Below are 141,258 nucleotides of genomic sequence, written 5' to 3'. Positions count from 1 at the left end.
GCAGTAAATGCCAGTCTGACTCCAGATGACACATTCCAGTCCTTTAAACCTCGCTTTCCTTCAATAAATGTCACTTCAATTTGCTGTACTGCTCTGCTGTATCAGAATAATGTAATTACAACTGAAGATACAGTCGTTTGCTGGGGAGCTCTCTGCCGGTTGAACTGCACTGGAACCCCCTCTGGCACACTCAATCCCATTTGATCTAAATTAATTCTATTTTAATCTGGAAATTGAGAATTTAATCAAGTTTCAACTTCTTTTTTTAATCATTTTTGTTTTATTGGCTTGCAGACATGAACGTATACCTGTGTTTAACATGCTTTTAAAATTTACTTAATTCACATTAGAAGTAGAATATTTCAGACTGCACAGATTGTAGAAGAACTAGTCAAGATTAGATGAAGCTGCATTTTCACTGGGATGTGGTGCTAGTCTGTAGATTGATAGTCACCGCCACCCTTTTAATGATGGCCGACATATCTAGACTGAATAAAATGTAAATACTCTCTTTCAGTGATGTGATGATACTAACGCAGATACACAGACTGTATTTTTAAACAATCCAAACACACATAGAGTCTGGAATAAAATTGAATACAAATAAAGCAACATTTGTATTAACTTTACTTACCTGGGTTTCATGGCAAGTTCACAAGACTCTGGAGTCGACTGATCCATTAATTTTCACTGTCTCTGGGTAAACCACTTTGCTTTACCTGCCTCAACCATATTGCCAATTACACTTGAGCTGGCAGCGATACAAAGTAGACTGAGCAGCAGTTGTGTGGAGGACTGCGGAGTAATTGTGCTTTTCAACTGCAGAGCTGCGGTGTGCACTGTCTATTGCAGGAGAAAAAGAAGCTTCAGTATGATTGAATTATGCTCATAATTGCATCCACACTCGCAGTCAAACAGCTTAAGTGAATTTATCATACATTTATTTTGACGGATAGAGGAAAATACTTCTGCTTAGCCTTATCATCTCCTGCCCTTCTTAGCCCGAGGGGGCAATGACCTCAGTGGGTGGGTTAGAGGTTAGCGAAGTCAGCGTCTGAACACCTTCAGGTGTTTTGGCAATCAGTGTTGTCGATAAGCATTGACTGCATCATTGGGGAGGAAGTGGCAAGTTTGTTTGACAAGTGAATATAAGAGAGTAAAAAATAAAAATAATAATAATAATACTAAAAGGCAACAAATATCAATACGTATGTCACCACCATAGAATAATTTTAATTTGTCACAATACCAAGAATTTCTTGGAAAACCTTTTATAATATTGTCGTATTATGGCCATAATTCAGTCATACTGATACTGAAGCCTCTTTATATCCTGCAATAGTCAGTGGAAACATCTTTGTGTCCTGAAAAGCACTATATAAATAAAATGTATTATTTTTACTGTATTTGCCACAATTATTTATTGGCAAGAGAACATTCCCAGTATTTTTTGATCGCTGTACACAAAAATCCTGGGTAGACGGTGCGTTTAAATTTTGTTAATATGAACTACTCTCCTCGGGGGATTTACGATAACATTAATTGGGTTTTCTCCACCCTCACATGTATGCTGTCTCTCAATCTATCTGTTTCTATCAAACTGACTATGGGTATGATTGATTGTCTCAGCCATCTATCAGCCTCTTTCTCAAATGCACCTTATTTTTCACCTTTATCTCAAGCCACCATCCTGACAGAAGCTATTTCCCTCCAACAACGGTGCACACAGCCACACACACATGTTCCCCGTCTACACGGGTAGTTATGGATACAGTCCAGCTTTTAAATGTGTTTGGGAGCGCTCAGAACTGATGCTATTACTGCCATATAATTACAGATGACAGTGCGAGGCATATGCTGCGAGGGACTAAAAGCAATAGGCGTGCTCTGACTTTTTTCTGTGGATATATATGACCCATCTGAGACCTACTGAAATGACAAGACTGACTGTAGACCTGCGAGAGTGCATTAAATGACAGCAGCAGCTATGTAAGTTCAAAGTCACTTGAGTAAATATTGTGGACTTCGCCGGTTTAAAGGAGTTTATGGTTTTTGATACTCTATCTTCAAAATGTGTATCTTTGACTGTTATTATGGAGTACATTTATTTTTATGAAATAGAGCAATAAAAGTGAATGTGATCAGCAGGTTACATTTTTTATTTTTAAATCAAACATTCAATAAACAATTACAAAAGCTCTATGAAAGCCAATCAAGAAAAACAATGCTGAAAAAACAACTCTTGGAGCCAGTTATTGCGGACTAGCGGCTTTCTAAAATCTCAGTTGTGTTAGTTTGTTTAATCGTGGATCTCCTGGTGTTTGGTCATTTCTAGCACCAGAGGGATTGTTAGCTTTAGCCAATAATACATACAGAACTCTTAAAGATTAATTGGAGCTGGAGTCACTCTTGGCTCGAGCTGGGGCACACTAATGAGGAGGACTGTTAAAGGTGTACGATAGCCACGTTTTGACTGGCCATGGTCCCCAGAACCAATTCGCCTAAAGGAGTGCTTCGGCATGGTTCTTTTAATGGAGGAGAGCGTCTCCGTGCCCTGAGTATCCGGTGCGGCTGTATTTTCCTCTGCATTTATGAAAGCAACACTACTCCGGTGACACAGACCTTGCCTCTCTTCTCTCTCACGCTCAAATAGAAGCTCCACAAAGTGTAGATGGCTTTGGACATGATGATTTTGAAATTCTGGCCTTTCATGAAGTTTATTCTAAAATTAATACGTTTTACATAGAAATTTGCTCGGCCGGACCCGTGGACAATATATTTGACCCTTGGCAGCTGTTAAAAAGCCACTCAATTCCACTGGAAATTGTATGTTGCGCCATCTAGCGGGAATACCGTAGAATTGGCAACATTGCTCTGGGCTCATGGGTGGAGGTCTGCTACGTCAGAAGCTCACCCAATCGTAACAAATGTTTTACCTGAAATATTGTAGGGTAACATACTAGTACAAGTACTGTAAGGTTATGAATGTCCACCCACTTGTGAAGGAGGCGGGGCATTCAGGTTTGATATTGATTAAAGGATTGTTCAAGAATTCAAACATGACACACTGCCTAAGTGTGGGTAAGTTTGAATCGTATTTTTAAGAGAAGAATGGGGCACCATCCGGATAATCGGCAATTTAACAACTCTATAATCAGATATCTAGATGAATTAATTAATTAGAAGTTAATTTGCTCGTTGATCTAAAGGTTTGAGAACGTAACCGTGACATTGACCCCTTTTCTGGAAATGAAGGAACACACACCATATGTGGGTTATGAAGATTTAATGACCACAGAATTAAACAGATAAATATGAATCAGGAATATGCAAATGAGTCGATAACAGATGGAAAACACTAGACATGATGGTTCTAGATCTATCTAGGTGTGTGTTAGAGTTAATTCTAAGATGAAATTCGGCCTGTGAAGTGCATTCATACGAACGGAACCAGAAGCTGTGATCCTGAGGAGACGGGCCTGCTTGGGGTCCAAGGGCCTGCTTGGGGTCCAAGGGCCTGCGTGGGGTCCAAGGGCCTGCGTGGGGTCCAAGGGCCTGCTCTGGAGCTCGGCTCTGACGTTGTCTGGCCAAAGAAGGATCGGTTCTGCGATCTGCGTTCTCCTTGGCTCTGAGGCGTTCCCGAATGAAAAGGCCGTCGTGCTGCTCCACCGATGTGGCTGATCTAAAAGGCTGTGGACTTGAAAAGTTGCAAAAGGTCCTTGCTTGATTTTGCGTGATGCAGCATCAATCACGCTTTTAAAAACGGGCACAGGTTTCTTAGTTCCGGGAGGGAACATTAGCTTCTCTTGGAAAAGTCTTTGTCCCGTAGCGTAGCATCGCTTACGCTAACTAGGCCCGAGGCCTGCTCCCAAGGCCTCATGGACCTTGCTGGTGGGACCCTGGATGGAGGGTCGAGCTTCGAAAGAAACTCGGATGGAACTCGCTCTGGAGCTCGGATGGTACTCGCTCTGGAGCTCGGATGGTACTGGTCTGTAACTCTTTGCTCTTTCCTTTTGTCTTTCCCCGCGGGGGTTTTGGCGCCGTGGCTTCAGCCAATCAGCATGCACGCTCGGGTCAGAGCTGATAAGGGAACGAGATCTGGCTTTAGGCCACAAGAGTAACACGTAAAGGTAAAATTGTCCACAAAACAAGTTATGAAACAGTTAAAATGACATGTTAAACACGATGACACAATATGTACATGTAAAGTCATCTGGTGGACACATTTTTGCAATCTGATGATTGTTTGTTAAAAACCACTAAAACCGCAAAGTCTTTCAGCGTTTTAGCGTTTGTCTTGGAGAGATCGTTACTCTCTGTAATCCAAAAGGAGTCATTTGTTGAAAAGTTATTTTCAAAGTTCAGATCGTCTCTGTTGTCGCTATCACGTCCTCTTTCTTTTGAGGGGCGTAAAACTCCACACGGGCAGTAGATAACACCTAGCCCGCATTCCTGTCACCATGGCAACAGGGGGAGGACATCTGCATATCCTACAATATGCTTTTTAATCATGAGGCCCATCTCAGCAATTAACAAAAAAGTGTAGACATTTCAAGTTTGTAGTCTGTGAGACCTCATTTAAACTAGATTTAAAAAAAAATAGTTTATATATATATATATATATATATATATATATATATATATATATATATATATATATATATATATATATATATATATATATATATATATACATATACAACTTCTGGTTTATCATCAGCTTTTTCTGCATTTGTTTTACTTCTCTACTTTACACCACATTTTAATGTTTTAATGTTTCTTTACACAATACATTGTGTTTGGATCGTGTTAGATGAATTATCAACTGAAAGTATAATATTTTCTGCCTTGATGCGAGTGCCATGCATCGATAAACAAGAAACAGTTGTTTTGCTGAATTCAACAAATCAAACAAAATTGCCATCATTTGAAATACAGTGCTTTTTCACAAAATCCAGTCAAATTATTGTTTTCTGTTTAAACATGCCCTTGCCTACTACACAGGTCATGAACAATATTTTGGTATTTTTCATTGTAAGTGGATTTAAAGGCGGTATGGACGATTTTTCGGCGATTTGAGAACGCAGGCGGAAGTGCGCATGCGCACTCCCCCGTGCGGACTGATACAACACACACGTGCGTTTGTTTATTAGCGCAATGGAGCGCATCGCATCGCTCGTCTCCCGTAGATTTCTGTCCACTTCTGCGTCAGCTCGAACTGTCTTTCTCCGTCTTCATTTTGCCCCGTACATTGACAACTATATTATGATAGATCCATGCGCTTAGACACGCGGAAACGTGGGGACAAACTGCACGCGGCTGCAGGTGAGCGATAGGTGCGTTTTATGATTGATACATGGCAGGACAAATGATTTATCCACGCCACGAGGAAATATGATAAAAAAAATTGCTGAAAAAAATCGTCCATACCACCTTTAAGTATTTAATTGAACGTATTTCAACAGAAATGACATTTCAACAGAAATTATATTTTTTCAATACCAGTATTGAGCACTTGGTCGGGTCACCTGCTTGTCTCCATGGAGGTTCATAGTCACATGTGAAAAAAATATGATTTCACAACATAATTGTATTTTAATTTTTACAGCGGATGCTATCCAAGTTTGTCTTGTTTTACTTTTAGTGCTTATGCAGTGCTACACTTATGTACTAATACTCTTACTGCTCTACCCCACATGATGCATGTGCACGGTAAACACACCACACCGATGGCCACATACATAATCAGCTATTTAAACCTCCATATGTTTTGCATGTTTTGCACACACTATCCCTACAAATTCAATACAGCTAACCCTGCTGTGTCTGTATTAGTTCAGGGAAAGGTGCTGCTATATGTGTGATAAAATGTGAATATATGATTATATTTCTGTGATGTATTTTATCTGCATAATAGTGATATATTATCTGCATCATTAGTCTAAGAGAAGAACGGGTGTGTGACAGCATTTGTGAAGGGGTCGTAAAGATGGGCCAAAGGATGTTTACCCTAGGGGGGGTGACAGCCCAGAGGAGTTTGTTTAGCCAAGGCTTGATCTCTACGGAAAAATACCAAGTGCCTTGATGTGAGGCTGACCAATGAGAAATGTGACCCGCCTATTCCAGAATATCTAATAAAACCAACCAGCATGGGAAAAAACGGCGTGAGACGCAGGAGGGTCAGCCAGGCTCCTTACAACGGCTTGGCTGACACAGCCCGGCGTTTTCTCCCATGCATGCCACACAAATGTCTGATATTTCTGTGTCGTTTCACATTCTAAGTTGAATTGTGTTCTCTATGTGTTAAGGAATAGCATCTGGTGTATGTCTGATTCCATGACAATATGGAAGATAGCCCCCATGTGACCGAGCTGAAATGACAAGCACATCCAGCCCACTAACCAAACTTCTAAAGCCATACCATGTCAGCCAAAGAGCTGCTCCAAGCGTGTCTAAATACAGGGACATCGCTGGTCCATGCTACCCACAATTGCCCTGGTCCTCACGCTCAGTGTCACCAGAGAGAAGATAATCACAGACAGGAGGCTACAAAAACAGAAAGTACAGAGGGGGAATACGGCAAGTGTATAGGCAGTGGAGCACAACAGAGGAAAGTGTACTGGAGGGAGCAGTAAGCACTCTAATAGCCTCGCAGCAAGACACCGACTGGAAAGGGGCCGCAACTACTATCCCTGCACAGGAGGCACACATCCTGACCAGACCACTGTGGCTCTCAAACAATGTACTGCAGTCTGAAGAGTCAGCGCTGGGGGCTTTAGGCACACACTCAGCTGGCTTATTTCTCTGTTATCAGGTGAACATTTAACTGTTACTTCCAGTTTGACACACAACATATGGGGCATTTCCTTAGCTTTTATCTGAGATTTATGGTGTTTGTCTAGAATCTCTTTGCACTGTAAAGATTTGTTGCAAAGCAGACCATAACCCATGGACTTTTATCAGCCACTAATATTGTAAAAGAGACAACCCTCTCATGTTATATTTTGGTACAACATAGTTGTCCTGACAAGCCTTCAACACAATCATTCAATAAACCCAAATTAAGTTAATATTAAGTAAATTCATAATAATCACTAAGGAATCATATATGATACACTGCCTGTTCAAAAATCTACGCAAATACAGTTGGTGCAAACCTCTGACTGGATAACTGCTGCATTGGCGATAAACTTCGAATTTCTGGAACAACAATGTGGAAAGACAAATCCCGTGGTCATGGAAAATATATCAGTATGTTTGAGAAGGGTCAAATCATTGTTATCAACTAGTGCAAAGCTAGTTTGTTGAGATGATACACAAACCAAAACAAAAAAAATTAGCGCAATCTCAATTTTTAATTGTGCCTCTTTTGTTCCTTCAATTGTGGAGGCAAATAAAACAAATGTAGAAGGGAGTAGTTATGTAGTAAGGCCTTAGTTATTTTATGACTAAATCAAATAAATTACTATCATTTTTTTTATTATAAAGTACAGCCGACAACGCAAAATAGCATTAAATTAAATGTAAAAAGCGGTATTAAGTCAAAAGATAAGAGCGCGTGAAGCAATTTCTCGCCAAACTCCTGTGGAAGTCTGACGGAGCTGCTCCGAGCTGCTCTGTCCCTGCGGGGAGAGCGTGCGCGCGCGTTTGCCTGCTGCTTTATATCGCAAATACACATTTTAAACCCGTTTACCACATTTCCTTCAGCACGTTTTGCCAGGGAGGGTGCACACTTAAGCATCAGTTCTGTCTGTCTAAAACAGGCTAAATCTACAGTTACACTCACCTGCGCGCCGCGTCTCCCTCCCGTGGTGCGTTTTGGGCAAACCCGGAAGAAAACATCTTTTGAAATTGAAATTGTATTTATATTTCGTCCGCCTGTGCAATATATTTCATTTAAAAATCCGTAAACCAAGTAATAAAATAACTGCGGCCTTACTTTGCAATAGCCTGTATTCTCAGAGACATCTGAACTCCTTGTTAAGGAAAAGAAATTACAAAAACAGTGTGGGTTTTAGTGATCAAGCTTTCTGTGTGGCTAACAGAGGTGAGAACAGATCAATTGACATGTGAGTCCATTAATTAAGGCAGATCACATCCCAATCGAATCACTGTTTCTTGCTCATTAGCCAAGAGGAAGTCCCACTTAATCACCCAATTTGACTCTGTCCATCACCGATTGTTGATAAACTTGTTCATTTTGTTAATGTGTTCCTATTTTGCCATTGTTATTGGGAAGTTTGTGAAAATACTTCTGGAATTACAATATCCAACCAACAAATTCTGGAACGTCTTCCTAAATGGTGCCATGGGAACTGGAACATTTCCCAGCATGGGCTTTAAGTGAGGTATTCTTGATTTACCCAACACCGTTCATAACACATACACTTGTACTTGCAATACATTTTCTGTGAATTCTCATTTTCAGTTTTTTTCTGATTGGCCTTCTTTTATTACACTATTATCTCAGCAAAAGTATTTTAACTTTATAATATAAATACTAAGACAGATTATAATATATACTAAGACAAACAAAAAACATTGTTTGTCTTGTTTTCTTGTGTATTTCTGATCACTGGCAACTGCAGTTATTGAAGAAAGCTTGTTTTATTTGTCTCTTCATATAAAAACATATGAACAGTATTTACAAGACAATTATTCCAATTATTTCAGTGTGGAATTGTTCTCAGTGAAAATGGCTGCTCTAAAGCATGTTGATAATCCAGTAGGTTACTGTCTGAGATTACTTTAAGTGTCCATTTGTAGTTTGTTTGCATCTGTGAATGTCAGTCGCTGTGCGCATCGTTTTGATCCGTCTGGCATCTTAAAAAGCTCAGTCTGACAAGTAAATGGCTGCAAATTGTCTTAGGAGAGATTTGTTTGTTCTTTTTGTTTTGATTCCTGCTGGAATTACATTCCTTTCAGAAAATGGCATGAAGAAGACAGCCGGCTGTGTGTGTGTGTGTGTGTCATGCCCATGACATCACACTGTCACATCTTTGTCTCTGGCACAAGGTAGGTCATTTGCTCCCATTCAAAGAGCTGATAATGCCTGTATGGAGCTCTGGATCGAACAACAAAAAACAACTTGGAGGAATTCACCATTTTTCAAAAGGCCGTGGCTGGAGAGCCGCGGCGCGGTCAAATGGCCGCGCAGTTTCAGGGATCGCGGCATTTCCCTTATAGCCTCATGGCTAACCCTAACCTTAACCTTAACCTTAACCCTAACCCTAACCCTAACCCTAACTTTAACCTTAACCCTAACCCTAACCCTAACCCTAACCTTAACCTTAACCTTAACCTTAACCCTAACCCTAACCATAACCATAACCCTAACCCTAACCTAAACCTTAACCTTAACCTTAACCCTAACCTTAACCTTAACCTTAACCCTAACCCTAACCTTAACCTTAACCTTAACCCTAACCCTAACTCTAACCTTAACCCTAACCTTAATCCGGCGCGGTCTAAAACGGCGCTAAAACGCGGTCAAATAGCGGCGCAGTTTCAGGAGCCGCGGCGCGCGGTCGGCACAAAAATAACATGGCAGTTTCGGCCGCGCGCCGCGGCACTGCAGACACTCCCTTTTCAAAAATGCAAAACAACCATTGGGCTGCATTAATCAAAACAATGTCAAAAAAGTATACCATGGCGCACGACCTAGATAAACTGCTGAATTAATCCACTGATTTGTTAATTTATTTATTTGTTTTGGTCGGGAGAATGCATATTAATGAACATACATGAAATACATGCTGTAAACACCACCAGATTGCAGCAAGGGGCGAATTTTCATCCATTGTCCCACATTCACTCTCTTTCATACACCAACATACTATTGTACATATTTTTAGTGGTAGGGGAAACTGGAGTACCCAGAAGAAACCTACGCAAACACAGGGAGAACATGCAAACTCCATACAGAAAGCCCTGCGCCAACTGAGAATCACTCCCTGGACCTTCTTGCTGTGAAGTGCAGTCTAGGTGCGTATGTGTATGTAGAAGTTAAGGCAGGAATTTGGCACCTTCATTCAGAGCCATTACCTACTTCTTTTTTTTTTTAACTCGTTTTCAGTGACTCACATTACCATGTTCATTTTGCATACAATATGACTCACCCACAGCCTCAAAACAAATGTGAAAATAACAGTGGTGACATAAAGTGACTGTGGAATGTCAGGGATGCTTTCAAGTGAGCAAGTGCCATTGTGAGCGTACTTTGTGTTTTGTCATGTTGTGATCTCGGTGGTAGGAGGAAATTGGAAGCAGCACTTTCCTTTCATCTCTCTACCTCCCCACTGACTCAAATTAGGAACATAGCGACACTCAGAGACATGTACGTACAAGGCAAGCACATTCCCTGCACCAGGTTTTTCCTGTGTTTCCTGAAGCCCTGGATGAGCCCTTTTCTGTTCTGACACATATCCCTCATCTTGTCTTGTATACGACATAATGATGGGATCTGAGCAGACCAGCTTAGCATTTGCAGATGTTTATTTCAGGGAGATATTAAACATTTTCCTATAGTGTTAATAGATTTGTGTTTGCATACATCAAAGCACTCTTTATACAGCAGTGGTGTGGGAATATGGTGCTAGTTGTGCCGCAAAAGCATTAACTACGGGTGACAAGGAGCAAAGAAGAATAGCTCCTTTTTGCCAGTCGCAACTTCTTCTGCAAAACATTAATACATACTCTTATCTGAATGGGAGTCCTCGAGTTAAAAGAAATGTTAGTATTGAAAAGTACGTTTTGATTATTTCTTGAATAATTTAAGGGTGACCTTAACTACTTTTAATGCCAGTCTCACGTGTCTGAGGGAAGGCTCAGGCCTCCTCTGAGCTCTTTGGGTCCTTGGAGCCAGCGGCAGCATGCTGATCTTCCTGCAGAGTTTAGCGTCGGAGATGTTTAAAAATGAGAGTGAGAGTGACTATAAGACTCAATCAATATTATTGTTCTCATTTGGACAGTTGTAACTTAAACCAGCACAATGACATGTAACCATGAAAAAATATTGTAACATTGTCAATGAACACACATCATTAGCAGGTCATGAGGAAATGTACATAAACGTAGCACATTTCAACCACACTTCTTAAGGCATCTGTTTAAAGGTGGAATGTTTTCAGCAAATTTTGTATCATATTTCCTCGTGGCGTGGATAAATCATTTGTCCTGCCACGTATCAATCATAAAACGCACCTATCGCTCACCTGCAGCCGCGTGCGGTTCGTCCTCACGTTTCCGCGTGCCTAAGCGCATGGATCTATCATAATATAGTTCCCTCAGTGTACGGGGCAAAATGGAGACGGAGAAAGACAGTTCCAGCTGACGCAGAAGTGGACAGAAATCTACGGGAGACGAGCGATGCGATGCGCTCCGTTGCGCTAATAAACAAACGCACGTGTGTGTTGTATCAGTCCACACGGGGGAGTGCGCATGCGCACTTCCGCCTGCGTTCTCAAATCGCTGAAAAATCGTCCATTGCGCCTTTAACAAACATGGCTTGGTTACAGATTTGAGTGGAGTCCATTTAAATGTGAAATATAGTAATTTAAGAAATCTGTCTTTGAGACACTTTTCTGCCAGCAGAACAAAGAGCCCTGGGTCACTACATTTACAATAAGGTTCTCACTCTAGGACGAGGCAGGCGAGTCACTCATTGCATTTTCACCCCTCCTCTTTCGTTCTCATCTGTTTCAAAAGTGATCCAAATGACAGGTTTCCCTCCCTGATAAAATCTACAGGAAATGTGTCCAACTTCTTCAGCTCTTTTGCCACTTTTAATGTTAATTTTAGAGAATCTTTAATGATTAGCATTTTGCTTGTGCCACAAGTGTTTGGATCAGCCAGGGGTCACATGATGCTGTTTAACCGATGAAAAAGTGTTTGCTTATGGCAATAAATAAAGCATTAATTTAATTAAAACCATTCCCTGTTTTAGATATCTCTCTGGCTGCATAAATAATTAATCAAAAATGAACAGATCATTTTTACATTAGCTAAAATTAAAATAGTTGTTTTTGTGAATTTTTGATTGTACAATGTACAGGGTAAACGTGTAACCAGTAGTAGTTTGTCAGAGTTGTGTAGAGTGCGCTCTCTCATGATCTCAGTTGTTAAGTGTGGACCCACAATCTCTCTATGATCACTCTCAGTGCAGTCGTGTAACATTCTAAAATGGTCACATCTGGGGAAGTCACATAGTGTGTCCTCAGCTTAAGTATCTTTAGTCATTAAATCTCACCCTTTTGTTGTCCATGTTGAAAGGTAATTGTGTATCAAAAGGCCTTATTTTTCAGTCCCCTTTCAATAATTGGTTGCAAAATGGTGAACCATTTCTTCAAATAATAAGGCTCTTATATCAAAATTGAATTTCAATTATTTGGTACAAAAGGTAATGAGTCACTAATGCAGCCATCTGTTTGAGTGCATCCCAGTAATATAATGACATTAGTTTGTGGACATAGTCCAGTGATCAAGGCTTTTTCAAATACATTCTCGAGGTCCCAACCTCAGAGATGATTCCCAAGATAAGAGGATCTAACTGGATCTGTTCAGACTGAGGCTACAGGGGATATATTTGGCTTTGCCTCATGCAGTGTAGAAAACATGAAAAGCAAAAAGCAGGTAGTACAATTTTAACAAAGCACTTACTCAGAAATGATCTTTCCTGTCACTCAGGAGATATTGCAGTATCCTGTAGCTATACACCTTCCATAGATTTCCTGTGTCAGGTGGCTAGGTGGGAACAATGCAAGGTTGCTACATTGTGCAATTGTGTGAGGATTCAAACATGTGAGTAAAAGTAATATCATATAATAAGTAGAAAAAGATTCAAGTGTAGACATCTGGACTCTGTTTTTTTTTTTCAAAACACATTGAAACCAGTGGTTCTTAAGCTGGGCCAGGAGCTTGGATCTATTAAACTAACTGGATGGGGTATTGCTAGCTTAAACCTGCCGTGAGTGAGCCCCAAGTGGCAAGTCCAATGGAACTGCAGCGAAAAAAAATCATCTACAGTCCAGAAAGCCTTTTTCCCATTAGAGTGCAATGTAAAAACAAACTACTTGTGTAGCTGACAGGCCTAATGAACCTTTCACAAAGATCAGGATTTTGAGGCAATTTCTGCCTTTTTTCAATTCAATTCATTCAACTCAATTTATTTTTGTGAGTCCCAAAATCACAACAGTAGTTGCCTCGATGGTTGACAGTAATATAGGGCAGATATTTCAAAAAACACATGAATAAACATGAGTAAAAAAAAGCCAGAATTAGCTAAACTACTTTTTATCTGTAGTACCCTGTAATGTGGAATTTCTGCAAACAATTACCAAGAAATAATTAAAGTGAACAGAGTTTGTCTTTCTCAAAAGGTGGATCTTTATTTACTCATGCACAGTAATTAATCACTTAATCCCTAACAAAGTTATCTGTCCGGAAATAATTTAATCCGGCCCGCCAAACATTTCTAATTTATATTTATTTTTTTAAAATAATAATAATAAATGAAACAGATTCATAGAACCATAATTACATTCGTAACTTTCGTTTTTATGGCTAAAACTACACGTCCCACAATGCCGCTGGTGGCCGCCTCTCCCCCGCGTGGCTCTGCACTGTCAGTGCTGCCGAGAGAGAAGTGCTGAGAAGTAACGACGCGCCTTTGCGCACTTTACAGCACTTACGCACCTCAGAGCAGAGGTCTGAGCAAGGAAAGAGACGTGTGGCTTTAGGAAACACGTGGAAGAAAGAAAGGAGATGGTTTTGTGGGCCGGACGTTAGAACTGTGCTAAAAGTGGAGCTAATGTGGAGCTAACAACAATAAAACTGAGGAAAACATCCAAACCTCTACAAACCTGGACAGATCAGAAGCCACAGGTAAAAACACAGGTCAGAGTGTAATAAAGTATGAACATGACAGTGTCCACACTAATGTGACCGTGAACACAAACACTATTACCTCATTTGAGTCACTACATGAATAATTTTGTCACTGAGATCAGCTTAAACTATGAAAATAGCGAGCTCATATTGAGTTTGAGCAGAAACATGTCTGTGATATGAACATTTCACATCAGAAATCACATCAAAAGTCCATGTTCCTGTTCCTGCTGCTGCATGAATATGGACCCAGTCTTTCACCTGCTGCTGATTTGTGCAACAGTCTCCACAACTATTACCAGGCTGTAAAAAAGCGAATTATTTCTTATATTTTTTATTGTTTTATTTTGTACATAATATTTGGCCCACGATTCGACAAAAGAGTTCGGTTTGATGGAACACTGTGGCTCACTTAACCGCTCCCACGTTTGTTTGTATTTTGTGGTGTGTCAGTTCAGGTGTACACTGTAACTACACTGATGTGGAAATGTTAGTTAGTACATTTAAAAGGTTTGAAAGGAGTTTGACACCCCTGTTCTAGATAATGTATGAAATGTATTTCTGCAACATTTTAAGCTTACAGATTCGAGGCATCATTACATGTGCCGCATGAAGAGGGCGCTTCTGAGCCCGGCCGTGTGTGGACATGTGCGCTATCTTCTTCCTTATTATTGTGTATGTAGAATTCGGACAATATGGACGATTACATTTCCAAGTTAAAACGTTTCGCAAATCTGGATTTTCAATCAAAGCAAGAGGTTATAACTAACTATTTGAACTATTTTGGCTAACTGCGGCCGAGCGCTGCACGGCGGATGTGACGTCAGAGAGGGGAGAGGTCAGGTAGGGGAAAGCGGACCCATTTTATAGTGCGCCCCCACAGCTGATTGGATAAAATGCAGTGGCCCTCGAAACCACCCCACTGCATTCACCCCTCCCTTCTGAATCGTCATCCCGACGAACTAAAATTTAAACTTGTGACATACAAACGCATACACAGAACTGGACTGACTGCTTGGAGCGAAAAACTGCTGCGCCTTAAACTTTGACGATAGGTGAGGATCAAAGTGGAACAGCTATTCAAGCGGCCCCTGACATCTCACAGCCATCTAGGTTAGAATGTGATGTAGGTGTTGGAGGAACAGCCCTCAGCTGGTTTAAATCCTATCTATCTGATAGGTTCCAATTTGTTAATGTAAACCAGAGCTCCTCACCATGCTCTAAAGTAATTTACGGTGTGCCACAGGGTTCGGTACTCGGTCCAATTCTGTTTACTCTTTATATGCTGCCATTAGGCAACATTATCAGAAAGCATGACATTAACTTCCACTGCTATGCAGACGACACTCAGCTGTATTTATCCATGAAACCTGATCAGAGCGATCAAGTAGACAGACTTAGTACTTGTGTGAAGGAGATAAAAACCTGGATGACACTAAACTACCTGCATCTTAACCCTGAAAAAACCGAGGTCATTGTGCTTGGCCCTAAGCATCTACGAGACTCTCTATCTGAGCAGATAGTCACACTGGACAATGTCAGTGTAGCCTCCAGTTCTACTGTAAGAAACCTTGGAGTCTTATTTGACCAGGAGCTCTCATTTAAAGCTCATATAAATCAAGCTTGTAAAACAGCCTATTTACATTTGCGCAACATAGCCAAAATCAGAAGAATCCTGCCTAAAAGTGATGCCGAAAAACTTATCCATGCATTTGTAACGACTAGATTAGACTACTGTAACTCCCTGCTTGCAGCGTGTCCTAAAAGCTCCATAAAAAGCTTTCAACTGGTTCAAAATGCAGCAGCAAGATTACTAACAGGAACAAAAAGAAGAGAGCACATTACGCCGGTGCTGAAGTCTCTTCACTGGCTCCCCGTCGAGTCTAGAATCAAATTTAAACTCCTCCTCCTGACCTACAAAGCCATAAATGACATGGCCCCATCCTACCTCAAAGATGCTATAGAACCATATCATCCAAACAGAGCTCTTCGCTCTCAGAATGCCGGCCTTCTGGTGGTCCCAAGAGTCTCTAAAAGTACAGTAGGAGGTAGAGCGTTTAGCTACCAAGCTCCTGTGTTATGGAATCAGCTCCCGACCCATGTTAAATATGCTGACACAGTCTCTTCATTTAAGTCCAGGCTTAAAACGTTCCTCTTCGAAATCGCTTATGGTCAGACTAGTTAGGAACAGAAACATAAACCCACAGCTTTAGCTATGCTGCCCTAGGAGTAACTATGCTGGGGGAAGTATGGCAGCTTGAGCACTATCCTCTTCTTCTTCTGACTACTTATGCTATCAAACAATATTTATTTTTTGATTCCACTTGCAAACTGTTCACCGCCTTCTTTTCTTTCTCTCACTCCTGAGGACCTGTGGACCCAGATGCCCCTCCCCTGGTGAAGTGGTCCCTGCCCTGTGTGGACGGTCCCTCATCTGCCTGAGGAGTGGGTCCAGCTCGCCCCCGACGGTCCCTCATCTGCCTGAAGAGTGGGTCCAGCTCGACTCCGACGGTCCCTCATCTGCCTGAAGAGTGGGCCCAGCTCGCCTCCAACGGTCCCTCATCTGCCTGAAGAGTGGGTCCAGTTCGCCTCAGACGGTCCCTCATCTGCCGGAAGAGTGGGTCCAGCTCGCCTCCGACGGTCCCTCATCTGCCTGAAGAGTGGGTCCAGCTCGACTCAGACGGTCCCTCATCTGCCTGAAGAGTGGGTCCAGCTCGCCTCAGACGGTCCCTCTTCTGCCTGAAGAGTGGGTCCAGTTCGCCTCAGTCGGTCCCTCATCTGAAGAGTGGGTCCAGTTCGCCTCAGTCGGTCCCTCATCTGCCTGAAGAGTGGGTCCAGTTCGCCTCAGTCGGTCCCTCATCTGCCTGAAGAGTGGGTCCAGCTCCAGTCTCCCTCGTGTCCGTCTGTCCGTCTGTGAGAGTCGGATCTCTCCTTCACTGGAACTCCTCCAGGTTTCTACGCTTTTTTCCCAAAGAGGTTTTTTTTGTAGTTTTTCCTGGCCGAGAAGGAGAGTCTAAGGACAGAGGACCCTGGGACATCGTCCCTCGCCACCACAGACATTGTCTGACTCCATCGCAACCACAGACATTGTTGATTCATTTCTCCCTGTGGCCCTCAGAGGCAACTGTTGTTGTGATTTTGGGCCTTACAAAAATAAATTGATTTGATTTGATTTGATCTACAGTTATCTGGTGGTATGACCCACCCACTGAAAGCTTGTACAGTGCACACGCAGAAAAGCATTAAAATTCCATTCCCCCCAAGTTAAAACCAGCAACGATGACCAGGCACTCACGAGCAGCATGCCCCGCCAAAGTCCTTAAGCGCAGTCTCCTCTCTAACATCACACCATCCCCATGCCATACCTCCCCTTTTAGGTGCAATGAATCACCTGACGCCTTCTTACTCCTTTTGTAACCCATATTTACGGTGAAACGCAACAGATGTCCCCACTTGCACGATTTGCTTTGACAAAGATAAAAGGACATTAAACACGTGCTGCTGTCATAGCCCAACTTCATAACATTCAATGAAGCAAAAACATGAGGTTAATAGTGACAGGGCCACCATGAGGTTACTACAATTGCATTCTTAACCTTAGCATTCCAGAAAAGTGAAACAGGCAACTCCAATCAAGTATAAAACAAAAACATACAAGTTACAAAACACAGCAAACAAAATGTTGAAAGTAAATATACAAACAGGACCAGGTGGAGAGTGTTCCATGTTGTTCTGATAATCACTTTTGCAAGAAAGCTGTTGCAGCTTTTACATTAGTCTGTCAAACACCTCAGTCGTCTTCAAATCTATGCCATCTGTCAATAATCAATTTATCCTGCCAACAACGCTAAAATGTGGGCTCCCTAGGACAATTTGAATTGAAAATATAATTTAAAAGAAACCAACAACGCCACCTGAGAGAAGGCTCAGGACCTAAAATAGACAAAAGTTAAAATAAAGGCGCACAGATAAGTAAAATCGGTAGATCGAGCCAATAGATTAACTAGACAATTTATTTAAGGCTGCAATAGTAGTGTAAATAAGTTATGTCGCTTCAGTTCCACAGGAGTTCAATATGCGGTCTCGTTCAACCCTGTTCAAAGTTTGGGCTTTCGTTTCACATCAAAGTTTATCACTTTTTGGACTCATCGTCCAATCAGATTTTCCTTTTGTCCGGAGTAAGCTTGACCAACTGCAGCCGACCCGCAGCCACAGTGACAGTCTAAACAGCAGTGATTGTCCGTAAAACTGTCCTCAGAAAAAGGGGAGGCGGCAGCGCCGTTGGAACTCAGGAGACCCAGACACCCCCGACCAGCCACACCGTAGACCCCGAACGCCTGACTCAGTCCAGCTGTACGGTGCTGTCAGCCCAGCATCGGCCCTCCGCAGAGCATATTAGTTGTTGATAGTTGCTGGCTTTACGCCCTACGACACAGGCTTGACGCTCCAACACAACGCATTTCTCAAAACTTCCAACTATTTTTGTTAACTGCGGCCGAGCGCTGCACGGCGGATGTGACATCAGAGAGGGGAGAGGTCAGGTAAGCTACAGCTGATTGGATAAAATGCAGTGGCGCTCGACACCACCCCACTACAACTACATAATGTACAAACATCAAATGAGAATAGCATATGTAAAACCATTCTGTTTTGCCAGGTTGACAGTGTGAACTGTTCATAAGATATGCATTCCTCTGTTTGTTTGTTCGTTTGTTCGTTCATGAATGTATGAATGAATAAACAGATCTACTAACAGTAAGATGGAAATGTATTATTGTTGCACATTTTGAGGATTTATGTTCAAGGAAAATGAGCTTTTATTGCACAGGCTCAGCAGTGTCCTTTGTCATGGTCAATATTATTCTGATATCAGACTAAAGCTGCAACTTCTCTTGGTGTACCAGCACTTCTTTTTGCCCACTTAAAGCACTGGACACCAGTGCCCAGCTGTATGTATAAAATACAGATTAAGACAGCTATTTAATGTGGCATGTTGTATTGGTTTGATGAAATAAAAGGCAACCAATTTCCATTGGTTCACATACAGTAATTTAGAAGTAAAAGAAAGCAGTGATTCAAAAAAAAGGCCAGTGCCATTGGACCTCCACAGCAGTAGACAACAGTAAAAAATAGGCTAGTTTTCAAGTTGGTTAAACCTTGCTTACTGTTGAGAGATGTACCCAGGTCACATGTCATCAGGACCCCCACGACAACCCGCCCAGGACCATCTACACTGAGGACTCCAGCGGGAGACATCCAGCCGGCTACACAGAGGACCCCGGCACCATCAGCCGGGCGACATTGAAATGAGGAGCTATGAAGGGTGGTGACATACGGTGCATGGCCTCCTGCCTCACATTACCACTGCAATTTTGCAAGTTCCCCCACTTGGAAATGTTCATCCTAGGTGCAGTTCCAATGTGAGAGACAGATTTTTTCAGATCTGAGTCTCATTTCCTCGTGGCGTGGACTGCCGATTAGTCCTGCCACGTATCAATCATAAAACGCACCTACCGCTCACCTGCAGCCGCGTGCGGCTCGTCCCCTGAGAGCAGCACGTTTCCGCGTGTCTAAGCGCATTGATCTAACATAATATAGTTCCCTCAGTGTATGGGACAAAATTAAGACGGAAAGACTGTTCGAGCTGACTCCGAAGAAGACGGAAATCTAAGGGAGACGAGAAATGCGATGCGATCCGTTGCGCTAATAAACAAACGCACGTGTGTGTTGTATCAGTCCGCCTGAGTTATCAAATCGCAGAAAAATCGTCCATTGCGCCTTTAAGTATTTGAACACCTGCCAATCAGCAAGATTGTTAGACCTGTTAGTCTGCATTTAAAAAGTCTACCTCTATTCTACTTATTAATCTAAATTTGTAGCACCTGTCAGACTCTAACTACTATCATGTGCAAAGAAAGGTGAAGAATCAGCCCAGAACTATGGGTGGAGCTGGTCAATGACCTGAAGAGAGCTGGGACCACACTTTCAAAGGTTACTATCGATAATACACTTCGCAGTAATGGTTTAAAAACATGCTTTGCACAGAAGTTTCCCCTGTTTAAGTCAGCACATGTCCAGGCCCGTCTGAAGTTTGCCAATGACCATCTAGATAATCCAGGCGAGTCATGGGAGAAAGTCATGTGGTCAGATGAGACCAAAACAGAACATTTTGATATAAATTCCACTCCCTGTGTTTGGAGAAGAAGAAGGATGAATACCATCCCAGGAATACCATCCCTACTGTGAAGATTCAGAATCAGAATCAGAAAAGGTTTATTGCCATTGTCAATAAACAAAACTCACAAACATAGGGTATTCGGTGCAACATACACTGATGAAAAATAATGAAAACAAGATACATAGAATCAAACAGGGCATTCTAATCCTTGAGGGCACCACAGACGGATGCCCTGGCGTTTCAGTGCACTTTGTTTTGTCGTTTTTTGTTCGTAAATTGTATGTCAGCGTGCTCTTACCCCGGTGAAGAGCTTATAACCATCAGAACCACCAGAACTCCTTCAGATCAGGTTTCACTTTTTTAGCAACTGCTACAGAATTAATTCTTCTTTAGGCCAAAATAGTCAAATGCCGCAGAAGAGCAAAATTATCTTGGATTTTAATTTCTAATGTTAACTCACTCACCAACAAACTGGATGAACTGGCGCTGATGATGAGATGAAACAGGGAGAAGGAAGTCTTCAGCCGATCATATTCTGAGCAGAGCACACAATGCGTTGTAGTCTCAGTTTGTCCCTGGCTGTGGCTCCAGTGTACCACACGGTGATGGAGGTGAGGATGGACTCAATGATGGCCGTGTAGATCTGTACCATGATCTGCACAGGTAGCTTGGCTTTCCTAAGCTGCTGCAGGAAGTACGTCCTCTGCTGGGCCTTCTTGATGAGGGGGCTGATGGTGAGCTCCCACTTGAGGTCCTGGATAATGGTGATGTGAGTGAGGAAGCAGAAGGAGTCCACGGTGGTGATGCGAGAGTCTGTCACGGTGAGGGGTGGCAGGGGGGCCCCAATCATCTCCACTGTCTTCTGGGCATTGAACTTCAGGTTATTACCGCTGCACCAGAACACCAGCCGGGCCACCTCCCTCCTGTTGACAGACTCATCCCCGTCCGAGATGAGCCCAATGAGGGTAGGGGTAGTAACATCATGCTTTGGGGGTGCTTCTCTGCACAAGGGACAGGACGACAATACTTACTGTATTAAGGAGAGAATGAATGTTGACATGTATTGCAAGAAGATGGGTTTTGGCTGTGTCTTCCAACATGACAATGACCCGGAGCACAGCACAGCCAGGATAACCAAGGAGCGGCTCCGTAGGAAACATATCAAGGTTTTGGACTGGCCTAGCCTAATTCAATTGATTTTTTTTGGTGGGAGCTGAAACTCTGTGTTGCTCAGCGACAGCCCCGAAACCTGACAGATCTAGAAAAGATCTGGGTGGTGGAGTGTGCCAAACCTCTGGTGCAGTGTGTGCAAACCTAGTCAAGAACTACAGGAAATGTTTGACCTCTGTAATTGTAAACAAAGGCTTCTGTAACAAATATTAACACTGATTTCGACAGGTGTTCAAATACTTATTTGCAGCAATAACATACAAACACATTATTTAAAAATCATACATTGTGATTTCTGGATTTTTTTCTTTTTATACTCCGTCGTACTCACAGATGAAATGCACCTACAATGAAAATTTCAGACTCCTCCATATTTTTAAAGTGGGAGAATTTACAAAATTGCAGGGTGTTCAAATACTTACTTTCCTCACTGTAACTGAATCGGTACTAATGGTCAATAGATTATGATATTCACCTGGGCCTTATGAGACGACCAACACAACCTGCCCCAGCAAATAGGAAGGTGGAAGTGGAACGTGAGAGATACTAGAGAGTCTTTACAGCAGAGGTGCGCTACATTAATAAGATTAAAGACTTGATAAAATAAACTACAAGTAAAAGCCTACTGTGGGCTATATTAGAGTTTTGGATTCATTCATCTAAATCCACCAGATTACCGGAAGATACATCTGATAAGTGCAACTTTTTCTAGGGGAGGACCACCAGACCCCCTGCATTAAAGAGATGTACTACTTTTACAACAAAATAATTGTAATTATTTAAAGATGCCTGTGCCCAAGTATAGCTGAAGGTCAAAGAGAACCAAATCTCTTTGGCTCAGCCATGGATCCACTGCAGTTTGCACGCTGCCTGGCATTGGAGTGGAGGATGCCGTCATCTCCCTGCTGCACCGCTCTCTCTCTCACCTGGAGAAGCCTGGCGAGGAGCCAGAGTTGGCTCTACCTCCTGAGGAGACTCAGGTCTTTTGGAGTGACAGGGCCACTCCTGAAGACCTTCTATGACTCTGTGGTGGCATCAGCTCCTGTACGGTGTGGCATGCTGGAGCAGCAGCATCACAGAAAGGGAGAGGAAGAAACTGGACAAAGTCATCAAGAAGTCCGTCCTGGGCTGTGCTCTGGACTCGGTGTAGGTAAACTCACATCTATGCTGGACCATGAGTGTCACCCTCTGCAGGACACTGGCCGCTCTGGAGAGCAGCTTCAGTGACAGACTGAGCCACCCTCGCTGTGTGAAGGAGACGTTTCACAGGTCTTTCCTTCCTGCTGCTGTCAGACTCCACAACAAACACTGTTAGCCCTGAACATGTGTCAGAATCATGTGCAATACTGTCATATTCATGCGCAATACTGTGAAATAATGTCAATCATCATGGTGCAATATTCTCTGTCAATATAACAGCTGTAAATAAGAGTGTTATTTTCATTTTTATTAAGAGTATAAGAGTTTTTCTACAAGAGTTTTTTTTAAGAGCGTTAGACCCAAACTGGTTAGCTACTGTGTGGCCTGCAGGTGGCGCCCTTGTGTTATGTCTGGGGAGTCAGGTGCGTCTTCTGATTATGCAGGTCAGGTGTCAGGTGTGCAACCCGGTAGGGGCCAATGGTTTTTGACCGCATGGTACTATGGAGTTTTATTTGTCTTTTTTCCCTTTTTAATATGATGAAAATAAAGTAACCTTTAATCTACATCCAAGACGTCTTGTGGGATTGTCTGAAGAAGGGTAATTAGCCATTTAAAGCGTGTGCACACATCAGTGGCAGAGGTTCAGTTTGGCCACTACACTAAGTTATCCGTTTTTTATTATTATACTTCTGTACCTACTCTGTGTTGCAACACTGGAATTGCCCTATTGTGGGACAAATAAAGGTTATCTTATCTTATCTTATAATACTTTTTGATAGTTATTTTTCCCTTTTTCTGAGCCTGGCCTTTATCATAACCTTCAGAGTGGAGTCATCTTGCTCTGCCTCAATCAATCTCAAACAGACTGGGTACAGCTGTCAGAAATAAGCAACTGTACTGGAGTGCCACACAGGCGGGTGATTGCCTTTGTTATCAGTGTTGAAACAGACAAACCAATCCTACCACAACAATTAGACAATTACCTGCTTCATTAGTCCGCTTGTAGTGTCGTTCTCATGAAGGAGTCAAGAGTATGTAAACAAATGTTGGTGCAACCCACACAGCAGCTGAACACTGAATTAAGAGGGCTCAGAACTTTGGGCACATCAGAGGACTCAACTACTGACAATGTAGATCACTGACAACAGGTGTCACATTGAGCTAACTAGATGAAGGTTGCCCAAAAGTCAGCCAAAACAATGTCACAGTTGGTGACAGAATTTAGCACAAGGTGGTCTTGAAGTGTAAATAATAGTAATCTTTTTAACATTACCACACAGTTGGTTTAAAATGACTGCGTTAACCAAGACTTTTGAAAGAACAATAAACTGCTGTAGGATGCAATTGTGGGGAATCACAGAAGAGTGTTTGTAGGAATAAAGGTTTTACACTGTGTGAAATAGCCAGCTTTTACTTGATATAATCAATGTCTGGATTTAAATTATGACTAATATCTTAATATCTATATTTCTGTTCTTATTAAAGGAGCAAATTGCAAAAAGCTGTAATTGAATTTCAAAATTGCTTCTCAGCAAGATGTTTGTTATAATATTCGCCACACAAGTACTCATTTATTACTCTCACAAAGTTGATGAGACAATTTAAATCCCACATGCGTTCTCCACAGAACTACAGTGCATTTGTAAGTTGCAAGTGCTCAGGCATAAATCTTTAGCAGCCGACAGGCAGCAGCATAGACCCACTGTGACCATTCAGGTTCTGTGCAGCTTTTACAAGGCCTGGCTTATTGCTCCAAAAGTTTAGACTGTAAGTACATGTGAGAGAGAGAGTGGTGCTGAAGATGCCAATTGATTTCCCCTCTGCGATTGTATAGGTTAACTCAGCTGGAGCATTGCAGCGGGAATCAAGGGATGGATGAGGATTATTTGGTGGTTGTGTGTGCACCCCAAACACACCAGTACACAAACACAAGAGCTCATAAAATCAATAGAGGTAAGAGGAACATCACCCTGAAGACTGATTGTTTCCTGCTTCATATTGGACACATTGTATCCGTGTGTGTGTGTGTGTGTGTGTGTGTGTGTGTGCGTGCGTGCGTGCGCGTGTGTGTGTGTGTGGGTGGGGATTATCAATCAAAGCGAGCAGACACTATCTGATGAGCATCAACCACACAAACCAGGAAGCATACTGTTGTGTTTTTTATATAGCCAAAAAATAGAGCTTAAAACATATATGCAAATGTGGCAAGATGAGTGGTGTCACTAGTTGGAAATCAAGAAAATATAAAATGGACAGAACCAACAACGCCACCCGAGAGAAGCCGAGAGAAGGCTCAAGATCTGAAATAAATAAAACTAACATAAGGCGCACAGATAAGTAAAATTGATTGACAGAGGCAATAGATTAGCAAAAGATAATCAATTTATTTAGATCTTCAGTAGTTACTTTCAAATTATGTTGCTTTAGTTCCACATGAGTTAACCAGTCTGTCTTTCATTGTCCAACCCTGTTTCAAGATTGTTGCTTCAATGTCCAACCCTGTTTTACATAATCCACAGTAAGTGTTGAAAGAACTGCAGCCAAGCAGCAGCAGCAGCAGAATAAACAGCAACCTCAAAAAGGGGAGGCGGCAACGCCGTCAGTACCCCGAACAATACCAAAAGCACACGCTACAGACTATACAATACATTTACACTGAGCGCGAATGACAAAGGTGCTATTACTTTGTGGAGCTATGACAGCCCTCTTACCCGGAAACGCCAAACACCCCCGACCAGACACACTGTAGACTCGGAATGCCTGACCGCGTCCAGCTGTACGGTGCTGTCCGCCCAGCATCAACACTCTAGGTTAATAGCATTTAGCATCAACACTCTAGGTTAATAGCATTTAGCCTCATCACCGCACCCAAGGTAAACAGTTAATATTGAAATGTGTCGTAGAGCAGATTATGGAATGTCCTTACCTAATGTGATTCACTTCTTTCATAATGTGGGTCCAATGTCTGAATGACTGAATATACAAAAAACTGAAATACTTTCCTATGAGCAACCCCTCCTGATAATAGCCTGTCCTGTTATGTATTTATTTATGTTTTACACTGTGAGTTTCACCTGAAAACAATATTCTTTGTTTACCCTAACAGCCCTGTAATGGGCCAGCGAAGTTCTATTGTCACCTGGCTATTATAAAGGCGATGTCACCTGGTGGGCAGGGCTTACTTAGAGTAGGATAAGTATCCGAGTTCCTGTACTAGATCCGCAGATTGAGAATAACTCTTGGATGAGAGACGAAAAGACTAGACCAAAATACAAGTACAATATTCCGAAGGCCAAGTCAGAATTGGCAGTAACTACTAAGGCCATAAACCTTTAGTGTCTCACTCACAAAAATACACACAGTAACAAATAACAAAGAGACACATCTCGTACAAAAACGAGCTGTCCAGCTCCACCGACCAGCAGATGTGCAGCCCTTTTATTTATGAGGTGCTGACAGCTGACAGGGAGAGTGACCCACCAATCAAATCAAATCAATTTATTTTTGTAAGGCCCAAAATCACAACAACAGTTGCCTCTGAGGGCCAATCACAGGACCAGGAACCAACCCAGCGCGAGTGGGAAACGTGGTTGACTACTTAGAAGGCAGTAACAAAGTCAAGCGCATGGTAAACATGGGCACATGGATACACACAAGAGGAGTGTAGGGTGAGGCGGGCCAAATGTTAATCACTGTTTGGCCAATAAAGCAATAACTATTGTTTTAATGGCCCTCTCAAACAATACTTTACCATTCCTCTACTGATAAACTGCCCACAACTACCAGCATTTTCAGATATGGTCTGTGAACACCCAGAAACATACTGTTTCCTGTGTGAACAATTCAAAATCTTTGATTGCTTCCCACAAGTGTTTCCTCTCTGACATGTGCATGCAGCGTTGGGAAGAATACTGTGATAAAATATGAATATATGATTATATTTCTGTGATGTATTTTATCTGCATAATAGTGATATATTATCTGCATCATTAGTCTAAGAGAAAAACGGGTGTGTGACACTGTATTTGTGAAGGTGTCGTAAAGATGGGCAGGGTAATGTTTGCCCCTGGGAGGGGGTGTAACAGCCCAGGGGAGTTAGAAAAACATTCACCAGGCTTTATCTCTACGGAAAATACCAGCTGTTGTAAAAGACAAGTGCCCTGATGTGAAGCTGACCAATGAGAAATATGACCCGCCTATTCTAGAATATCTAATAAAACCAACCTGCATGAGAAAAAACGGCGTGAGACGCAAGAGGGTCACAGGCTGCTTACAACAGCCTGTGACCCAGTCCAGCGTTTTCTCCCATGCATGCCTCACAAATGTCTGATATTTCTGTGTCGTTTCATATTCTAAGTTGAATTGTGTTCTCTGTGTGTTAAGGAATAGCATTGGTGTATGTCTAATTCCATGACAAATACTTAAACTATTATTTATTTACAGCATACTGAACACCTGTATTAAAATGTATTTTGTAATATATTCTGAAGTTGCTGTGGTCTTACTTGAGTATAACCACCTTACATTATACTTACTTACATTTGCAGTATATGGTAAAAACCGATATGATAAATATATATATATATATATATATATATATATTTTTTTTTTTTTTTTTAAATTTGGCTTTGAGTTCTCTGTGCCTGTAAACATGGTGAGTGTGAAGCAAGTTGTGTGGAAAAGTAAAATTCTCCACTGTGAGAGAATACTTGTTTTTGTGACAAGCAGTTCTGTGTAAATCTTTCTGTTCCGTGTCTCATCTGTGGAGGTTTGGCTCAGCAGTCATCGTCCCTGGCTGCAGCCCCAAAGGTGACTCAAGCAGTAAAGAGTAAAATATGTAACTTTTTTTTCTTTCACCAAACAACTGATTGTGATCAGGTAAACATTTGGGCCCTATTTTATTTCTGTAATTTGCTTTTTTTTCTGACTCAAATTAGTCACATTTGCATGAATAGATTTCAAGTCTCTCACATATACAGACAGCTATACATGTATGGTATTCCCACAAGGTTAAAACACATCTTGAAATGACTCCAAAGGGGTGAGGGCTGAGATTATGGGAATTAAGCCAGCGCGAGAGGTAAGGTAACATCACTTAACAGTCTTCCTTTACTAGTTGCAGTTACATCACTCCCATGATTGGAATGGGACAGGGTACTATTTTATTATTAGGCCCGAGCGTCACAAGCTGGCGAGAGGCTTATTAGTTCCATAAGGCCGTACAAAATCAAGCGCGAAGCGCTCGCCCACTTCCAAACACTCACTAACGCACTCCTCCACTCATGCACGCCCCGTGCATACTAATTAGTAGTAGGAAAATGGAACGCCCATTTACAACGGTAATGTGCAAAAGTGCCACTAAACGAGCGCTTTACATATAAAGCACTCGTTTGCGCTAAGTAGCTCACGAATACGTTCCCCATCTCTTTCATGTTCCGTGCATATAAGCATGCAATGCAAAAAAATTACATTATTACTGTTTAGAGGGCCAAAAACACAAAGTGGGCAGAGCCCATACAAAATTAACTAAAGTACCCGTCAGTGACCAGGGACCCACACCTAATTGGTGCATCGGCGCCCCCAAATGTACCAAAAATGCATTGAGAGATAGGAAATGACACCAAAAAAATCTGATCGTAGAATCATGAAATTTGGCGCAGAGGTAGATGGTGACAAGAAAAGTAAAAAATATTATTACGGCAACGCCGTCCGCCCAACCAAATGTCAGCCATATTGGTTAAAAAATGGCTAAGCATGACTCGGGAGTTTTTCCAAACGTCGTACTTTTACAAACTCCTCCCAGGGCGTTGACCCTAAAAAGCTGAAATTTTGTGAAAATGCTACTGAGGAGTGGGACATCAAAAGTTATTCAAATTACATTGATACCTGTCACGGTCTCTGTGCGGCGAAGCCGCAAACTGTAGCTAGAATTTCAGAAATTTCCCAAATTTAACATTTCTGCCGTTTGCGCAGATAAAGTCCGAATTGCGTCAAATTAGAATCGGTTGTTAAACTCTTTGCCCTAAACCTACTTGAAGTGAAATAAATTAATTTGGCGTGACAGCGCCCCCTAAGGATTTTAAATGGAGGGTAAAATGTTTAGTTTTGCTAAATTTTACAAAATTTGACACAAAATGTAATTTTAGCATCCCGATCAAAAAAGTGAACAAGACCTATGTCATAATTGTTACGGCCTTGCCGTAGTGATGACAGAAACCTCCCATGTTATTCCAATGGGGAAATCGCCAGATCTCTGAAATTCGAACATGCTTACACTTTATACTTTCACAAACTCCTCCTTGGGCGTTAGCCCTATTAAAGGCGGTATGGACGATTTTTCGGTGATTTGAGAACGCAGGCGGAAGTGCGCATGCGCACTCCCCCGTGCGGACTGATACAACACACACGTGCGTTTGTTTATTAGCGCAAAGGAGCGCATCGCATCTCTCGTCTCCCGTAGATTTCTGTCCACTTCTGCATCAGCTCGAACTGTCTTTCTCCGTCTTCATTTTGCCCCGTACACTGATGGAACTATATTATGATAGATCCATGCGCTTAGGCACGCGGAAACGTGGGGACGAGCCTGACGCGGCTGCAGGTGAGCGATAGGTGCGTTTTATGATTGATACGTGGCAGGACTAATGATTTATCCACGCCACGAGGAAATATGATAAAAAATTTGCTGAAAAAAATCGTCCATACCACCTTTAACCTGAAATTTGGTGAGACTCATCTTCAGGGGTGGACCATGCCAAGAATTTAAAATTAAATTGCTTCTCCCAAAATGTATCAAATTTTGCACAAAATTCTATTTTGGCATGCCAATAAAAGAGCCAAAAACAGCCATTTCATATATGTTACGGCGTTTAGCAGTTGGTGTAATAAAAGGATAATTGCGTTAGCGCCCCCTCCTCTTGTGGCGTGGCGGCGGCGGCAGCGTGGCGTGGGCCGATCATTGCCGCTTGCGGCTATATTTTCATATTTTGTTTTTGCTTTTTTTTTAAATTGTTGACATTGTTTGTGACTAGCACAATTACAGAATGGTGGAAAACTCTAATCTAGCAATAACCCTGCATAAAGAAGCAACACCTTTCATAAAAAAATTAAGTGAACTTTTTTCAGTTAATAATGTGAACTTAAAATAGTAAATTGTCTCTTGTTTACTGCGCTTTTCTACCCACAAGGCACTCAAAGCGCTTTACTTTAAGGAACCAAGGAAACACTCACTCTTTCACACACCAGTGTCTTGCCCAAAGACACAATGACAATTTTGTCTGTACAATCTGGGTTCAGTCAATGGATCTGACTGTACTACCAACAATGTTTATCATGAGTGGGCTTCTATCTGAATTCTATCTAAACCTGCGGCTTAGAAAACGAGCACTCTACCAACCGAGAGTGCTAATAATCAATATAAAATTGATTTTACTGATAACTGTATTAAAGTAGATTTATTCTTAATAATAAAACACTTTGGAAATTTGTTTATGTTATTATTCAGTTTTTGGTTCTTTGCTCAGTTAATTATCCACTCAGAAAGCCAAATGAGCCTCATTTGAGTCGCCAATTTCAAAGCTGAAATCTTGTGTATTTAAACCTATGCGTCCGCTTCCTGATCTGAATGGTCTCTAAATAAGGTGGAGGCGTCGACGCGCTAACGTCTAAGGACAGTCAAACATGGGAAAGAATCAATCCAAAAGGGATGCCAATCCCGGAGACATTCTGGCAATGTCAAATAAATATGGGAAAGAGTGTCTGGAGTGTCTGCCAGTGTGGTCAAATAGATTTGGTTTTCCATCTGGCGGATCACTAAGCACGGACAAAATATATGATTCATATCAGCAAAATGTTAAATTGAGTGATTAGAAAGGTTTAATGATTTTCCTGTTGTGTGAAGCACTTTGACTTGCCTTGTGTACAAATTGTGCTCTACAAATAAACTTGCCTTCCTTTGCCAAGCACCTGCACCAATGGTGAATCAGTGCTGGTCTATGGTGCTAGTGAGAGCGTGCTACGTACACTGTTGCCATTAATGGCAGTATGTGCCTTCTTAACTAAATCGGGTGACTCCATGCGTCTGAGGGGAGAAGCTAAGTGTGTCTCGCTAAGTGCGTCTGATAATATCAGTAGCACAGAGGCAGATCTACAGAGGCAGCAGCCCTGTAGTTGAACTGGAGGGAGAGGGCTCATTAGCGCAGCATCACAAAGACATGCCGTGATCTGAGGGCACATCACCCAGAGCTCAGGTTTCATCTGAGCAGCCCCTTATTGTCTTTAGTCAAGTATACAATATGAAGTGTGCTCTGCTGTTGTCCCTAATAGGTTCTTCACTCTCACAGAGGTTAAGTAATAATTTGCTTTTGTCTAATCCTTGTGTTTTTTACAGACATGGCCAACCCTAGCCCTGACCCTGACCCTAACACTAACCTTAACCCGGCGTGGTCTAAAACGGCGCAGTCAAATATCCCAGCAGTTTCAGGAGCCGCGGCACAAAATAACATGGCAGTTTCGGCCGCGCGCCGTGGCTCTGTAGACACTCCCTATAAACAAAGTTTGCCAAACACACATTTGTGGTTTGCAAATAAAATTATGTTTCAAAGTGGGACTCATTTCAGAGAGCTGGGGCACTTGCACTTGCATTTGCATTTGCATGGCTCCGTTTGTTCTTTCACATCCTGTCATAAACTGTCATGATTGAGGCATATGTTTTTGTTAATTGCATTCAACCCATTCTTCATCTTCAAGGTATTGTAACCTGTTCCGAGTAAATACAGGAGATTTTGATGATTTAGTTTCATGGAAAATCTGGAGCCAACAGTACCTTGTGAATTATTTCAAATAGAATCAGTGGTGGACATAGCACGGCAAATTAGGGTCACTTATAGACGAAGAAAAAATAGTAGAGTAGCCTCTATTTTCAAGTTCCTAAATTGACAGATTTGAAAATCATGCTACTGTACAAACATGAGTTAGGCCCAGCAGACACTTTATCCTTGTTTCCATAGGTCTGCTTTGGATCAGGTTGGAATGGTCCAAATGTGAGTCAATTGAAATTAACTGTTTTAAATATGTCTACATAACAACTCTTAGATTTGATAAACACATCACAGACAGTCATATAAGAAGCCAGCAACGGCTGTGAATAATCTGGAAACCAAAAGGACTATGTTTTTCCTCATCTTAAAAAAACAATAAAATCAGTCTATTTTGTTGTATTGATCCACCTCCTTTTTCAATGTGCTTACTTTTAAAAAAATGACTAGACTCACAAAGGTAACAAACACATCTCTCAGGCCCCACTGAGTGCACTTTATTGAAATTTGTCTATTTTACTTCCACCACTGCTGGCGAGTTATAGACATATTCATCTTTGAGCATCTTTGGTGGTAGTCCACACTACAATGCATCCGGAATGTATTCACAGCGCTTCATTTTTCCACATTTTGTCCAATAAGGACAAAATTAAAAATAATTTCAAGGCAAAGAATTAATTTAATCAATTTTGGAATAAGACTTTAACAAAATGTGGAAAAAGTGATGGATGCACTGTATAGGGTACAAAACAGCATCAATGTGGGAATATCATTGGGAGAGGGGTGGCTCCTGCAGCATTGAGTGTGACTGGTGCAGAGAGTGATGAAAGGGCTAGCGGTAGGATCATCAACATCTAAAACGGCACGGACGAAACCAGAAATTCTCTTCCTGACGGGATTTGCAATCACTGTGTTCTGGCAGTTCAAACTATGTAATTTAATATCATGAACAGTAATAAATAATTAAAAGATATCAAAAGGTGGGGTGTAACCAACAATTATCATTATACTTGTTGTTACTTATTGAGTATACCATGGCTATTTAAGAGTATCAATTTTCCCTGCGCATGCCTGCAGAGTTGAACCCATTGAATTCTTGAGTTGTTTTAAAATAAGTTAACAACTGTGATTTTCAGTCCAGAACTCAAGCCATTTATTCTGTATAGTTTGCACTTTTGTTTGCACTTTTATTGCCTAACTTACTCATTCAGCTGTTTGTATTCTCCTCAGTTTGTGTACTCTTGCTTTCATACCTTGCTGTAGGGTGTAAGACATAGGTTTCATAAAATGTGAAGCATTTATTGCTCGACTCCAGTTATATTTGGCTGTACAGGTTCCTGTCTCTATGGGGAGCTCCCTGTGTGAGTCTGAGCACAGTGCTGCACATTCAGCGGGGAGCACAAACACACTCCCCTCTAAAATCACAAACTTAGAAATTAGATCCTGAATATACTGGACTAAGTCAGCAAGCACATGGAGTGAATGAACTGCTGAAAAACTCAAGATCGACAAACTTTAAGATTGACATGTGCAACTAGGGCCAACAAAGAGAAGAATAATAGTATAGTTATATCCATCCATCCATCCATTTTCTACCGCTTGTTCCCTTTTGGGGTCGCGGGTGACTGGAGCCTATCCCAGTGACTTCGGGCCTTAGGCGGGGTACACCCTGGACAGTGGCCAACTTGTCGCAGGGCCAACACAGAGACAGAGACATTACAGACAGTTCACTCTCACATTCATTCACTAGGGCCAATTTAGAGTTACCAATTTTTACCTAACACATGCATGTCTTTGGACGGTGGGAGGAAGCCGGAGAACCCGGAGAGAACCCACGGTAACACGGGGAGAACATGCAAACTCCACCCAGAGAGATCATGTGATGTTGGTCTGGTCCGGGAATCGAACTCATGATCATGGGATAGGCTCCAGTCAACCCGACCCCGAAAGGGAACAAGCGGTAGAAAATGGATGGATTATTTACTTATATTTTGCTATTATACTGTTGTTTCATTTTGCACCTTTTCACCGAAGAAAGTTCCTAGTTGGTGAATCTTGTTTTATTCACCAACAATGATTCTGATTCTAACATATATTTTATTTTATGTTATAAACAGTGTAATGCACCCTTAGTTGTTTTTTATATGATGTTGATATTTACAGACATTAAAAGCGCAAGTGAGTAAAATAAATAACAGCAATTAAACTAACAAAGAAGGAGTGACTTATCTTGTCCTTGGTCTGGCCCAGACTTACAATCAATAAAGGCTGAGACATACTCCAGGTTCTACTTGTGGGTGCTGCCACCGGGACGCCCTACAAGGCCATTAGCCAGACAGTGCGAGCCATGCTAAATATGCATATACGATTTTCTGACACTGTTTTTAAGCTCGCTATGAAATGGAATCCATTTGTATATTGCCAACAAGGGGCATGGGGGTATGATTTACATTTATTTCCATTAATAAACTCTCCTCTGTAAATTGGCGTTTTAAGTAATTAAGTAAATTATAGCTCTGCGGATTTATTGAAATGCACTATTCTTTCAGCTTCGACACTGATATATATTGATTCAACTATAATGATTACGAATAAGGACCCTGTGCAATAAACAATTTAAACTACAGGTGACTTTTGTCATGTGCAACTTTAATTTCACATCTTTATATTTACAAGAAGGCATTTATTACTTTTTAGAGAAGTAATTTATTGAAACAATGTTTAAGGAAATAGACCTACTTTAACTTTTGTTTAAAGTTGGATTGAGGATGAAGTGTGGTTTATGAGGTTGTGTTGTGACAATTGTATACTCTTGCCTGCAAATTTATTTATTAAAATGAATTAACCAATTAGCCAAACAATAGTCATGACCACCATATCAAAGTAACACAAAAATGGATCGCATAGAGACAGATGGACCAGACAAAGATGCCTGATGAAACATACGTCTGGCTATGAAGACTTAACAATATTTTTTTTATTGTGCTAAGGAAAATAATGGTCTATGTGATGAGACCGTTATCTGTTTTTGATTATTATACTTCTGTACCTACTCTGTGTTGCAACAGTGGAATTTCCTCATTGTGGGACTTTGCAATAAAAGTTATCTTATCTTAGACAAAACAGACACTTCTTCATCTCCTGTGTTGTACTTTAAAGAGACGCGGCTCAGCGAATCATCCCGGACTGCTCAGAACTGACCGACTGACCAAAACAAATGACATATGTATCCCTTTATATTCTATTACAGTTTTTTGGAAATGTTAAATATATTTGAACACCTTGAATTTTTCACAATTTCTATCTTAAGAAAAGAAAGCCCTGACAGCAGTCATATGAATGCTTACATTATGCCTAGGCCCTCTGTTGACAACACTAACTAGTGGAAGATAGAAAAAGATTCTGGACAGAGAGAGGTCAAATGATTGAGAGCCAGATAAATGAACTGCTAATAGAATAAGCATGCAGCACCAAAACAAATGACATTAGGCAAGGCAAGGCAAGTTTATTTGTAGAGCACATTTCATACACAAGGCCATTCAAAGTGCTTCACACAGCAGGAAAAATGCATTAAAATCACAAAGAAATTACAGAAACAGAAATACGATAAAATTAACTAAATAAAATAAAATAAAAAATACACCTAGCCACAAAGGGTAACATGTTTTCGGAGTGCAACTCCTTTTTAAATCAGTCCAACTGATGGTACGTACTATTACACGTCCAACGTGTTTCGGAGTCCAACTCCCTTTTAAATCAGTCCAACTGATTGTCTAAACTAATGAAATCACATAAAAGAGAAGAGTGCAAATAAAAATCCTTTCAGTCATATGCACAGCTAAACAAAACAGTTTTGAGCTTAGATTTGAACATTGTCAGAGTAGAAGCCTGTCTCACATCTTCAGGAAGACTGTTCCAGATTTTAGCTGCATAAAACTGAAATGCAGATTCCCCATGTTTAGTCCTGACTCTGGGCACCTGCAAGAGGCCGGTCCCTGAGGTCCTCAGAGTCCGAGATGGTTCATATGGCACTAACATGTCCAAGATGTACTTTGGTGCTAGGCCCTGGAGAGACTTGTACACAAGCAGAGCTGCTTTAAAGTCTATTCTCTGAGCCACAGGAGCCAGTGCAGAGACCTGAGAACAGGACTAATGTGATGGTACTTCCTGGTTCTTGTCAGGACCTGAGCAGCAGCGTTCTGGATGTACTGCAGCTGTTTTACAGCTCGTTTGGAGAGGCCAGTGAGCAGGCCGTTACAGTAGTCTAATCTACTGGAGACAAACGCATGGATAAGTCTCTCTAAATCTGGTTTTGACACTATATTTTTGATTTTGGCAATGTTTTTTAGATGGTAAAACGCTGCTGATGTTATTGATTTGATGTGGCTGTTAAAGTTCTGAGTCCATTATTACCCCCAGATTTCTAACTTGGTTTGTAGGTTTTAGAGCGAGACTCTGGAGGTGACTGCTAACACTTTCTCTTTGTTTCTGTGGGCCAAACATGATTATTTCAGTCTTGTCTGAGTTCAGCTGGAGAAAGTTGTTTTGCATCCACAAACTGATCTGTTGGATGCAGTGACAGAGTGAATCCACTGGTCCATAGTCACCTGCCGACAGTGAAACATAGATCAGAGTGTCGTCTGCATAATTGTGATAGGACACATTTTGACTGCGTATCAACTGACCTAACGGCAGCATGTAGAGGTTGAACAGAAGGGGACCCAAGACTGACCCTTGGGGCACTCCACAGGTCAGGGTCATGTGGTCTGAGACACAGTTACCAATTTCAATAAAGTACTTCCTGTCTTCCAGATAGGACCTTAACCAGTTTAGGGCAGTGCCAGTGATGCCCACCCAGTCCTCTAGTCTCTGTAAGAGGATCCCATGATCGACGGTGTCGAAAGCAGCACTCAGATCTAACAGAATTAAGACTGAGGCTTTGCCCATGTCAGTGTTCAGGCGGATGTCATTTGTCACCTTGACAAGAGCAGTCTCAGTGCTGTGATGAGGTCTAAAACCTGACTGAAAAACATCAAATGAGTTGTTTATTAAGAGGAAATCTGTGAGCTGTTGGTAAACAACCTTTTCAAGGACTTTGCCCGAAAATGGCAGATTAGAGATGGGCCGGTAATTACTCAGTACTGCGGCATCAAGACTGCTCTTCTTTAGGAGAGGCTTTATGACCGCAGTTTTCAGACAAGACATTGGGAATGTTCCAGATTGAAGCGACATGTTGACTATGTGAGTGAATGGTGCTAACAAACTGTTCAGCACAGACTTTAGAAATCTGGTGGGTAACACATCGAGGCAGCATGTAGATGAACTCAGACTGGTGATGATCTCATGGACAGTTTTGTCAGTTACAGGTGCAAAGTGAGTTAGCTCTAAGTGTCTTGGTGGTTTTAGGGTAATTTTTTGCATTGTGGGATTTATAGCATTTTTAATGCCCTGAACTTTGTCATTAAAAAATAATGCAAACTCATTACACTTGGATGTGGAAATGAGTTCTAACGGCAGCTGAGCTGGAGGGTTTGTTAATCGGTTTACTGTGGCAAACAGGACACGCGAGTTGTTACTGCAGCTTCCAATTATTTCAGAGAAATATCTTTCCCTAGTTCTACATAAGATTAGGTTGTACATGTTCAGCTTCTCTTTGTAAATCTCTTTTTGAACCTGGAGCTTTGACTTGCGCCATTTCCTTTCGGCCCGGTGGCACTCCCTTTTCTGTGCCCTGACCGAATCATCATTTCTCCACGGCGCCTTCTGCTTATTTTTAACCATTTCAGCCTTCATAGGGGCGATGGTGTCCAGAAAATTCAAAACACTAGATGTAACAGAGTTCAACAAATCATTTACATTAGAACATGAGACATTTTCAAAGTGTATCATTTCCATAAACAGTGCACCCGTGTCATCATTTATGTGTCTCCTCTGAACAACTGCAGGACCAACCGGTGGTTTGGGAGAAACAGACAGGTCAAAGAAGACACAGAAATGATCAGACAGAGCAGCATCGACCACATTGACATTTGAAATATTTACCCCCTTTGTAATTATGAGATCTAGAGTGTGCTCTCTGCTGTGGGTGGGGCCTCTCACATGCTGAGTAAGACTGAAGGTTTCAAGGACAGCATCAAGCTCTTTAGCATTTCTGTCACAAATATTATCAACATGCACATTGAAATCACCTGTAATGACCAAACCATCAAAGTCTGTGCATACGACTGAAAGCATCTCAGTAAAATCATCAATACAAATTTGGCAGTACTGGGGAGGCTTGTATAAAACAATGAAGAGAATGGATGGAGACTGTTTTAGCTCCATTTTAAAGGATACATACTCAAATGATGAAAACACCCCAAAAGACAACCTGCGGGTAATTATTTCATCTCTAAAGACAGCACAGACTCCACCCCATTTTTTGTTTTCTCGTGTTTCAGATTCAGATCAGAACTACATTTCCTGTGTTTTTGTCAAGCCATTTTTCAGTTAAAAACATAAAATCAAGATTATAAGAAGAAATGAAATTATTAATTAGGAGTGATTTGTTACATAAGGATCTGACATTTAGCACAGCAAGTTTCAGACTAGTTTCAGTGGGACTGGGCTTTATCTTTTCACAGGGAATATAAATCACATTTCTCAGATCGGGCCGCCTGACACGCATTTTGTTTTTCCATCTGTGTGATGTGACTACAGAAATAGCACTAGGGGGGGCTCTTTTTACATAGGGCCCCGGGTTGGTTTGAGTTCTAATATGACTATAAGTCCCGGCAACGCTGAGACCCAGTGCATCCTATTTATGGGAGATACCAGGTGAAAGACGAGGGGGGATGGGTGGTGGGGCTTTTGTAGCCGAGGAGAGTTTTGGACCAGGTGAGAGGCGAGAAGGGATGGGTGGTGGGGCTTTTGTTGGTGTAGTCGGCTAGTGCAGGGAAGAGTTGATAAGTATTGACATAACCCTTGATCTTGCTATATTGGGCGTGAGTGGAGCCATCTTAATGCCTGTATTGATCAGACTTTCAAAATGGCTGGGAAGGCCCATGGGTGAGAGTGGAGATGAGAAGGAGAATGATCTTTAGTGGGAGTAGATGTTGCAGGGTGAACCCAGGGATGGTCTGAAGGCAGGGGCAATGACAGGGATGTGGTTGGGCCTGTCACAGATGGGTCCAAGACCTTTGAAGATTGTTGTGGTGCTTTTGCTGATGAATCCTTCGCTGGAGGCGGTGGAGGTGAATGTGGAACAGCTGGAGCTGAATCCTTTGCTGGAGGTGGTGGAGCAGCTGCTGATGAATCCTTTGGTGGAGGCTGAGGTTGTGGTGCTGTTGATGTTGAAACATTGGCTCGGTCTCTGGCTGTTGGAGCAGGAATTCTTCTCTCATTCCTCTCTTCTCTAACTATCTGCTCAGGACCCTGTCCAGGCCCAGTCCAATGCCTCAGAGCGTGGAGCAGGTTCTCTGTCAGCACCCTCACTCCACCTCTGCATAGGTGGGGGCCATTTCTCTTAAACAGGTCCTCTCGTTTCCAGAATAGATAGAAGTTCTCAATGTAATGTAGTCCTCTAGGAGCACACTCTTTGGACAGCCATGTGTTCAGCTGAAGCAGCCGGCTAAACTTGTTTATCCTCCTGTCAATGTTTGGAAGAGGTCCACTTATGAATGTTTTGATTTCCACTTTATCAAGCACGTTAAATAACTTCAAGAAGTCTTTTTTCAAAACTTCAGTCAGTTCCCGCCGCATGTCCACTGCACCCACGTGCACAATCAGCTGTTTAGCTCCTCCATGTTTAGCCATAATATTTGGAAGGAGTGACGTTATCTCAGAAACAGTGGCGCTTGGAAAAGAATGTGTGTTTTTCTTTTCATGCGTCACGTGACTTATTGCCCCGTCTCCAACCAAAACAATCTGCGTGACCTTGGCTGTTGGCACAGTTCGTCCTCGCTGTATTTTGGCCACGTCATTTTTCGTTTTTTCACATAGTTCCATCTCTGAAAGTGGTAAAAATCTGTTTGTGAGCTGTATTTTAGGTGACTCTACATTATCTTTGTATCGTTTAGGCTTTGCACCAAGTTTGTTCCAAGAAACAGCCTGGTCTTTCTGGTTTTTAGACAGTTTTGGAAACGACACAGAGTCACTGCGGTTTAGGTTGAAAGTAGCAGTTTTTCTTGTAAAAAGTGTGCTGTTCTTACCATCGGTTGAAACAGGGATGGTATCGTGAAGAACTTTTTCAGATTCCAAAACAAATATCCGTGTTTTCAGCTCATTAATTTCTTGTTGATATTTCCGACAGCGTTCACAGTCTTTTTCCCTTCTTCTCCCGGACATGTCGCTGGCGTCAGATATGTCGTTAAAACTGGAAAAAAAATCTTAGAATCCTTGATTTACTTGAAAAAGTCTAAAGCAAAAATGTTTGGAAGACAAAAACTGATTAAAAAAGAAAAATAAATAAGGAAAGCAGCGATAGCAAGCGGAGCGAGCAGGAAAGCGTGTGCACTCTTTGAAAGCAGGAAGCAAGTATCCCTTTATGCCATTTCTCAAGAACTACCTTCTTGCTTAGCATTGATGTAAATGGTTACCCAGAGTGGGGTCAGCCCTATGTTTCCCGGTACCCATGTTTCCCGGTACCTATATTCCCCGGAACCTGCACTGTTGCTGGATTTGCTGCTATATATTATGAAACCATAAATGTATGCAAAACTATGGGGGATGTGAAACTATATGTGGGTGAACCAGTAGCCTATTCTATAATTTGAGGAGATTCAAGACAACAGACCTACACTCACAACATGCATGGAATGAATGCACCGGGGAATACTGAGACCTTTTTAGATATGAGGAACCGTAGTTACATAGGTAAAGGGAAAATCTTGTTACGCACCCAGTTAGAGCTAAATCGTAGCTACAAAATACATCCTGGCTCAAAAGCTGCTCGCTGAGGGAAATATTTAAGGTAGGTTTGGCAAAAGATTTTGGACAGCACCAAACAACCCAGAATAAAAATAACTACTTCTTATTATTGTTATGCATTCAATCTCATTTAACTATATTCATACCTTTATGGTATAAACAAAAACAGTTTCACCAAGACTGTAGGCCCTGACACTAGTAGGCTTTAACTCAAACCAGGAGTTTGATTTCCCTTCATTAAAAATATACTTAGTGTAGTTCCATATGAAATATGTATCTGCTTTTTTTTTCCAGGAACATGATTGCTATTGTTGCACCCTTGAATGATACGCCGATACATTCCGTTTTGCAACTTTTATTAAGTCCACGGTTCAGAATAACACATTTGAGGCACGCAGGGTACAACACCCACAACACACCTGGGCCACACTCAACACAAATGAATAGGCGTGGCTGACCTACTTTTAACGCCACACGCCGTCCAGGTACAGCCCCTTTCATGAACGTTCACTCTAATTAAAGTGCTCTGTGCTAACATGTACAATCTAACACACAAAAGTAATAATAATTTAGCAGTGTATTGTACCATCACAATTAAATATCAGCATAATAAACTAGATGAGCAACACTATAACCCCCATGTTTCCATAAAAAAGTCTTATAGCTGTAAAACCATTTCACGCCAGCTTCTGTTTCAATGTCAGTGCATGCTGCCACAAAGAGCATAGGTGCACGCATGAATTATAACCTCAGCACAGGGTAATATTACATGAGACAAAAGGCTTGCTGGAAATGGTTCTAAATATAAAGGCCTGGTGCTTTTTGATGGTTGTGATATACAAAGTCACATGGAAATATGTAGGCAAGCTGAACGATCTGAGCGAGGGACACAGGCCCAATTGGCAGCGTAAATTCAAGAACCTTTGTGTATGTTACAGGGATCAGTGTTGCTTAAATGTGGTCAGGAGAAGGAACAGGCAGAATATTTACCATTAAAGTTGAGGCCATCAATTGCACATGTGATCATAATATCAAGCAAATGGGTTATGGTCCATTCATCATATTGTTTAATGCTGTTTTATACAAGAGTGCATAAATTAAACACACAAAGGTCTGAGTACACAAGCCTATTATATAATAAATGTTAATGCTGTCTGCATGCCTCACCTAATACACAGGCATTGCTTTGTCTCAGCATCTGTTGTATGTGCAGCTGATAAATCATTTCACAACAAACTCTTTCCTCTATTGTGTACCAGTCCCTTGTGTCATTTATCATCCGTTAATTTGAAAATAGACATGCACATTTCTCATTTTTGTTGTTTTATTGGAAACCACAATGCATAAAGGCCACTGGGTTGGCTGCAAATCTGACATCTAGTTTAAGACTGTACAAGGAAAGACTTTTGAAATTGAGTTTTCTAGTTTTCTAGTTCTCTATTCCTAATGAATCAGTTTTGACTCACAGATCATTATTATGCTGAGCAATTGTAATCATCTTCCCGATGTAACATCCTCTGAGCTCAAATAGCTGCCAAAAATGAACCATTAACTGTTCTTTTCATGCATAACGGGTTATTTTTTTCAAAATATATATTAATGCTAATATATGTTATAGAATGATACTGCTAGTACTGAACAAATATATGAATGCAACACTTTTGTTTTTGCTCCCATTTTACACGAGCTGATTTCAAAGATTTAAACATTCTCGATTCTCTATCTCTATTCAAAGACCCATTTCTTTCAAATATTGTTTGCAAATCTGTCTAAATCTGTGTTAATCTGTGTCTCTTTTGCGAGATGATCCACCCCACCTCACAGGTGTGGCATATCAAGATGCTGAATAGACAACATGAATATTGCACAGGCTTTGGCTGGCCACAATACAAATAAAAGGACACTCTGAAATGTTCAGCTCTATTTCATCCCTACTGACTGCCAGAGGTGGCTCTTAAAGCACTGATGATTATATTTGTGCAAACGCAGGTGTTGACTCTAATAACAATCATCCCTGACCTCCCAGTGGCTCACGTGAATCTATATCACCAGGGTTTGGGCACCGGCAGCTCAGTCCCTTTTCACCATCTCGCAGACAGGTTAACCTGCATGTGTGGCTGGCAGTTTGGCTAACTATTAGATTTTGGCCATATTTGGTTTTGCTCTGTTGTTTTTTTCTTGCAAGTTTACGGGTACATCAATTCGGCTTTTTCATTGTTCTCTTATAGCCGTGTTTGGGTTATTAGTTTAGAACTGCTTTTTGACAGCGTCTGACGTTTTTTTCAGCTGGTTGCACACTATCTGTGGCATATTCGGCCCTGCATCACAATGCTTAACATAGTGTCTATGCTTGTTATTTGCATCACATTTGTGGCGTTCACTGCTCAACCTTACCCCTCTCCACCCCTCTTACCTGAGTCGCTCAACCCAACTCATACTGGCCTCTTGTGCTATAATGCTCAAGGGCCTGTGTTACCGGTCCTGTCTGGCACCGCTTCACATGTGACATGACCACCTGTCTTGGATCTTCAGGAAGCCTTCTCTGATGATGTTTGTCCCAATTGTACTGTTATGAGTTTGGCCAGACTGGGGATCGCAAGCATCCATCCCCAGATACTCAAGATGGCTGCCCTCCATGTAAGAAGATAAAGGGATTTGGAAAATTGTCGGCAAAGATGAACACGGTGACGTCTGAACTGGCCCAAATGCAGAACTTTATCCAGAATCTCCAGACTGATGCCAGTCATGTGGTGGTGCAAAAGCAGAGGCGTGACACAGCCTTGGTATGTGATGATTATATGTGTCCCCAACCCGGCGGTCTTTAAATCTGGGCTAAAGACTGTTTTGTTTGATCGTGTTTATGACTGAAATACTTTTATCTGATTTTTACTATTTAAATTGTTTTCATTGATTAGTTTTAATTGATTTATTGTGACTTACACTGTATTGGCTTTTTATGTGTTTTCAACGTTGTAAAGCACTTTGAATATGTAGTTTTTGTACGGATTCTGCTCTACAAATAAAATGTGATTGATGTTATAACTGTGGCTGCTTTGGACACACAATTTCAGCTTGAGTCTGACCTTATGAGTTCCAGAGTTTCTGATCAGGCTCTCTGGTCTCTACCAGCTCTCAGGCTAACGGTGATTAATCTGTTACGGCTGCTATATAGACAGCCTGAAGCTGGATGTTCCTTGGGATGAGGCAGCCCTGTCTTGCATCTTTCAGCAGCAGTCTGCAGCATCCCTCTTTGCCGTTACCTCCCTGAGGAATATATTAAGGAGCTGCATGCCAGTTAGACAGACCTCAAGGTGTTTTCAAGGCCTCCTTCGGATAGCAGGGTCTTATCGCTGATGAAGGACCCATGGATGATGGCATTGATCCCTCATTGTCCATCCTGAGGAGACTAATGCCAGGTGTCCATGACCAGTGTCACGTTACAGAGGACCTGCTTTCTAAGGCATATAACATGGGAGCTCATATGGGTCGCATTAGAAACTCATTGTCTCATCTGATTCTGGGCCTTTCAGTTTCCCTCCAGAATGTTCCTGTAGACCAGCCAGCACATGGACTGATTCGTGCCTTTTTACAGGCTTTCGCCCTCATGTCAAGGGAACTTGGGCATCTGCTCTCAACATTGGCCCAGGCTCCCGACCAAGTATGGTTGGTACAGTCTCCTCTCTCTGTGAGGCAAGCAGGAGGAACTTGAGGATTGTTCAGATTCATCCTTGAGAACGCTAGAGGATCTGGAGCGCACAGCCTAGGCTAGCTGTACAAGGCAGCAGTTCGACCAACTCAGGCTACCCCTCCCCTCACAGCCCAGTCGGCCACATCTCCTCCTAGCGGCCCAAATTTGGCCGGAGAACACAAAAGAGTTTCCTCTGCTCTGCGAGATATCACCCCTCCATTACAACTGTACGGTTCTATGAATCCCAGATGACCGCCTGAGTGTCCGGTCCCTCGGAATCCTTCCTCGGTATCACGAGGTAATATGGATTCACTTGACCCATTGGGAGGTCCTAGGTGACTTTGTTATTATTAGATTCTCAACTTGTGTATGCGCAAGGATCCATAGAACCGTAGTTACGGTCATGACATTTGTTTTATCACACAATGCTGCAGATGTCGTAAATGTTGAGGGAGTGTACAATTAACATGTTGACTGCAGGAATGTCCACAAGTGCTGCTTGTACATTGAATGTTTCCAAAGGAGTTTCAGAGAATTTTGCAGAACATCCAACCAGCCTCACAACCGCAAACCAAGTGTAACCACACCAGGGAAGCTCATCTGCATCCTCATCATTCTCATTGGAGTCTCAACCTGACTCCAGTCTGTCGTTATAATCGATTTGAGTGGGTTTACTTTCAGCACGTTGGAGAGGTGTTCTTCTTTACAGATTAATTCTGGTTTTCACTGTTTAGGGCAGATGGCAGACAGTGTGTGTGGCATCGTGTGGGTGAGCGATTGCTGACATCAATGTTGTGGATCGAGTGGCGGTGGGATTATGGTATGTTATGGACAACGATCACAGGCGCATTTTATTGATGACACTTTGAATGGACATACAGTACTGTGATGAGCTCCTGGGGCCCATTGTTGTGCCATTCATCCACAACCATCACCCTTGTTGCAGCATGAAAATGCACGGCCTCTGTAAGAATCTGTATACAATTCCTGCAAACTGAAAACATCCCAGTCCTTGCAAGGCTAGTATACTCACCGGATAATTCATCCTTTGAGCATGTTTAGGATGCTCTGGATTAGAACATTCAACCGCATGTTCCAGTTCCTACCAATATCAAGCAACTTCGCATAGCCGTTGAAGAGGAGTGGACCAACATTCCACAGGCCACAATCAACAACCTGATAAACTCTATGCAATATTTGTTGCACTGCATGAGTGGGTTTTCTGACTGCAAGAAAGCAAAACTGAACATTTCAGATTGTCTTTTTATTGTGGCCAGCCAAAGTCACATCTGTACAATATTCATGCTTTTTAATCCGCATCTTGTTATTCACCATCTGTGAGTGAGATATATTATCTCTGCAAAGGAGTCCCCACTAACACAGACTTCTTTGTGAACGATATCTGAGCGTAATTGGTCTTTGGTGTATTTTTTAAAATATTTCTGTGAATGAATTCATAAAAAATGGGAGTACAAAAGCCTTTATTTTTTGTTCAGAGTAAATCCACCTTTGCTGAGCACTGGAGAAGAACTAAGCCTCAACTTTATATGGAAACTCGTATGCACCATGGTCCTTATCATATATAAACTATGCCGTAAAATATGTTTTGTATACATTTACATATGGATTCCCCCATTACTCATTCAAATAACTGCATAAAGAGCCTGATATTCCCTGGGCACCGTCCATTCCCCGCTGTGCGCTTGTCCACTGCATTGCACGTAAGTTTAAAAACACATCAACACAACCTCAGGGAACTAATGTTGTTTCTATTAGCATGCTGTTTGTTGACTCAGTAGGATACTTATCCAGTTCACAAGCCAACTGCAAGTAGAAAACATTCTAGTATGCTTTGTCACCACATGTTTATGTTTTTTGGAAATATGTCTACACTATAGAGGCCTATCATGTTATCTTTCTGCTTTAGACATTCTCGAGGTTTCCCTCCATTTTTATTTCAGCATTGAGAGGAGTAAATGTCTTTGTTGACAGACAGAAAGATGTATCATACAGAGGACATAGTAGTTGAAGTATTTTTCATATTTGCTTTGTACCAATCTATAAAGCAATCCTTGTCTCCCTGGTCTGTAATCTGTGTTGTCTGATTGAGCCATGGAAGGCCAGCCACCTGTGCCCCCTTTAGTGCCAGTGGCTCTCTGCCTCATTCAACGGTTCATAGTTTGCAGTTTTGTTTGACAAAGTAGTTTTCACATGTTTATTAGATTTTGGCTTTATAAGCAGTGGTGGTAGTGGCATTTACTTTGTTACATTTTCTAGACAAGAGATTTTTCAGATAGTTTTCAAACACCATACTTACTCCTACTTGTGTAACATTTGTTTGAAATAACAGTAGGCCTACACTTCAAAGTTTGTTTACAATTGTCTCCGATATCGGAGTTCTCGACCTAAATTCTTTTATTGACAATGACTCTTGGATGAGAGTCGAAACATCAAATTTGTCTAACTGAGTCCAGATGACTACAACTGAAGCTTTTTCTACAATAGAACACGCCTGGACAAATGAGGGATTACACCGACATATTTGTTTACAACATTAATGATTTGAACATTTATGTTTTTTGGACAGCCCCTTCAGATATGATTTAGATTTTTCAAATTTTTGTGCTTTATCCTTTGAAAATACCTAATTTTGTGCATTATAAAAAAATATATAATGCACAAAATATAATTTTACATCAGTGTTTCCCATAGATTTGGTGGTACAAGCAATACAGTTGGAATAATTTGTATTAGGGCCATTGACCTTTAGTCGTTTATTCAATAAGTTGATGGTGTCTTAGTCGACTGAAATCTATTGATTTTTTTATTTTATTTCAGTCATAAGAATTTATATGGACAACAGCAGAAAGTAAAAGACAAATTTGTAGCTATAAGATTTAGGTGCTTAGGGTGTTTAGAGACTAAGCATCAAGTCCAAGTACTTTTTGGTATTTCAGTTGTTTTGTGGGGCTGTGTGTGGTCTTGTGAGTGCTGTTTAGGTCAGACATTTATTTAATTCCTATTATTTAATACAATTTATAGAGCATCTGTCACTTTATTATTGCCTCTAATTGTCAAAAAGCACTGATTAGAAATAAAAATAATTACTATGACAATACTGTACGGGTAAAGTATAATTTGTATCACCAGTTTTTTTGTTCTGCTATGGGGGCAACCCATGGACAGAATGGTTCTGTGCCATAGTTGTGATGTGTGTGTATAGAAACAAATCTACAAACCTTTTCATTCAAAATCCCTGAAAATATGTGAGAGAGCGAATGACTGCTTGAAAAGAAATGTACTTCGCGCGCAAGCAAAAAATATTATAAGCTTATCTTACACCGCCCTCTTGAGGAAAAAGCAAACGATTCATTATGTTTCCCACTCGGTAGGGAAAAACGAAAGTGCAGAGAAAATACGTTTTACTTTTCCGTTCATTGGAAGATACATGTCAGTGAATGTAGCTTATCATAATGTCAGTTAAAACTGCAACAAAGTCATGGTCTTTTTTTGTCTAACGTTAATAATAAAGATTTAAGCTGTATTTTAAATGAATATTTAGTATCAATAGATTACTTACTGTGCCTTGACTATGGGTGTTTAGAGTTATTTAAAAAAGAAGATAGTTGAATTGTTTTGGTTATTTGTAATACAAAAGTCCTCACACAGTTGATGTGGTTATGGGTGGCGGCCTGAGGGGGCGCTGTTGTCACTGTCTATAGCCATAAGCGGGGAGTGTGAGGTGCATGAAATGGAGAAAAATGGCGGATCATGTGCAGGTAAGAAGAGGTTTCATGTTTTTATCAATAATACATTCTAAAACGCCTGAATTAAAGTCGGCCTGCTATTTCCGGGTGGTGTGTCTTGGGTGGTAGCAGCTGTGACTTCGGGATGTGAACAAACCTGCGGTGTTTAGTGTGAGATGCTTAAAGAAAGGATGGGGTGCCTGTGTTGACTTGTGGCCTGCTGTCATTGCTCAGACTTGGCTCATAACACTATGAGCTAATGCTAGCTCTGAGCCTCAAACTGGCTCCCAAAACGTAAACAAAAGCCTCCGCGCCGTTGTTTTTGGTGCAGTTAAATGTTTGATGTTTTTGTTATTTAATAGTTCATTATCGTAAGGATACGGTGCATTGCGGCAGCCGTTATTCTATTCACGTAACTTAAACAATTAAACACAAATGGGTATGTTGAGGACGAAAAGATGCAAGCTAGCAAAAACAAAACAAAACATATTTTTTACAATGGCACACTATCACGTGGACGCCGCTATATGATTTATGTGTTCACATACAGTTTATTGAGTCTTAAGAGGCAGAGTGCTGCATGTTTGAGTTTGCCGATTGTTGTAAAAATCCGCTTTCAATCCGCTAAGCTAACGCTAGCATCGGGCTGTAGCGTTAGTTCTGTTTCTCCCGCCCGAGCCCTTTTGAAAAGATGATTTACTTTTTGACACTTTTCAGACTAAAACAGCTTTGTTTTTATGTCGCTCACCACAGTACACATCTAACATCTGTAATAAAACTGCACTGCCGTGATCGTTTTCAATTACACGTTTGCTGAATTATCCTGTAACCTTACTGTTATGTTTAGCTTACGGCTAAAAGCTAGCTCCTGAGTTTGGATTGGACACATGTTCAGGAGCGACAGAAGTGCATGTTGGACTGCAAAGTGCAGCTTAAGCCAGCATCATTGTGACGGCATTAAATCAAATAATTCTCACTTATCAGGCAATTTCATCCAACAACCTCCTAAAGATTGTAAATATAATAAGGTTATTGTAACGTTCTACAATGACAGACCAGTCATAAGAAAGTGTGCAACTATATCAATTGCGTGGGGTGTATGTCACGTTTAAATAAGGTATACGTTTTATATACATTTGATATTTGTATAGAAACGTTGAATGGGAGTTATAATGATGGAATAAGACCTGATTCAGAGCAGAGTAATGACAAGGTTTGGTCTGTTATCTACTGCCAACATGCCGGCAGATGTGATGTCTCTGTTTTATTTGCAGTCACTCAGTTCAATGCCATTATTGTATGCAAACTATGATTTTGTGTTAATTTATGTTATTAAACTAATGCAAGCTTTAGGAACTTAATTGCGCTTCATCAAGTAAATGACAAGTGCTATGTTTGTCAATAAAACTGTTGTACGTTATTTCTTTCTATTATCATGTAGGTGATTTGTGTCAACCATATGGATCTGTTTGACGCTGATATCCCTCTCCGTTTCTCTATCTTTGTCTAGGGCCTTGCCGAGCTGGAGAGCCTATGTAAGCAGTTGTATGAGACGACCGACACAACAGTTCGACATCAGGCAGAAAAGGCATTGGTGGAGTTTACAAACGGCGCTGACTGTCTAAGCAAATGTCAGCTTCTTCTTGAGCGAGGCAGTGTAAGTATTCAATAACATGACATTGGCCCGATCGAGTTTTGTAACATCCTGCTGTACAATCAAGCAAAGGCCTCAAGTATATTTTTAGAATCTGGATTGTCTGTATTCGCAATGGTCTCCCTCAAAATACTCAGTCCCTCATTATTTGATAAAGCACACACTACAGTAATAATCACGTTATTGTAATGTATACAATAATCGATTCATTGCACATGATGTTTACTATGTTTAATAGACATCTATTGCCTTTGTCTGCTATACAGTTATCTATGACACCTGTTAGTCATTATTTTATATTTTGGAAATCTTAAATCGCAATATTTATCAAAACAACATCTTGGTAAAAGAAACAACGGCACGTTACAGTAAATGGCATCACAGCAAAGATGGACCATGCAGGCGGCTTTTGAGAGGTTGAATGAGGGAAAAACATAAGTCAATTTAGTGTATGTCTCCTTTAAGAACCAAATATATTTTATAAACAGTATTTCTTTGTTAATCCGCTACCTGCACAATCTTGAAATACACCCATTTAATCATCAAAAGAGGGAATATGTCACATGTTTTGTGTTAACAAGTTTCCTTTCTTTAAACACCAGCAACACAATATACGTTAAATGTATTGTGCTACTAAATACAAATTTGGTATCACTGTACTTTTGATATTGTAACACTAATAGTAATATAAAATATTATTGCATCACAACAAAATACAGTTTTAATACATAAATAATCCCCTATTATTTGGCACCCACTATTAGTGTAAAAATCTGGTTTTGTTCTCTTTTCAGTCGTCATACTCCCAGTTGTTGGCTGCAACCTGTTTGTCTAAGCTTGTGTCAAGGACCAGTAACCCCCTGCCTCTGGAGCAAAGGGTCGACATTCGTGAGTCTCCCATACACTGCCCACAAATTGTACCTTTTCTTTAGACTTGAACACAAATACTTTCTTCAACAGGAAACTATGTGCTGAATTACCTGGCAACACGGCCAAAGTTGGCAGCTTTTGTGACTCAAGCCCTGATTCAGCTCTACGCTAGAATCACTAAATTGGGTTGGTTTGACTGTCAGAAAGACGACTATGTCTTTCGAAATGTCATAGCTGATGTGACACGCTTTCTTCAAGTAAGTTTATGTACATACAATTTTTTTTCTATTTAATCTTTATGCACAATTATATGTATTTTTATTTCCAGGATAGTGTTGAACACTGCATCATTGGGGTTACAATTCTATCACAGTTAACCAATGAGATCAATCAGGTACTAAATTATGAGAACACTTTGCTTGTAATATTTGAGAGTTACATTTGTAAACTTGTATTAATGAATAATGTTTGTGTTTCAGGCCGACACTACACATCCTTTGACAAAGCATAGAAAAATTGCTTCATCCTTCAGGGATTCATCTCTTTTCGACATATTTACCCTTTCGTGTAACCTTTTAAAACAGGTAAATGTTCAAATCAGATGAGACCCCTCACTCTCTTTGTTCAGTTATTGGAATCAGTTTCCTGTATATCTTTCTCTGGAGGCATTTCATAATTGTTTATATTCACAGGCTTCAGCAAAGAATCTCAACTTAAATGATGAATCTCAGCATGGACTGCTGATGCAGTTGCTCAAACTCAGCTATAATTGCCTCAACTACGATTTCATAGGAACCTCCACAGATGAGTCCTCAGATGACTTGTGCACCGTACAAATTCCCACATCATGGAGATCAGGTAGTTTTAAGGTTACTTGTTATACAACCATAGCTTGTGCTGGTGCTAGAGATGGGAATTGAGAACAGAATTATATTTTTAGCAATCGGAATAGTCCGTATGCCTTCTCCCTTAACAATTCCACTTATTGTTGCTGCGTTGAGCCACTGTTTGTTTAAATGTCATGTCAGCTCTGACCCTGCGCAGCGCTCTTTACCTTCTCCTTCACTAAAAGCAAAAGTTTCAGATCTATGAAGCCTTCAAGTCAGGCTGCACTTTGAGCGCAGTCTGTGTGGATCTAATAGGCATGTTAACACGTGGCAAGGAGGGCCAAAATGGCGCACGTACACAGCGAACAAATGCTTCTGCGTGTACATCACAACCACACGCCGCGGCGGTGAGGGACAGGCAATATGTGTTTTAAAATTTAACTTCAAATGCAGTTTTGCAACATTGTAGTTTTAGACACAATACTTGTGTCTCTCTCTTATTCGTACAATTTAGATATGAATTAAAAAACAATAATTGGGAATTAATAAGAAGCATTGATGAGATTAATTAACAATGCCATTTATGTTGATTAGATCGTATCCATTCCCATCTCTAACTGATGCTGACATTGACTTTTGTGAAGCGCTGTTCAAATTATAATTTCTCTTGCAGCTTTTCTTGATTCCTCCACGCTACAGCTATTTTTCAATCTATACCATTCCATCCCTCCATCCCTTTCTCCATTGGTAAGTTAGGATTACATTAAAATGATGAATTGTCTGGTTGGGCCTAATAATGTGTGTGTTGTAGGTGCTGTCATGTCTAGTCCAGATTGCATCTGTTCGGAGGTCCTTGTTCAACAATGCAGAACGGGCAAAGTTTCTTTCACATTTAGTGGACGGTGTAAAGAGGATTTTGGCAAACCCACAGGTTGGTTTGATTGGACTTGAAAGGTAGAAAATATAAGAAGTGTATAGAGTTTATATTGGACATGTACACATCAGTGTCTCCTAGATAAGATGTAAATGTTCAAATTAAATATTGATCTTATTGAAAAATATTTAATACTTGAAGCTTGTTGTCATAGAAATGAGTATGCTGTACTATGTGTGTTAACAAGGACCAATGCCAAGTGTGCATGGGACAGCACTGCAAAGTACAATATTTGAAAACACAAAAGTTGGTTATGTTTGTTGTTTTTGTTCCCATGATTATCCAATCAGAGTTGAATAGGTTGCGTTTACGACTTTATAGAATAAGATGTGATAATGACGTCTGTAGGGAAGAAGGATTGGGTCCACAATATTGCATTCTACATTTACTACATTTTTATTATTGTATATTAGAACCCCTCATAATTTTCATGTGTTCATTTTAACAGTGTTTACCAGATCCAAATAACTATCATGAATTCTGTCGCCTGCTGGCGAGGCTCAAAAGCAACTACCAGTTAGGGGAACTGGTCAAAGTGGAAAACTACCCAGAAGTCATTCGCCTAATAGCAAACTTCACAGTCACCAGTCTTCAGGTGGGTGTGCCAAATTCTTTTTTTTTTTTTTTCTTTTTTTTTCATTTTTCGCCAGTAGATACGAAGGACATTTAGAAGTATTACAACTGGAGCTCAGTTTGAATTATCTTTAGGTTTTTCATAAACAATAAAACAAATATGTTCAAATTCAAGTTGTGCTTGTTGTGTGCATTTACTTGACTTTCATCCATCTCTAGCACTGGGAATTTGCCCCCAACAGTGTCCACTACCTGCTCAGTCTGTGGCAGCGTTTGGCAGCATCTGTTCCCTATGTTAAAGCCACTGAACCTCATCTGCTGGAGACATACACCCCAGAAGTCACCAAGGCCTACATCACATCACGGCTGGAGTCTGTCCATGTTATCCTTAGGTAACCAAAGCTCAGCGTGTTACAAACATGTGACTAGACATTTTCATGTTTTAATCACTTTCACTTGTCATTTTCCCTCCAGAGATGGTTTAGAAGACCCTTTGGACGATGCAGGACTCGTTCAGCAGCAATTGGACCAGTTATCAACTATTGGAAGGTGTGAGTATGAGAAGACGTGTGCTCTGTTGGTCCAGCTCTTTGACCAGGCGGCTCAGTCATACCAGGAGCTGCTGCAATCCACAAACTCAAGTGCTGTGGACATTACAGTACAAGAGGGTGAGTGCCACATCAGCTCTTCACTAATCTGGTCCATTGTCCGTTGATAAATGTCTTCAATCCTGTGCCTCTGTGTAGGTCGGTTGACATGGCTGGTTTATATTATTGGGGCAGTAATCGGTGGACGGGTGTCGTTTGCTAGTACAGATGAGCAGGATGCCATGGACGGAGAGTTAGTCTGTCGGTAAGGCATATATTTCATTTATTATTTTTGTTCACAAGTGGCAACATTGGCAGTGACATCATCACTGACTGTTGGGGTCTAGTGGTGTGTTCTTTAGGTCCCTGTCAGAGTTGAAAATGCACAAGCCAGAGAAAGAACTGGTCAAAAGCTGAGGCCTCAACACGTGTCGCCTGCTGTTTGGAAACTTACAAAATCAACTCATTTGTCAATTTATGTTTACAAACAAAAATAATAACATTTTTGAAAAGGCTATAACAATAAATGTTACTTCTATTAAAGGGAGGATTGGTGACATGGAATTCTCGACATAACTAAATAAAAGCACATAAATGCAAACATGTCGGAACCCCCACTTCACATTTTCCCCCACTTCACACTTTTGCCGATTCAAAATATATTTTTAAACTGTTAATTCTTATGGCATTGATACAAGATTTTCATCACTTTGACACACACGAATAGCTTTTCCTCCTTTTCCATTTCGTCATGGCGTTTTTCTCCGAGCTGTGTATGATCTTAATAAGATAAGATGATCTTAATTACCTGCTTTAATGTCAGCAGTAGAATTGTAGCTGATTATACTGATTATAAGACTGTAGCAGCTCTTTCACATCATCATCTGAGCTCATTCTCAAAATCCTCTTTTCAGGGTGCTCCAGCTGATGAATCTGACAGACTCGCGGCTTGCCCAGGCTGGCAACGAGAGGCTAGAGCTAGCAATGCTCAGCTTCTTTGAGCAGTTTAGAAAGATTTACATCGGGGACCAGGTGCAAAAATCATCAAAGGTGAGTCTTATAAATTTGATCCTTATTTACTCATTTGAAAGAAACTAATCTGCTGTCGCTGTGGGTCACATGGGACTGTGTTTATTGAACCAAGCGGCTTAATGCTGACCAAAGCCTTTGCCGTGGATGGCTCGTGTTTAACCATTTGTCAGTCCAACATGACATTACCCAAGTACCAGTAGACTGACAAGTGTTTTGTTTTTGTCCTGGACAGAAACTGCATTATGTCACCTTCAGATAAGTAGTGAAACAAAAACCTTGTGACTGTCTGGTGTGCCTTTAGCACCCTCATTTTTTGGGGAAATTAGTGAAATGTTAAAGACCTTGTTTTGCCTTTTAGAACATTAGAGTAGGATATTTTTTACTAGTGTATTTTTAAATTGCACAATTACAAGGAGGATTTGGAAGTTGGATGTCTGTTTTTCTTGTTGCAGGTCATATTTTTCTTAGTGTCGATTGTCACAATGTGTGCCCCTTTAGTTTAATCAACATTTAGTTTTGAACACTAAGCTGACTGCAAGCTCAGAGCATGCATTGTCATTTAAGTGCAGATGGCAATAAATGCTCTTTAAATAAAGAAGGATCTTCAATATGCTACTTCTTTTGCCTTTTAGCTTTATAGACGACTATCAGAGGTTTTGGGCTTGAATGATGAGACCATGGTACTCAGTGTCTTTATTGGAAAAATGTGAGTAGAACTAAACTACATTTACATCATACGCATTTGTACATTTTGATGGAGTATGTTTAACAATGGCTTTTCTTTTCCCCAGCATCACCAATTTGAAATACTGGGGCCAGTGTGAACCAATTACCTCAAAGACTCTTCAGCTTCTGAATGACCTTTCTTTAGGATATCCTTTTATTTAAGTTTCAAAGTAAACCTGTAAAAGAACAGCAGCTCACATTGACAAGTCTCACTTTTCCCTTGACTCCTGTGCACGTATAGCAGTGTACGGAAGCTGGTTAAGCTCAGTGCCGTGCAGTTTATGCTGAATAACCATACGGTAAGTAAAATAATACAATGTGGACCATTATATTGTTACTTTTTTTTTAGAGATGTTTCTTGTCTTATCAGAGCGAGCACTTCTCTTTCCTGGGAGTCAACAACCAGTCTAATCTCAGTGACATGCGATGTAGGACAACCTTCTATACGGCACTTGGACGTCTACTAATGGTTGATCTAGGTACCTACAGTTCAGGTCCTGCATAGTTTAATTTCTAACAAATCTTAGAAGTGTTTTTCTTCTACATGTCCTACAGGTGAAGATGAAGACCAGTTTGAACAATTCATGCTTCCTTTAACAGCAGCATTTGAAACCGTCGCTCAAATGTTGAGTACAAACACATTCAATGAACAGGAGGCAAAGGTAAAGAAGGCTCAGATGCTTTTCTAATTTTTGCTGGTCTATTATCAATGATGTATTTATTTTTTCTAGCGGACTTTGGTGGGCCTGGTTCGAGACTTGAGGGGAATCGCTTTTGCCTTTAATGCCAAAACCAGCTTCATGATGCTTTTTGATTGGATGTATCCTCGTTTTATGTTCGTTGGAAACAGGGGGGAAATGTGTTCTTTTAGAATGTGACATGTTACTTGCTTTAACACGCGCCTGTAGATATCCAGCCTACATGCCTATTTTACAGCGAGCCATAGAGCTCTGGTATCATGACCCAGCATGCACCACACCTGTTCTCAAGCTTATGGCCGAGCTTGTTCACAATCGGTAAACAATATTTTGTACAGCCCAATGAGAAAGCAAAATAATGAGAAGTTTAAGCAAATTTCCTTTTTTCCCTTCCTTTGCGTAGATCTCAGAGGCTGCAGTTTGATGTGTCGTCACCAAATGGCATCTTGCTATTCAGAGAAACAAGCAAAATGATCACAACTTATGGTACAGATGACCACTCTAGTTGAAAGTTTGCATCAAGATCAACTGAAAACTAAACACTGCCTTGGTTTTCCCCAAAAGGAAATCGTATCCTAACACTGGGAGAAGTTCCTAAAGACCAAGTGTACAGTGTGAAGTTGAAGGGGGTCAGTGTCTGCTTCGCCATGCTCAAAGCCGTACTAAGTGGTAACTACGTCAACTTTGGGGTCTTCCGCTTGTATGGGGACGATGCTCTGGACAACGCCCTACAAACCTTCATTAAACTACTGCTATCCATCCCACACAGTGACTTGCTTGTAAGAAATCCTTTGATTAAGCACATCTCATCAATACTTAATCGCCTTTCCAGTTAAGTTAGATTGACCGTATTAACTGCAACTTCTACTGTTCCAGGATTACCCTAAACTTAGTCAGTCTTTCTATTCCTTGCTGGAAGTGTTGACGCAAGACCACATGAATTTTATTGCCAGTTTGGAACCCCATGTGGTCATGTACATCTTGTCTTCAATCTCAGAAGGACTCACTGCACTTGGTAAGCAACGGTTTCTGGGCCAATGAAGTGCAGCTGCTGATCTATGTTTATTAATACAATGTGTTTTGTATTTCAGATACAATGGTGTGCACAGGCTGCTGCTCCAGTCTAGACCACATTGTAACCTACTTGTTCAAGCAGCTGTCTCGATCCACAAAGAAGAGGCCCACTCCAATGGCAACGGATGACAGATTTCTACACATCATGCAGCAACACCCAGAGATGATTCAGCAGGTTATGATGCACACAAACATGGCACTGTATTGTCTTACTAACTACATGTAAGTCATCTTCACTTAAAAGGACACTTTGCTCAATTACAGATGCTGTCGACGGTGTTAAACATTATTATATTTGAAGACTGTCGAAATCAGTGGTCAATGTCACGTCCACTCTTGGGTCTCATTCTGCTTAACGAGAAGGTAACGACCACAAGTTAATCTTGAACAGTGTTGATGTTAATGCATAATGTTTGGATGCATTTCAGTATTTTGCGGACCTGAGGAACAGCATTGTTAACAGTCAACCTCCAGAGAAGCAGCAGGCCATGCACTTGTGTTTTGAAAACCTGATGGAGGGAATAGAGCGCAATCTTTTAACAAAGAATAGGGACAGGTAAATTCACAGATGATCAACTGTCATAAATTACAGAATTAAAACATGTATTATTATTTATGTTTTGTTTAGATTTACCCAGAATCTGTCCGTATTCAGGAGGGAAGTGAACGATAGCATGAAGAACTCTACATATGGGGTCAACAGCAACGACATGATGAGCTGACATTCCACACAGCACTATCTTATCCAGACACATCGAGTTCCTCTCAGCTCTTCTTTGCTACAGCCTTTCTGCCCCTCACCAACTCACCATTTCTCCTCTACATCAGCTTCTCTCCTTTCGCCCTGTTTCTCCTCTACATCAGCCTCTCTCCGTCCTTGGGCCTGGATGCCCAGGGATTCCAAACGTTCCCCAACTTGAACTGCTGCGTGTACAGCCATTTTTGGGGACCTGAGCTAAATTCAGCCAATACACCACTTTGCTTGTATGTTTTCACTTGCCCATTCTCAGACAGGCCCTCCCTGCTCTTTTTGATAAAAGCATATATAAATATATACAGATCTATTTTAAAGCCCGTCTGCATTGGTCTGAAACACCATTCATCTTACTGAAAATGGAGGGACACATTGTAGGTTAAAGGGAGAAAGATTTTGCATGTTCGCATCTGCACTCCGATTGGAGTGTGCTGGAGTGTGTACGGGGGAACAACTGGTAAATGTAGTAATCTGCTTCTGCCTGCCTTGTATAGAAAACCCAAACCAAGTGTACATTTCTTTTCTTAACATTTTGAACAATGTTTATAATGGATGAAATTTAAGACACAGTTGAGTTGAAAATGTGTGATTGAGCTTTTTACAGTGGAGTGAGTTGCAAATATCTGTCTGCGTGCGGAACAGGCTTTCCACAGGAGGCGGGGGAGCGGAGAGTGCAGCCACGCAAGCACTGAAGTGGCTAGTTTGTTTTTTGTTTTTTTTTAGTGAAGAAAAAGAGGTACATACACTAACAGAAAAGGGAGATTCAGAGCATCCAGGTTGTACATTTGAGTAACACGTTGAAGTGATGTAAATAGCCACTTCCCTCCTGCAAAAAAATCAACTCAGCACGGCCAAGTCCCCTTCTGGCTTGTCACAGCTCGGCCTTTCAGCTCAAAGCAAGCGCTAAAGGTTAGGCCCGACCACCCTCTGCCCTGTAAGGACACTTGCTTGTTCCCTTAAATAAATTGTAATGGCTAATGTGTAAGCAACATGGTAATGGCTACATGTTTTCCTCTGGTAGGCTGGGTGCAGTTTCAACCATTTTGTTTACACTCTGGATTCCTTGGACCAGGTTCTGCCCCATAATGAGGAGATTGTCCAGCAGTGTATGCGTGTTTGCAGAGTTGTGTTGTCTGTGTGGAGTGAAGTGGCTCTGTTGCCTTGTGTCCAGTCCCATGGTGCTGCCACAGTTTGGACCCAGAATGACTTTGGGTTCGGTCACCAAGACTTTTGTCATAGTTCATTGTTTCCAGGTTTAATGGGTTGCCAGCAGTAAACATAATGTCATCTGAGCTCCCTTGAAGGAATCCAGTTTTGTTTAAAATTTCCGAAGAATAATGTATCGAACCATTTGTAGAAGTTCAGAGCAGTATAAAAGGAAACTTGATTAAAATGGATATTAGCAACTTGTGTTTCTCTACGTTGCTGCTAACCTTTTGTGACAACTAGCTCATTTCTTACCATGTCAGCACTCATGGATGTTTATTGAGTTCCTATTTTTTGACTTGTTGTCCCTGATGTGAATGTGTTGGGTCCATAGAATGAATAGCTGTGTTGAGTTGTTTGGATGTCTGCTACATATAGTGTAAGCATTGTGACTGCAAATAAATCTTACCGATTTTTACAGTTGCCTTTGTCCGGTTTTTCTATATTTTACTTGACGCCTCTACTGTTTGACTTCAAAAGATCTTCATATCATGTACCGGTAATCATGTTGATAAAACATTTCACAAGTTCCAAAAAAAAATTCAAAGGGAGCTCGAGTATTTTTACTCTAAAATCTAAATTTATTTATACTAACTAAAAACTATGTAAATATATGCGTGGCATTGCAGGGATATTGATGTACAATAAAACATACTTTGGTTTGATCATTTATCAAAACAAGAATGGTTTGCACCGTTGAACAATACAATTCAGTTTATGCAGGTCATTAAAATTGCAACCACAAAAAAACTGTATAAAAAGAAGTGGGCTTGGGTTGCAGAACTGACATGGGGTTTAATTATAAAGAAGCCTACATATTCAGCCTATTCATCAACAACAGGACTCTGTGGTAAATGTTAAGATTGACTTTACAATGGGAGGAAGGCTTTTCCATCTTAACTGTTACTTTTGGATTTAAACACAGTGTCGTTGAGGCCTTCTCTGTTGCGGGCGATCTCTATGGCATAAAACTGCACTCGTGTGGCTGCAATCAAGAGAATTTATTAGAATGCATTTTAGTTAGGCTTATCCACATACTGTAACAACAAACCAAATATTGTGTTCTCCTCCGTGTATTCTCTTTTGGTGTCCAAACGAAGAAGGGTGCCATAGTTAAAATCTTCAACAATTCCATCAAACTGGTTGCAGAAAGACCGCCATCTCTGCAACACATTCAATTAAATGTTCAATAAACGAGCAGATAAATTAAATTGCAACCAAAACCTACCTCTTTGGCTTCAGCTGATTTGAGGTCTTCTGTTTTCAACAGTTTTATATCAAGATCTTTGAACGTTTCTCTGAATAAAGTGTAAAGTTTGTCATCCACCTTTGTAAGTTTCAGGAATTTGGGGTCCACAGACGATATGAGCTGAAGTCAGTAAAAAAAATCAGTAAAACATTCAGAAATATACAAAGAAAATACAAATGTGTTTATTTCAAATTTGTAACTAACTAGCCCACTGCAGTTTCAAATGTGAGCCATTGGATTGAAATAAATACACCTTTAAAAAAACATGCTTACATTAAAGTAAACTTCTGCATGTTCAGAGGCCTTTATCGCCCACATGGCTTCAAGTCGAGGCTGCAAAAAAGCACATACTTAAATTACTCACAATACCAATATATATATTGGATAGGATATGGAAAGGATATGGGTTGGACTACACATATTACTAAAACAGAGTAAACATGATTTGACTAAAAATTAGCAGATTTTCCCCCAGTTTGCCAATTGTTGAAGTTTGTGATGTTACTTATTGATTGTACATGAGCAAAGGTAAAACTCAGAAAATGTTTTCTGTTCTGTGTAAAAGAAGTATAAATTGTTCCTGCTTCGATGTGTAGTCTGTTTTTTTAAGGCCCATTCACACATAATTCCCAGATAATTGCCAGAACACTCAGCTTTGACCACTGTTCACAAACACACGTCAGTCCCACAACATTGCCAGGTTTGCTCTCTTCACACATAACATGGCATTTGTCTCTCTGCATTCTCACTTTAGCATGTGTTGCATCATGTCCGTGTCCATTGTTTGAAAATAACAGGTTTTGTGCATTATTTAATGTTTTGTCTTTCCAATTTCAGCTATCTCACATTATAAATCAGATGTTGCATCAAGACAGTTACTCTTTAAGTACTCTTGAGCCATAGTTTCCCCAAGTACTTTTTGACTCTTACTCAAATAATTTCTTGGACCACTATCTATTGTTTTACTTTTACTTGATTAATATTATTTTGAACTAATGTTATTCCTATTCGAGTACAATTTTGATCTCTGGTCAAATGCACTTTTAACCGATAAATTTGATAATATAGCATTGTATTTACATTTTGTTTCTTTCTGATCTTTGTGGTTTAACAGCCCATTGGAGCTGTATCCATGGATCATTGGTAAATTATAACCAGGAAACTGAAACCCATAAATAGAAATAGGCCTGGTCCTGGTCAGGGTTGTTGCATGGCCCAACACAGCTCATGGGACAATTCTGGGACTCAGAACAGACAATGTGCATGGTTGAAAATGATTTCCTCTGCAGGCCCCCACAGCAGGCCCTTGGAGATGAAGATCCACCTGAGGTGGCTCAGGCATCTCACCTGGGGACACTTTACACAGGAGGCTCCTTGTCACACTTATCCACAAAAAAAATCACTCATTGACATGAATGGTTTTGCAATGTTATGGGTTTTTTTTGCATCTCCTCATTTGTGAATCAGAATATCGTCCAGCATTTTCTTTTCTTTTTTTAGACCTTTTACGGCACACTCAACTGTTGTACTTATGCTAATGGTATGTAATATAGTAACTAGAACATATAATAAATATGTAAAGTAAGCGTGTAAAATAGATAAATGTTCACATACATCATTCCCGTAGGCATCAGCTGGAAGAGAGAGCGCGTGAGCCGCAGCCGACGCCCCCTCTGGCCCCTGGGAGACAGGAAGACAAAACTCATTTAACACGTGTAGTACAACATCATCCAGTACTCGCCTGAATCTACAAACACAGATATGTATGACATTGGCTGTATACAACAAATACACTTTTTGTAGGTTCATCGTGTTCGAACCTAGCCAAACTACTGGAATTTTACACGTGTTTGCTGCTGCCAACCAGCGAGTAACCTATTTTTCATGCCAATTATGGCCAAAGTTAAACCACAGAATTTGCCAGAATCAAATATTTCAAGTGCAATACTTTCAAGTATTAAAGCATTTCCTATTGTACATTCTAACAAACTGTACATGTTAAAACATTTACCAGAGCAGCCAACGCACTGTCTGACGCCATGTTTGTTTGCCAAAGATGAGAAAACTGGAAGAGTGTTGAATTACATGCAAAGACAAATTCACTGACTTTTTTTACTCTGAAATTGTCTGACCTGGCAAATAAAAAATAATTTCTACCACAAAACATAAAGTTAAGAATAATTAGCCATATTTTGTTGTTTGTAAAACAATCCATGTAATATTGTTAAAATACAAAAACATTGTTTAGGCCCTAAACACTAAGTATACGCACACCAAACTTCTCTCTTGACCATTACTACTCTTTGTTAGAGTGACGTCACACACGTTAAAGCGCGAGCTCTTCATCCAGCCACCGCCAATTTTGTCATATTTCCATGGGTTAAAGTCGAATCAATGGTAAGAGGGTTTCTAAAGGTGAATTATTCATGCAGTTGGTAGTCGTTCATACTTATGACTCGTACTTCAAGGTCAAAACATGGCTCAATGGTCACTACACGTTGCACTAAAATAATTGCTACTGTTGTTCGGTTAAATGCTACCATCTTGTGGCCAACCAAATAATTGAACATTTTCCTCAGGACAGCTAAATATTTTTTATTCTAAAGGAGTGTGTTTGTGCCGTTGGCTTAGGAAACTAAACTAAATATTACAGTGTGCATAGCTTTAATCTAGTATTTTAGGTGCTATTCCCGATGATTGGTTCGCTTGGTTGATTTTTTTTTTTTAAGCAGACACGTAAGGCCTATTGTTTGTTATCACAGATTGTTCTCTCGTTCGTGGGAGTGGGATGACCTAAACTGAAGACACCGAGACGGTTTTGTTTTAGCTCCTGCTCGTGTGGTCCTGGGGTCTTGGTCACATCATTTCATAAATACAGCCACAGCCTCCTGCCCTTCCTCCTCCTCCTCCTCCTCTTCTGTCCTCACCGCGGAGAGGCTCGTCCGGATGCGTTCACCTCGAGATCGAACTCGCATCGTCCTTTTTCTTGTTGTTTTGGGGTAAGATTATACATTTTACATAATAATGTTGTGTACTTAGTACACAGGCAGTTAATGGATAGATCAAACGCGTGACCACTTGCTTCTTAGCCTCCCTCCACTTTTCATGCGCGTATTTACGCACCAGTCAGGCCACATGAACGGCTGAGAACTAGGCCGCAGGACAAGGACTGTCACTCATGTTTGATGTGGTGAGAGTAGTAGAAAATATTATCAAATTGCCATTTAGTGTTGTTGTGGGTCACAGGGGTTATTTCAGTAGGCCTGCACTGTCCTGGTGGTCTGTCTGTCCTTGTGCACAATGCTGAGTATACACAAGTATACAAATAAAAATTGTATTTTTTTAATTGTTGCTATTGAAAAGCAAAACATCATGTGTCAATCCTTAGTTAGCCTCACTGATTTATTTCGTTTGAGGAATTTAACCATGTGTAAGTCCTTTTCTTTATGATCAAAATGAATGTGAATATTTGCAAAGTTGTTGTTTTTAAATCATGTCAAGTTATTGATTAAACAACAACCCTCATACATGGAGTGGGTGTTATAAAGTAGTACAGAAGTCACTGTGGTTGCTTAGAATGTGCACCACTCCATCTTATATATCAGATGTGTCACTTTAGTGAATTGTATATAGACAGTGTAGTGTTGATTCTGTAAAGGGAGGAGTGTAACCCCAGCAATAACTGTTAAGGACGTCCTGGGCGTTGGCCTGACTGGGTTTGCTGATAAAGTACCATAGTGAAGAGCGGAGGTTTAGAGGGGTGGTGTGTGGAAGAGAAAGCATCCCTGGGACGAAGATGAAAGGCCACGCAGAAATCTCCTGGAGGAGCCTTCCCGGGAAATGGTGGTCTTCTAACAAAGCATATCTGCCCCTCTGAGCAGAAAGATCCACACATTTGTGGAGACGGTATTTAAACTTAAGTTGCCTCCCCTGTTTGCTGGCCCCCGCTCTCAGCGACTGTCCCCGGAGGAGGCTCCATAACAGCCTGCCTCAATCTGATCAGTGTAGTTTTACACACAGTCTCCTTGTCCCCATTGCTCTAAAGCCCAGGGGATGCGGTGCATCTGTTTGAAAGGAATGATTTGTGCTCAGAGCAGCAGTAAAACGCCTAAGACAATCCATTAGTCCACTGAAATCATATCAGAGGTTTCTAACTTTCAATATAACAGAGAACCTTTTTTATTTCATTCCTCATTTAATGTATATATTTACCAGCATAAACACAACAAAACTCACACGCAGTCTCATCGGTTAATGCATCTATATCAGGTGCATGATGTATAGAGCTAGACTATAATTCAGTATGAGTCTAATGGATACTATGAATGCTGATCATCTGATATTTTTATGCTGGTGGTTTTTCAGCCATCCAAAACCACAGTGAGAGGACAGGTTTTCTCCAGTCATGCAGAAGGTAAATGTTGAAACATTCTTTACACTTTGATTATAGACACAAATATATAAAGGATTTCCCAGATTCAGATCCTGAAATAAACATTTATCATTTTTATTGACCTATTCATTTTTATTTTTATTGACCTATTAAAAGTACAATTAATCCTTCATTTAGACATATTAAATAGCACCAATACGTTTTTGAAAAGGTTTAATCCAAGCAAAGTTATACATTAAATAAGATAAATAAACTATACTTCAAGAAACATTATGTTTTTGCATTTGTATTTGTACTAAAATGTTATATTTGTAGTTTCCTAAATGAGTGCGATGATGTCACAGGTGGAGGGACGGGTCACCCCAGTTAACCTGCCCTCCTCCAGGGGCGCCATCACCCCAGGGTCCCCAGCCACTGCCATAACAGTAAGATCTGCTACACACATGTGACCATATTACATCCCTGAGTTAGATTGTTACCAATGAAACTCTTGATTCTTGCGTGTGCAGGCGCGGGTGGATGATCAGGTGGTGGGTTACAGAGATTTGGCAGCGCTGCCCAGAGACAAAACCATACTTCAGGTGGAAAGGCCTGATATGATGACTTACCAGCCTCACCTCAGCTTCTCACCGCTGGATGCCCTACGCAGAGAGGTAGGCATACGCTCAACACTTTGAACACATGAGCATTTAAATAGAATGAACAGTTGTTTCAAATACAATAAATGTGTGTTTTCAACAGCGATCTCAGTCTCCTCCCTCTACATCTCCTACAAGATCCCATGAGGTAAAAACTAAACTTTTGTTCCCAAATCAAAATAAAATCTTTACTTAAATAAAAGCATTTATGCACCATGTACCTTGTGTACCATGTTTTGGCAATTTATTGCGATTCTTGAATACAAAATTACTGCATTTTATCCAGTACATGAACCCTTCATGACATATTGCAAATTGGCTTTGCATTACTGAAAGGAAGGTCATAACACAAACTAAACAATGAGTCGGCTGTTCCCTATTCCTGAGTATTCTGTAAGATACAACCAATGCTTTGTCTATTTCAAAGATTATTTCTTTTTTTTTCCTTTTTTGCATTTCATTCATGTATTATACTTGTGTGTCATGGGCTCAGCTTCACATTTTCAACACTTTCTCTACATTTTTATTTTATTTTATTATGAAGTTTTTTTTTTTCCATTATATATATATAATTTATTAGCAAAATGATTGTTACTTATCTTAAAAACATACAATGAACTAGTAACATTATTGAAATTTAGTAATCTGCCATTTTGGGGCAAAGTCCTTGAAAAGGTTGTTTACCAACAGCTTACAGATTTTCCTCTTAATAAATAACTCATTTGATGTTTTTCAGTCAGGTTTTAGACCTCATCACAGCACTGAGACTGCTCTTATCAAGGTGCCAAATGACAACCACCTGAACACTGACACAGGCAAAGCCTCAGTCTTAATTCTGTTAGATCTGAGTGCTGCTTTTGACACTGTCGATCATGGGATCCTCTTACAGAGACTAGAGGACTGGGTGGGCATCACTAGCACTGCCCTAAATTGGTTAAGGTCCTATCTGGAAGACAGGAAGTATTTTGTTGAAATTGGTAACGTGTGTCTCAGACCACATGCCCCTGACCTGTGGAGTGCCCCAAGGGTCAATCCTGGGTCCCCTTCTGTTCAACCTCTACATGCTGCCGTTAGGTCAGTTGATACGCAGTGAAAATGTGTCCTATCACATTTATGCAGACGACACTCAGAACAATGTTTTACTGACGGCAGGTGAATCTGGACCAGTGGATTCACTGTCACTGCATCCAACAGATCCATGTGTGGATGAAAAACGTCTTTCTCCAGCTGAACTCAGACAAGACTGAAATCATCGTTTTTGGCCCACAGACACAAAGAGAAAGTGTTAGTGGTCACCGCCAGAGTCTCGCTCTAAAACCTACAAACCAAGTTAGAAATCTGGGGGTAATAATGGACTCAGACTTGAATTTTAACAGCCACGTCAAATCAATAACATCAGCAGCTTTTTACCATCTAAAAAACATTGCCAAAATCAAAAATATTGTGTCCAAACCAGATTTGGAGAGACCATGCGTTTGTCTCCAGTAGATTAGACTACTGTAACGGCCTGCTCACTGGCCTCTCCAAACGAGCTGTAAAACAGCTGCAGTACATCCAGAACGCTGCTGCTCGGGTCCTGACTAGAACCAGGAAGTATGATCACATTAGTCCTGTTCTCAGGTCTCTGGACTGGCTCCTGTGGCTCAGAGAATAGACTTTAAAGCAGCTCTGCTTGTGTACAAGTCTCTCCATGGCCTAGCACCAAAGTACATCTTGGACATGTTAGTGCCATATGAACCATCTCGGACTCTGAGGAGCTCAGGGACCGGCCTCTTGCAGGTGCCCAGAGTCAGGACTAAACATGGGGAATCTGCGTTTCAGTTTTATGCAGCTAAAATCTGGAACAGTCTTCCTGAACATGTGAGTCAGGCTTCTACTCTGACAATGTTCAAATCCAAGCTAAAAGCTGTTTTGTTTAGCTGTAAACATGACTGAAAGGATTTTTCTTTGCACTCTTCTCTTTTATTACTTAAATTGTTTATTGTATTTCTCTAATTTCTTTGTGATTTTAATGCATTTTTCCTGCTGTGTGAAGCACTTTGAATTGCCTTGTGTATGAAATATGCTCTACAAATAAACTTGCCTTGCCTAGATACTATCCATAACTCTACTATATAACATCTATATTATCATCACTTACTGCAAACATATTACTGTCCAGGTGAAACTGGAACGAGCAGAGAGTGACTGTGGATCTCCTGGAGGATCATCGCTGCAACTACAGACTGAGCGCAAGATCAGCTTACAACATTTTCACAGACCAGGTATATCCTCTGCACAAGAAGATATATCAGGCAGAGGCCGATATTCTCAAAGTCAGATATACTGTTCTGAGAATAAAAGAAAAGCATCTGCCTGGATTCAATATCCATCTTTTGTTTTAGATAATGGAGCAAATATTTACAGAAAGCCTCCCATCTATAAACAAGGTAAGTTTGTTTATAATCATTTGGTGAATTTTAACTATCCTTACACTGGTTGCTCTGTCTGGACAGAACTGAGTAAACATGTGGAGGGCAGTGGAGTGATTCAGTCAGCCAAGTTCCCTGCTGCACAGCGACCGGACCCCAACGAACCCTCCAAGATTGAAACAGAATACTGGCCCTGCCCCCCTTCACTAGCTGCCATGGGTAAGGCACACACACATATATATATATATATATATATATATATATATATATATATATATATATATATATATATATATATATATATATATATATATATATATATATATATATATATATATATATATATATATATATATATATATATATATATATATATATATATATATAAAATGCCTCTGGGAGCCTCCAGCTCCCATGTTCTACGCGGTATCTTTTCTGTTCCTATCACTGTACTTTTCTTGGCTGAGATGTCTGATGTTTTTCTTGGGATCTGCTCAAGCCATTCCTCCAGTTTGGGGGTCACTGCCCCATGTGCTCCGATCACTACGGGCACCACCGATACCTTCACGCTCCAGACCTTCTCCAGCTCCTCTCTAAGGCCTTGATATTTCTCTAGTTTCTCATGTTCCTTATTCCGGATGTTTCCATCCCATGACACTGCAATGTCCACCATCACGGCTTTCCTCTGACCCTTGTCAACCACCACTATGTCTGATTGGTTCACCATTATAATTCGGTCTGTCTGTATCTGGAAGTCCCAGAGGACCTTGGCTCGGTCGTTCTCCACCACCTTTGGAAGTGTTTCTCACTTCTGTCCTTGGGGTCTCCAGTCCCTACTCTGCACAGATGTTTCTGTACACTATGGCAGCCACCTGGTTATGGCACTCCATGTATGCTGTCCCTGCCAGCATCTAATGAGCTGGATGGTCTCAGGGCCCCCTTTGCACAGCCTACACCTTGGGTCTTGTCTAGTGTGGTAGATCTGGGCCTCTATTGATCTGGTGTTCAGAGCCTGCTCCTGTGCTGCCATGATCAGGGCCTCTGTCCTTCAGACCGGATCTTTCTAGCCATTGGTAGGATTTCGTGATATCAGCCACTTCAGTTATGTTCCGGTGGTACATCCCATGTAGGGCCTTGTCCTCACATGATGGTCCCTCCAGCACCTCATCATCCTCTGTTCTCCAGTGTCTGAGAAGTTCACTGAGCACGTCATCTGTAGGAGCCTTGTCCTTGATGTACTTATGGATCTTGGACGTTTCGTCCAGGATAGTGGCTCTCACGCTCACTAGTCCCCGGCCTCCTTCCTTAGGGCCAGTGTACAGTCTCAGGGTGCTGGATTAGGGATGGAACCCTCCATGCATGGTCAGGTGCTTTCGTGTCTTAACATCTGTGGTCTGTATATCCGCCTTTGGCCATCTGACTATTCCTGCAGGGTATTTGATCACTGGCAGGGCGTAGCTGTTTATTGCCCGGGACTTGTTCTATGTGTGTGCATTATTTTTATGTATTAATATTTTGTATTCATTCATTTATATATATATTTGCTGTTTGTAGAGATTGAGTGGAAGAAGAAAAAATTGCCGGAGGAAGACGAGTTTGAGGACACAGATGAGGTCAAGACGGTACAAGAGCAGGAGCTCGAAAAGGTTTGAATTTACTCAAACATACACTTCATGTATGTGTTCAAATCTATGAAAAGAAGACTAAAATGAATGTGGCTGAACTAAATACAATCTTTTTAATTAGTCATATGTGAGTTGTATTATATGTAGTTGTCTATAGCGGTGGTTCTCAAACTTTTTCAGCTGCGACCCTCAAACATAAAAAGTAGGCCACCCCGAAGTGAAAATGTAGCCTCCTGTCTAATGTTTGATTTCATTTTAAAGATCTAGACCTAGATAAATGACCTTGGTGGGCCAACAAATAATAATCTACATTTTCTACTGCATTTGAAGGCTGTCAAGCTTTGTTTAAGACTATTGTATAGTTAGTTTTTTTCCCTCATATGATCTGGGGACCCCCTGAAATCGTTTCACGACCTCCATGCGGTCCCTACCCCCAGGTTGAGAACCACTGGTCTACAATGTAGCTATACATGTATACATGATATTACCTGCTCTTTATTGCTCTGATGTTTCAGATCAAGTCCAATCTAGGACGTCTCATTTTGAAGGAAGAGAAGGAGAAAGCCATTCAGTTTCGGAGGAAGACACAGTCACTGCCTGACAGAACACACATTCACGGCAGTAAGACTCATGTTCAGAGCCACAGAGCAGACTTCCACTTGACATACTGTGTGTTTACTGTCTGCAGGTTTGTCTACAAATACCTCAAAGTCTCCATCTCGGACAGGAACCGGTCTGGCCAGAGTAAGTGCACTGTGTTGTGTGTAAATTACTGACAAACAGAAGATAAACAGTTATTGAAAGGAGGTTTTGAAGACATGGGTTGTCATTGGTGATGTGTTTGGGCAGGGAGTTCAGATCCGGTCTCCTTAGTCCTGGTGGAGACCGACGGGTGTGACATATTTGAATATTAAATATTTTGGCCTGTTATCTCTTGTACTATGTCTTGTTTAGTTAAGGACAACATCTTAGTTTTGTAGTAGTAGTACTAGTTTTGACGTTGTACATCGTAAAATCAGGCATAAGATTCCATCTGGTAAATCATTTTATCTATGGATAGATATATTTGCCTTTCTGCTTCATTTCTGAAACTCTTGAAATAAATATCTTTAAAATAGCCAGAGAATATAATGTCTAACACATCTACACTGACACTACAGCCAAAATCCTTTAGGCAGTAGTTTTTACACAAACATTTAGGTATTTGTTGATTGCATTGTGTTTCAAAACTAAAAGTAATGTTACAAGCCGTATTCAAAATACAGAGGCTATATGTTCAGTGGATCTATCTGCATGAATCACTGTACTGATATGTAGATAATTATGTTTCTGTGCTTAACCTCCAATTATGTGTTAACAGATGCAGTCTGCAGAGTTTTCCAATGGAGACAAAGGACAACCAGGTACACCTCTCATTTTGTGTTACTTAGTCTGAAAAGTTGAGTTTCTAGAGCTCATTCTGTCTCTCTTTTCATGTTTCACAGCTGCTCAGGTAAGAGTGTTGTACTAATTGTGTGTGTGTGTGTGTGTGTGTGTGTGTGCGTGCGTGTGCGTCTGCGTGTGTTCTGCATGTGCACGGCATTCACGGCTTTTGATGCTCCATTTTTAACAAAAGAAAACCATAGCATTATCTATTATGTCTATGGGAAAGTTCTGTCAAATCAGGGCGCGCTCCACCAAAATTGCTAAATTTTTATCAGGCTTTTACAACAAAAATTGTATGAAAGATTTTGTTCTCTGATGGTCGTCTTTGTGCTATTGATTGCGTGTTGTTCTGTAGAATGGAGATCGTAAGGAGAGAATGGACAGAGGAACCTCACTGCCAAGTATTTTAGAGCAAAAGGTGAGATTGTTTGTGTATTAACACACAGTACAGAAGATCCGTCTCAAATATAAAAACCCTGTGTTCACCGTCAGATATATCCCTACGAAGCACTGATTGTGACCCATAGAGGGCGCTGTAAGCCACCGCCTGGAGTTGACCGCACACGACTAGAGGTCTGTATGTGTAAAATATGTTATTAGTTTACAGTAAAACTAGATTAGTATGTAGAATTTCACCTCCCTCTACTACTAAAAATATTATGTTTTTTTACTAGTCAGTTCTCTCTGGTTGACGCAGAGCCTGTGTAAAACTCTCAACAATTACAAACGCAAATAAATTACCTGTAATATAGATTTCAGATGTGTTAAATGATGCATCGTGTGTATCCTCAGCGGCACCTGGCTCCAGAGGAGTTTGAGCAGATCTTTGGGATGCCAATGGTGGAGTTTGACCGCATGTCGCTATGGAAACGCAATGAAATGAAGAAGAAAGTTTCCCTGTTCTGAAGAAGTGACCTAATTTTATTAATACTTGACAAAACCACACTTAAGGCTAATTTATGCTTCTCCGTCAAATCTACGCGAAAGTGCCGCACACCTCCCCGACGCACACGACAGCCAATCAGAAAGCTCTTGCTCCAAAAGTCACCTCGCGTCGAGGTGCCGTGGACCACAAGAGCTGTGATTGTTTGATCCACAAAGACTATATAGAAATCTTATTAAAAACAGCTTAGAACTGCTGAGGTTTGGCACATGTGATAGTTAATTGTGCCATTAAATATATAAATGCAAAATAATAGCTCTGCAGAAGCTCGAATGGTTCAGTTCTGCGTGAGAACTGCGAGGCTGAGGGAGGACTATAAATTAGCCTTTTGCCAACAGAGCCAGTAATCATCTTTCCAGGCCCATAGTGTTCGTTGTGTAACTAACCAATCAGAGGCCTGGATGGAGACTGGTGTGCACTGAAGCTGTTCTACTAACCCTGAGGATGTTCACCTTCTGCACTGTACTCACTAACGCTTGTGCTCAGCTGCTCCACATGCAGCCACTCACTCACAGAGGTGTGCTTTAATAGGTTGTGTTCACATGACATCACATTTTAGGTTTAACGTTGAACTGGGGAAAACGTCACAATTCTATGGTACAATTTACCTTTAAACAGTTTATGGTTGATATTTCTGAACTTTGTCAGCTTTTGTTTGTGGATTGGCCCAGTAATTACAATGTATTTTCTGCCAGCATAAACAAAAGTGAAATTATGTTTTCACAATAGCTACTGAAAATGGTGCCCTTATTTAATAACCCCTTAGACGTGATTGTTGTCAGGCCATAATATTAACATGGTTTATGAAGCTGACCAAACAATGAGTGTGGATCATCAGTTTGAATACTTTCAAACACAGTATATCTCCCTTACGTCTTTTCCACCAAGGTGCTGGTTCTGGGGCAGCTCAGTTTTCCACCAAATAAGAGCACGTGTTTGTTGCCATAGCAATACATTGTTTACTAGCTAACAGTTGGCATTTAGTTGTTTTTCTCCTGATGGCCGCCTCTAGTTTTGGCTGTATTTCAGCCGTACAGCATGTAACATTTATAATTAGTATTCCACCTGAACTGGTTCACATTTCCAGCAGAAATACGGCCCTTCTTTTAATGTAAAGCAGCAGAACTGGTTCTGAAACTGACTCTGAAGCTTTTCACAATTTAGGATATCATTTTTTGTTGTGTTAATTGTTATAGCAATGGTCCTCATTTCACTCTATAACCTCTGAAACCCATGAATGCCTTCCGTCAAATACTAGAACGTGAACGCAACCTATTGACAAGGTGCACTTAAAACTTAAATTGTTGTGGAAAAGTTAGATCTTTAATTTGATTCAGAAACTTAAATACATACGGTATCATGGAGATCTCTAGAACATGCTGTGTGAAATGTTTCAAGCATCTACTCATGTAATTGTAATCATTATTGAGTTATTGCTGTTCTGGGATTAGGATTGGCTGTGCACTTTCCAGTTACCATGGGGTTCAGGCCACACAAACCATTGGCCACAAGCTGAATGTAAACAATGCTTGGTAAATCTTTAGACATTTGAACTGAATTTTGGTTTTGATAAACTACATTATAAGATGTACTATTCTATAACATGACATTAACCATAATCATCCCATATCCAAAATAGTAATACTCATCTACATTAAGTGTTTTATTTGAAAAGAGCCATTGAAAAAAAGTTGAAAACTGACCGCAATGTTCTTTTTTTTATGGCAGCAGCTTGTCCATTGAGGTCTAATGTATCACAGCCTTAATCACATTTAATCAGTGTATCATGTAAATCTAATGGGGCAAATTGTAATGTATTCTTTATAAAGTATATATATTTATTTGATAGTCATGTGTACACTCTGCATATTGATTTATGTTACAACAGTAGCCTATATAATATTGTTGTACAGTGTTTTATGAGCATTTTAATTTTTTACTTTATCACATGTCATTCAGCTCATATTTATGTTGTACAAGAGTCGTCAAATAAACCAATGGAAGCAGTCATGTTTCAACTGTGTCAACGTGTGTGCGGGACATGTCTCAGGTGACACCTAAAAGTCCAGTAGATTGAGTTAAGATGATGAACCAAACTGTTTTCAAATGATATGTCATCGGAACGGCTCAGATTAAATACACAAGCGTAATTTCCAAGTACTTCCAAATATACCACGAGTGAAAACGTCAGTGTTGTGCCTTAATGTGTGACGTGAATTATATATTATAATGGATAAAGGACATGTGTAAAGAGCTTCGAGCGTTTAGAAAGCCCTGTATTCCACATCTGTTCTTTGGACTTTTATTACTATTATTTTTTATTAGTTTTAATTGGGGATAGTTAGTATAAGATTTTTTTTACTCAAAATCCCAGCCCTGTTTTCCTGTTGACGAAGTTCATCATTTTCCTTCCTGGTTGAAGATGGGCAACAAGACGTGACCAAGGTAACGGTTGCCAAGCAATCATACAGTGAACAAGGGCCGAAGCATGATTAATTTACACAATTATTGCAGCAAATGAAGACATGACATTTTTTGTTAAATCAATGTTTAAATGTTGGAAAATGTGTTATTTCCATGTCAATTGTTTGTTGGATGGACTTTTCCGTCTGCATCGATCACATCTCAGCGCTACATTATACACCATTTTCTACTTTGTTTTTGTCTTTTCTTCACCAACTGCAACTTGACTGATGCAAAACTATGATAAATACTTACCAGTTCTTTACCACCAAACTAATTAGAAAAAACATAAAAACCTGTCCTATGCACTTAAAATCTAGCTCACATAAAACTGATTTGTAGTATTAAATTGTATTTTTAATGTATGCATGTTTGTCTGTTATCTCATATTTTCTATTCAGGCACTTCAATAACATCTGCCCATACAAACCTCTTCACCATTTGTTTAAAAAATACACTATGTTAGGCGGTAACTGACAATGCAGCTTTATTTCTACATTGTTTTATCATGCACTCAATGAAGTACTCCACTAACTGCAGGTGAATCGTGAAGAGGGCTTCTGTTGCTAAGAAACATATGGCTCTGCACATAAAAGCAAGGAAGCTGGCGATTTTTCAATGCCACTCGTTCTCCCTGGATGAAGTAACACAAAGCAACACCTCCTACGCCGCCCTTTGATTGACAGTCTCACCGTCCTTGAGCACAAAAAGCACTAATACTCATTCAACACACACAAGCCGCACTAAATTGCCTCTTTATTTGAATGGAGTAAAACATCTACAAACCTTTAAAGGCCTTGTCATACATGTTCTCAACAAAAGACAAAACTTTTTCCTCACCAAAGACAACATTTTCATGTCATTACTGAACATTCTGTGAGATATATATATTTTTTTTATTCAGAAAAGAGTGAACTTGCCATTCCCGCCCAAAATGCCAAGTATTTAATTCCCAACACCAACCAACCAATGAGCAAACACCCGAAACGCACCTAAATAATATTCTCATTTTCAGAGCACTTAAAAGATGATTCTGGTTCAAAAGGATATAGCATTTATTTTAGTAAAAAAAAAAAAAAGTGTATTCCGTTAGTTTCAGAAGTGGAAAAATCATGATTGAAATGCAAGCAAGTATTACTTGTCCAGATCTAAAACCCAGATCTCTGGTCCCAAAATATTTCCAAACTTCATGCAGCTTTGAACAAACCGGTGACATCGTCAGGTATGTTGTCATGGAAACATGACTAAGGCAGCTGAACTTTTAAAAAGGCGGCAAACAATCAGGCCTTCAACCCACCCACTGTAGCTTCTCGAGCTATTCCCCTCAAAGTGAACACTATCAAGAATTTATACATACACATAAATTGATGATCAGTTTTAACAAGCCAAAATTACACCAGAATAAAAGCAAACCACTTGCATATCAATGCATCACCTTTCCAGATCTTCTGCATGAAAAGCAAGTACTATGGGACCATAAAATCTGATTTGGAAAAAGGTCCAAAAACATGTTTTAGTTAAAAAATAAAAAAAATAAAAAAGAAGATTGAGTGTGAATTAATTTCATTTTAATACAACCACCAACCAAAATACAGGGCAATTTTTCAGACATTTCTTTTTACTGCAGAAACAATCACTATTCTTATCATTTATTAGTAATAATATCTCTGTTGTAATTTCACACTCATTTTCCATTTTGTTCCTTCTTTTGTCCCTTTTCTTTCTCTAAATAATTGAGCCTAAAATCTATGTGTTGTAAAAAACATCACATTGAAATGAGGAAATCATTAAAATATACATATAAATGTCAATACTTGCTCCTGAGAGCTCATTCACACTATCATTGGCATAAGAAAAGATGGTTTTATGCAGTGGAGGTTTCAATGATGATGATCTCATTTTGAATCAAGTGCTTTCACTTGTTCTTTTACATGGGTATGATCTCAGCATAGATACATTTGAATGAGCATACAGCCGCTGTCCTTGCCTTGCTAAGAACACTCAAAGCTGATAAAAAATGTTGTCCCCAAAAACAGAAGATCAAGTAGAACAGTTAGCACTCGACACATCAGTGTGGGCTACTAAGCATGTCCACCCGCTTTCATTTTCCAATTTGGTTTACTCTGGTTTAGTCTCTGGCTATGATGATAAACTTCCTAGAGATAATTAAATAAATTAAGCAGGGTGAAATGACCAAAAAGTCTCTGCATTGGGTCTCCTGTTCTTGTCGGGGGGGCATAGGATGAGAGTAAGCAGGAAGAGAGCGATGAGGAGAAGAAACAGAGAGGGTAAGCAGAGGAACAGACAGGGGGAGATAAAGGATAAGATTTAGGCCTGTGCATTGGTGCCGTTCTTGTCTGGGAGTCCAGTAGTGGCCGGCAGGTTGTTAAGAAATGGCGCACCCTCGGTTTGCTTTGAGTCGCGTCGTGGAGGCATCCTTTCATTGATCCGGTCCAGACCTCTGGCCTCTTCAAAGCTCTGGATCTTGTGCTGTGGCTTAAAGCCTTGAATAGCTGCAGAAACAACAGAAAGAGTGTCAAATCTACTTCAATGTCAAACTATATTTGCATAGACTACATAACTGGCCTTATCTGAACAGCAGTAGAGATAAGAAGCAGGTTCAGTTTCAACAAACAAAACTATTTAAAGGAGGCGAAGTACTTGCCAAATAAACAGCATTTGCAAGATTTAAAATAAAATGTTTTCTCCTTAATTATTTTCAATAGAAGCAGATGGGCCCTGTACCAGATGCACACTTGCAATACAATTTGTGCACACTGAATGTGCACGAATTGCATGCAGCTTAATAGATATTTGCTTGTTGTGGCAGTTGACACTAAACTACGATTGGTTAACTCCACCCATCACACGTTCAAAGCATGAGCGCTTGCCAATATTAAGGAGTGGTTTGAGTCGTGTTTGAATAATATACAGATCAGCGATAATAAAAGTCCCCACAGATCACAACTGATATGAAAAATTGCTGCTATGGCCTTTTGAGTTAATGTGCTTTCCAACATTTAACAGTAGAACAAGAGCCATTACGATGATAAAAAATAGTATTCATGACAGAACTTACTTTGACAGAATATGCGGAGAGCGTGCAAGGAAAACATGAGACATTTGAATTGATTAGTCTACTTAAACTGAGAACAACTTATAAAATAAATAATAATGAATAACACATTTTGCTTTACTGTATGGTATAATATGTAGTCATATAGTTATTACTTAATCTGGTTGAACTGACATACAGACATAGAAAGGGAAACAAGAAGACTTGCATACCTCGTGCTTCCTCTGCCTCTACGGTGGCTGTGTAAGCGTGAGTAGAAGTGCCATGCCCAAAACCAATGGAGAGAAAGTGGCAACATTATTGATCAATGCATTCAGTTAAGTCAATGTTAACACTTTAGATGATAATACAACCCTCCTCTCTAATTTAACTCTAGTAAAGACAACATCACAGGTTAGACGGTGCAAAGTCTGCAAACTGGAATCAAAAGGTTACAATGCACTTTAAAACAAAATTGAAGGCATTACATAGAGGAGTGTAAGCCACACAGCACTAGGAGGATTCAGAAGAGGAGCGGACTGGGATTGAACACATTTTGATTAGGATTACAAAATTATGCTAAGGTATTGTGGTACATCCGTTTAAATTCCCACTCTTTCCTCGGGCAGAGTTTCATGGACAAGATCTAACTTTACAGTCTGACGTGTTAATGAGTTTCTCTAAGGGGTTAGTGTTCAGTGGACGTGCAGACATTAGAGTAAACTAGATGCACCGATTGGCTCCATTTGGACTCACCGCTCTGTAGAGTCTGCCGACCTCCAGACAAAACTCCCATAGGCAGCGTCCCGGTGGGGGTCAGCCCTTTGAGCTGCAACACACTCTCATTCTCCTCTCTAGAAAACACACACCAGATTAGGTTTTATCTGCAGACGCAGTCACAGAGGAGAGTACATGTCTGATATACACAACCAATGTAATTTACCACACTGGGAAACAACCTTTCACATTTTCATTATGGTTAAACATTTTCAAACTAAGGGAAATTTATTTCTGACATACTTACAAATAATAAAGTAGGGCATGTGTAATTCAAGAAAAAGCCATTAACCTTATAAAAAGTGGAACAAGATAGGCAATAAGGAATGAACTCAAGAAGAGCATCTGGATCGATAAGTAACATCATTAATACCAAATTAAACAACTCTGCTCCCATTTTTTGCATTATTTCATGGCCAACACACCTGAGGACAGAGAAGACTCTGGCCATCTTCCCAATGGCCCTGATCTTATTTCTGATCACCTCTTTTCGCACAGCTGGAGTACCACCTGAGAACAAGACGCAGAATGTGGGGGTATAGAGTAAACAAAACTAACCTTTGTACTTTCACACTTAAACATAAGTATGTGCTCCAAAAGTGTGACATTTACCAATTGAAAAAAGCACATCTTGAATTGACAAAAAATGCTAAATGAAATCTATTCAGTTGGGCTTATAGTTATACACTCAATGTAAAAGTGAAGGTTTCCTACCCTCACACGTGTCATCTCCTTCAGACATGAGCTCATCATCAGAGCAGATATTCAGTACGTTCACCAGCATCTCAGTCACTGAAACACAAAGACATCACAAGGAAACTAGTATTAATGCATGACCATATGGATTGTAACAAAACAGATCCAGAGGTCACTTTATTTTGAACTAAACACTTGATTTGTACATTTCTCACCTTTTTCACCAACAAAGGGTAGAGACCAGGTGAAAACATCCATAAAGTTGGGGAGCCAATATGGATGAGGGGAACAGTTAAACTGCCTGATGTTCATGACATTATTCTCATATTTGAGAACTGCAGCTATGAACAAACAAGAACAAAGAATTGATCACATTTCCCTTTTAAAACAAATGCTGATAGACTCAGTTGCCAAGGTTTCCCAAAGCGTTTCCATGGTTTTCAGTGTGTCAGTGTTGTACCTTTGTTGTTGTATACATCCAGGTAGTTGGGAGCAGAAAAGATGGTAATTAAAGAGGGGAAGCCTGTTGTTTGGCTTTTCCTATACATTCGATACCTGACAAAATCAACAACACTGTCAATTCCACCTTAATGATAAACAGTTTGTGTGGCGTGGTCATCACTCCCACTCACCCTGCATCCTGCGCTTCATGTGCTCGTATTACAGACAAAAGATTATTGTTCATCAGGAAGTCGCATACTGCTGGGTAACTGGAAAAAAATAAAATCCCATGTATTGGTCAGTTTGCTGCTATGCAAGAATGTAGGCATTTGTATCCTGTAGCATTTTTTCATTCATTCTTGGACAAAGCGTTACGTTTTAATTCCATATTTTAAGATTCAAAACATCACATCATTAGAATATGGGCACAGATTTGGCATAAAAGTGGCTATTAGCAGAGGACACACATGACCCCAGTCCCAAAGGAAGCATCTGCCAGCACAGATCCAAACAAAAAGTAATCTAACCTAAAAAGTAATTAACAGCGGAGGAAATGAATTAAGGAAATGCTTCTATTTGGTAACGGCCTAATTACGTCAGTGTTCTGCTGCTTTACACTAAATGGGACAAGAAGTCACTGTCTTATAAAAATAAAAAAACAATGCAATCGTGACACTTATTAACAACTACTTCCTGAGATCAACGTTAATGAGCATACCAACACACAGAGTGAGAGAATTGTGAAGTTGGGGGCACCTGTAGAAATAGGAACAGCCTCGGACACTGTTATGGCTAAAATGTTCCTGGGTTTTTTCTGAGCCATAGTCCTCTCCGGGATCAGACCAGAGCAGGTCACACATGGGCCCAAACGCAGGTGGCTCTTTAAAACGGTCCAGCTGTGCACAAGACACATAAGAATATTACTCTTGCATCAAAAAGGAATAATATATTGGGGGAAATGGCCAAACAATTGTTAATTAGCAGACAATGTTCTAACTATATTTCTTCTAGCAGCAGACCTAAGCTTCTATTACCCATGCACTCTTGGGTAGACAACATACTAGATACACATAGTACATTAGTGCTTAAAAACAAGAAAACAATGTCCTGATACCAATTTGGAGTGGGCATGTGCCATGTAAGAGCTGTAATTTATATTCTGAGAAGATTGTACTTAAATGAACATCAGGACCTGGCATCAGGACATGTGTTCAAAACAGCACATTGCATAAGAGATCGTAAATATGCTTTAATACAATGCTATGCTAAATAATATATTGTGTACTGAAGAGGTACCTTTTGTATGTCACCTAGGCAGGTGATTTCAGGGCTCAGACCACCATGTACACAAAGGAACTGCTGGTTGAGGAGTGCAGCCAGAGGCAAGCAGTCAAATGCATCCATACATGCATCATATACACACTCTGAGTATTTTATTTTACCTAAAGAAGACAACAAGGTCAGAAACATGCCTCCAGCTCCAATGCAAACATAGTCTGAACAAAAAGGACTTACACTCCTGTTTAAAGGTGAAGTACTCTGTGAGATGTCTGCACTCGTGGTTTCCTCTGAGGAGGAACAGCGTGTTGGGATGGTTGATCTTCAGGGCCCATAGGTACAGCACACACTGAAAGAGGTCCATTCCCAGCAGTTTACATTAAAGACATTAAAGACACTTCACTCTAGCATAGGTGAACCCAACAAGTTACAGACGATACATGTTTGTGGATTTTCAAGTACCGGTATATTCTGTTGGAAGATCCAACTCCGGCCCAATTTCAGCCTTTCTTTGAAGGAGGAGCGAGCCAGATGCTCCTCATATCTATTTTACTAGATGCCAAGAGATTTTCCACTGCAAAAATCAACTTATTGAACGGGTCCTTTGGCTCCGAACAGACTCAAACATTTAATTCTAAGCTTTAGCTTTGTTTTCACAAAACCCACTTTCAACCTTTTGGCAACACACACCACATTTGTGTCTCATCTGATCACAGCACATAATCTTTACTCTTATCATTCTTTTGACAACCTTTTCAAATTAATGCTGGTGATGTATTAAGTTTGCTTTGTGATGTTTTGGAGACTTTCTGACCTCAAAAACCCTATCACTTGTGCCAGTGTGGACCAGTTTTGGACCAGCTGAACCATTCTCCCGACAGTATGTTAAGAAAAGTTACACATGTCCTTTTCCAGGTAGAAAGAATCATTATATTTTCTATTGTCTGGAACTTTCTGTCCGATGGTGCACATGTATTTTAATTGTTTTTGCAATTTTTTAGCAATTTGATCATTTCCAAGTTTTTGAAGCTCAACACTAAAAATGTCTCCTCTCAAGCATAGTTATTTTCCTAACAGTGCATGAGATGACACAGGTTTTTACAAATCCCAACAAGGAAGCATGAGAGCAGCCAGTAACAATGCCATCTATAGCTAAGATCCCCCTTCAGAGAACTCACAGGCAGAAGCAATCCTCCTTTTTGATTGTTTTGGAAATGGGACAGACTGGGCCTGCAGGCAGCGTTCAAGACAAGTGTCTACTCGCAGACTGTGTCAGTGGGAGTGGTATGTGCTCCACTATTTAAAGATGGGCTCAGAAGCAGCATGCGCACAATACCAGATATCGCCCAAATGTTAAATTTTAAATGGCACATGCAAAAATACAACACAGACCGTGTCTCCTACCTCAATACTGAAGTACCCTCGATCAACGTAGTCTCCCAGGAACAAGTAACGGGTGGTGCTGGGAGAGCCGCCCACTTCAAAGAGTTTCATCAGGTCAAAGAACTGACCATGGACATCTCCACACACTATTGTGCATTGGACAAAAAAAATGGCAAGCAATAGTTAGAAAATGTAAAGAAAATATATATATTAGTCATGAGGATGGATTCCACAGAAATTCACAGCGGCCCATACAGAAGCTTATTTGAGGTTGGGTGATCTGTGGTGGGGTTACCAAGGCATTTAGTGATTGACATCTCTCCGTCTCACCTGTGATAGGAGCTTCTACTTCCAGCATGCACTTCTCCTGGCGCAGGATGCTGGCTCCTTCATTGATGATTCGCAGAGCTGCCTCCTCCTCCAGCCGACCTTCTTTAACTAAATGAGCCTTGAGCGTCTCTACGCTGGGCCTTCCATCCACGTAGAGGTCTTTGACTGTCAAGCGGTTACCAGGAGGATATGGCACCGCTAAACACACAATACGGTTGAAAGCATTAGCAGAAAATAGAGACAATCTTCACAAAGTGACTGCATCCTTTTCTTTAGCTGGCTTTAGCCTCCATTTCCATTTGAAAATGTTTGATGTTGGTGACATTCAGTCCATTCTGATATACATTACAGTAAATTCAGTCTTCTTTAAATCCAGTCAGGTAACTACTTTTAGAAGTCTTTAATTATTTTATTAAATCCGCGTGGATGACTGATTACAAAGACATTTTCTTGACCTGCAATAGGAAATAACCAGGAGACTTTTATTTTGAAACATAATGTAAAGTAATGAGCCATGAAAGCTTGCGTAAACCAAAACTGAGAACATTCATTTTAATCAAAAATCTGAGCACTTTGTGTGATAAAACGTGAATATATGATTATATTTCTGTGATGTATTTTATCTGCATAATAGTGATATTTTATCTGCATCATTAGTCTAAGAGAAGAACGGGTGTGTGACAGCATTTGTTTGTGAAGGGGTCATAAAGATGGGCCAAAGAATGTTGCCCCGGGGGGGGGGAGTTGCACCCCCCTTGCAGGCTTTATCTCTACGGAAAAATACCAAGTGCCTTGATGTGAGGCTGACCAATGAGAAATGTGACCCGCCTATTCCAGAATATCTAATAAAACCAACCAGCATATGGCTCCCTGGAATAAAGCCGGTTGGATGCAGATCGCCATAGAACAACAACAACAACAACAACAACAACACAACAACGAACAATACCTCGTGCACTTGGATGCCAACTGCCATAAAAAACTACAACGACAACAGTTTGGATATTACGGCAACATAGAGGAACGCCTCGGTCCGTATGACGGGGAAGAAGAAGAGGAAGCGTGACCTGGTCGGTGACGATATGAACAGCGGGGAGGACTCCCCTGGAGCCACTGATCCTGTGCAGCGTAGGGCGTCTTCTTGCTCGTCTATGGAGGGCTCTCTCAGTGAGGAGCAGGGCGGGGGGGTTGCAGATGTCGGGGATGTGAGTTCAGAGTGTAAGGTGTTCATAAAGCTCGCGCTGGATAATGCGTCCTTTAAGGGGTGGGATCCGATGGCGTTGACAAGGAGCCTGACTGTAGCTGTGGGAGTGGTCAAGCATGCGAGTGTCCTTAGGGATGGCTCGCTGCTGGTTGTGTGCAAGGACGTGGCTCAGCAAAGGAAGGCGATTGAAGCTAAGTGTCTGGGTGGGAAGGACATTCTTGTGTCTGATGCTGTAAGAGGCACGGTCAGGGGAGTTATAGTAGGCGTCCCTACGACGACATCTGTGGATGACATAAAGGAGAATTTGACTGGAGCTAAGGTGGTGGATGCTAGGCGGTTGAAGATGACCCGGGATGGGGTAAGGTGTGACAGCCTGTCGATAATGATTAGATTTGAAGGTGGGATCCTGCCTCGTGTGGTGTGCGTTGGGTACATGCGCTATGGCGTACGCCCATATGTTCTGCCGCCCCTGCGTTGCTTCAAGTGCCAGCGCTTTGGGCATATTGCAGCGGTCTGTAGAGGGAAGCAGAAGTGTGGTAAATGTGCAGGAGACCACGAGTATGGGAAGTGTGACGACGGAGCAAAACTCAAGTGCTGTAACTGTGGGGGAGAGCATAGCTCTGCCTACGGGGGATGCGTGTTCAGCAAGAGGGCTGCGGAGGTGCAAAAAGTTAGAGCCTCTCAAGGCATATCCTACGCGGATGCGGTCAAGAAGGTGTCTGGTAGTCAGGTGACGGTGGATGCAGTGGGGGCTGCCAGTGCTGCTGGTGTCCTAGGCGACAGGGGAGGGGGCAGCGTTGCCCGCAGCCAGGGGGAGGTCCCCACTGGGATGCCCGTGAGTGTGGCTTCCACGGGCAGAGGCCCTGTGGGTGCGGAGGATGTACTGGTTGTGAAGAGGAAAGATTTCTTCCTCTTTATAGTGGAAGTGATTAACTGTACTGGGCAAACCAAGAAGAGATCCGAAAAGACTAAGATCATCGCTAAGGCTGCAGGGAAGTACTTTGGAGCTGGGGGCCCCGAGTGGACGGAGATAGAGGATGCGCTGCGGGAGGGCGCCCTGCCCCATTCTGGCAGTGGGAGTGGGGGGGCTCCCGATGCGCCGTCAGGTTCCGGGGGCTCATAATGGCGGTGGTTGTCTTGCAATGGAATGCGCGTAGTCTTCGTGCTAATGGCCAGGAATTTAAGCATTTTGTCTCTACCTTGTTGAACAAGCCTCACGTTATGTGCGTGCAGGAGACTTGGTTACGACCTAGGTGGGGTTTTGGGATACAAGGGTATGTGTGTGTTAGGAATGATAGGGAGCAGGGTAGAGGCGGAGGTGTGGCTGTGTTTGTCCGAGATGACCTAAATTACGTTGTTGTCAGTGTGAGTAAAGCGCCGGAGGCCCTGGCGGTGAGGGTCTGGCTGGGTGGTGAAGCTGTTACTGTGGTTAACCTTTATAATCCGTGTGGTGAGTTAACGCTAGAGTCCTTACATAGTATCGGTAAGGATGTTCGGGGAAAGGCCGTGTGGTGTGGGGATTTTAATGCGCATAGCGCTTTGTGGGGCGGTAGTGGTACCAATAGGTATGGGCAGGTGGTAGAGGGTTTTATCAATCAAAGGGAGTTGGTTTGTCTGAATGATGGGGGTGGGACCCGCTATGATATGGGGACCGGTGCGGAAAGTGCAATAGATCTTACACTTGTGTCCAAGGAGTTAGCTGGTGTTTGTAGTTGGGAGGTTCTTGGTAATCTTTCTTTTGGTAGCGATCACTATCTAGTCCGCACCGTGATTGGCTTTGGGAGCTGTGTGGTCAGGGGGACGAGGATCCAGAGGTGGCAGTTGGCAAGGGCGAACTGGGGGGCTTTCCTGAGGAAAGCTGATGATGGTTCTAGGGTTCTGCAGGAAGGAGGATTGACTCAGGTGGATGATCTCAATAGTGCAATTGTCTCGCTCATCACGCAGTCAGCGGTAGGCACGATTCCTAAGAGTGGTGGTAGTGGACATAGGAAGCGGGTGCCGTGGTGGACTGAAGCATGTGGTCATGCTGTTAGGGCGAGAAATGCGGCGTTTCGCCGGCTAAGGGTTGCCCACACTGAGGGTGCCCTCATTGACTACAAGAGGGCCCGCGCTGTTGTGCGGAAAACTGTGAGAACGGCCAAGAGTGCCTATTGGAGGCGGTATTGTTCCAAAATTGGGAGAGAAACGCGTCTCGGGGATGTTTGGGGGATGATTAAGCGGATGCATGGGGTTGAGCGCCGTCGTGGGACCCCGGTCCTAATACTGAATGGTGTTGAAGCAGTCAGCGACGTTGACAAAGCTGAACTGTTGGCCAGCACCTTTGTGTCGGTGCACAGCTCTGACAATCTCTCACCTGCGGAAAGGCACTACAGGGAGAGTACTTTGGCCCAGAATTCTGAGCTGATTGGGCACCAGCCTTCGACTCAAGATGACCTTGACCTTCCGTTTAGTTTGTTTGAGCTAAGGAGAGCACTTTCTAAGGCGAAACAGACAGCCCCGGGTAAAGATGAGGTGTGCTATGACATGCTCTCTCATTTGACTGATGACACGCTTGGGCTAGTCCTGGGTCTTTTCAACCGTGTTTGGGATTCAGGTTGTGTTCCATCTGCGTGGAAACAGTCTACGGTGGTGCCGGTTCTGAAGCCGGGTAGGCCAGCGTCTGACCCTTCAAGTTATAGGCCGATTGCCTTGACGTCGCAGCTCGGGAAAACGATGGAGCGCATGGTTACCGAGCGGTTGGATTACTTCTTGGAGAGTCAGGGTTTGCTTCCCGCGCACCAGAGTGGTTTCCGTAGGGGCAGGAACACCATGGATTCCGTGTTGTGTTTGGAATCTGATATCCAGCTGGCCAGGGCTCAGAAAGAAAAGGTTATTGCGGTGCTCTTTGATGTGGAGAAGGCGTACGATATGGTTTGGAAGGATGGGCTCCTCATTAAGCTGCGGAAGTGTGGTGTGAAGGGTAAACTGTTTAACTGGGTCCGGAGCTTTCTGTCTGGCCGGCGTATCCAAACCAGAGTGGGCGCTGCTTACTCTGGGGTCTATGGGGTGGAGAATGGGATCCCGCAGGGGAGTGTGTGTAGCCCTATCTTGTTCAATGTTATGATTAAGGACATCTTTGACGACGTGGATGGGTCTGTTGGGAGGAGCCTTTATGCTGACGATGGCGCTCTATGGGTGAGAGGGAGGAATCTCCGGTTTTACGAGGCGAAACTGCAAAGGGCAATACAGCAGGTGGAGCAGTGGACCCTGAAGTGGGGGTTTAAACTGTCCGTACGGAAGTCTCAAGTGATCTGTTTCTTCAATGGACATAGGGACGTCTCCCTTCGACTGCATGGGCAGGTGCTCGAACAGGTCAGGGAGGTGAGGTTCTTGGGGGTCACCTTTGACGAGAGGCTTAGTTGGCGTCGGCACATTGATGAGGTCAGTGGTAAATGCAAAAGGGTGAATAACTTGCTTCGTTGTCTATCCGGCCAGGACTGGGGGGCCAGCAGAAGGTCGCTCCTGGGTATTTATCGGGCCGTCATGAGGGCGGCTATTGATTATGGCTGTATAGCCTACATGTCTGCGGCTGAGACTAACTTAAAGAAGCTTGATGTGGAGCAAGCCCAGGCCTTGCGCATCTGCTGTAGGGCTTTTAGGACCTCCCCTGTCTCGGCGCTGCAGGTTGAGTTGGGGGAATTGCCGTTACGGCTCCGGAGGCTAGAACTTCTGTTGGCTTACTGGGTGAATGTGCAAGGTCATACGAGCTCTCACCCGGTGAGGGACTTTCTCAGGGTTGATGGGGGGCAGAGTGAGGCTGGCGGTATGATTTTCAGCCAGGTAGGAAATGCGAAGGCGCGGCTTGCGGGGGTTGGTGATCTGCGTGTGAGCCCGTCGGTGGCTTTGTCTGCTATAGCTCCGTGGAAGTTTGTCCCGGCTCCTGTTGATGTTAGCTTGCATGGCAAGCTTAGAGGAGTCGCTGGGAGGGCACCGCAGTTTGCCGTTCAAGCGCTCATCGATAAGCACTCAGGTGATGTGTTTATTTATACCGACGGGTCTAGGGATCCTGAGAGTGGGCGTACTGGCGCCGCTTATTTTGTGCCTGACCTGGGGCTAGCGGTCAAGAAGAGGTTGACAGATCGCCTTTCTGTTTTCACGTCGGAACTTATAGCGATACGGTTGGCGTTGGAATGGGCGGAATCTGCTTTGCAGTGTTGCGGCATTGTGGTGGCCTCTGACAGCCTTTCTGCATTGCAAAGCATTAAATCTGGGAAATCGGATTGCAGACAGGATGTGTTGAATGGCATCTTCTGTCTGATGCTCTCCCTGTCCAGGAAGGATGTGAGGGTTTCCTTCATTTGGGTCCCTGCGCATGTGGGGGTGGATGGTAACGAAATGGCTGATGCACTGGCTAAACGTTCCCTTCGGCGGCCATCAATTGATGTGGCGGTTGAGTTAAGCAAATCTGAAATCAAGCCTGTTATCAAGAGTCATGTGGTCGGCCTTTGGCAGGAATTTTGGAGCCACTGTGTTACTGGACGGCATCTCTATCACATACAGGGTAGTGTGGGTCCTTGCGGGTCTATGGGCAGGAACGCGTGGGAGGAAAGGGCCTTCGCCCGCATGAGGATTGGCCATACTGGACTCAATTGGTCACTGAGTAGGATAGGCAAACATCCGACCGGTCTGTGTGGTCACTGTCGGGTGCCAGAGACTGTCGAGCATGTGCTGATTTGCTGTGAGGCTTATGATAGGGAAAGGGCCGGGTTGGCCTTGTGGTTTCGGAATAATGGGCGGGAGTTCAATCTGCGGAACGTTCTGGCGATCCAGTCACAGGGTTTGTGTCAGGCTGTGGTTGCTTACTTATGTAGCACAGGGCTGGGTAAACGTTTATAGAGGTGGGGGGTGTTGGAGACTGAGCCGAGGATGAGGAGCAAGAGGATGTTCTAACGCGCTTGGACTTCATGGGCCTAGAAACGCCAAAGTGATGGAAGAAGGACTTCTAAAGGATAAAACGACAAAGACGTCCCATGACCTCATGGGCTTTGTAAAACAACAAAGACGTCCCATGATCTCATGGGCTTTGTACTTCCAAAGCACCGAACGTCAAAGAGGGCGAAGAAGAGTCTCCCTGGAATAAAGCCGGTTGGTCTCTGACACAACAACTATTCTAGTCACAAAAACACATCATGACCTCATGGGCTTTGTAACGCCAAAGCGATGGGAGGAGTACTTTTACGGACTACGACAGAGTCTGAGGACTACGAAACGTCTGAGGAATAAAGTCTGGCGGTAATGCAACACTCGGATGCCAACCGCCATAAAACAACAACAACAACAACAACAACAAAAACGGTGTGAGACGCGGGGGTGAGACGCAGGAGGGTCAGCCAGGCTCCTTACAACGGCCTGGCTGACACAGTCCCCGCGTTTTCTCCCATGCATGCCACACAAATGTCTGATGTTTCTGTGTCGTTTCATATTCTAAGTTGAATTGTGTTCTCTATGTGTTACGGAATAGCATCGGGTGTATGTCTAATTCCCTGACATTTTCTGGTCCTATCGAGCCGGACGACAAGCAGCCCCTTCGCGGAGATTGACGGGTGAATCGGTGAAGTCTGTGCACAGCTGAAAGAAGTCCACTTTTCCCGTGGCCGCCCATCGCACCTCAGTCTCCGCGAGGAGAGCGCGTCGTTTCGAAGCAGCAGGAGAACACAGGCGACAAAGAAGGTCAGACAAAAACTTTGTGTGTGAAAAAGAGTTAGCCATAAAACGTTTTATGCATTAGTTTGATATTTACTGGAAAAATATTGTAGACTTATGGACGAGATAAGTTTCTCACATAAGCAAGGCAGTTAGGTATTACTGAGGAAATACGCAGTTTAGGTATTACTGAGGAAATACCCAGTTTCATATTACTGAGGAAATATTGTAGGCTTATGGACGAGATAAGTTTCTCACATAAGCAAGGCAGTTAGGTATTACTGAGGAACTACCCAGTTCAATATTACTGAGGAAATATGAGTGAATGTAAGCGCTGTGCACGAGCGTAGTAAGTAAGAGAGAAGTGTGAATGTGTGAATGAGGATTAATAGTGATTAACTAACAAGTGTGAATCACAATTAATCATACAAGGGTCACAAGGCGTTATTCTGAGAGATCTAAAATTTGCACCACGTTTATGTCCGGAGGAATCTAATAAGGAATTTTCTCTAGAAGCTTGACATTGACCGTGACTGTAAAGCAAGTAGCATTTCTCTCAGACGACCGAGACCACATAATGCCAGAATTATCACCCCAAACTGTAAAAAGACAAAGGAAAAGTCATAAGAGGATTTTGGAGGGAGACTTCCAGCATGCTCAGATGACGTGGCAGAGAGGGGGAGATAAGGGGGGTCAACAAGGCAGGAGAATGGGGAGAAAGCAGTTCAGAGGACGCTCTGAACTGATGAAATAAGTAAAACTAAACTCAGCTGGTTTTAAATTTTAGTATTTGAGAGCTCTGTAGAACAACTTAAGGGTTTTGTTTGATTGACAACAGTCAATTATAAAGATTTTATTAAACTTGATAAGAGATGAAGATGAATTCAGATTTTTATAGATGGCCAATTTTTTGGGGAATGTGATCACAGACAGGACACTTCCTGTCCCCGACATAGAAGACAAAAGTTGTGTTTTTACGGTATCGTGTTTTTTGTGTGCACCAAACAAAGCCATGTTTTGTTTTGTTTTATTTTTGGACATGACAAAATTATCTTTTTGGACTTAATATGTAACCATAATGCATGACTAGATGAAAGTACAGGACGAAAAGACGGAAGTGTTTTTGAATTTAGAATCAAATACAGGCACAGGCCTGGAAGTGATAATGTGGGCAAATGAGTGACTACTGATGTTTTTGGACATAGGAGTAGAATGAGTAGTGAGTAAAGTGATAGTAAAAGTTATATCAGTAACTTATTTATTTGTATTATCATGAGGAAACCTCGTATTGCATGTAGACGTAAGTGAGGGAATAAGTTAAATAGTGACGTGCCAATGTCCTCCTTGGAAAGACATGAATGGGTCATTAACTAAAGACAACAGGACACCAAGTCATAAAAGATAGCCAGAGACAACAGGGGCTATTGACTGGCAAATAATCTGGAGAGGACTCAGGATGGAGCAGATGTCGTTATCTTTACGTATCACAGTGACAATTAAGAGCAACACCACCTCAGGGGGAGGGTTGACGTGATGGGTAATAAGGAGAAGAGTTAACATTAACAGCGAAAGAATTTGACATTCTAAAAGGAATTACCTGAAGGATTGTGGAGATTCAATCAAGAATTGAATAGATTTAAATAAGACAATATCATCTAAATTTAGACGCTATAGAAGTTATGAAAACCAGTGATAACAGGAACTTAACATTACAGGACTCAGGACGGAGTCAGGACGGACCCGGGGGGAGGAGTGTAATGCAGAAGAATACATTTTATGAGACCCGCAGATTACCTGAAGATAGTGAAAACTAAACAGGGGGATGGGTAATCAATGCATGAGTTTAGAAGCAGAATGACAGGGACATTATAAAGATAACTAACTGGAATCCCAGGGGATGCAGCGTCTGATACTTATATCAGCAGCAAAGAGAAAGTAAAAGCAGGTTACAAGTGAGGGTAAGAGTAAGTGAAAAGAGAGAAAGAAAAAGCAGGTTTAGAAATTTGGAAATGGGTGTTTCCTCCGTTGCGAGAGGAAGAGAGAGAGAGAGACAAGGGGAAAAAAGGGTTGATACAAAATGATGTGCCTTATAACCAAGGGGAAGGTTTAGAATCATTTTGATTTTTAATACACATATAGACTTGCTAGAACAAACTAATACACAATGTTTGTAAAGCACCACATGAGCAGGTGTGAGAGATTGAGTTTGAATCTCACCTGAAGCACATATAGAAGATTAGAACATATTACATTAGATGGGTGACTTTATTCAGGCCACACCACAGAGGAGATGTGAAATTATTAATTATGTGAAGAATTCTAAGTTGTGAACTGACCCTTATGGCCAGCTCAACGGGGGAATTATTGAGATAATTATTATAGTTTGATGTATTTGTATTGCACACGTGGAGACCAAACATTTAGAGTTTGAAACATTTAGAGTTTGAAACTTTTAGAGATTGAAACATTTAGAGTTTGAAACATTTATAGTTTGAAACATTTAGAGTTTGAAACATTTGGAGTTTGAAACAAATGGTGGTAAAACAGATTTACAAGTTACAGATCGCAGAGGCAGTATCGGATTACAGACACACAGGGTGGGAGCCCAGCGCCGTGGAAGGGGGGGCTCAGCCAGGGATGTGACCACTGAACTGTGAAAGGTCAAGAGGTGCCATTGCGGAGTGGAGTGACAGACGCAATTCCATCTCTTCCTTGATTACATACTGGATTAGTGAACGTTGTAAACTATCTGGATTATTGAATTTTGTTTAAATGTAGAATTGTGTAGAAGTTTGAGAAATGGGCAAAGCCATTTATCAAATGGAGGGATGTACGTGTAAACAAATATTCCGAATCAATAATTACTAAAAAAAAAATTGTAAACAAGAAAACTGTTTGAAATACACTGAACTGTCGAAAAGACTTTGTTTATCACCACAGCAGAACGTGTTGGAGATGTGGTGTTTACAGAAACGAGCCAGGTGGACGGAGCAAAGTGGACGGAGCCACACCGTGTCATCCTCACACCGACCATTGGAGGGACGAGAACATGGGTGCTCTCATGGGAAAGTGAGAGAAATGTCTGGACAACACAGCGGCAGATCCATAACATCGCAGACGCAGGACTTCGTTTGTATGAGTTTTGTCCAGAGTCTACGGTAGAGTACGATACTCTGCTACGATGAACGAGAGCCAGAGGCTACGGTGCGCAGAGTACCATACTCTGTGGAAAAAGAATCAACAGTTATCATCATCACAAGCGATGACGATAATATGGGTGCTGAACACCTGTATTATGCACGGGACAATCGGGACAATCGGGACAAGAGGGACAATCGATCAACATACACAGACATGGGAATATAGAGGGAAGAAAATAAGTGATCAACTTGAAGGAAGGTTATGAAATGTATAATGTATAATGTACAATTGACATGACAGTAGCTGAAGAAACACAATGGCATATTACACCACAGCCACAGTTGTTTGCACTAACTAAGAGAGTTTTTTTATCTGCTACAACATAACTACATGTAATGTTAATGAGATTATGAATTGAGATGGGAAATGTACCAGTTCATATGTGTCATAGGTGTGACCGAAGCGAGCAGCGGGAGGAGGTCTCTTAAGGAACCAAGAGAGGACGTATGGTGATGTGGGGACACTTGTGGGACGTTGTGCCTATGTATCCCTTTTGTGGCCAGCCATGGTCATAACAAAGACCAGCATCACCCAGAACCATACCGCAGGGTCAAGGTCGAGAGGTTAGTGGACAATCTGGTCCCAGTAGCACCTGATACTACGTATTTGATTCTATTGGGGTGTCCAGAGAGGTCCCTGACGAGTCAAACTGACTGACCAGAGAGCAGCGGGTTTGAGGGCCTTCCGCTTGTACTTCTATATTTCCCATCACACCGCACAAATTATAGACAAGATAAATTGTCTGTTTGTCAAATTACAGAGATTGACCAATCTGACTCAAAATTTAGGACAGTAATGCTGTAGAAATGTTGTGGGCCGAGAGAAAAGAAGTGTGTTCAATGTTGAAAAATGTGCATTACTTTTTGTGTGTAAAAGTGTCATTTTAACACTAATATGAAAGACATGTTGAAAACTGAAAAGAATAATGTGTTTAGCATATGATACAGAGACTAATGCTTTGATAAACAGAAGGGAAATGTGATAAAACGTGAATATATGATTATATTTCTGTGATGTATTTTATCTGCATAATAGTGATATTTTATCTGCATCATTAGTCTAAGAGAAGAACGGGTGTGTGACAGCATTTGTTTGTGAAGGGGTCATAAAGATGGGCCAAAGAATGTTGCCCCGGGGCAGGCTTTATCTCTACGGAAAAATACCAAGTGCCTTGATGTGAGGCTGACCAATGAGAAATGTGACCCGCCTATTCCAGAATATCTAATAAAACCAACCAGCATGGGAAAAAACGGTGTGAGACGCGGGGGTGAGACGCAGGAGGGTCAGCCAGGCTCCTTACAACGGCCTGGCTGACACAGTCCCCGCGTTTTCTCCCATGCATGCCACACAAATGTCTGATGTTTCTGTGTCGTTTCATATTCTAGGTTGAATTGTGTTCTCAATGTGTTACGGAATAGCATCGGTGTATGTCTAATTCCATGACACTTTGTCATTCTGAGGGGAGCTCATAAGTCAGTCAGTGTGCCAAGCTGACGGGAGGTCAAGAACCTCACAATACAATGCAAATCCATATACCAGGGTACACAGTACGAAACTTATTACTTATTCAGATACATGCATATCTCCAAGAACGTTTACAAAGTTTGTTTTTATTGTGCAGGATGACTAAATTCATTGCAATTTCTTGGTCACAATGCCCTGAATATCAGATTCAGAACACAACAGAACTGAATTACCTTTTCAGTTCAGCAGCTAGTAAGCAGAAACAAATGTATGACTCTAGACGGTCAAGAAGTCTGCCATATTGACATTTTGAGTACAGCCCTAGTACAGTATAAAATGGTTAAAAATAAGCAGAAGGCGCCATGGAGAAATGATGATTTGGTCAGGGCACAGAAAAGGGAGTGCCACCGGGCCGAGCGGAAATGGCGCAAGTCAAAGCTCCAGGTTCAAAAAGGGATTTACAGAGAGAAGTTGAACATGCACAATGTCATTTTATGTAGAACTAGGGAAAGATATGTTTCTGAAATAATTCGAAGCTGCAGTAACAACTGGCGTGTCCTGTTTGCACAGTAAAAGGATTAACAAACCCTTTAAAACTCACAAACACGTGTCCGCCTGCTGAACCTGTCAGCGTCTGTCAGAGTCCCGCTCCAGAACCGCTCTAGTCCCGCCTTCTAGTCCCGCCTTCTAGTCCCGCCTTCTAGTCCCGCCTTCTAGTCCCGCCTTCTAGTCCCGCCTTCTAGCCCCGCCTTCTAGCCCCGCCTTCTAGCCCCGCCTTCTAGCCCCGCCTTCTAGCCCCGCCTTCTAGCCCCGCCTTCTAGCCCCGCCTTCTAGCCCCGCTCTCTAGCCCCGCTCTCTAGCCCCGCTCTCTAGCCCCGCTCTCTAGCCCCGCTCTAGAACTGATCTAGACCCGCCCCTGAACTGATCTAGAACTGCTCCGGAACGATCTAGACCCGCCCCGGAACCGATCTAGACCCGCTCTGGAACCGATCTAGACCTGCTCCGGAACGATCTAGACCCGCTCTGGAACCGCCAGTTCTGGATCGGGGCTAGAGCGGGACTAGAGCGGTCGAGTCCTGTTCTAGACCCGCTCTAGTCCCGGAGAGACGGCGAAGAGATGATCCAGAACGGAGAGACGGCGGCGAGATGATCAAGAACAGCGACACGGTGGCTAAGGACGGTTCTGCTCAGTGCCAGAAGAGGAGTGGTGATCTATGTGATTGACATGGATCAGTTTGTGTTAAATGCTTGATCAAAATAAGACCAAACTTTATTTTTAATGCAGCATTTTATTTTTGAGTGTCCCATGTGGACTGGACATATCTAGAATAGTGAATGACACCAAATAAGTAAATACACTAAAGCTCGCCTATGTACCTAAACCGCCAACCTTCCTGATAAGCCTGTTCTTTTTTGTATGACATAACATGATTACACTACTTTTATCATCTCAAATTATGTGCAAGTGCTTCACAAACAAGACTTGGCTTGAATATAAGAGAATCAGATGCACTGGAATAAAACCCCGAGGCAAAATGCCACACAAAGGCAGGGAAGAAAAAACTTGCACAAGACTTGTAAACTTGTTTGTTAAGAATGTGTTGAGATTCTGCCCTGAATGGCAAAGACAATACAGTAAAGCCATTTCATACAGACACATCTAGTCATGTTTGGAAGCCGTCTTTTGTACAATTGAGGAAACAAAGGCCTGTTAAACATAGTTTAGGATGCGGTATTTAAGTGATTGAAGATAAGTCTTATTGGCTGTACAGAGCTAGGAAAAGTAAAACTATGGAATCAGCTTCCAATGTAATCAGCTTAAGTAAACCTAGGCAGCTAGGCCCAATATTTCCACCTGCAGAGTACACCGTTAAATGTGCATATGATGATAGATAAATACACTCTTCTAGGATGCCTACTCATACAATTATGTATGCATAAAGGGGGAAGGCAGCTTAAATTCCTTTTCCGAGCTTGGCTTGGTCAAATGTCATAAGCCAGTCAAATGTAAGCAAAACAGACTGTATGTTTCGATTATAGAGCACAAAACTATGCAAAACACAAAATTGAGCCTCTCTTCATGAGGAGCCAGTATCATCAAGCATGTGTATCAACTATGAGCAATTTAGAGCATAAACTGTCAAGAACCAAAACCCTAAATCTTGATCAAACGTGACCGGAAACACTTTAATGAGCAGCCATTCTTACATAACATGGGATTTTTCTGAAGACATAGATATGACTTGGCAATTATTTTTTGACCAACCTCAAAGATTAATAAATAAGCACACAAGTTTAGGGTGAAAGGACAAAACAACCCATGATTTTCCTCTTAAATTGGAAGCCTTCTTAGAGAAAGGGATATTGCTTGAGCTAAAGCAAGAGAATCTAAGACTGGTGTATCTGTATCTGACCAATAAGGGACAAAATCAAATGGATTCTGAAAACCCCTTTGGAGGCAAACGTCTGGATTATTGCTCTTTAAACTTTACTGTCCATTGGTAAAGTTCTTAGTGAGCTGAAATCCCTGGGCACAAATAAGGCCCAGATATCCTAGAACCCTTTTGTTGAAACTGGCAGTTGATTATAGGAGAGCCGATAATGCACATTTTTTAGATTTAAGCTGGAAATCTGAATTTGTACTCCTGCTGTTAAAAGGTTGTGATCCAAGTTAAGTCAACAACTACAGGCCTATTTCTAAACTTTGCGGTGTAGCCAAAATTCTTGAAAAGCTGCTCAGCATCCAGTTGAAAGACTTAGATTAGATATCATAAGCTTATTTTATCAAACTTTTAGTCTGTTTTAGAAAGAAACACAGAATGGCCATGGCTGCTCAAAAGTCCTTGAAAAGGTTGTTTACCAACAGCTCACAGATTCTCTCTTAATAAACAACTCATTTGATGTTTTCCAGTCAGGTTTTAGACCTCATCACAGCACTGAGACTGCTCTTATCAAGGTGCCAAATGACATCCACCTGAACACTGACACGGGCAAAGCCTCAGTCTTAATTCTGTTAGATCTGAGTGCTGCTTTTGACACTGTCGATCATGGGATCCTCTTACAGAGACTAGAGGACTGGGTGGGCATCACTAGCACTGCCCTAAACTGGTTAAGGTCCTATCTGGAAGACAGGAAGTACTTTGTTGAAATTGGTAACTTGTGTCTCAGACCACATGCCCCTGACCTGTGGAGTGCCCCAAGGGTCAATCCTGGGTCCCCTTCTGTTCAACATCTACATGCTGCCGTTAGGTCAGTTGAAACGCAGTCAAAATGTGTCCTATCACATTTATGCAGACGACACTCAGAACAATGTTTCACTGACGGCAGGTGACTATGGACCAGTGGATTCACTGTCACTGCATCCAACAGATCCATGTGTGGATGAAAAACAACTTCCTCCAGCTGAACTCAGACAAGGTTGAAATCATCGTCTGGCCCACAGAAACAAAGAGAAAGTGTTAGTGGTCACCTCCAGAGTCTCACTTGAACTTTAACAGCCACATTGAATCAATAACATCAGCAGCTTTTTACAATCTAAAAAAACATTGGTAAAATCAAAAGTACTGTGTCTAAACCAGATTTAGAGAGACTTATCCATGCGTTTGTCTCCAGTAGATTAGACTACTGTAACGGCCTGCTCACTGGCCTCTCCAAACGAGCTGTAAAACAGCTGCAGTACATCCAGAACGCTGCTGCTCGGGTCCTGACTAGAACCAGGAAGTACCATCACATTAGTCCTGTGCTCAGGTCTCTGCACTGGCTCCTGTGGCTCAGAGAATAGACTTTAAAGCAGCTCTGCTTGTGTACAAGTCTCTCCATGGCCTAGCACCAAAGTACATCTTGGATATGTTAGTGCCATATGAACCATCTCAGACTCTGAGGACCTCAGGGACCGGCCTCCTGCTGGTGCCCGAGTCTGGACTAAATATGGACCGGCCTCCTGCTGGTGCCCAGTCAGGACTAAACATGGGGAATCTGTGTTTCAGTTTTATGCAGCTAAAATCTGGAACATTCTTCCTGAAGATATGAGACAGGCCTCTACTCTGACAATGTTCAAATCCAAGCTAAAATTGTTTTGTTTAGCTGTGCATATGACTAAAATTATTTTCTTTGCACTCTTCTCTTTTATGTCTTAAAATGTTTTGTAATTTCTGTCATGTCTTTGTGTTGTGTGAAGCACTTTGAATTGCCTCATGTACAAATTGTGTTCTACAAATGAAATGTTCTCACCTTGCCTTGCCTCTGGACCTTAAAATATATTGTGTTGCCCTTTTCATTGACTTATCTAAGGCTTTTGACACTGTAGATCTTCAGCTTTGAGTTAGAATCCTGAAGCTGCATGGCATCTCTGACCAGGGCTTAAACTGGTTTGCCAAATACTTAACAAATTTCTCGCAATGTGTGAAATTTGAAGGTGTGAGTGTCACCAAGAGAGTTTATCAGGGTTCCATTTTGGGAACAATTTCATTCTCCATTTATGTAAATAATCTTTGTGCTGAGCTGTCTGATGTCATGTACCATTTTTTTGCAGATGATGAGGTACTTTACTGTTGTTCGACATCACTGGAAGGGGCCATTGAGTCTGCCTTTGTTGTAGTGCAGTCTCGCTTGCAGTCCCTAAAACTAGTATTGAATGCAAACAAAACAAAAGTCATGATCTTCTCACATGGGCATGCCATACAAGATGATATCCCTCCGATCATGACTTCAGTTTCGTTTGCTTCACATTTTAAAGCTTTATATTGGGCTGAGAGCTCTCTTTTAAAGCGCACTTACAAAACCTGGTTTAAAAAATTGAAGATGACACTTGGTTTCTATTATCGTAATAATTATCCTTTATCGTAATTATCCTTTAAGCCCAAAAATGTCTGGTAATGGTCACTTTTTGCATCTGTTGGATTATGGCGATGCCCTATACATTAATGCATCTGCAGAATGTGTGAAATCGTTGGCTACTGTGCATCACCGTGCTTTGAGAATTACAAAGGGTTTTAGGAGACCCACCACTCTGAACTCAATGCCAAGACTGGATGGTCTGCTTTGGGTGCCAGGAGGTTCACACATTGGATGCTTTTAGTGTGTAAGGTTATATGTGGCTGTGCACCTTCCGAGTTGTGTGCCCTGGTGCAGAGAGCAGAGGATCATTGTGCCCTGTGTGCACATGATCTGTTTGGTTTGTCTGTCCCTCATGTGAAGACTGACTGGGTGAAGCAATCTTTTTCCTATGCTGCCCCTGCAGCTTGGAACTCCTTACAGTCGAGGTTGAGATTGCATGAAATGGTCTCAATTCGGGGTTTCCTTACAATTTTAAAAGACAAAGAGTGAAAAAAAAATGTTTTTAATCTTTTTAAATGTAGATTTCACCCTTGAAAAAGAGGTCTTGATCTCAATGGGTTCGTACCTGGTTAAATGAAGGTTAGTGGGGGGGGGAATGCTTCAATTGAAGGAAATAAAGTAAGGATCTGTGAAATGTAAATGTATAAAGAGGTTTACAATAACCACAAATTCTTATTGAATTAGCCACAGTCAACTGGGTTTATCAAATGGAGGCAGAGCCTCAGTGCAGAAGGCCTGGTCCCTGTGGTCAATCAATCATGAGGAGAGAACCATAATGCCAGCCATTGCAAATGGCCAGTGATTACAATTACCACTGTTTTTTTCAGGAGGTTTTGCCCGAATGGCAAAAGTAGATACAAATCTGAGTTCTTAAACTAGGTCCACAGATTGATAATGATTATTCTTTTTTTTTTTTTTTCCCTCAGACGACTACAGAACTGAATCTTTTTCTACAATTTCCACTGTAGTTAAGGCCAGAGCATGACACAAGATGTACTATATACACACCCTCTCACCAACAAGACTGATACAGCATAATCTGATGCTTTGGTTTACTGGCAGGTTTATATGGAACAATATGAACAATAAGTTAAAAAAAAAAAAAAAATCCAAACAATCCTAAATGTAGAGTAGGATACTTCCAGCTCAAATGATAGTTTTCATTTTATTATCAATCTAACAAGTTAGATTTTAGAGTTCAGCACACAATTATCAGTAAACAATTCTGAAGGGCTGGAAATGAGATAGATTTGGTCACATTTTAAATACAGCTGTAAATCCAACATGTGGGTCTTTCAAATGCGTCAGAATGCCTGTGAGGGTGTGTTGACTGCTGAGCTCAATCCACTAAAGGTCTTGTCGCTCACACGGCGTCGATGTAAACTCTTGACTGGCTTTGTCAGACATGTCTAATTAGCTCAACATTAAGTCTTCTCAATCCATTAATTGAATCATGCACATCTACTACTGAGACATGGTGCACTCAACCCAACAACAATACTCTTTAACTTACATTAACATATACCAAGTTATTATACGGACATTGTTATTAAAACTAGAGGGACAATGTAGGTAGGTACTAGCACTATATGCAAATACAATGCGTAGATATGTATATCATAACAATCATCTAAGCTCATCAGATTTCGGCAATACGCAGTTAAATGTGATTGATTATATTGGGTTTGTCATTCGAAGAGCTTTCAGCTGTTCCTCTAATATTTAGCAAACTGGGTTAACTTCCTGCACCGACAGTAATGGTCAACTTGACATTATTTAGCGTTAACGCATATGATCCAAACCTTTGATGGGTCGTTCAGTGGTGGAGATCTTGTTTTGGTCTTTCGTCGACATCCTCTGATCAGGACAATTAGAGGTAAATTAGCTGAATTCCTAATCCAACTTGATGGATTCTTCTAGCTAGCCGCGCTAGCTGGAGTGCGCTAGCCGCGGTAGCTAGCTGAGTTTCAGCAGCGCCGCACTGAGCCACACAGACGAGCCGCAGGCAGCACTTCACCTGACGAGGGAAGGGAAAGGGAGATATACTTCACTAACAAATGAACGCGTCCCCCTATGCTTGCTGCAGCACCGTGCAGTGGCACTAAAACGCTGTCACTTGACGGGGAGAAGTAAACGAGACCAGGAAACAGTCCCGGGAGCGCGGATGGCCGATTCAAGAAGTACTGAGCAGTGCGTCAGATCATTACTCAAGTTTATCCCTTTACTCTTGGACGAGGTGCATCTATTACAGGCCGCCGGGCTTTGCTTTTTGTCGTGATCCGATGTGTCGTTCAGACCCCTGTCGGATTACAATAATCCGCCGCAAGCGGATTTCCTACAACATGGCTCAGAGCGTGGGTTTGTGGGTAGTGTAGTATTTAGGCTACGGTAAAACTGCACCCATGTCTAATGTCTGCTGATAAACGGTCTGGGGTACTTTGGAATATTTGGGGTGTTATTTAATTTAGTTTATATGATAGTATAACATTTTGTGATTTCAAAATAACCGTTAAATGGGACTACATTAGCTACCACAAACAACCATCATGCGTTTGGCACGTCATAACAACTGCATAGCACCCCCCTGTGGCATGTAGCGTTCACGACAACTTCTGTTAGACGTTCTCTTATATAATGCGCGGATATTTCCTGTCTTCCTTTTAAATTGGGAGATATTCCGGGAACCACTTCGGTCAGACTGTGTGAAAACCAAACTCAGATTAAAGTTTCAGACAGTGTGGTGCTTCCAATAAGATTCAAATCCCTGCCAATGTTGATCACATCATGTGAGAGGTATCAATAACTTTTGAAGTCCTGATATTGTCCTGATATTGTTTTCTTTGTTTTTCATCATCCTTTTTAATTAGTCAATTTATGCTCTCAAATATGTTGATAACAAATATACGCAATATCAGGGGTATTATAAAGAAACATGTAGTTATCAAAGGCATTTGTTGTTGGAGAAATAGGTTCAATGTAAAGTTGAAATTCAATAAGACAAAATTTAAATGAGGGCTTCTTGGAATTAATCTTGTATTTAATGTTTAATATGGTTAAACTATTAGTAAGTTAATTTTATAGAATTGATTCTTTTAGCCTACGCAAAAGAAAAATTGCTGTGATCGACGACACAACAAATAAATTCTTTCCAGAAGATCACTATGGGATATACAGGGAATATATGCACATTCCAATCAAAAAGCCCCACCGTGAATTGAACGCAGGACCCAGAACTACTATTCCAGACAGCAAAAGGACATTTATTCAATGTTGAAGTAGGGTTGGATAGATTGATTCTTGGTTATGTTGATTCAATATATATTTACAATTATTATTTCAATCATTTAAGAAAAGAAACGAAAACGCCTAAGGCCCGAAGTCACTGGGATAGGCTCCAGTCACCCGCGACCCCGAAAGGGAACAAGCGGTAGAAAATGGATGGATGGATGGATGGATTTAAGAAAAGATTTCAACAACAACATCAACATTGTTTTACAGACGTAAATTCAGCAGTATTTTTTTTTTTTTTTTAAGTGGACAAGCAAGTGGTCTTGAATAATGGGTTTGATGAATAGTATTTTTCTGATAATTCAAGCCTCAAATGGAGAAGAAGCAGAATTACTCAGATTTGCATGCTTCGACTCATTGGAACTACAACTTTGAGTAAATTATAACATGGTTAAAGGCTCATAAAAGTAAATTTGACTTAATAAGGCCTTGTTGATAAAATAATCTAGCATCTCCTTGCCCACACCTAATGAATGTATATCACTGTAAATAGAAAGCCTTTAAACGATTTAAGGACAGCAGTTGTCAGGCTCTGATCATACTGCCCATGTATGGTGATCTTCGACCGTTTGGGGGGTCCCATTTAGATTACAGATTTCCCCCCAAGACTTCATTCAAGTCTGCAGCTGCTGTATTTAAACTATGTTCTCAGATCATTTTGCATCGTTCTATTGCAGCAGCAGGAGCAGCAGCAGCAACAACGACACATTCAGGATGGTACGTCTCTGGATCATTTAATTTGTGTGCATGCACTTTTAATAATAATCTTGTTCTATTAGGCCAGCAGAAAGACGAAGAAGAAAGAAGGAGGTGCCAAAAGAGCCCAGAGAGCATCGTCCAATGTTTTCTCCGTGTTCGAACAAACTCAAATCCAAGAGTTTAAAGAGGTAAAATGTCTTATTCTATAGATATAGATGTAAGCTACATTAATATCAGTTAAAACATGTTTTTGATAGGCATTCACTTTAATTGACCAAAATCGAGATGGATTCATTGATAGAGAAGACTTGAAAGACACATATGCATCTTTAGGTCTGTACTGTCGTGTAATAGTTTAATAATGTGTAACCTTACAAATAACTTTGAACGTATGTTTTGAAGGTAAGCTCAATGTGAAGGACAATGAACTTGAGGATATGTTAAAGGAAGCAACAGGACCCATCAACTTCACCATGTTTCTTAATCTATTTGGAGAAAAGCTGCATGGTAAGATCCTTTAGTTCCTCCAAGGTAAAGAAAATAATAATATTTACATTTTGTGCATTCAGGTACTGATGCCGAGGAAACCATCCTAAATGCTTTTAAGTTATTTGATTCAGATGCCAAGGGTTTCATACATAAAGAAGAGTAAGTTGAAACAGCATGCTGTTTATTCAGTGTGATGCGTGTTATATTATATACATATACATATTTGCTAAAGATTGCAGACTTTACTTGTGACCCAAGCAGACAGGTTTTCATTGGAGGAGGTAAGAAGAACTAGCCATTTGGTTATATAACTTTACATGTATCCTAAGAATGCCCATTGAATTGCAGGTTAAGCAAATGTTCCAGTCAAATATTGATCCTGCTGGCAACCTGGACTACAGATCTGTGTTACATTATCACGCATGGGGAGGAACAAGAAGAATAGAACAATGTAATGAACAATATATTATTTCTGACAAATAATCAATAAAAATATAGACACTGTATAACAAAGAGTTATTGGTTTTATTTTTCTAGTGTTACAGTTTAAATGGATGAGGATGATGATGATGATAAAGTAAAATGCACAGAAATCAAGTAGGTTGTGATTCAAAACAAACAATTCAGTAAATTAAAATACAGTAAATATATGTACTCTTCAAAATGAAGAACTGAACTTCAAGTATCTGTACTCCAGCGATGATAACCACTGCTCAGTGCACAAAAGGATAGTGACTGACTACATGTTGTCTGGTTAGAGTGACAAACATGCTGGTGCCCTGACATCACTGAACACAAAAAAAGATAAAGCAAAGGCAGGGAGATGCACATGCTCTGAGGGAGCCAGAGAAGCTCCTTTGAGATCCGGGAGAGTTGTGTCATCCACCATCTTCAGCACTTCTCCATTTAGCATTACAGATCTAAAAACATAAACAAACTTTTTAAATGTTTTCAATTTGGTGCTTGGTGGCTTCTAGTAAAAACTTTCAACTTAAAATCGGAAGCTTTTACATGCTAAGAAGATAAACAATTGTATTGAGGAAAAGCACTGGAGCACCTGGAGTAGAGTCCCTCTCCCCCGCTCGGGTCAGACTCCAGGACAAACGCCACCACTGTGCTGGATGCCATGTGTGCAGGCACTAAGACCCTCACTGCCTTGTGATTCAGGTTCATCGCTATCAGTGTGACGGCTCCATTTGCAGAACTAGGGAATTTCAAATATGTCAGAAAGGTGCACCCTTTTTTCATCTTCAGGATTCAATAAGTAAAATACCTTTTTTTGTTTGTGCAGTGCAAATAAAGCCGCACTCTTTTATGCAAAAGTGTGTAATTACCAACTGCTTTCACCGACAACACTTGTTGGCCAACAAGCCTCTTGTAGAGGACAGACAACCAGTAATCCTATAGTGGACACATGATGATCATATTCAATAGGTATTCACTTGGTAAGCTGCCAAATATAGCAATTAGAAAATTACAGGAAGGGGGTCGAGATTGTCATCAACCAGGTGGTAACTCCCAGAACCAATGAACACCTGCCTCATGACCACATTCAAGCCCAGTATGGCCCCAAGGCCCAACTTATCCAGCCACCTGTACAAAATAAGAATGTGGAAATCCATAGTTCACAAAATGTTCATGATACAAAACTAAAATAGAGGATAATTTATATGTCACAAGACACGACTACATGTAAGTTAGTAAACCCAAATCCCTTCTTTCAAGTACTGGTTGTCTCATTACAATCAAAAATAGTATAATAATGCATTATGTTTAATTTTCAATACATTATCTGGACTTACATGAAACCAGCAACAAACGAGTCAGAGAGCCCCAAAGCTCCTCCTCCGTATGCAGAACTTGTCTCTCCAAGCCATACTTTCTTCTGTGGAGATGCCTGTTTCACTTTCTAAACCAAAACTACATATTTAGTGATTGGGAAAATATGGTTCTCTTTACCTCTGAGCTCCATGTTTTTACCTGCAAGACTTCATTAGTCTTTAAGGTCAGCGTGTCCAGAACTTCAGGGTCCAGAAAATCTTCCAAAGATGTATCTCTTCCATTTACATAATAACTACACAAAAACAGCTCAAAAACATTGTATCTGCACTTTTGATGTTTACCTGCCACACTTTGTTTTGTATCAGATGGTGTAAGCTAATTCAAACTCACTGGTGCCACGAACAAGCATCAATTGCCTCAGATCCACTCTGCAAAAACCTACAGCAGAAATGACAACAAAGTTTTTTCTAAATATGCAGCTTCATTCCGCTCAACTGAAATATTGAACTCATGTGATCCAAGTTAAGGATGTGCAAGTAAAGGAAATACCTTCAATAAATCAACTTCCATGTGACATAAAATTCAATTACAAACTGGAGTCCCAACACTTTTAGAAGAACCTCTTTTTAACTGAAGTATGCAAAGGGAATGCTTAAGGAATGTTCCACAGTATAAGTGTGAAGTTGCATTTATTCAATTACAGGCATTTTTATTCCTAAAAAAACGTGGCTCAGTGGCAATCATCTGCTCAGGTCTTTGTCGAGAGTGTATGCAATACTTTGGAACATTCCAGGCAAACCATAACATCCACGGAGATTAGAATGTTTTGGACCCTTCACCAGAAACTTACTTAGTGCAGCTTTAATTGTTTTTTTTAATGGAAGAATACACTTTGTGTTTTGGGGTTGTATTTGTTCATTTAGCGAAATTAATTGGCATGATCACAGGCACTTTTTATCCATACACAAAGAGGGCCTATAGCAAACTTACCCCTCCAGTATGTCTATCCTATGGTCTCGGGGTTGGCCGACATCTGGGCCATATAGTCCGGAATTTTGATAGAATCTAGATTCTGACATGATCTTTCTAAGGTGGACAAAATCCTCTCCCAGCTGTAAGCCATCGACTCGAATGCCGGCTTTCTTCTCATAGCTGTTTGGCTCTGTAAATGCAAAAACAAGGCGGTGCTCATAATATCTCTGAAATGTCTACTCATGTGACAACTGAGAAACCTGAATTTAACCGTGACACAGCAAACCACAAATTATGCAACATGAGGAAGTTTGATTACTGCCTGATAAAAGCCGCACATTATACCCTGGGTGCTTCTGGTGTGACCTACCATTGCCCAGCTCCCATGACATCTTGTACTGTCTGGATGCACAGTAGTGCATGAGCGCCTGTGCATTGGAGCTGTTCCAGCGGTTGTCAGCCATCCTGAGCAGAGCATTGAGCCCAAAAATCAGCTTCATCCCAGAACAGTTAGTGAAAGCATACAGCTGGTCCACTGTAGCCTCTACAATACATATTTACAATTGAATGACTTACAGTATAATACAGCTATGTTTAGTATATAGTGTTGCTATATGGACCTGTGAATTTAACTCTTTTATATTTTCTCTGCAGATCCTCTCTCTTTAGGAGTATTTGCTGCTGGATCCATTCCTTCTTCAGGTTGTCTTCCAGCCAAGAGGGCAGCCCAACCCTGTCACACAAATTTGCTGCTGCAACAGAAAATACATAAGAATCATCCTTTGTGTGCATTCACACTTGCACACATACCACGTCAAAATTGAACTAACCCAGAACCTGATCTAGACTAGAACCGGACCAAACCAAGTCCAGATGAGAACTAAAATTGGTTACAACCAGGACCATATTAGTACAATTGTGACGTGAATTGTGACGTGTCCTGAAACCTGATCTTTAGTAGCAAAACAAGATGATATTACCTGGCGGTACCTTTGAGCGCCAAACATCCTGAGGAGTGAAGACCATGAAGTCCTGCCTTGTCCCACCAAACCTCAGAAAGGCTGGAGTTAAAGCACTGGCCAGTGCTCTTACCTTTGGAGATCTGGTTCAAATAATAAAGGAGTTATTTGATTATAACATCACAAACAAATTAGTTACAATAAAAGCTGTTTCATGGTACTCTACATAAGAATGAGACTAAATCCACAATGCTCCCATTAGTAAGCAATAATTGATTTAATTAACTGATCAGAACCTTCACTGTAGCGTATTAATACAACAAAAGGATCATATTGTTTCTGGCGTGTTTTACCGGAATGGAAATCCACAAAGAGGAAATTGGAGGACATAAGCTGCTTTAGAGTGTCAAACGAAAGGGAAAATGAAAGGTTTAGTGCGGGACAGGTAACAGGATTAACACTGCTATAACCGAGTCGCATACCCCAAAAGATACATGAACTTTTCATCTGAAGCCAGGCTGGCGTCTATAGTGACGGACAAAAAGCGCGGATCCACTCGCTGCCGCACTCGGGATAAATCCACCTCCATTGCCACATTCTCTGAAGTGTTAAAAAAACGTCTCTGTTTGATAAAGTCCAGCTCTTCAGACGCACAAAAGATAAGCGCACAAACGATCGCATAAACGGTCTTCATGCTTTCCCTTGAGTCCAGTCCGTGTCCACCGCGGTGAAGTTAGTTTCACGTTGGACGTTGGATATTCGCCTCCGCAACTAGAGCGGGAGCTTCCTCTGAGTGTGCCCCGCCTGCAGTAGCTCGACGCGGGGAACTGCGCGCTGAAGTGCCGCTTGGTGCGCCAGTTAGGAACCGTCTCTAAAGTACCGTTTGTTATCTTAAAAAAATATAAACATATTTATAAAAAAAAACAAGAACTTTGAGCATGAATACAAGTTGCTAATCCAAGATGTCATAGTCCTTTTGGGCTAAAAAATTAACCCTTTGTAGATTTTTAAAGAATATTTTTCGTCAAAAAACAAGGATTCTTTTCAATAGCTCCTAAGTTAGCAAACCTAGATAGTAAAAGCTAAGTGATTATAGTAGTTGTGGTCTCCAGGTATCACGCACACCTTTTACTTTTTCAAATTAACCCTTTATAGATTTTTAAGGAATATTTTTCGTCAAAAATCAAGGATTCTCTTCAATAGCTCCTAAGTCAGCTGACCTAGAAAGTCAAACCCAAGTGATTATAGTAGTTGTGGTCTCCAGGTATCACGCACACCTTTTACTTTTTCAAATTAATAACCCTTTGTAGATTTTTAAGGAATATTTTTCGTCAAAAAACGAGAATTCTTTTCAATAGTTCCTAAGTTAACAAACCTAGATAGTAAATGCTAAGTGATTATAGTAGTTGTGGTCTCCAGGTATAAAGCACACATTTTACTTTTTCAATTTAACTCTTTGTAGATTTTTAAGGAATATTTTTCGTCAAAAATCAAGGATTGTTTTCAATAGCTCCTAAATCGGGTAACCTAGAAAGTCAACCCCAAGTTATTATAGTAGATTGAGTGTCCAGGTATCACGCACACCTTTTACTTTTTCAAATTAATAACCCTTTGTAGATTTTTAAGGAATATTTTTTGTCAAAAATCAAGGATTCTTTTCAATAGCTCCTAAATCAGCTAGCCTTGATAGTAAACGCTAAGTGATTATAGTAGTTTGAGTCGCCAGGTATCACGCACACCTTTTACTTTTTCAATTTAACCCTTTATAGATTTTTAAGGAATATTTTTCGTCAAAAATCAAGGATTCTCTTCAATAGCTCCTAAGTCAGCTGACCTAGAAAGTCAAACCCAAGTGATTATAGTAGTTTGAGTCTCCAAGTATCACGCACACCTTTTACTTTTTCAATTTAACCCTTTATAGATTTTTAAGGAATATTTTTCGTCAAAAAACAAGGATTCTTTTCAATAGCTCCTAAATCAGCTAGCCTAGATAGTAAACGCTAAGTGATTATAGTAGTTTGAGTCTCCAGGTATCACGCACACCTTTTACTTTTTCAAATTAACCCTTTGTAGATTTTTAAGGAATATTTTTTGTCAAAAAACAAGGATTCTTTTCAATAGCTCCTAAATCAGCTGACCTAGAAAGTCAAACCCAAGTTTTTATAATAGTAGGCGAAATAACAAAATAGGGACAAAACAGGAACAAAACAGGACGGCAAAATAGGCACAATAAAGGATCAGAACAGAGCAGGAACAAAACAAAAAGAAGCCAAGAAGGAACTAAACAGCAGAGGGGGGCGTGCCCAAGCCGCTGCGGACCACCACAGGAGACCTGCAATATTACCAGTGGAATTACTACATTCAATCGAAACTGATCTTAATAAATTCTCGGCACATACCGGGCATGGTTGACGGAGTAGCACACGATACTTCCTTAGCTGCTCAATGGGATCGCTCCACACCACAGGCTGCATCCAAACTGAGTGGACCAGCGCACGCAACGTTGGCCAGCTGTTGCCGCACAACAGCGCCTTCGCCGCAATCTGCGGCGCGTGGTCATGGACAAGGCGTTAAAAGCCAAACGGGTGTACTTGACCGGTGTATCTGGGGCAAACCGGGATTTAGGAGCATTGAAACTGAATGACTGAGGAGAATTGGGAGTTCATTACCTGCTAGGTGATTTGCCAGAGCCCCGGACTGGATTATGGGTGCCTGTGGCACTGCAGCAGCACTACCGGAAGAATTTAATTCATGAATTTGTGAAATGAATGAATCGAAGCCGCGGGATTGTCATTACCTGGAATGGAGGACGGAGTGGCCAACAACCAAGGCCCGGAAGAGCGTGTGGGCGAAACGAGAGGCGGATGAGGAGGGCGCGCTTAAATAGTCTGCCAGCTGAGCGCCACGGAGCGGCAGGTAAGTGTACCCTCAGCACAGGCCTCTACAGCCCATATTGCCACATTCCAACCCCCCGAAATGCATCGTCACCCCGACGATGAAACACAACTTAACACCAAGGCCTAAAAACTGCTTGTGTCAGCCTGGAGGGTGACACAGGAGGCAAGGCAAGGCAAGTTTATTTGTAGAGCACATTTCATACACAAGGCAATTCAAAGTGCTTCACAGCAGGAAAAATGCATTCAAATCACAAAGAAATTACAGAAACAGAAATACAATAAAATTAACTAAAGTAAAAATTATCAATCCAACTGATTTTCTAAACTAATAAAATCACAAACAAAAGAGAAGAGTGCAAAGAAAAAATCCTTTCAGTCATATGCGCAGCTAAACAAAACTGTTTTTAGCTTAGATTTGAACATTGTCAGAGTTGAAGCCTGTCTCACATCTTCAGGAAGACTGTTCCAGATTTTAGCTGCATAAAACTGAAACGCAGATTCCCCATGTTTTGTCCTGACTCTGGGCACCAGCAGGAGGCCGGTCCCTGAGGTCCTCAGAGTCCGAGATGGTTCATATGGCACTAACATATCCAAGATGTACTTTGGTGCTAGGCCATGGAGAGACTTGTACACAAGCAGAGCTGCTTTAAAGTCTATTCTCTGAGCCACAGGGAGCCAGTGCAGAGACCTGAGAACAGGACTAATGTGATCATACTTCCTGGTTCTTGTCAGGACCCGAGCAGCAGCGTTCTGGATGTACTGCAGCTGTTTTACAACTCGTTTGGAGAGGCCAGTGAGCAGGCCGTTACAGTAGTCTAATCTACTGGAGACAAACGCATGGATAAGTCTCTCTAAATCTGGTTTTGACACTATATTTTTGATTTTGGCAATGTTTTTTAGATGGTAAAAAGCTGCTGATGTTATTGATTTGACGTGGCTATTAAAGTTCAAGTCTGAGTCCATTATTACCCCCAGATTTCTAATTTGGTTTGTAGGTTTTAGAGCGAGACTCTGGAGGTGACCGCTAACACTTTCTCTTTGTTTCTGTGGGCCAAAAACGATTATTTCAGTCTTGTCTGAGTTCAGCTGGAGAAAGTTGTTTTGCATCCACAAACTGATCTGTTGGATGCAGTGACAGAGTGAATCTACTGGTCCATAGTCACCTGCCGATAGTGAAACATAGATCTGAGTGTCGTCTGCATAATTGTGATAGGACACATTTTCACTGCGTATCAACTGACCTAACGGCAGCATGTAGAGGTTGAACAGAAGGGGACCCAGGACTGACCCTTGGGGCACTCCACAGGTCAGGGTCATGTGGTCTGAGACACAGCTACCAATTTCAACAAAGTACTTCCTGTCTTCCAGATAGGACCTTAACCAGTTTAGGGCAGTGCCAGTGATGCCCACCCAGTCCTCTAGTCTCTGTAAGAGGATCCCATGATCGACAGTGTCAAAAGCAGCACTCAGATCTAACAGAATTAAGACTGAGGCTTTGCCGTGTCAGTGTTCAGGCGGATGTCATTTGTCACCTTGACAAGAGCAGTCTCAGTGCTGTGATGAGGTCTAAAACCTGACTGAAAAACATCAAATGAGTTGTTTATTAAGAGGAAATCTGTGAGCTGTTGGTAAACAACCTTTTCAAGGACTTTGCCCAAAAATGGCAGATTAGAGATGGGCCGGTAATGACTCAGTACTGCGGCATCAAGACTGCTCTTCTTTAGGAGAGGCTTTATGACCGCAGTTTTCAAAGACATTGGGAATATTCCAGATTGAAGCGACATGTTAACTATGTGAGTGAATGGTGCTAACAAACTGTTCAGCACAGACTTTAGAAATCTGGTGGGTAACACATCAAGGCAGCATGTAGATGAACTCAGACTGGTGATGATCTCATGGACAGTTTTGTCAGTTACTGGTGCAAAGTGAGTTAGCTCTAAGTGTCTTGGTGGTTTTAGGGTAATTTTTTGCATTGTGGGATTTATAGCATTTTTAATGCCCTGAACTTTGTCATTAAAGAATAATGCAAACTCATTACACTTGGATGTGGAAATGAGTTCTAACGGCAGCTGAGCTGGAGGGTTTGTTAATCTGTTTACTGTGGCAAACAGGACACGTGAGTTGTTACTGCAGCTTCCAATTATTTCAGAAACATATCTTTCCCTAGTTCTACATAAGATTAGGTTGTACATGTTCAGCATTTCTTTGTAAATCTCTTTTTGAACCTGGAGCTTTGACTTGCGCCATTTCCGTTCCTTTTCTGTGCCCTGACCGAATCATCATTTCTCCACGGCGCCTTCTGCTTATTTTTAACCATTTTAGCCTCTATAGGGGCGATGGTGTCCAGAACATTCAAAACACTAGATGTAACAGAGTTCAACAAATCATTTACATTAGAACATGAGACATTTTCAAAGTTTATCATTTCCATAAACAGTGCACCTGTGCCATCACTTATGTGTCTCCTCTGAACAACTGCAGGACCAACCGGAGGTTGGGGAGAAACAGACAGGTCAAAGAAGACACAGAAATGATCAGACAGAGCAACATCGATCACATTAACATTTGAAATATTTACCCCTTTGTAATTATGAGATCTAGAGTGTGTCCTTTGCTGTGGGTGGGGCATCTCACATGCTGAGTAAGACTGAAGGTTTCAAGGACAGCATCAAGCTCTTTAGCGTTTCTGTCACAAATATTATCAACATGCACGTTGAAATCACCTGTAATGACCAAACCATCAAAGTCTGTGCATATGACTGAAAGCATCTCAGTAAAATCATCAATAAAACTTTGGCAGTGCTGGGGAGGCTTGTATAAAACAATGAAGAGAATGGATGGAGACCGTTTTAGCTCCATTTTAAAGGATACATACTCAAATGATGAAAACACCCCAAAAGACAACCTGCGGGTAATTATTTCATCTCTAAAGACAGCACAGACTCCACCCCCTTTTTTGTTTTCTCGTGTTTCAGATTCAAACTTAAAGTTGGGTGGAGCAGATTCTATCAGAACTACATTTCCTGTGTTTTTGTCAAGCCATGTTTCAGTTAAAAACATAAAATCAAGATTATAAGAAGAAATAAAATTATTAATTAAGAGAGATTTGTTACATAAGGATCTGACATTTAGCACAGCAAGTTTCAGACTAGTTTCAGTGGGACTGGGCTTTATCTTTTCACAGGGAATATGAATCACATTTCTCAGATTGGGCCTGACTCGCATTTTGTTTTTCCATCTGTGTGATGATGTGACTGCAGAAATAGCACTAGGGGGGGCTCTTTTTATATAGGGCCCCGGGTTGGTTTGATTTTTAATGTGACAATACGTCCCGGCAACGCTGAGACCCAGTGCATCCTAGCTATGGGAGATACCAGGTAAAAGGCGAGGTTGGATGGGTGGTGGGGCTTTTGTAGCCAAGGAGAGTTTGGGACCAGGTGAGAGGCGAGGGGGGATGGGTGGTGGGGCTTTTGTTGGTGTAGTCGGCATAGCCCTTGCTATATTGGGCGTGAGTGGAGCCATCTTAATGCCTGATTTGATCAGACTTTCAAAATGGCTGGGAAGGCCAAGGAGATGAGAAGGAGAATGATGAATCTTTAGTGGGAGTAGATGTTGCAGGGGGAACCCAGGGCTGGTGTGAAGGCAGGGGCGATGACAGGGATGTTGTTGGGCTTGTCACAGATGGGTCCAAGGCCTTTGAAGATTGTTCCTTTGCTGGAGGCGGTGGAGGTGAATGTGGAGCAGCTGGAGCTGAATCCTTTGCTGGTGGTGGTGGAGCAGCTGCTGATGAATCCTTTGGTGGAGGCTGAGGTTGTGGTGCTTTTGATGTTGAAACATTGGCTCGGTCTCTGGCTGAGGGAGCAGGAATTCTTCTCTCATTCCTCTCTTCTCTAACTATCTGCTCTGGACCCTGTCCAGGCCCAGTCCAATGCCTCAGAGCGTGGAGCAGGTTCTCTGTCAGCACCCTCACTCCACCTCTGCATAGGTGGGGGCCATTTCTCTTAAACAGGTCCTCTCGTTTCCAGAATAGATAGAAGTTCTCAATGTAGTGTAGTCCTCTCGGGGAGCACTCTTTGGACAGCCATGTGTTCAGCTGAAGAAGCCGGCTAAACTTGTTTATCCTCCTGTCGATGTTTGGAAGAGGTCCACTTATGAAAGTTTTGATTTCCATTTTATCAAGCACGTCGAATAACTTCAAGAAGTCTTTTTTCAAAACTTCAGTCTGTTCCCGCCGCATGTCCACTGCACCCACGTGCACAATCAGCTGTTTAGCTCCTCCATGCTTAGCCATAATATTTGGAAGGAGTGACGTTATCTCAGAAACAGTGGCGCTTGGAAAAGAATGTGTGTTTATCTTTTCATGCGTCATGTGACTTATCGCGCCGTCCCCAACTAAAACAATCTTGACCTTGGCTCCTGGCACAGATCCTCCTCGCTGTATTTTGGCCACGTCATCTTTCCTTTTTTCATTTAATTCCATCTCTGAAAGTGGTAAAAATCTGTTGGTGAGCTGTATTTTAGGTGACTTCACGTTATCTTTGTATCGTTTAGGCTTTGCTCCAAGTTTGTTCCAAGAAACAGCCTGGTCTTTCTGGTTTTTAGACAGTTTTGGAAACGACACAGAGTCACTGCGGTTTAGGTTGAAAGTAGCAGTTTTTCTTGTAAAAAGTGTGCTCTTCTTACCGTCGGTTGACACAGGAATGGTATCGTGAAGAACTTTTTCAGATTCCAAAACAAATATCCGTGTTTTCAGCTCATTAATTTCTTGTTGATATTTCCGACAGCGTTCACAGTCTTTCTCACTTCTTCTCCCGGACATGTCGCTGGCATCAGATATGTCGTTAAAACTGGAAAAATGTTCTTAAAATCCTTGGTTTACTTGAAAAAAGTCTAAAGCAAAAATGTTTGGAAGACAAAAACTGATTAAAAAGCAAAATAAATAAGGAAAGCAGCGATAGCAAGCGGAGCGAGCAAAAAAGCGTGTGCACTCTTCGGAAGCAGGAAGCAGAGCACCTTGGCCGGATGGTTGTTCAACTAGGGACCTTGGAATACAGTGGGGATTTAGGTATTGGCCAGCAGTCGTGCGAGTGGACCGGCGTACAGATGCCTCGCTGAAGCCAGGATTGGCCACAGGGTCAATTGCTGGCGGAGCCTGGTCAGTGACCACGGTGGGGAGAGCAACTAATGGTTCTTGATCACTCGGCACGTGTAATGGGACATGGGATGAGTTTTGGGGCACAACTGTTGGCTGCCGCACCGGCGGCTGTAAAAACAAATCATCCTCAAATGACTGTTCATCTTCTACGATTGGTGCTACAGGTGCATCCGGAGGATTCACACCAGGGACAGTGGCAGGGGAGTCACTGCAAAGCAGGACCTTCAACAGGGATCGGTGGACCCTTTTTACCTTGGTTTGTTGATCCACAGGAGCCACCGTGTACCACTGTGTACCACACCATCTTCCCTTGGGGCTTGCAGGACAACATAGGTTGAGGACCCCACAGGTCTTGGGTCTTCCGACAACCCCTAGCACTGTAATCGCGAAGTAGCACCAGCTGGCCTTCCTTAAATGGCACATCTCTGACCCGTTGGTCATGATTTGCCTTTCTGCGTGAGGCCGCCAGACGCAATCTTTCTCTTGGCCCGTTGAAAGCCATCTGAAGACGCGTCTGGTGCTCTTTTCACCCACTGTTACGAACCTAGGGATTCTGTAGGGGTGTCAGCTCCCTGGGCAGTGGGAGTCAGCACCCTCTCCTGGTTGCCAGGTGATTCTCTCCACTGCAGGTCCCTCCTAACACACCTTAGGATCATTTGGCTTGAGTGGAGCCAGCCTGGATATAAGGGAGGCTGGTGGGAGCAGTCTCTCTCGCTCTCGCCGCGCCCCAAGACTGGTTGCTGTACTGTGTGGCAGCACAGTTTTATTTCTGTTTATTTTTGCACATTTTCATTGCAACGATACATATCACACTACACTTAGTTAGTTGCCATCTACACAGATACATTAGTTTCTTTTGTCAGGGCCTGATTATTTATAATAGAAATATACTATTAATTATTGTGAATGCTGTGTCGACTCCCCTCTTTGTTTGGCTGCCGTTGAGCCAGGTGGTCGTAACACCCACTCATGCACACTTCCCCCCACGGGGTCTTGCACCCTACCCAACAAGAAATCAATAGGCAGATGTGGTTCTTGCCCAAACATCAGGAAGAATGGAGACTCACCAGTGGATTGGTGGGGAGTGGTGTTATATGCGTAGAGCACCTGGGGTAAGCAACCACTCCAGTCCCTCTTACGGGATGCAGGAAGAGCACGCAACATATTGTGAAGTGTTCGATTGAACCGCTCACACTGCCCATTTCCTGCTGGGTGGTACGGAGTAAGATAAGACAAGATAATATATTCCTTTATTGTCCCACATGGGGAAATTTCATTGATGCAACGCAGGTAGATACAGAGGTAGATACAGAAGAAAAGAACAGATCACTTATAGGAAGTTTGAAAAACACTTTCAGTAGAAGATCTCTTATAAACAAAAACTCTCATTACCCAACAAGGGATGGAGGGGAAAAATAATAAAGATAAAAATAAATAAATAAATACATAAATACCATTGCATATGATCACGACAGTAATTGCACATGAATATGTGTCACGACGGTACATATTGCACATATGACGGAATTGCACATTGTTAAGTCAGTATTGCGAGTGTTCAGGACTAACAGTGTTAGTTATTGTCATGGAATTAGACAAACACCGATGCTATTCCGTAACACATCAAGAACACAATTCAACTTAGAACATGAAACGACACAGAAATATCAGACATTTGTATGGCAAGCTTGGGAGAAAACACCGGGACTGATCACGCAGGCTGTGGTACGCAGCCTGCGTGATCCTCCTGCGTCTCACCCCGTTTTTTCCCATGCTGGTTGGTTTTATTAGATATTCTGGAATAGGCGGGTCAAATTTCTCATTGGTCAGCCTCACATCAAGGCACTTGTTTTACAGCTGATATTTTTCCTAGAGATCAAGCCTTGGGTAAACATTACCCAAACTCCTCTGGGCTGTCACACCCCCTCCTGGGGCAACATCCTTTGGCCCATCTTTACGACCCCTTCACAAATGCAGTTTGTCACACACCCGTTCTACTCTTAGACTAATGATGCAGATAAAATATCACTATTATGCAGATAAAATATATCACAGAAAATAATCATATATTCACATTTTATCACAGTTATAAAGTCTGATAGCAGCAGGAAGGAAAGACCTGCGAAACCTTTCCTTCACACAGCGAGGGTGGATCAGTCTCTCACTGAAGCTGCTCTCCAGAGCGGACTGCAGGGGGTGGCACTCATGATCAAGCATAGATGTGAATCCAGCCAGGACCCTTCTGTCCCCCACCTCCTGCACCGAGTCCAGAGCGCAGCCCAGGACGGAGCTGGACTTGATGACTTTGTCCAGCCTCCTCCTCTCCCTCTCTGCGATGCTGCTGCTCCAGCAGGCCACACCGTACAGGAAGGCTGATGCCACCACAGAGTCATAGAAGGTCTTCAGGAGTGGCCCTGTCACTCCAAAAGACCTGAGTCTCCTCAGGAGGTAGAGCAGACTCTGGCTCTTCCTGTACAGTGCGTCTGTGTTATGAGTCCAGTCCAGTTTGTGGTTCAGATGAACACCCAGGTACTTGTATGAGTCCACTCTCTCAATGTCCCTTCCCTGGATGTTCACTGGTAAGGGGGCAGTGGGGTGGCGTCTGCGGAAATCCACCACCATCTCCTTGGTCTTCCCCGCGTTGATGAGGAGGTGGTTCCGCTGACACCAGTCCACAAAGTACTGCGCCAGTCCCCTGTACTCTGCATCATCGTCGTCCGTGATGAGTCCGATGATGGCAGAGTCATCAGAGAACTTCTGCAGTGTCGTGTCTGAAGTCTGCAGTGTAAAGGGTGAAGAGAAAGGGCGCAAGGACAGTGCCCTGGGGCGCCCCCACACTGCAGGTCCGAGTGTCAGACACACAGTCCCGTGCTCTCACAAACTGGGGTTGGTCCGTGAGGTAGTCCAGGATCCACTCTGCCAGGTCATACTCCACACCAGCAGTCTCCAGCCTGTCCCTCAGGAGCTGATGGTGTTGAAGGGGCTGGAAAGATCGAAGAACAGGATCCTCACAGAGCTGCCAGGCTTTTCCAGGTGAGAGAGAGAGCGGTGCAGCAGGGAGATGATGGCGTCCTCCACTCCAATGCCAGGCCGGTATGCAAACTGCAGCGGGTCCATGACTGAGCTCACGGTGGAGCGGAGGTGGTCCAGGACCAGCCGGTCCAGTGTCTTCATCAGATGGGACGTGAGAGCCACCGGCCTGAAGCTGTTGAGGTCTTTGGCGCGCGGTGTCTTGGGCACAGGTACCAGACAGGAGGTCTTCCAGACCTGTGTTACCACCCTCAGCTTCAGGCTCATGTTGAAGACATGCTCCATAACTCCACACAGTTCATCTGCGCAGGACTTAAGGAGCCTGGGGCTGATGCCGTCAGGTCCTGCTGCCTTCCTCACTTTAATCCTCTTCAGCTCACTCCTCACCTGTGCTGTTGTGACAGTCAGTGGTTGGCAGGGGGACTGTGTGCGTGCTGGGGGGATGGGTGAGTCCAGGAGAAGTGGGGAGCTGATGGTCCGGGGCGGAGAAATGAAGAGGAACGGATGCAGGACATTGTCCAGCTGTGGAAGAGGGAGCATGCAGCTGTGCAGGGGGAGGGGCGGGTGACCAATCAAATCTCAAGAAGTGAGCATTTAAATCATTCACCCACTGTAGACCCCCCTCTGTCTGGGCAGGGGGGATTTTGAAGCCCGAGATGGTTTTCAGGCTTCTCCACACTCCCTGAATGTTCTTCTGCTGCAGCTGCTCCTCCATCCTCCTCTTGTAGCCGGCTTCAGCCTGCCTGATCTTCCTCCTCAGCTTTTTCTGCACAGTCCTCAGCTCCTCCTTGTTCCCTGACCTGAAGGCTCTCTTCTTCTCCTTCAGCAGAGCCTTCAGTTCACGGGTAATCCATGGCTTGTTGTTTGGAAAACACCGCACCGTCCGGGAGGGAACAATGTTCTCAAAACAGAAGTTGATGTAGTCCGTGATGCACTCTCTGATGGTGTTGATGTCCTCCCCATGGCCGTAAAGCTCAGTCCAGACAGTGGTGCTGAAGCAGTCCCTCAGAGCCTCCTCGCTCTCAGCAGACCACATCCTCACCACACGGGACACCACAGGCTGCCTGCGCATGATGGGTTCATACACAGGCCTCAGATGTACAAGGTTGTGGTCCGAGCTGCCCAGGGGAGGGAGGGGGGAAGAAGAATAAGCCTCTTTGGTGTTGGCAAAAAACAAGTCCAATGTTCTATTGTTTCTGGTGGGGCAGGTGACATACTTGGGTGTATGTTGGTAGAACAGAAGAGGGAGAAGCGTGGTTAAAGTCACCAGAGATGAGGAAGAGAGCCTGTGGATGCTGTGTTTGCAGCCTACAAGTGCAGGAGAGCAGTGCTTCACAAGCATATTTAGCATTGGCAGACGGGGCCACATAGACTACGATCAAAATCACATGCGAGAACTCCCGGGGCAGATAATATGGCTTCATGCCAATAGCCAATAGTTCAATATCCGAGACTTTGTAATCTCATACAGCTTACACAACTGCTGGATGAGAGTGCTCTCAGAGTGTATGTGTGCCGGCACACCAAACTTTGCAAACCACTCTGTGACCAGGACTTGCGCCACAGTGGAAGCGTGCTTGTTGCGGGTTGGAACTACAAGTGTGTATTTGCTAAAAACGTCAGTCATGACCAGCACGTTTTCCAGACCAGTGGAGGTCTGCTCTAACAGGGTAAAGTCGATAGCAAGGATCTCGTTTGGCTGTGAAGCCAGTAAGTGGCCCATAAAGGCGTGAGGAACCGATTGGTTGTCCTTTGCATGCTGACATCTCTCGCAAGCCTGGCACCATTGGGCTACCTCCCGTGACATACCTGGCCAATAGCACCGGGAACACAGCAAGGCCAGAGTCCTCTCTATTCCTTGGTGTCCATGCTCCTGATGGACCTGGGTGAGGACATTCTGGACCAAGGCTTTAGGCAGAAGGAGTTGATACACAGCCCCACCACCGTCAGGACGAAACACCTGCCGACACAGCAGCCCCTCTAACTCTACCAGGCGGTCCCACTGGGCCAGCACTAAGAGGGCAGTCGAAGAGAGGGCTCGTCGCTCTTCACGAGTGGGCTGTCGATTTTGTTGCCAAAAGGTCAGGATCTCCTGTATGGCGGGGTCAGACTGCTGAAGCTCGCGGAGGTCAGAAGGGGCAACTTGCGGTAGAAAAGTCACAAGGGACTGTGTTGCCTGTGTAACCATTCCTTGTAGGGCTTGTTTTAACTGCCCAGGCAGACATGTGCCCCAAGTTCCCGTTGCCACTTCCTGTAAGGAAGTGCCAGGCTGGCGAGACAAAGTGTCAGCATTTTGGTTACACTTACACCTGAACAATATTTTGATTCAAAATCAAAAGAGGCCAACTGGGCGGCCCAGCGCTGCTCAACAGCTCCCAGTGTGTCTGAGGAGGGATGACTCAGGGGATTGTTGTCCATATAGATCACGCATTTGTGTCCTAGCAGTTACTCCCTGAATTTCTCAGTCAGGGCCCACTTAAGGGCCAACAACTCTAGCTTCATGGAGCTGTAGTTGGACATGTTGCGCTCAGTTGGGCGCAGGCCTCGACTGGCGTACGCAAGAGGTCGCACCTTCCCTTCCTGGTCCTGGGAGAGCACTGCCTCCAATCCAGCATGACTTGCACCAACCTCCAGAATGAATGGGAGGGAGAAGTCAGAGTAGGCAAAGTACCGGGGCCGTGGTGAGCTTGGCTTTTAAGGCCTCAAAGCTCTGCTGACATTCTGTGGTCCAGGGTCCAGTAGCACAGGCCGTTTCCTTGACCGTTTATCAGTCAGTTCAGCAACTCTACGGTGTTTGCTAACTGCTAAAATAATCCTTGATTTTTGGCGAAAAATATTCCTTAAAATTCAAAAAGGGTTAAATTGAAAAAGTAAAAGGTGTGCGTGTTACCTGGAGACTCAATCTACTATAATAACTTTGGTTTAACTTTCTAGGTCAGCTGACTTAGGAACTATTGAAAAGAATCCTTTTTTTTTGACAAAAAATATTCCTTAAAAATCTAGAAAGGGTTAATTCGAAAAAGTAAAAGGTGTGCGTGATACCTGGAGACCACAACTACTATAATCACTTAGCATTTACTATCTAGGTTTGCCAACTTAGGAGCTATTGAAAAGAATCCTTGTTTTTTGATGAAAAATATTCCTTAAAAATCTATAAAGGGTTAACCCTTTATAGAAAAAGTAAAAGGTGTGCGTGATACCTGGAGACCAAAACTACTATAATCACTTAGCGTTTACTATCTAGGTTTGCTAACTTAGGAGCTATTGAAAAGAATCCTTGTTTTTTGACGAAAAATATTCCTTAAAAATCTACAAAGGGTTAATTTGAAAAAGTAAAAGGTGTGCGTGATACCTGGAGACCACAACTACTATAATCACTTGGGTTTGACTTTCTAGGTCAGCTGACTTAGGAGCTATTGAAGAGAATCTTTGATTTTTGACGAAAAATATTCCTTAAAAATCTATAAAAGGGTTAAATTGAAAAAGTAAAAGGTGTGCGTGATACCTGGAGACCACAACTACTATAATCACTTAGCATTTACTATCTAGGTTTGCCAACTTAGGAGCTATTGAAAAGAATCCTTGTTTTTTTATGAAAAATATTCCTTAAAAATCTATAAAGGGTTAAATTGAAAAAGTAAAAGGTGTGCGTGATACCTGGAGACCACAACTACTATAATTACTTCGGTTTGACTTTCTAGGTCAGCTGACTTAGAAGCTATTGAAAAGAATCCTTGTTTTTTGACGAAAAATATTCCTTAAAAATCTATAAAAGGATTAAATTGAAAAAGTAAAAGGTGTGCGTGATACCTGGAGACCACAACTACTATAATCACTTAGCATTTACTATCTAGGTTTGCCAACTTAGGAGCTATTGAAAAGAATCCTTGTTTTTTGATGAAAAATATTCCTTAAAAATCTTCAAAGGGTTAATTTGAAAAAGTAAAAGGTGTGCGTGATACCTGGAGACCACAACTACTATAATAACTTGGGTTTGACTTTCTAGGTCAGCTGACTTAGGAGCTATTGAAAAGAATCCTTGATTTTTGACGGAAAATAAATTATTTCAAAAATCTATAAAGGGTTAATTTGAAAAAGTAAAAGGTGTGTGTGATACCTGGAGACTCAAACTACCATAATCATTTAGCGTTTACTATCTAGGCTAGCTGATTTAGGAGCTATTGAAAATAATCTTCAGCTGAAAATTTTCAGCCCAAAAGGACTAATGCATCTAATATTAGCAACTTGGATTCATGCTCAATATTGTTTTTTTTAATATAAATACGTTTGATATTTTTTAAGATAACATTTTTAAACAGACGGTACTTTAGAGTCGGTCCCTAACTGGAGTACCAAGCGGCACTTCAGCGCGCAGCTCCCCGCGTCGAGCTACTGCAGGCGGGGCACACTCAGAGGAAGCTCCCGCTCTAGTTGCGGAGGCGAATGTCCAACGTCCAACGTGAAACTAACTTCACCGCGGTTCCGTGTCCAGCCACTCTCCGCGGAGCCGCACGCGACGAGCGTGACACAAGCGTGTGTCCAAGCGTGTGTCCAAGCGTGTGTCCAAGTGCGTGTCCAAGTGTGTGTAGTGTGTGTACAAGTGCGTGTACTAGTGTGTGTACAAGTGCGTGTACTAGTACTTCCTGAATGTTCATGAGTCATGACTCCTGAGCCACAACACGTACAACAAAGAGCTTTAGAAAAGCTCGAACACACACACACACACACACACCTACACACACACACACACACCTACACACACACCTACACACACACACACCTACACACACACCTACACACACACACACACACACACACCTACACACACACACACACCTACACACACACACACACCTACACACACACCTACACACACACACACCTACACACACACACACACACACACACACCTACACACACACACACACCTACACACACACACACCTACACACACACACACACCTACACACACACACACCTACACACACACACACACACACCTACACACACACACACACACACACACACAGGGGGGGTCAGCATGGCTGTTCGGTTTTTTGACCGAATGAAGTCTTTTTAGATGTCCTGTATGTTTTGCATTGTGAGTGCATGTAGAGGTAGACATTTGACCAGTGAGTTTGAAATGATCAAATAAATGGGCCACATCAATATAAAGATGTAACGATATGCAAATATCACGTTGTTTCCGTACTTATAGTCCCTCCTCAAAATTGCAATGAATAGGCTAACTGAGTTGTGGAAATTATACTTTTTCTTTTTCAACCCCTGGCACTAAGGGGCCTATTTTAACTGAAGCTGTACTCCTGGACCCTCTGGAGTACAAATAATTACGATTGTGAAGCAGAGACTGTAGTTTTGGACTGATGTCTGTTTTATTCTAATCTTAAGTAGAAACAAGCTCTGCACAGAGGGAATGTGCAAAGGAATATGCAATAGAAAATGATGACCGATAATTAACAATATCTAAAGTTAAATATATTATTCAACTAAAAAGGTGGCGCTGATGTGGAGGAGGGCTGCATGAGCCGAACAGCTGAACAGAGGGCAGAGTTACAAGTCATACCAGAGCAGGGCGGTGAAGGTATTGCACTAGTGAGACAGCACTGTCATAGTTCAAAGAATGTACCGGTATATAGTACAAAAGTTATTTCTTCATTTCGTCTGCACTGAAATGGAGTAAAGGATCATGTTCTCTGTAGCAGTTCCCCTGTTTTGATGAGGGGTCTTTTTTCAAATGGGACAGTCCACAATATTTTCAACGATTTCAACAATTCAGTATCACCATATTTCCATTATTGTTATATCATGTACTGCACCAAAATACATTTCAATATTCAACCACAGAAAACTTGTAATTTAGATTAAAACAGACAACAACTTAAAACAAAGACATGCATTATTTTTAATATGATACAGACGTGTGATAAATTATTAAAAAGGTGAAATGACTACTATATAAAGCATTCCTTCTCAAGTTAAGTCCACTGTGGTGTTGGAAGGTAAGTCTAGGGGCATCATGAGCAAGTCGTCTACCTCTTCCTGCAGTGCTGATGCTTTTTCATTAAGAAGCATCTGAAAAAGAGAGACACATCATCTAATAGACACACGCACAAACAATTAGATTGTTAATAAACTGGTTTTGTCAGAGGGACAATTTGAGTTGAACGGGACACTCACTTTGGCAGCGGCCACTATCTGATTGGCCTGCTTCTTATAAAGGTTGTCAATGGTCTTCGACAAAACACTGGGATCTGCATTGGCAAGGTGAGCAAGTGTCTTGTAGCCAGCGTTATAGAGCTGCTTTGCTCTGGACTAAATTAGGAGAAAAATGTAAGTGCTACGATTGTTGGGTAAATTACTATGATTTAACATCACAGACCTCCATGACACCAGCCACTTCCATCAGAGGGATGAACTCAGATTGAACACAATAGGTCAGTCGACGTGTCAGCTCCGATAGTAAAGCTTTATATGGCCAAAACTCCTCGAGTTCCTAGCAGACAAACCATTGTATATATCAATAAACATTAATTAGCGAGACAAAAGCAGAGTCCTTTTCATTGTAAATACCTCAGTAAAATGCAGAACACAGGAACAAAAAGCAGAGGCTGAACTCAGCAGGGTTTGGATAAAACCTCGACTTAGGTGAAACTTTTCAGCTACACTCCACAGATTTGTTTCCTTAAGTAAGGAGAAAAGCACCATTGCGAGGTACATCCGGGTCACTGCCAGCATGTCAATATTCTGAAATCAAAGGCAAGGACAGTCCGCTTTCATTGCTAAAGTATCAATTTGTCAAGAGTTTATTCCACATTCCATTACCTTTTTGACCGTTTGTCCTGCAGCTTTTCTGGCAACAAAACTCTCTGGGACACCAACTGCTGCAGAGATGTTCTGTTCTGATGCAGACAACATGGTAAACTGCAACACAACAACACAACAATAACAACTAATTCCACATTAATATACTATTAATTAGGAATCCTTTGGGATGATACACTACCTGTCTGAGATAAACCATCCACTCAGGCTTGCACTGGGAGATCAGATCATAAGGTGTGACCAGATACAGCAAGTGGAGGTAACTGTTGAGGAGCAGACCCTCCAAGCCTTTAGAGAGGTCGCTGTACAGCAGGCCACTGTAGGTCAAATCTACTGAGCCTGTGACAGGGGAACAAATTATACTTTGTATACAATTATCATATATAATAAGACTTACAGTCTGGTTGAAGCCTCTCAAACATTGTAGTCATTATTTATTCACTACAGCTATTATTGCAGCCACAGCTGCCCTGGGGCCGATAAATGGAAGCAAGGCTGCTAAACTGCTGTAATCACCACCAACCATTCATGCACACACTGCTTTCATACTAAGCAATGTGGGCGAAGGGTCTTACCTAACACAAGACCATGGTCTGAGTCGGATTCAAACCACAACCTTTGGGGTTAAGGTTACACTTAATTGTCCCCGAAATTTGACTTCTGTATTTGCGCCATGCTTCAATGCCGTAGGGGCCTCTCCTCAGGAGCAGTGGGTGCAGAGCAGCACCCAGGTGGTCAGGACTACTCTGGCTGAAAGATTTGTTTACCTATTCTGCATGTTTTGGTTTGATGGGGAAAACCAGAGTCCCTGTAGGAAACCCACCCAGACGTTGGAAGAAACATGCAAAGTCCACACAGAAAGGCCCGGCAGTCGAAACTGGATGACCAACTGATTAAATGGATTTTAAATATACCTTTGTAAGTGGCTTTTCCCAGCCGAGTGACTTTCAGCGTAACGTCTTGAGCTGCACCTTCGACAGTGACAAGCCCTTTTTCTTTCAGCACTTCAACACACTCCAGTGCAGAGTCCCACAGAGATTTCTTTACACACAGCTGCGTCTCTTGAACAGAAAGAAGTGTGCCAGAAAGAAAGTCCTTCAACTGCACGAAGGATGTGGTGATCTATCACAATATAGTGAGATGATTAGAGACGTTGATTTTCCCAAGTAATTTCATTCATTTGCCTTTAAAACAAGTTACATTTAATCCAATGAGTGACAGGATGAGACTCAGAATTCCTTTTCCATCATCATGCATCAGGTTACTGTAACAGTTCTCGACTGGGGCACACACAAGTGACTTTGCCTGAAAAACAAATACTTAATTCCAACAGTAGTAACATAGTAAAAATATACTAGCATGTAAAAGTACCATCTTCTTTTCTTTCTCCTGCAGAATAAGGATGCTCTCTCCCGCTGTATCAATCCCTGCTCGACCAGCTCTACCCACCATCTGTTTGTACTGGCTTATCTTTAGAAACTCAGTGGCGATGAATGGCGAGCGCAGAATAACTCTGATGCAAACCAAAAACAACTTCTTTAAAAACTAATGGAAGGATACAGCAAATAATTCAAAGTGCTAATCAGTAGCAGTCAAAACTAAATGAAAATGCTAATACTGATCATCATAATACACAGGGAGAGATGGAAAGCACTTCAGGTTAACCTGTGAATAATCTATTAGTTTAGTTATCATTTAGTCATTAAACAAGATTAAAAGGAGTGGTCAACAAAGCCAACAACGTTCTTTTTGGGATACCCCTTTCAATTTCTTGACTAACCTGCGAGCTGGAAGGTTGACCCCGGCAGCCAGTGTGGAGGTGCACGTTAGGAGGCAGAGGACACCACTGGAATATGCCTCCTCCACCAGTTTTCTTTCTGCAGTTGTAAGGCCACTGTGGTGGTAGGCAATGCCAAAAGGAACGGTTCTTCTGAGTACAGGACACATATTCCCATTCCCACTGTCTCGCAGCTCTCGAAGAAGCGTAGATTTTTCTGCCTCTCTGTGTCTTAGAAAATCCCTGAACAATACTAAATCAGTAAACGACAAACCCAGAAAAAATACACATACCCGCAGTTGGACTTACTCTTTTAGATATTTGCAAATCATTGATGCTACATTTTCACAGTTCTTTTTGGTAGGACAAAAGACAAGGCACGAGTGTGTTGGAATGACCTCTGTAACCAAGGCAATGATATGATCTGGGTCCATTTTCTGCATTCCACTGGAGTACTGCAAAAAAGGTTAATCACATACAGTATATATATTGCTCTTATTAGGGCTGCACACAACATAACAATACAGCAATATACCATTATGTTATTCTACATACGGTAATCAAAACATACTTTAATACTCAGCACTAGTTATAGGGACATCCATGAAACAGGACATGTTTCCTTTAAAGGTCAGAGTATTGAGATATGTGTATTGCATTGAGAGATACAAGGAAATACCCAGTCCAAGCTCTTATTATTACTGTAACACCATAACAGAATCATAATTAAAAGCATCGTGAAAATACATATTGCCACCTTAAAAGATTTTTTACCTTATAATTTAGAGAACGAGAAAGCTTGAAACATTCCTCCTCTTTAGGGTCGACTTCAAAAATAGTGTCCTTGAGTTTGACATACTCCTTAAGTTGAATCTAAACATACAAGTTGGGGTATTTTTTAAAATACAACCTACAAATGTTAATTTTGTGTTACACAAAAAATCTTCAATTTAGCAGTATGTTATAACATGACAATATAAAAATGTAATGATCACTCACGTACAGGCCTAAAGTCATTGGTATAATTTTCAGCATTCAGAAATGTCTGGATGTCTTTTATGTTTCCCAGAGTGGCACTCATCCCAATAATATGAGTCGTTTCTGAAAATGAAAAATACTTTGGAACAAGCTGCCACAAAAAGCATGGTGATACTGGCAGATCATAACTTACTGCTCATGTAGAGAAGCTTGGCTAGTGTCATTTCAATAATGGCTCCTCTGGCACCATCACCTAACATATGAAGCTGAATTTGAAGGGTGACAATTAACAGACTGGACAAAATCGACTAAATTGTCTCATTCAAAATGGAATGTATGTTTACCTCGTCTACAACCACCAGCCCAAGGTTGTCTAGCCTATTAGTCTCGATCAGAGAGTTGACCAGACTATGTGCCTTCTCAATGGTGGCTATGAATAAAGACTTGTATGTTCTTCTCCTCACAGGTGGAAACTTGCCCTTGCTGCCAGCATACTCCTCTACCATGAAGTTTAGTTCTAGACCAAAGCTGGCAAGTCCACGCACCTAACACAAATGCAGAAAAGTTCAATGGACATATAGAAACATAAAATGTATCTTGTCATTTCTAATTGTCATACTTTCTCTTGCACTAGTGACACATATGGCAATATAAACAGACAGTCTTTCTTTCGACACAGCAGTTCTTTGAGAATCAAGATCTCTGCAACAAGTGTTTTTCCACCACTGGTGGGCAAAGAAAAGATGAGATTCTTCCTGCGCTGAACACAATCCAGGTTTAGACACGTCTCCTGCCAATCTGATTAAACAAAAAGTGAATCTTTCAGATAAACTTTATGTAAGCAATTTGACTCCGACACAAAACATTACCATAAAGGATCTTGATTCCTTTAAGTTTGTGTAAAAGTTCCTTGACTTTAGTGGGTAGTCCAAAGAAAGGTCCCAGATCAGTGGTCTGTGAAGATACAGTCTTCATTGCCTGTAGAGCAACACTTATCTCCTCAGAAACGACTGCCTCTTTCTGTCCCACGCTGCGAGACACACTGAAAGGAGCTGCTGCATTTGAGAGCATAGTCCTTTTCAGACGGTCACTCATGCTTTTCCTCACATTGGGTTTAAGTGCGTGTCTGTAGACTTCATTCACAGCTGCATCTTGGGTAATGTCACTTTCTGTCCTTTTGGGAAAGTCTCTGAGGGGAGTAGACGTTTTATCAACAGCTGTATTTACTATTAGATTTTTGGTGTTTTTAAGAATTTCTTGAAATTCAAGCTGCGAAGCTGGTAAGTCCGTAAAAGATTCCTCTTCTAGAGCATCTAAAATAGAGTCTGTGAGGACACCCTCACAAAGTTGATTTGCACTTGTGGTTCTCGAAGATCTTAGAGACGTGAAGCCAGCACCTTGGTGAGTGTCAGGTTTGTTTTCAGATGAGCTGTGGGCATTTTCTGTTTCTCTGGAGTCCAACTTTGCCAAGAGAGAGCTGTCCTCCAAAATGCTATCATATGCCCCAAACAAGTCCTCATGATCACTGCAGTACTGTTGGACGAAATTAGTACAGGTTTAATATTTCGATCGTTAGTGGCAATACAGACAAAACGTGGCCTACCTCTGCAGGTTGAATATCTGCCATTGGAGTGTTGTTTGTGTCGTATTGTGAACTTCCCCTCTTTTTGGCAGGTGTCAATAATGTTTTAAGCCTTTCTCTGGACCTCTTGCCTGAAGACACCCTTTTTATTGTAATATTCTGATTGACATCCATCGTAAGATGCCTGTGGCTCCACTGAAACGCATTCTTGTGAACTGCTTTAGGCTGGAAAATAAGAGACGAAATTGCAGCCGTTTTCTTTGGTTTACGATTCAAACGAGAAAAAGGCTTTTCACATGCAAAACAAGTACAAAATTACAAATATCAATCAAACTCTCCAAACGTTGCACTCTGCAACAACAACACAAAAACACGGCATGCCAATTTTAAAGTTGACAGTTGTTTATCAAGAGACATATAATACTATTTCCGGCTTTGTTTAATAATTCAACTCAGAGAGTAAAGTAAAGCAAGTGGTTGACTACCACAAAGCCACGTAACACATTAACAGATAATTTATCAATATTAGTCTTGGTATATTTAATTTGCACACAGCCTAAACATAAAATGGTAATTTCCACGCGAATGTGGTAATTCATTCTCTTGATGTGTATTCACACTCTTTGAAAAAAGTCCGTACACAGTTTCTTCCCGGAGAAACACATCGCTGTGGTTTACTTCCTATGTAATTTTCTAAACTCTTGATGGTGCATACAAAATGTAATCTGCAACTCTATTTAGTAGTGTCTACAAGACACATTGTGGTACAATATATTTACATTAGGGTCATAGACCTAGTAGTAGAAAGAATGGGCTGTAGGGCACGAATCATGGGTCGGACCGGAAAAACACAGGATTACTTCCTGCCCTCTGTCAGGTCAGGTTATTTTATTAAATCCATGGTTCGAGTCGACATGCTCGCCGTTAAGGGTTTTTGGAGGCTAAATCCTCTTTTTCAAGTACTTCAGAAATCAAGTAGGTCTAAGAAACTTGTAACTGTCTAAACCATGTGGTGTTCTATGAACTGTATTGTAAATGACGTTTAGCACTCATGTTCACTGTTCATGACAAAAATGTGATTACAGGTTTAAAGTGTATATCCACATCTTCTGATGTGATCCAGCAAAAGGATATGGTGAGCTAGGGTTTTCTACGTGTAGAGCCTGAAATGTAAAATCGTTTATAAACCCATGTTTTGTTATGTTCCTAGCTTGTGCAAATGGAGAACCCCTATAAAGAGCCACAAAAGGGATGCATTCTTTGCAATGTAAATGTTGATTACAAAAACATACAGGTGAGAAGAAGATGTCTGTTCAGTTTGTTTTCTATCGTTTGCATTAATTATATAACAATTTATTTTTCAGCTGCTCTCCCAGTTTATTTCACCTCACACAGGGAGAATTTATGGTCGACACTTAACGGGTAGGTAGAAATAGATTTTTGAGGGATGCTTATGTTGTTGTTGTACAATTTTGTTGGTCAACAAAATTGTAACCGTTGTCCAAATCTAACAGGTTTATGTGGCAAGAAACAAAAAGAAATCTCAAAAGCTATAAAGAAAGCTCAGTCTATGGGTAAACATTTTATTTATTAATATATTTGTATTTCTTTAGAAAGTGCCTAAATTGGAATGTCTTCTTTCCACAGGTTTCATGCCAGTGACACACAAGCATCCACAATTTATGCGAGACCCCAACATCTGCAGCACCAAACACTTAGGATAGTTTTTTTATTAATTCATGTATTAAACCGAGTGTGTATCAGACTTATTTCTCATTTCATTTATTTTATTGAGCTTTTTTTTTAGGTCTTTTTACGTTTTTGGTAATTTCCCAACAGTGACATTTCTGTGTGTCTTTTTCGAGATCGCCCTTTTCTTAGAATTGACTCCGACACATCTTCTTCTGATGTCCTGTCTGATTGATCTGCTTGAGTTTCCTCATCAGTTTGAAGACTACAACAGAAATCAAGTATAGGAAAAGCTGTGGTGGTTAAAGTCTGTGACTGGAACAAGGGTGAGCAGGCAAACAGAGCTCGGACTGCATTGTGGAGCAACACGTTCTTCATTGGCTCCGGAGGATCACTAGGTTCTGATAAAAGGGAGAAAAAAAATTTAGCACTGCAAACTCAAAACATCATGACCCATCTTTGTACAAATAACAGGCTATTCAGTTCTGATAGTAACTAGTTAAAAAAAATAGTTAAGAGTAGAAACAAATGAAAAATACCGTTTGGGAGCCTGTTTTGTTTTTCTTCCATAACTTTTCTTTGAAGAGCTGAAACTTCTGTTTGTAGTGCTTCAAGCTGCTTTTCAGTTCTCTCGACCTCTTGGCACATGTTCTGTCCAGCAATTAGGATATTTATGAGCGACAATAAAAATAAAATAAAAAAACTCAGATTTTGGCTTGGCTTACATATAACTCTGACTGTAGAGAATCATTCATATTGTTGATCTCTTCCACTTCATTTAAAAATCCATTGGATGAAAAGAACTTTGATCTAGAGTAAAATCGAAACAATAATGCGCAGCAAAAGAATAAATGGGAATGTAACCTCAAATAGCGTTCATAGCAAGATACCTGTGTTTTTTCATGGTAAGATTGTAACCCACTGCAGAGCACAAAGTGGGTACCTTGCAATATGACACTGGCTCAAGCAAACCCAAGTTATTTACCAACACTGGAACATTAATCACCTGTCTGAAATGACACGTAAACAATACATTACCTTAAAGACAGCGCTACATTTGAACTGGGAGGGAAAAATACCTGCACTGCAAGATGTATGCAGCATATTCTGTTTTGTGAGTGGATCCTGATGAGGTACAGTAACTTGGTGTCAAAAGTAGAAATATCATATGTGGATTGGACAAAGTATGCTTGAGGTTCTTGTGAATAGACTTTTCTCTCAATGTCATTTGTTGGTCCGTGTTCCTTCTCTGCTTGTACCATCCAATCACACTTTCCTTTATAAATCGAGCAAAAGATAGATTAATTGCAGATGTCACTATTAACATTCAGTCAATTAGATAAACTATGCAGTGTCTTACAGGCTTGCAATCCCCCAAAAGCTTTTTCAGAGCATCAAGAACAACTTCCCCTGTACTTGTGTAGAAGCTTACAGATATACTTAAAATTAGACAATGAAGGCACCTGATGCAGCATGTATTGCAAAAGGTATAGTGAACTTACCTGTGGAGCTTTTTACATGCTATGTGCTTCTGAATATCTGCAAAATACATATCCAATAATGTTTACAAATGATCATAAAACTTGACAAAACAAATGTTTACTTGAAACTCACTGTAGATTTCCTGTATGTGAATTTGATCCGCCTGACTGTCATTGATGGTGACCTGCTCCTCAAAAAGGCTTTCCCCGAGAATGAGACCTTCCTTCAGACAGATAGACCAGTTTAATACACTTTACAGTCTTGTTAATAGGGCTAAATGGTGTTGGTATATGATCTAATAGATTATTTCATGATAGACATTGTTTGTTGTATTAGTTGAATTCTGTTCAAAGAGAACATTGTAAACATGTACAGGAGCATCAACTGTTGAATGCATGTTGACTCACATGCATTTCAGTACATGTTTTGCAGTGGTTTTAAACTTCAGTTAGCCGGTTTTATACATAATAAGATATTTTGTTGTTTGCAAAGGTATTCGATATACCCTGAAGCCCTACTTTTAACATATAACATGTTTTCAGATTAAAGCTAACTACTGTATTGAAAAACAATGCAAAAACAGTGTCCAGACGACTAAAACTGAATATTTTTCTACAATGGATCACTCGTGGACAAATGAGGGATTACACTGACCTAAGAAGTGTAGTAAACCCATGTAGTAGACCTAGCTACGTGTTTGCTAACGGTACACTGACTTGAAGCTTAGCTAGCTATTGATAAACTAACTTCACGCTCGCCTCTAAAGCTCTTGTGCAAAAAACAACGACATCGTATGATTTCCCAGTCATTAACGTGTTTTTTTTTACCACATCAGAATCGCTGTTAAGATGCTGAAACATGAGTGAAGATAAAACTATCCCAGACATGCGGACAGTTGAGTCTGCTCCTGCCGCCGCCATGTTTGTTTACTGGCGCAGATCAGGTCCCGATGTGCGTCACTCGAACGCGCACATTTCACTCAAGCGTGTTATTACAGGCGCTGATAACTGGAAGCGGATTTGTTTCCTTTTTTTTTCTTAAGTATGTAGCGGATAATGGTCGGTTGTTTTGTCTTGGTCGGTTTTTGTTTTTTGTCTTTGTTTTTTTAGTCCAAAGGTAGCCACCCTCGAGTAACTGCACGAGCCAATTCCTGTTCCCATTTCTGACAGAGGCTTGCTGACTCTATTCTTGCGGTTTATCCGTTCCATGATGAGCTGACTGACCCAGTGACACACCGAAGAACCCATTGGAGGCGATGGAGGACTTGTGGAGTCTGGCTCTAGGACTTTTACAGCTGTGGATGTTTGTGGTGGTTTTCCTGATCATGATTCCTGCCATGTTTGGATTGTCTTTGGGGGTAACTGGGGTCTACATACAGATTTTGGTTAAAATTCTGGAGGTAAGCAAAAGTACTTATTTGCTGAAATCCCTATTACAAAACCATACTCACGTCTGTTCAAACAGTGGGCAACAATTCGTATCCAAAGAGGACAGCAGGGGCAACCCAGCGTGCCTAACCCTCTACCAAACGGTAAGTATTACATGCACTATATACAGTTAGTTTATGAGATTAATCATTAATCAGTCTGCAGATGAACTTGAAAACTTTTCTGAGAATCCTCATTTACCAGTCTTTCGTAATATGACTGGTAACTTGAGTGTGACAGACATGAGAGTGTTGCTGAAAGTGCCAGAAGCTGTGTTTTGGTTTCTGAACACCGTGTTCTGCTGTATAAAGGATTTGTCTTAGCCTTAGACACAATCATGTGACATTGTGGGAGTGTGGGCTTTTCTATTGGCTCACCACAGTGCTGCAATGCCTTGGAGGAGTCCCAAAACGCTGTATGTCTCACAGTGATGATGTAAATGAATGTTGCATAACATTAACCAAATAGCCAGCATGTGTGGTCAACCCCAAAGTGTAACACATGCTTTAAACGCTTCTCATGACATCCGTATGACCAGACCTCAACAACTGGTGGTGTCATATGTTTTATTCCAGTTTAGTTTGTTTTTAACAAACAATGTTGCGGACCTCAACCTATGAACAGAAGTATTGGGAATCTCCTCTGTTCTAAAGGACGTTTTAACGCACCCATTTTAGATGTCATTGAGTTTATTATTTTGTAGTTACATAGTAGAAAATAATTCAAGCGTAGTCATCTGGATTCTGTCCGGATGTCGAATGACTTGTAGTGACCTAGTTATACTCAAACAGTATATCAAATATATGGTATATCAATGCAGTTGCATTGGCTGTACTGCAAAATACTACACACCTGAGACTTTCTACGACTCAGTGTTGCCTATTTTTGTTTTGCAGGTATCATTAAACGAGAAGGAGGCTCCATGGAGCAGGAGTTATGTGAGCTACGCCGCTCTCACCACATAGAGGGAGGTGAATACGCCCTAAGTGATGCCCTGTACTTCTTTAAGAAAGGAATAGAGAGCATTGTGGATGACGAAGTGACCCAGAGATTTTCCTCAGAGGAGCTAGCATCTTGGAACCTGCTCACGCGCACCAACATAAACTTCCACTACATCAGCCTGCGCCTCACCATCTTCTGGGGGCTGGGGGTCTTTGTGCGCTACTGCATACTTTTCCCTCTCAGGTCCGTTCCACACTGTAAAATGCTTTCATATACCCTTATATATAGGCTACAATACCATGGACAACACACGTTTGCGACTTGTATCGGCACTTTAACTTACCCACTTTTCTTTAGACTAACTCTGGCATTCATTGGTCTGTCGTGGCTTGTTGCTGGTTTGACTATACTTGGATTATTACCAGATTCCAGGTATTCGACGGCACAAATAATCTCATTATGTTTTATATTATTGTATTACCCTTATTTTAACCATTTGCAGTCTGAGGAGTTGGCTGAGTGAACTGGTCCATCTGACATGTTACAGGATTTGTGCCAGGGCATTGTCAGCCACTATACGTTATCACAACAAGTCAGTTTTACATTAAATCCATAATATTTAGCCATAAATAATTCTCCTATTTAGTTACGCTTTAATTTGAGTATATTTTGGCAGACAGAACAACCCACAAAGAGGGGGCATATGTGTGGCAAATCACACTACACCCATTGACATTGTCATTCTGGCCAATGATAGCTGCTATGCGATGGTAAGTTATATCACAAATATCCTGTCATATTTAAGGTATGCTTCAGCACCTGTGGTCCTAGTGTGACACCGCTGCTTTTTGGGTCCTGTCCAGGTGGGCCAGATACACGGCGGGCTAATGGGGATCATACAGAGGGCCATGGTGAGGTCCTGCCCCCATGTCTGGTTTGAGAGGTTTGAGATGAAGGACCGCCACGCTGTGACCAATAGGTGAGGAAATGCAGTCCATTCAAAAAATGAAAACCACATATAAATGAATATAAATAAATAAATATAAATAAATAAAATGTATATTTATTCAGTTATATTTATATAGTGTGATCATACAAATGATAGATGTCTCTTGTTTGATCAATTACATCACAGGTTAAGAGCACATGTTGCAGCAAAGACTAAACTTCCCATTCTAATATTTCCTGAAGGTTTGAAATTGCTTGGCTTGTTTAGATTGAAGTGACAACGTTCTAGTCATCATTGCAATTTTGATTTTAAAGGAACATGCGTCAATAATACTTCAGTCATGATGTTTAAAAAAGGAAGCTTTGAAATTGGAGGAACAATATATCCAGTTGCAATCAAGGTAAAAGGTGGAAAGGTCAATCATCATAATCATGCATAATACAACAATAGACTTTGTTTTTTGTCATAGTATGATCCTCGTTTTGGTGATGCTTTCTGGAATAGTGGCAAGTACAACATTCTCAGTTACCTTCTCCGGACAATGACAAGCTGGGCAATTGTGGTCAATGTATGGTACCTCCCTCCAATGACCATAGAGGTAAGAAATTATAATATTTGTTTCATATATATATATATATACATTATTTTATTTTTTTATACTTTATTAGATACGGATATGGAGAACTGTTAGGAAATCATGAGCTGGACCAGAGAAAGTACATAAACACAACAGCGAGACACTAAGGCAAAACTCAGAAACATAAAGATGATAAAGTAGAACCTAAACATGGCTAAATATTTTGGTTAAATAAAAGTTAAATAAAAACAGTTTTAAGTCTAAAATGTTTTTAGGCCAATTTTCAGTCAGCTCTAGTTTACTCCAAAACTAAACAGTATATCCAAAATCCCTTCTGTAAATGTATTGTTATCTAATGCGTCAACAAAATGATGTGAAATAATTTAAACAAAATTTAAATTAGGCTCTGTCCATTTTTCAGATTTAAATGTCACAAATAACATGGACATTTTGACAGCTTTAAATCAATCATTCATTTTTATAATGCTTGTTCCCTTGTAAATATATATAAGAAAACATATTTTCCTATTCACCTGCAGTGTCTCACCATAAGGAGTATTTAACAACTGCCTCATAATTCACAATGTGTTGTGTTTTGACCAGGAAGGAGAAGATGCGGCCAGCTTTGCTAACAGAGTGAAATCTGCCATAGCCAGTCAAGGAGGACTGCTTGACCTTGCCTGGTGAGGATCTGAACAACATTTACTTCCTTGCTCTAACTATGAGTAAATCTGAACATTTCCTCTGACAGGGACGGTAGTTTGAAAAGAGGGAAGGTGAAGGACTCTTTTAAAGAAGAGCAACAGAAAATGTACAGCAGTATTATCGTGGGACAGAACAACATTTGCTTGTGATGATATCTATTCATAAACATCAAATCATGTTATGCTGTTTATTTGACTTGTTTTATTTGTTTTCCTGAACTACCAAATGAATTACTTGAAGTGCCTAAATGTGAATATTTTAGCTGCTGAGGATACAACACAGCAACGTATCAAATTCTGCTTAAATAAGTCTAATTAATGGGTAATTGTTTCTCAGATGGTTGACTCCTGCTCTCCCCAGTTCACAGTTGTGTCCTTGAGTACAACAGTTCAAACACTTTGCTTGAATGAATGAATGGAGGGGTACTTACCATCACCAACAGCTTAAACCAACCGCTGCGCTTTGACTTGTATAGTGCATCTGTTATGAATTTTATTTGTACAGTTTCTAAGTTTCTGGCATTGTGGAGTTTTCTGGACATTTATAAGAAAATAAATTACATTTAGCTATTTATTTATCTTGTTTCACATTTTCATGATGCACGAAAATAGATAGTAAAGCAATACAACCCAGAATTAGACCAATTGTAGGAGTAGGACTTTGTTTACACCACTGGGAGGCAGTATTTGCACACATTTGAATGGATTACACGCGTACCACGACAGCAATTTCTCAGTGTTGCTTTTCCTCAGTCCTCCAATGCTTTTCCCCTTTCATTAAATATTTGAAATACTGCTGCTATCAGTTTCCATTCATTTTATTTATTTGTAAAAAGCAAACACTATTATTTCCGTAATTTAATATATAGATATAATAATGCGAATGTAGTTTGCCTGTGACCAAATTAACAAAATAACAAATTTGTTCATCCCGTGTCTGGTCTATTTTATGTGCTCTGATCTTAAAAAAAAACATACAACTACTTTTATGTTCTGCTCAAGTATATGAGTGTGTAATCGAGTTTATTTATACCTCATTCTAAAGCTGCTCTCTGATATTGATATTCGTTTGATACATAACTTTTGTTAAAAACATGGCCTAATCCCACATGCAATTATATATTGAAGGACAACTGTTGTCCTTGTAAACAAAATTCCCTTGCTTGTCCTTAATAGGAGGCAGTGAGAAAGCGAGCGCACGTGGATAAAGCAGGGTCCTCACTTAAAGCCGTGCACAGTGGAGTATAGGGCCGCAACATGTTTACTGTGACGGTCCATAATAAAGAAAGCAGACAGTGTGAAATAGCATTGAGTTATTCTTCCACACACAACAGGCTTACATTTCACAGGCTTTCTGTCTCTCACTGTGAAACCACCTTGCACCCGGCTTCAGGCAACGCGCTATTATAACAATCCTCCAACTTAAATTGCTTGAAGAGAAATGTTTGTTCTCTCCTAACAAGATTGTCAATTATTAATAGGATCTAAAGCCGATTCTATAACTCAATTGTTGAGGTGGGATTCTTGGCGAGAGATGCTGGGCCACACCATTTACCGTGATGTATGTGTCTGCACATCTTTATATCCAATTTAATGTGATTCGGATAGATTTCAGGGGAACATCATAAAAGGCATTGGAGTGACCCCGGCCTGGTCTGGATGCCTCTGCACTCACTACAACTCCCCGCACTATATCTTAATATGTTGATTTGATTTGCTCACTTTACGTGCACCACAGAGTAATCTATACAAATGTAATGCAGGTAAAGGCAAAGTTAATATGAATATGTTTCTAAATTAAATCATTTGTTGAGGAGAATGTAGTCTTATAGAGGACATCATTAGAAATCGAGGCTCTGCTGGGAACTGAGCAGTTTGACCACTCACAAGGGTAAATGCCTGGGGCTTTTTCGCAGACTTGCCATTAGTTGGAGGGTAATGTCTCTAAAATACATTGTTCAGACATCTATTTGGACCACTGCTGTAATGCATGTGATGTTGAGGAGATACAATGCAGCTCCAACAGAAAATCAATACTCACAGAGAGAGCTGTGGCACTGCCTGAATCCCACTGTCTATTCTCTGTCACAGGCATTTGAGCACTTCTGTTATTCTTACATCTAAAGTTTGGTTTAATGTGTGGAGCGTGGCTCAACAACATAGCACATTTTTGTTCTATTTGCAAAATTAACAATATTGGCAAATTTAGTATAGTTTATAATTAAAATGTAAAATAATAACTGGAAATATGTCAGTTTATTCATGTGTGTGTGAATCAAATTATGATAAAAGTAAATAATCATCTATAGAACATTTCGAGAATTGTTTATTTTATCTTATATAATAGGGACAATGCACATGAATGAACATATTTATCAAACAAATGTTAATATGCTGGTTTATAGCTACAAAACTAATTTACATCTGCAGTTCTTGTAGGCAGGTAACAATGCAAATACATCATACACATAGGAGAAGGAAATGTTACAAAGTACATTTTTGACTTGTTTGATTTTAGCCACAGTTTGAGTTACGTTCAAAATGTTTAATGTGGAGCACTCCCTTATTTCAAGAGAAAGATTGTTCCAGATCTCACAGAGAGCATTTTGTCCAAAGGCTGTTCTTCTGGTCGAACTACTTGTGAGACGTAAATCTAAATAATATTAGAATAATATTTGTTTTAACCTTGTTGAAAAGTGGAATACATTTCTGAGAAAAAGGTGAATTACTGCTTTTCAAACAGAAACCCTAGATAGTAAAAAATGTAATCACTCAATAAAAAAGTAAAATAAAAATAATAAAATGACCATAACATAAAACTTGTAATGTTGAGTTTTTAGAAAATGCTATGGTGAGTGTGACTGTGGCCAGAAGGGGGAAATGTGAGCCCAGGCCTTCTGCAGCATCACACTCATTTGCATACTCTAATGAAACAGGCTATAATTGGACGCAATTGATTTTTTTCACGGCTTTGATTGAGCCACAATTGAGTCTGAAGTTCCTCAAGTGGAGCGCTGATTGATTTGTGGTTAAATTCCAGTTTATTTAGTTTAGAAAATAATTATGAAGTTGTGTTATAATTGGAGGGACAGAGGAGCAGCGCTGACCTCCTTGTCCATTCACTTGGCTTTTCTATAAGAGGAAATAATTTGTGCTGTCCACTACAATATGTCCAAATGACCAAACAATTCGTTGCAATAGTGGAGTGAGATGAAAAATGTCCTTGGATGAGGTACATGAAGGTGTGAAATTGCAGACTACCTTTTGCTCCGAGCGGTGTGCCTCAAATGATATTTCTTGCTTTATTGACACAGTTGCTGGCTTTCACCTTGATGCCACCGTGGTGGTACGAATCCTCCTCCAACCTTGATTGCTTTTGTTTCCAGGTCACCTCCTATCTATGGCGGCAACTTTTTCAATTTCTCTGAGGCTTGTTGTATGAAGCCTGGAAATGTTTGAAAAAGAAAGAAACACAAATTCAGATCTGCTCACAGTCATGCTTAGTAGGCAACACATATGCTGTCATCACCAATAGAGAGGCAGCCCCCAATACAAGTTCATCAAAGGAATAATCAAATCAATGTCTCGGTTCATTAATATAAAATTATCCCGCCTGGAAGATTAATTGCATTAAACTTATGAGAGTGTGTTTTGTTTGAATTGGAGCTGGGGAAATGATCGATGATGAGAGAGCCATGATGAATGGAGGAAGCGGCGGAACTAAATTGAAAGTGTACTCATCCGTTCTCCCCTCACAACTAATGACAAATTGAGCATGTCACGTCCAACAATACATGTGCAGGTTTATCATCGCCGCACACAGCCGTAATGTTGACGCTGACGTATATTGTTCTGATCGCACTTTGTCAAATATATATGTTTGTTCTTATGGTGTTAAAATTGTCTTAATTTGAGCAACAAGATAGAAGAAAATGTTTAAGACTTGGTAATATTTGGAATGTTTTTTGTTGCTAAACTGCAAATAGTATACAGTATTATAAACAAGTGTACATATTTTATATTTATTTATATGTTCAAATATTTATGAACTTTAGTTTTTTTCTTTTTATTTCAGTCAATGATTTGATTTATCTTTACTAACTCTAGCTTTAGGTGGGATTTATTGAAGCTAAACAAGAACACAAGATCAGCTGTACTTTTGCCCCTCCGATCATCTTGGGTACATAAGATTGATTTTTACATATGTCTTTCCTTTTTCATTGCTCGGCCCTGGGCACATCGTTGCTGCACCTGACCTTCTGCATTAAATATACTGTAGAGAGCCAGAGACAAAAAAAAATACACTTTCATTACGAAGAATCTGAAGTAAATTAGTTCAAGTGGTTTCTAAAACGCAGTTTCCTGGATGTTTTCTACTTTCTCTTGTTCAAAAAAAGTTACAGACTATCAAAATCCTATTAAGATTGCATCTGGCCTGGCTCCAGTGACAGCGTCTACTCTAAATAATGCAGCCATCTGCGAGATCAGAGCAGACGGCTGTCGGTCTCCACTCACACCATTAATACCATCAGTTATGACACTTTCCTTAACACAACAATTACAACACAACAATTAATCATCTGGAAAGTCTCATAAAAATAACACAAACACAAACAAGTTTTACATAGAATTTCTTTGAAATTATATTATTTTCTATTAAATGATTATTTTATGTTTCAGATGTTACAAGCACACTTAATCAGCTTTTAATGTATTTATTCAATATTTTTTCTTGTAATTGAAGAAAATAAATCAAAAGGTTATTTGTCTGACATGAATAGCAGCGTTGTTGGCAGATCTGTCATATTTTGTATTTTGTTATTCCAAATGTTTCAGTCTTATTACAGTGATTTCCAAATCAAATTTCATTGATTGATTTTATTCCAAGTTCATTTTTGGCAACTCTATGCAGAATGTCATCCATCATGGTGTTTTTTTGATCAGCACCTCCAGAGAAAGAGGTTCATCTCTCCTCTTCTCCCAACCACGGCGAACGCTACAGCAAAGCGCCCCAATCTCATTCTCAGCAGCTATGCAGTGGAAAAACCCAGTTCATTGGAGCAGCACAGCTTTACAACTTGT

At 41.3% G+C, this 141,258-nt stretch overlaps 10 protein-coding genes across 17 annotated transcripts; 5 read left to right on the top strand and 5 right to left on the bottom strand.

Annotated features, from left to right (window-relative positions):
* Positions 1 to 47,473: 47,473 nt before the first annotated feature.
* Positions 47,474 to 58,879, top strand: xpo7 (exportin 7). 3 transcript variants are annotated; one of them, XM_072454167.1, is made up of 28 exons: positions 47,474 to 47,559; positions 49,037 to 49,183; positions 49,975 to 50,068; positions 50,141 to 50,307; positions 50,379 to 50,444; positions 50,530 to 50,634; positions 50,743 to 50,908; positions 51,551 to 51,624; positions 51,689 to 51,808; positions 52,260 to 52,406; positions 52,604 to 52,776; positions 52,859 to 53,052; positions 53,131 to 53,236; positions 53,886 to 54,021; positions 54,636 to 54,709; positions 54,795 to 54,875; positions 54,965 to 55,028; positions 55,100 to 55,208; positions 55,285 to 55,391; positions 55,461 to 55,549; positions 55,638 to 55,745; positions 55,831 to 55,913; positions 55,992 to 56,206; positions 56,304 to 56,442; positions 56,519 to 56,676; positions 56,766 to 56,864; positions 56,930 to 57,057; positions 57,130 to 58,879. In XM_072454167.1, the coding sequence occupies exons 1-28, from the start codon at positions 47,527 to 47,529 to the stop codon at positions 57,221 to 57,223; spliced, it is 3,276 nt and encodes a 1,091-aa protein (XP_072310268.1). In that variant the 5' UTR covers positions 47,474 to 47,526; the 3' UTR covers positions 57,224 to 58,879. The 3 variants fall into 3 exon arrangements, with proteins under 3 accessions (XP_072310268.1, XP_072310266.1, XP_072310267.1); XM_072454165.1 differs by having other exon boundaries at positions 55,100 to 55,210; positions 55,278 to 55,391; XM_072454166.1 differs by having other exon boundaries at positions 54,795 to 54,879; positions 54,969 to 55,028; positions 55,100 to 55,210; positions 55,278 to 55,391.
* Positions 58,880 to 59,118: 239 nt separating this feature from the next.
* Positions 59,119 to 61,781, bottom strand: pbdc1 (polysaccharide biosynthesis domain containing 1). Its single transcript, XM_072453590.1, has 6 exons — positions 61,722 to 61,781; positions 61,325 to 61,390; positions 59,984 to 60,043; positions 59,690 to 59,830; positions 59,513 to 59,624; positions 59,119 to 59,446 (listed from the first exon to the last, which is right to left on the bottom strand). The coding sequence occupies exons 1-6, from the start codon at positions 61,749 to 61,751 to the stop codon at positions 59,358 to 59,360; spliced, it is 498 nt and encodes a 165-aa protein (XP_072309691.1). The 5' UTR covers positions 61,752 to 61,781; the 3' UTR covers positions 59,119 to 59,357.
* Positions 61,782 to 62,510: 729 nt separating this feature from the next.
* Positions 62,511 to 71,132, top strand: dmtn (dematin actin binding protein). 2 transcript variants are annotated; one of them, XR_011928128.1, is made up of 14 exons: positions 62,511 to 62,709; positions 64,076 to 64,124; positions 64,448 to 64,528; positions 64,613 to 64,756; positions 64,845 to 64,889; positions 66,903 to 67,005; positions 67,126 to 67,170; positions 67,237 to 67,371; positions 68,707 to 68,798; positions 69,293 to 69,521; positions 70,138 to 70,180; positions 70,558 to 70,620; positions 70,695 to 70,775; positions 70,995 to 71,132. XR_011928128.1 is itself a non-coding variant. In XM_072454164.1 (14 exons), exons 1-14 carry the CDS (start codon positions 64,439 to 64,441, stop codon positions 71,106 to 71,108), a joined length of 1,125 nt encoding a protein of 374 aa, XP_072310265.1. In that variant the 3' UTR covers positions 71,109 to 71,132. The 2 variants fall into 2 exon arrangements, 1 of the variants encoding a protein (XP_072310265.1); XM_072454164.1 differs by lacking the exons at positions 62,511 to 62,709; positions 64,076 to 64,124 and adding an exon at positions 70,262 to 70,269 and having other exon boundaries at positions 64,439 to 64,528; positions 69,293 to 69,398; positions 69,466 to 69,521.
* Positions 71,133 to 74,346: 3,214 nt separating this feature from the next.
* Positions 74,347 to 100,305, bottom strand: ppp3ccb (protein phosphatase 3, catalytic subunit, gamma isozyme, b). 3 transcript variants are annotated; one of them, XM_072454158.1, is made up of 14 exons: positions 99,758 to 100,304; positions 81,569 to 81,766; positions 81,260 to 81,384; positions 80,093 to 80,204; positions 79,874 to 80,019; positions 79,334 to 79,473; positions 78,769 to 78,846; positions 78,597 to 78,691; positions 78,352 to 78,477; positions 78,155 to 78,232; positions 77,866 to 77,950; positions 77,420 to 77,517; positions 76,897 to 76,923; positions 74,347 to 76,121 (listed from the first exon to the last, which is right to left on the bottom strand). In XM_072454158.1, exons 1-14 carry the CDS (start codon positions 99,807 to 99,809, stop codon positions 75,937 to 75,939), a joined length of 1,545 nt encoding a protein of 514 aa, XP_072310259.1. In that variant the 5' UTR covers positions 99,810 to 100,304; the 3' UTR covers positions 74,347 to 75,936. The 3 variants fall into 3 exon arrangements, with proteins under 3 accessions (XP_072310259.1, XP_072310260.1, XP_072310261.1); XM_072454159.1 differs by having other exon boundaries at positions 74,347 to 76,112; XM_072454160.1 differs by lacking the exon at positions 76,897 to 76,923 and having other exon boundaries at positions 99,758 to 100,305.
* Positions 100,306 to 101,864: 1,559 nt separating this feature from the next.
* On the top strand, positions 101,865 to 102,891 carry LOC140367616 (myosin light chain 5-like). The gene is given in 8 exon segments (XM_072454161.1): positions 101,865 to 101,960; positions 102,023 to 102,130; positions 102,200 to 102,275; positions 102,345 to 102,449; positions 102,512 to 102,590; positions 102,664 to 102,712; positions 102,780 to 102,832; positions 102,834 to 102,891. Coding segments are annotated over 8 exon segments (588 nt in total). The 5' UTR covers positions 101,865 to 101,885; the 3' UTR covers positions 102,877 to 102,891.
* Positions 102,892 to 102,997: 106 nt separating this feature from the next.
* Positions 102,998 to 106,884, bottom strand: hpse (heparanase). 2 transcript variants are annotated; one of them, XM_072454157.1, is made up of 12 exons: positions 106,627 to 106,884; positions 106,166 to 106,287; positions 105,806 to 105,934; positions 105,556 to 105,729; positions 105,204 to 105,375; positions 104,604 to 104,651; positions 104,412 to 104,505; positions 104,234 to 104,340; positions 103,910 to 104,024; positions 103,705 to 103,832; positions 103,489 to 103,635; positions 102,998 to 103,351 (listed from the first exon to the last, which is right to left on the bottom strand). In XM_072454157.1, the coding sequence occupies exons 1-12, from the start codon at positions 106,836 to 106,838 to the stop codon at positions 103,186 to 103,188; spliced, it is 1,614 nt and encodes a 537-aa protein (XP_072310258.1). In that variant the 5' UTR covers positions 106,839 to 106,884; the 3' UTR covers positions 102,998 to 103,185. The 2 variants fall into 2 exon arrangements, with proteins under 2 accessions (XP_072310258.1, XP_072310257.1); XM_072454156.1 differs by having other exon boundaries at positions 102,999 to 103,351; positions 105,806 to 105,937.
* Positions 106,885 to 123,127: 16,243 nt separating this feature from the next.
* On the bottom strand, positions 123,128 to 128,671 carry helq (helicase, POLQ like). 2 transcript variants are annotated; one of them, XM_072454148.1, is made up of 18 exons: positions 128,428 to 128,671; positions 127,694 to 128,357; positions 127,444 to 127,622; positions 127,169 to 127,369; positions 127,018 to 127,090; positions 126,850 to 126,947; positions 126,621 to 126,719; positions 126,156 to 126,301; positions 125,850 to 126,089; positions 125,441 to 125,582; positions 125,270 to 125,374; positions 124,984 to 125,191; positions 124,251 to 124,408; positions 124,070 to 124,168; positions 123,818 to 123,991; positions 123,627 to 123,740; positions 123,425 to 123,559; positions 123,128 to 123,341 (listed from the first exon to the last, which is right to left on the bottom strand). In XM_072454148.1, the coding sequence occupies exons 1-18, from the start codon at positions 128,578 to 128,580 to the stop codon at positions 123,309 to 123,311; spliced, it is 3,021 nt and encodes a 1,006-aa protein (XP_072310249.1). In that variant the 5' UTR covers positions 128,581 to 128,671; the 3' UTR covers positions 123,128 to 123,308. The 2 variants fall into 2 exon arrangements, with proteins under 2 accessions (XP_072310249.1, XP_072310248.1); XM_072454147.1 differs by having other exon boundaries at positions 123,128 to 123,319.
* Positions 128,672 to 129,245: 574 nt separating this feature from the next.
* On the top strand, positions 129,246 to 131,357 carry mrps18c (mitochondrial ribosomal protein S18C). The gene is made up of 6 exons (XM_072454151.1): positions 129,246 to 129,381; positions 129,492 to 129,541; positions 129,617 to 129,700; positions 129,771 to 129,828; positions 129,921 to 129,980; positions 130,054 to 131,357. Exons 1-6 carry the CDS (start codon positions 129,306 to 129,308, stop codon positions 130,128 to 130,130), a joined length of 405 nt encoding a protein of 134 aa, XP_072310252.1. The 5' UTR covers positions 129,246 to 129,305; the 3' UTR covers positions 130,131 to 131,357.
* Positions 130,210 to 132,533, bottom strand: abraxas1 (abraxas 1, BRCA1 A complex subunit). Its single transcript, XM_072454150.1, has 9 exons — positions 132,405 to 132,533; positions 131,710 to 131,800; positions 131,598 to 131,634; positions 131,456 to 131,522; positions 131,175 to 131,371; positions 130,986 to 131,105; positions 130,821 to 130,905; positions 130,635 to 130,746; positions 130,210 to 130,496 (listed from the first exon to the last, which is right to left on the bottom strand). Exons 1-9 carry the CDS (start codon positions 132,495 to 132,497, stop codon positions 130,210 to 130,212), a joined length of 1,089 nt encoding a protein of 362 aa, XP_072310251.1. The 5' UTR covers positions 132,498 to 132,533.
* A 153-nt stretch (positions 132,534 to 132,686) lies between these two features.
* Positions 132,687 to 136,353, top strand: gpat3 (glycerol-3-phosphate acyltransferase 3). Its single transcript, XM_072454149.1, has 12 exons — positions 132,687 to 132,976; positions 133,042 to 133,108; positions 133,901 to 134,189; positions 134,304 to 134,378; positions 134,449 to 134,538; positions 134,623 to 134,716; positions 134,810 to 134,925; positions 135,082 to 135,137; positions 135,210 to 135,295; positions 135,365 to 135,493; positions 136,076 to 136,155; positions 136,224 to 136,353. Exons 1-12 carry the CDS (start codon positions 132,833 to 132,835, stop codon positions 136,324 to 136,326), a joined length of 1,329 nt encoding a protein of 442 aa, XP_072310250.1. The 5' UTR covers positions 132,687 to 132,832; the 3' UTR covers positions 136,327 to 136,353.
* The last annotated feature ends 4,905 nt before the right edge of the window (positions 136,354 to 141,258 follow it).

The sequence above is a fragment of the Eucyclogobius newberryi genome, unplaced genomic scaffold, assembly GCF_026437365.1.
Source record: "Eucyclogobius newberryi isolate DKJ021-1_F unplaced genomic scaffold, fEucNew1.0.hap1 SCAF_2, whole genome shotgun sequence".
Taxonomy (NCBI): domain Eukaryota; kingdom Metazoa; phylum Chordata; class Actinopteri; order Gobiiformes; family Gobiidae; genus Eucyclogobius; species Eucyclogobius newberryi.
This window is presented reverse-complemented; position numbering and strand designations above follow the sequence as displayed.

Coding starts and splice junctions, on each gene's coding strand:
- pbdc1 (XM_072453590.1), bottom strand. CDS start 61,751: ATGGCGTCAGACAGTGCGTTGGCTGCTCTG. Junction 61,391..61,721: donor ACAGTGCGTTGGCTGCTCTG/GTAAATGTTTTA, acceptor CCTGTCTCCCAG/GGGCCAGAGGGGGCGTCGGC. Junction 59,831..59,983: donor ATGCAGAAGTTTACTTTAAT/GTAAGCATGTTT, acceptor TACTGACTTCAG/CTCATATCGTCTGTGGACCC.
- helq (XM_072454147.1), bottom strand. CDS start 128,580: ATGGATGTCAATCAGAATATTACAATAAAAAGGGTGTCTTCAGGCAAG. Junction 126,302..126,620: donor CTCGTTCTCTAAATTATAAG/GTAAAAAATCTT, acceptor CCTTTTTTGCAG/TACTCCAGTGGAATGCAGAA. Junction 124,409..124,983: donor GGGAAAAGCCACTTACAAAG/GTATATTTAAAA, acceptor CCCCTGTCACAG/GCTCAGTAGATTTGACCTAC.
- xpo7 (XM_072454165.1), top strand. CDS start 47,527: ATGAAATGGAGAAAAATGGCGGATCATGTGCAG. Junction 50,635..50,742: donor CGTGTAACCTTTTAAAACAG/GTAAATGTTCAA, acceptor TTATATTCACAG/GCTTCAGCAAAGAATCTCAA. Junction 56,443..56,518: donor AGAAGGACTCACTGCACTTG/GTAAGCAACGGT, acceptor TTTGTATTTCAG/ATACAATGGTGTGCACAGGC.
- hpse (XM_072454156.1), bottom strand. CDS start 106,838: ATGAAGACCGTTTATGCGATCGTTTGTGCGCTTATCTTTTGTGCGTCT. Junction 105,730..105,805: donor TAAAAGAGTTAAATTCACAG/GTCCATATAGCA, acceptor TATGTATTGTAG/AGGCTACAGTGGACCAGCTG. Junction 105,376..105,555: donor GTCATGGGAGCTGGGCAATG/GTAGGTCACACC, acceptor TTGCATTTACAG/AGCCAAACAGCTATGAGAAG.
- abraxas1 (XM_072454150.1), bottom strand. CDS start 132,497: ATGGCGGCGGCAGGAGCAGACTCAACTGTCCGCATGTCTGGGATAGTT. Junction 131,635..131,709: donor TCACATACAGGAAATCTACA/GTGAGTTTCAAG, acceptor TGTATTTTGCAG/ATATTCAGAAGCACATAGCA. Junction 130,497..130,634: donor ACAAAACAGGCTCCCAAACG/GTATTTTTCATT, acceptor CCCTTTTATCAG/AACCTAGTGATCCTCCGGAG.
- mrps18c (XM_072454151.1), top strand. CDS start 129,306: ATGGTTCGAGTCGACATGCTCGCCGTTAAGGGTTTTTGGAGGCTAAAT. Junction 129,382..129,491: donor TCAAGTACTTCAGAAATCAA/GTAGGTCTAAGA, acceptor ATGTGATTACAG/GTTTAAAGTGTATATCCACA. Junction 129,829..129,920: donor TTATGGTCGACACTTAACGG/GTAGGTAGAAAT, acceptor CAAATCTAACAG/GTTTATGTGGCAAGAAACAA.
- gpat3 (XM_072454149.1), top strand. CDS start 132,833: ATGGAGGACTTGTGGAGTCTGGCTCTAGGACTTTTACAGCTGTGGATG. Junction 135,138..135,209: donor CATTCTAATATTTCCTGAAG/GTTTGAAATTGC, acceptor TTGATTTTAAAG/GAACATGCGTCAATAATACT. Junction 135,296..135,364: donor TATATCCAGTTGCAATCAAG/GTAAAAGGTGGA, acceptor TTTTTGTCATAG/TATGATCCTCGTTTTGGTGA.
- dmtn (XM_072454164.1), top strand. CDS start 64,439: ATGTCACAGGTGGAGGGACGGGTCACCCCAGTTAACCTGCCCTCCTCC. Junction 67,006..67,125: donor ACAACATTTTCACAGACCAG/GTATATCCTCTG, acceptor CTTTTGTTTTAG/ATAATGGAGCAAATATTTAC. Junction 70,776..70,994: donor TTGACCGCACACGACTAGAG/GTCTGTATGTGT, acceptor GTGTATCCTCAG/CGGCACCTGGCTCCAGAGGA.
- ppp3ccb (XM_072454158.1), bottom strand. CDS start 99,809: ATGTCGACGAAAGACCAAAACAAGATCTCCACCACTGAACGACCCATC. Junction 79,474..79,873: donor GCCTAGGTGACATACAAAAG/GTACCTCTTCAG, acceptor TCTTGTGCACAG/CTGGACCGTTTTAAAGAGCC. Junction 77,518..77,865: donor AGAGTCTTCTCTGTCCTCAG/GTGTGTTGGCCA, acceptor TGTGTTTTCTAG/AGAGGAGAATGAGAGTGTGT.